Here is a 116591-nt window from a genome sequence, read left to right on the forward strand (position 1 = left end):
ACGTCAGTACCAGTGTTGCCAACAACGGCGATATATCGCCATTTAGGCTACTCAGAGCGAGAATCGGCGCCGAAAAAATCTAAAAGGCGACTGGTCGCCAATTAAGCTACTTCAAAAACATCAATTTTAAACATGTCCCGAAATTCTCTAGCCACCCCCCCCCCATGAAATTTATTTTTCTGGGGACAAATTTTATATTTTTTTGAAATTCTCTAGCCACCCCTCCCCACGAAATTTTTATTTTCACGTAAAAACATCAATTTTAAACATGTCCCACCTAACAGCAAATTCGGCTACTTTACGCTACCTTATGTATGAGAAACGGCGATATTAGGTCAAGATCCGTTGGCAACACTGAATTACTAAACAGAAATTTCCGAACGTTTGCGTCGGCACAAACAAACTGTATGCAATAGCTGCGTTCCGCATGACGTCATTAGGTTTTTTCCATTCGGTTTCTCCGAACGCGCCGGCTCGCATTCGGAACGTGCGTAAGGAATTTTGTCCGTTCGGAACTAAAACGAACGTGTGCGGTAGTTAAGGTATTTTCTATTGATTCCGTGCATTCGGATGTCCGAATACGGAAAACGAATTCGGAAATCGAATACGGAAAACGTATGTATGCGGACAGCCTAAACCCGACATATTTTTAGGCTAGACCACGCTATATTTTAGAGGTTTGGCCTATTTCGGCATATCGCTTGCAGTACATTCCCATTGGTAATGTATGGAGAGCCATATGCTGAAACAGGCTAAGCCACGATGCGTATGGTGTAATCCACGTATACATACGCGAGCCAAACTGCTGAACTGAACCTCAACTTATGGGAAAGGAATAAAGCAACCGTAAATAGCGCGAAACTCCGCTTGCAATTGCTTCGTTCCTTCCCCGTAATTCGTGGCTCGGTTGGCGTTTCGGTTTGCAAATGTATACGTACCATAATGTGTCGCTTAACTTATTATTCGTCGATATAGGTAGCGTCTTTATTATTGCATAACAACTTTTTTTGTATTAGGATAGGTTTGGTTAGGCTAATAAAAACAAAAAAAAAACACTTTAGAGTGAGTATTTCCGAGTATTACTCGACTACACATTACGATATAAAAATAAATAATAATTATAAACTATTTTTAAAAGTTTATTACTTAATTTTCTGTATGGCTAATTCGCTTTAGGTCTATTGAAAAAAGCATGAATTATTTTGATATAATTTGTATACCACAGTGGTAACCTGTGTGCGAGTCTACGCAGCACAATTTTGCCCAAAATTTATTTATTTATTATTCATTAACTCCCTACCGGGCTTTTACAGAGGAAATGACAATTTATGTATGCATGTGTAACATAATAGCAAAACTATATACAAAAATAAAATCAAATGCTTATATTGAAATCAACATTAAATCCAAATAATCACACCCTATATTGTAAATAAAGCAAAGTTTGAAATATAAAGAAAGTATGTACATTGTACAAATGTACATATACTGAGCATTCTCATCGCATCACTTGTAGTTTCATTGATATGTAAGTTAAACTGCAGACTCTCGTGGAGACACTGAGATCTCGAATCTGTGAAACTCGAAGAAGATTAGCACCATTAATTAAATAATAAAAATGAAGAGGATTTTTACCTCGCGGTCGCAGTCCGGAAGGTCAAAACCCTAACAACCCCCCCCCCTCCCGGCTTAACAATTGAAATAATAAAGTGTACTATTTAAATATGTGGAGATACAATTAGATACAATATGAATGAATAAAAGAAATGGGTTCCGAACATTATTTTATTAAATAATAACCAAATGTTATGAATAAAAAGAAGTTTAATGAGAAAAATTACACTTTTTGCTTTGGACTATCCGTCCGAAGTTTGAACAGGCTATTATCATTAAATCTTGGAGATGTTCATCAGTAAGTCTGCTCCGGAATTTATTTTTAATGAAGTTCATCTTGGAAAATGCTGCTTCACAAACATACGTTGACCCAAACAATTTGAGAAGTTTCAAGGCTATTTCTTTTAATTCTGGGTTTTTATTACCACCAACAAATTTTATCCAAAACTCTTGACAAGAAACTTCCTGTTTTTGGTGTTTTAAAACTGCATTTTCTTGGAAACCGATCATTTCCATCTGCAGAGCAGCTTTATTACTCCCGAAAATATTTGCAGCTTGATTGCTCCATTCGTCACCGGGATGCAGTGAGTAAATGTTACTGAGGATTTCGGCGACATTCTCTATTTTCTTAAAATCTGTTTTGAAATTCTGATGATCCTTAATGAACGTCTTGTATTGGCCGACGTCAAGCTCGGTGTCACTGCTGATTTTTTGAAAATTAGGAATGTACAGGCGTTCATTATCAAGATCGAGTTTTCTCAAAAAGATTTTTACTTCTCTCAGGAGCTCCCATACAAGCTTACCTTGGCCTTGAAATTTTAGGTTCAGATCATTGATTTGTTTTAAAAAAAAGCAATGGAAGTTACATTTTCTTTATCGCTAAGAAAACTCAAGTAGGCATTTGCTGACGTCTGATCAATGTTGAAAAGAAATGTCTTCAAGTCTTCTAAAATGGTGAAGAATCGTTGTAAAACGCAGCCTTTGCTTAACATTATTATGCAACAACAGATTGTAATAGTGAGCATCCACTTCGTCAAGAAATATTTTCAATTCACGATGTTTCAGTGCTGATTTTGCACGAAGGAAGTTAATTATTTTCATCACTTCTTGCATTATTCTCTCGAGATTAGGATTGAGTTTGCAGCAAAGCACAGTTTGATAAATGATACAGTGGTAGGGAATCAAATTTTCATTACATTTTGCAATAGTTCTCTATAGGTGAACTAGTCCTTTTTTGGCCCCAACCTTTGCTGGTGCACCATCGGTAGTTACTGATAAAAGCGTTTTTAAGTCTAACTCATTTTTAACAAAATAATCCATCACCGCCTCGATCATGTCTTCTCCTCGGGTTCTTCTATTTTACAGTATCCTTTGTTGTTTTACAAGATATATATATTTTCAAGCTTTATTACTTACGCGATTTGTATTTCTTAAATTATGGTTTATGTCTAATGATTTAAGTTATATTATGTGAAAGCCAAAAGGCGTTAATATTATTATTTGTCGAATCAGGGCCGGCCCTGAGCCAAATGGCGCCTGGTTCGAGTAAAATTTTAGCACACCTTGTCGAAACCAGTAGATGCCTAGGCCTTAGGTAGTAGATAGGCGATCATCGTAATCAATAATATTTGGATGATTTGTTTTTTTGTGTAGTGCGGTTTTAATGAACGACAATCTTAAGGGTGGTGTGTTAGTTTAGGTATCATCAGCACCTTGTTGCCTTGGAAATTCGGCGCCCGGAGCGGACTGCTCTAATAAGAAATTTGAGTAATTTATATTAATTTTATTAGATGAAAATATATCACATAGATCAAAAAACACCGATCCTGAATATACTTATACATTATATCTATGTTTTTACTCTCAGAATTAATAAATCATTCTTGAAAAATGATTTAACAGCTTTACTGTATATACGCTCCGTGATTGTTCGAACGAAAGATGTCAAATGTACTCTGTGTTAAGTTTGTACAATGTAATAATTAAACATCTCTTTCTGTTACATGCGTACTTTGATAATAATAGGGAGAGGTCGCTATACAGTTTTGAATTATGTAGTTAGGTATGTTGATCTGAGTTTTTGAGATGATTTGTGTTTTCGTTTTATCGATTGTTTCAATTTACATTGTAGTATTTCCCAAGTTTTGTAAAATTCAAAACAGTAAAATAACTAGCGTGACTGCGACTAAACTCACCTACGCCAGTTTAATATTTTTTTTGTAAAAATGAGTAAGCAGAAACCCATTCCAAATTTAAGTAAAAGCAATGACAATAACCCCACTGTAGTTATATCGACAATTCTGTGTAGACTTCAGTGTACGGGCTTTGTCTGGCTATATGTTTTGGGCGAGAATCACAAATGCTAATGTTAAAAATTAATAATAAATTAATTTGACAATGAAATTTTGATATAAAAAAATACCCTAAATTTGTACAAAATAAATTTATTTAAAATTTACTTAATTTTTAATGCAATAATGTACTGGATAAAATGTACTAGAATAAAAAAAAACTCCGTTTAGCGCACGGAAACATCACACGCCCTCCCGCTTCTCACTGCTCGGATTGCAATCATTTTGGCGGGCTAAAGAATATTCAAACTTGGAGAATTAATTTAATCGTGAAAATGAACTTAAAAAGAATACAAGTATTTCAGTTTGAAAGTGGATGTTGATAAAATATTTTTTGTTATTGGTGCCCTTTTTTACTCATTTAAAGTACGCTCTAACGTGTTTAAATAGCACTTTATGGAACGCGCGTTTTTTAAAGTTACCATGGCAACATCAACAAATCAACAAAATGTGAAGTCTAAATGTCAATTGTGTTTTTCATTTCCATGACAACAAGATATTGTGATGTCACATCACGAATTCATTAATAGTTCTTATTTCCAAATTTTTAATAATAATATCAATATTTATGTTTTCAAAGTGTACCAATAAAAAAAAATAGCGTAAAGTATTCGTGGATAACTGGTCTTTAAAACACTTGCTTTATTTAATATGCAGTTCGTGTCTTACGCTCGTAACGGCAGCCCGTCCCACGGCACTGTCTTCGCGCTCTCGTTACACCGCAACGTAACACTTTCATGACGGTAGAAGAGTTGTTGAGTACGCTAAAAAATGAAGTTCAAAAAATACAAACCGTTAAAGACTCAAAAACCAAAACAAACATCGAAAAAATTATTATCGATCTTGACAATGAAGTGAAATCTGAAATATTAAAAATGCAACAACAAATAATTCAACTACAAGACAAACTTATCGAAAAAAACGACCAGCTGGTGGGAAACTTTGAAAAAATAATGAAAAGCGCAACAACACCATCCTATGCCCAGATAGTATCAACAACCAAAGTTACTCCTCGAGAAGAAGAGAGATTCTCAATCATCATTTCGTCGACCAAAAATAATGCTAAAGCAGAAGAAATTGAAAAAATAATAAAAAAATAAATAAATTTAAGTAACATAAAGATAGGAATAAATGGTTTGAGAAAAACAAAAGAAGAAAAAATAATAATATCATGCCCAAAAAAGGAATATGCAAATACCTTAACCGCCGAAATAAAAAAACTGAATACCGATTTGGTGGTGAATGAAATTCAAAAGAAAAGACCAAAAATAATAATAAAAGGATTAAAATCCAATCTTACTGAAGACGAAATAGTTTGCGGAATAATAACCCAGAACGAAGGAATTGAAGATGTTTACAAGGAAAGTGAAGACAACAAAATCACACTTATAACGGAGATAAAAAACACAAACATAAACGAAAAGCAGCGCCATTTCACTAGCTACATCATGGAAACCAGTGGCAAAATGCGAAAAAGTCTCCTTGCACTCGGTAAACTAAATATACAGTTTCAACGAGTAAAAATTGAAGATTGCGATCCTTTAACTCAATGTTTTCATTGCTGTATGTTCATGCATACGGCTAAAAGATGCCTACACCGAACCAGCCCTCCAATTTGCCCACACTGCATGGGCGACCACATCCTTTCAAAATGTCCGGGAAGAGGAAAAACAGTACCAGCATGTGTAAACTGCACCAGACAAAATTCTAAATATGGAGAAAAAAACACCACGGACCACGCAGCCAACAGATATATATTTCTATAGGTGCAACTATAGAAACAAAATGCTGAAAATTGCGAGGGATCGCATCGATTACGACTAATGATGCATATTATTAATTACAAGTCTAACGAAAACCTAAATAAATTACACAATATTTCAAAAAAATATTGCGAAAAGCCCTCCCGCAAAGTGTTAACACGCAGTGATAATATACAAGTCAACACAAGTAATATTATAATTGCAAATGTGAAGTGTATTCCCAGCGCCAATATTATTGTTAATTTTTATTACTACCTCAAAATGAACGACTTTATAATAAATACAATAGATAATTCATATAAAATAGACGTAAGGATTTTTGACACGGTAAATAATACAAACGATTTTATAGATATAAAACCTACAGCCAGCCTAATAATATTACACATGAACGTTAGATCTTTGGAAAAAAATTTCGAAGAATTTCTAATAACTATTAAACAATTAAATAGACTTGACTGTATAATATTATCAGAAACGCATTCATCGAGTGAAATTAATTATAATATACCGGGTTACTCGCACTATACAACAAAATATAAAATTAACAGAAATAGAGGCGTCGCCATATTTGTATCAAATATTTACGCTGTCACAAGTGTAAATGAAATAATGGTGAATAATGTCAATATATTAAACTTGGAGATAAATTTTATAAATTATTCATTTAATATCATTGCTATTTATCGGACACACTCTTCTGCTATAACCACATACATATTTTTATTTATTTTCTTGCTGAAACTAATGTTTCACTCGGCGAACACTTTTTCTCCTCAAATACATTTTTTTCCTACAATTATATTTCAACAATACAATAATGTCAAAATCAAAAATTTATTTTTCTATACTCTTAAAACACTACCATGTCTGAGTCATTATTTGAAGAGATAGACTCATCCTTTAATATTACGGAAAATATTTGTCTAACTAGTGTCGAATGTAATAACACATTATTAGAAATAGATCCTCTAAAAGCATTAACAATCCTTCACCTAAATATTCGAAGTGTCTCGAAAAATTTTGATCATTTTACGCTTGCATTAAACGAACTCACTTATAAACCGGATTGTATTGTGTTGTCTGAAGCCAGAATTAGCGGCTACTCAGGTACCTATAATTTACCTGGTTACAAATACTTTGTCACAACTTACAAAATAAATCAAAACAGCGGAATCATTGTTTTTGTAAAATCTATTCATGAGAATATTTCCGTTAATGAAATTCATATCGATCTTGTAAATTGTCTTCATATTCGAATTATTATAAAACACACGTTTTATGATATAATAGCATTATATAGAACACATAACTCGAGCATTAGTAATTTCACCGAGAATCTGAAATCTATTATAAATACTAATTGTTCTCAAAATGCTTTTGTTGTAGGCGATTTAATATTGATATATCTAATGAATTTGAAAACAATAGAAATAAAGAAAAAACTGAATATATCAACACATTAACGGAACTAAATTTTAAACCATGTATAAAAAAATATACGAGAGAATTTCATGGACAAAGGCCATCATGCATAGATCATATCTGGTGTAATTCTAATGAAACTGAAAAAATAAAAACAATTATTTGGAAAAATAACATTACTGATCATCACACATTTATTGTAGCTTTTAAAACTGACAAAATAGATGTGAATAATTACTCCCGCAATAATTTTCCAAAAAATATTATTAATTACGAAAAATTACAACAAAACCTTAATATTGAAAATTGGGAAACTGTTCTATCCTCTAATAACAACGACTTATGTTCACTAAATTTTGAAGCAATCTTGAATAAGCACATCAAATCTTCCTCTTCCATTATAAAATACTCTCCAAAAACTAAATTAAAAAAATTAAAACCATGGATCACTCAAGGAATCATAATTTCAATTAGACATAAAGAAAAAATTTATAAAGAACATAAAAAGTTTCCAGAAAACTATAAACTATATGAATATTTTAAAAAATTCAGAAATAAACTATGCCACATTATTCGGAAAACCAAAGAAGATTTCTATAAAAAAAAAATCAATATTGCTGGCAACAATAATAAAAAGATATGGCAAACTATAAATGAAATTATCAATAAAAAACCAAAAAAATCTAACATAAACAAAATCACAGATATTGATAACAAACTTTACGATGTAAACACGGATCCAACGAAATGTGCAAATATTTTTAACAGTTATTTTGGGTCAGTTGGTGAAAAATTAGCACTCAAAATAAAAAACACTGATAATAATGAAAAATTAGCACTTAAAATAAATAACACTGATAATAAAGATCTACCGTCACCATCCAATATTTGTAACAACTTGAGTCAATTTCAACGAACTAATGTTGATGAAATTAAACAAATTGTTAATGAATTAAAAGGTAATTCTTCCCCTGGTTTTGACAATATTTCTGGAGAAATACTTTAAAAAAATTCTGACTCACTCTGTAAACCATTGGCTCACATCATAAATACAAGTTTTGAAAATGGCAACTTTCCCTTTACCTACAAAAAAACTATTATTTCCCCAATTTTTAAATCTGGGGACCCCAATCTAAGTAGTAACTACAGGCCAATTTCCCTCACCTCAAACATTACCAAAATATTTGAAAAAATTGTAAAAAAACAAATATTTAAATTTGTAAAAGAAAATAATATATTAAATGCACATCAATATGGTTTTAGAGAAAATATGAGCACTCAAGATGCTATCATTGACTTAACATCTGAAATATATAAATCTTTAGATAATAAAAAAAAATGCATTGGAACATTTGTCGACTTAAGAAAAGCATTTGATAGTATATCACACTCTAATCTTATCTCGAAACTAGCGAAAATTGGTATAACTAACAATGCTTTAACGTGGATCGAAAATTACCTATTTAATAGAGAGCAATTTGTAAAGTTAAATGGCTCTCTGAGTGATTCGCAGACCGCAAATTTTGGCATCCCGCAGGGAACTGTTCTAGGTCCAATTCTTTTCATCATTTATGTCAACGATATTTTTAAACTCTCAATTATGTCTAAACTTATTTCATACGCTGACGACACAGCAATTTTAACTGAGGGATTAACTTGGAATGAAACCCAAAGAACAGCAGAGTTAGATATAAACATACTAAAAAAATGGTTCAATAAAAATTTGTTAACACTTAATACTGAAAAAACTTTTATAATACCTTTCACCATTAATAAAAATTCATTCCCTGATAATTTAAAGATAAGTATACACTCATGTAATTGTAATAGAATTTCAAATTTATGTAAACCTGACTGCTCTGTACTTACTGTTAAAACTAATGTAAAATATCTAGGTGTAATTATAGATAGTAACATAAAGTGGAAATTACAAATCAATGCAATAGTAGAAAGGTTAAGAAAATTATTGTACATTTTTCTTAGAATACGAAACATACTAAATTTTAAATTATTAAGAACCATCTATTTTTCACTAATTCAATCAGTATTACAATACGGAATTGTTGGTTGGGGTGGAGCATTCAAAACTTCTCTCTTACCTTTAGAAATAATCCAAAGAATATTAGTAAAAATAATTTTGAAAAAACCGTATGATTACCCCACAATTAGATTATTTCAAGAATTTAAAGTCCCTTCACTTCATATTATTTATAAAAAAATAACTCTTTTTCAAATACATAAAGATTGTTTCAACATTGACAACTTAATAACTTTTTCGAACAGCAATAGACAAAGTATTCTTGGCTCTATAACTATCCCGCGCTGTAACACCACCACAGCCCAACAATTTTATAAATATTTTGGTGTCAAATGGTTTAACCAATTACCTCTTAACTTAAGATTGGAAACGAATTATAAAAAAATTCAAAAGCTCAATAAAAACACTATATCAATAGCATATTAAAATCGTTTATACTTAAAAATACAATTTAATCTCTCAATTATTATTATATTGAAATCCTTTTCTCTTATTTCTTATTCTTATCTCTTTCCTTCTTCTACATCCTTTTCTCTTTTCTATTTGATAAAATTTTGTTACATATAAAATTTTTATTTTCTTACATTAAAAAATAAAAATTCTTTTCATTATCTTTACACTCTCTGAAAAAATATGTTAAATTACTATTTACACGCAATTCTCCGCCTTTTTAACACGAGCATTTGCTCTAAAAAAAGGTGTATCACGATGTACTGTAATAAAAAGAAAATAAACTTAATGTAATGTAATAACATGTAATTGTAAATTTAATATTAAATAAAAAAAAAAAAAATAAAAAAAAAAATAAAAATAAAAAAATTCGAGCACTCGGCTACGAAAAATCGCGCATGTTTTAAAGACCTGTTTATCCACTTATACTTTAATATACTATTTTTAAATGGACTCAAATTGCCTATTGCTCCTGTATTGAACTGCGGGATGAGGTCAGCGAGGTAAAACTCTCCATCGATTTCAGTGGAAAAGTAGTTGAGGACATCAGCAAAAAGTTAACAGCAATGGAGAACAAGATGAAGCTGGTCGACCTACTGAAAAGTGAAGTTGATTCCTTGAAGGTCTGTATCGCCAATATTCAAGATGACATGGAACAGCGCGACCAGTGGGCGCGCCGCTCCAATATTGAACTGGTCGGCATTCCGGAAAAAAAGGGCGAGAATTTAATTTCGATTGTATCTAATCTAGCCAAAAAAACAGGTTTTGACATCGATCCGAATAAAGATATAGATTTCGTCACTCGAGTGGCACCAAAAGAAACTAAGAAAGGGCAATGTAAACCTACAATCATAAAGATGCAAGCACGATATAGAAAGGATGATTTCTTGGTATCAATACGAGGAAAACGGGATTTAATCAGCAGCGACATCGGTTGCGGCGGAGAATCCCGCATTTACGCCAACGACCACCTGACGAGCGCTTCTAAACGGCTGCTGCACCAGACGAAGGAAGCGGCCAAGCTAAACCACTATCGATTCGTCTGGGTCCGGAACTGCAGAATCCTTGTTAGGAAATCAGAGGGTTCACAAATCAAAGCAATCCTCAAAACAGAAGATTTAAACAAAATTATATAAAACTTCCACTTAAATGCGCCACCATAATATTACCATTTTTATTGTTTACTTTTTATCTTCTCATGTATGTAATTTTATTGTATAATTGCTTCTTAATTCCAAATGCAAGGTACAGGTATTATAAAAACTTCATATCATTATTTTTGTGGATAATTTTGTATCTTATGTTTTTAATGCTTTGCTTCACTATTCTAAGTACAAGTTACAGGTATTATAATAACTTCACAATTCTAGGTTCAAGTTACGGGTATTTTAACAACAGTATGGTATTAATTTTATTTGCCAATTTTTGTTTTAAGTATGTGCTCTTAATATTTTTATCTATGTTTGACTTATATGTTATATACAAATGCATATTATCGGTGATTTGAATATTTATTATCAAAATGTTAGAGGTCTCCGAACGAAATCCCATGTCTTCCTTTCCGGTGTTTTGAATGCCAATTATGACGTGATATGCCTGACTGAGACTTGGCTCTTGCCAAGTATATTTGACTCAGAATTATTTGATGAACGATATGTAGTGTACCGTTGTGATCGTGACTATGAGCTGTTGGACCAGGCATTCGGCGGCGGTTCACTTATCGCAGTGCGCCGCTAACTACCATTGTGCCCCTCACCCTCCCTCCCATCCATTAAGCGTGCAGAGACAGCCACAGCTACTTTTGCACTAGGTTCTGGAGGCCGTGCTTCTAAACTACGTATATTCTGCTCATATTTCGTTCAAGGCACGGAGCAGATTAAATCATTAAGTGACTTTTTTGAATTTATATCTACGTTGCATACCAATTTCCCCAATGATGAATTCCTTCTATTAGGAGATTTCAATATACGACATGCCCCGTGGCTTTTTCCCTTGAACGGGGACGGTTCCCTGGTACTTAATCGATCCTCAATCGACGCACTGACTTCAACTCTTTCTGATTTTTTAGACTATACCGGCTTCCATCAATTCAACAACCAGCTTAATGTAAACGAGCGTGTTCTGGACCTGGTTATATCGAGCTGCACGTGCACTGTAATTGGGTGTGACATACCACTAGTGCCGGAGGATGCACACCACCGCTCGCTGGAAGTGTCGGTGCGCATGTCCTACGAACCGTCCCTCCAAACGCCACGCTTGCGCACGGTCCGCTCCTATCATAGCGCTGACTACGGGCAGATTAATAGCGCCTTGGCAGCCGTCGACTGGAAAACGACTCTAAACAGCAGCAATGTAGACTCAATTACGGCGCGTTTCTATTCAGAGTTAAACAAGGTAATTGTCACGCATGTACCATCTAGGTCAATTAACATAGACTCCAGGTATCCTCCATGGTACAGCCCTGCATTAAAAAAAGTTATTAAAGAAAAACTTAAATATCACAAAAAATACAAAATTTATAACCGTAACTGTGACTATCAAACTTTCTCTCTTCTCCGAGAACGACAAAAGCGTATGGAGAAAGTGTGCTATGACAATTTCATTAATTTGGCTGAAATTAATATTAATACCGATCCCAAACACTTTTGGACCTTCGTTAAATCTAAGCAAAAAAACTCTGAAATTCCTAACAATATGTTTCTTAGTTCTAAGCATGTATCGGGTGGGGAAGATATAAGTAACTTATTTAACGTACATTTCCAATCTTCCTTCGAATCCCCCGCCCCGTGCACCTCGTCTACAACTCGAACATATAATCCAAACTCCTCCGTTCTCAACCTTAATAATGTTAATATAGACGCTGAATTAGTTTGTAAATATCTTAAGTCATTAGACCCTACTAAAGGCAGTGGGCCTGACGGTATACACCCTGTACTTTTAAAGAATTGCGCTAGTGTTCTATGTTATCCACTAAGTCAAATATTCAAAACTTCACTGTCTTCTGGCATTTTCCCACAGGAATGGAAAAGTTCATACATTGTGCCCATATTTAAAAAAGGAGACAAGCACAATATTGAAAATTACAGACCAATCTCTAAGTTAAATGTAATAGGTAAACTTTTTGAAAAAATAGTTTTTGATATCATTTTCCCTTGTATACGACCACACATAATTTCGAATCAACACGGTTTTGTTACCAAAAAATCAACAGAAACTAATCTATGTGAGTTTGTTGACACAGTTCTTGTTGCTATGGATAACGGATATCAAGTTGATGTAGTATACACAGACTACTCCAAAGCCTTTGATAAAATCCCACACAGCATCTTAATCGATAAAGTCGAAGCAATGGGTATTCACGGTGACCTGCTACGTTGGTTAGCCTCTTATCTCGACAATCGTACTCAAGCTGTAACGGTACAAGGGTTCTGCTCTAGTTTCGTCCCTGTAACCTCAGGAGTTCCCCAAGGTTCTCATCTTGGTCCCCTTTTATTTAATATTTTTATAAATGATGTCAACAAAACTATCCATAACTCTCAGCTGTATCTATATGCGGATGACAAAAAGATTGTCAAAATAATTAAGTCTGAGAGGGATTGTATGGAGCTCCAGAATGATCTGAACTCTCTGGTTAATGTATATTGTCTAGAAAATCGTCTTCTTCTGAATGCAGATAAATGTAGCGTCATCTCTTTTTCTCGAAAGAAAAACACAATATTATATCCATACTTAATTAAGAACAATATTTTAAACAGGGTAAATGTAATAAGAGATCTTGGAGTTCTATTAGACAGTAAGCTTATGTTTCAATCTCACGTCGAGCATATCACGTCAAAGGCTTTGAAAATGTTGGGATTTATACTTAGGGTAAGTTCAGTTTTCAAAAATCCACAAACTTTTAAGATTCTTTACATCTCTTACGTCAGAAGCCACCTGGAGTACGCTTCGACAGTGTGGAACCCTCATTGTTCTACTTATAAAGCACATCTAGAAAGAGTTCAGAAAAAGTTTATCAAATATGTCTCCTATCGCGTACGAAATGTTGAATACTATGTCCCTATAAACCTTAAATCTCTTGAACAACGCCGTGATATCAGAGACCTATTGATGCTCTATAAGATACTTCATAACCATATTGATAGCCCATACTTACTACAAAATATTCATTTCAAATGTCCAAAAAGAGTTACTCGATCTTTGGATACATTTTATATACCTAAAAGCAATACAAACTACCTTGAAAATGTATTTATAAGAAGAAGCTGTAGCACATTTAATAGATTATGCCCAAACATCGATGTGTTTAACACGAACCTAGCTAAATTCACAGCATCCATAAAAAAGTGATACTGCATCTTATTTAACCAAAAAACTTAATAGTTCATTGATTTTTTTTTAAATATTTCAATTGATTAATACATTTTTGATAATTGATGTACTTTATCAAAATTGTTTGTATTAGGTATGTTGTTATGTATTTTTCTGTTATGGTTTGTTTTGTCGTTATTTTATTGGTCAATGACATAACTACTCTGATCACTGTCAAATATGCATGTATAAAGACTGTTTATAACGCTAATAAATAAAATAAAATAAAATAAAAATAAAGTATTGAATTATTATCAGGGCTGGCCTGCGTCTATTTTTTTTCTTTCTTTAAAATGTATTTTGTGTTCCTATATGTTTTTGTATTGTGTTTTGTGCTTATGTATTTTTGCGCAGGGTCTAATTAAATCACACTACGTTGTTGTGATAAGAAAGAATTCCTGGGTGCGATTCCCAGGCAAGACCGTTACCTTTTTATTTTTCTGTGTCTTGTTCTGTTTCATGTTTCGTTTAGATTTATTAGTATTATCTTCTATATTAATGATAAATCAATGCTCAATACATCGGTGGTAGTAACCCAATGTTTGTGTTCTTATCCATTTTATCTTAAAAAATTCCACTTATATTATATTAACACTACGGGATAACATAACACTAATATCATTCATTTGTGAATGCGAACATCCAGGAACATTTATTATAAACTAAATTTATGTTTAAAAACCATCCAAAGAAGCTGAAAAGAATCTCTCGTCTTTCATCGATCATATTTGCAGTGTCGTCAGCAAAAGATATGAGTTTACCATGAAGTGATATTTTAAACATTTGCTTAATTTAATTTATAAATAAAATTGGTCTAAGGACAGTCCCCTGCGGAATTCAAAATTCCAAAATTTCATCTATACTTAGTGTGTCATTTAATTTTAAATTTTGACCTCGGGTCGGGTCCTGGGTTCGAGTCCTAGATGTGACCGTTTCTTTTTCTGATTTTTCTGTTTCAAATATTCGTTTAGGAATTGCTAGTATTGTCTTCAATAGTTAAAAAGCAAATTCTGAATTCCCTGGAATTTGGGGAATACTCCACGAAGTGGCAACCGTGATGTGTGTGTTTTAAAACATAGATATTTATCTATGCATTAAATTATTACTGATGTAGATTAATCAGCAGATTAGTCGTACCATCCAAATGGCTTGCTTTAATGATATGGTGTTTTATTCATTTTTAAATGACGATTTATAAATTCTACTTATATCAGTATATAATAAAACTTATATATTCAGAATCAGCGTTGGTTGATCTAAATCAGAGGTTCCCAAAGTGGTCTATATGGACCCCCAGGTGTCGATATCGGCTTGCTGGGGGTATATGTCAATGAGAAAAAAATTTGGGTGTCCACGATATTCAAATGGGGGTACATAAGAGCGGACACGTTTATAACACAGTTTACGTAATACTAATAATAGACTGAGAAATTACTTATTTCATATTTGTATGTTTATATATCGTAAAGTTGTTTATTGAGGTATATAAATAGAATCTACGTTCTTTTTCTCGTCAGAATTAATATATTGAACCAAAACATTGCACATTGGAAGCCGCGAATTTACCTAGTTCCCTTAGTTTTTAAAGTAGAGTAGCCTCCTGGTCACGGCCTCCATTGTAATGAATACCCCCATACATCAAAAAGGAGTATTTTCTCTCTCTGTACTTTCTGCGATCTACGCTTTATAGTTTTTCAAAGCCGATCTTCGCGTTTAGCTTTCTCGCGGTATGTCAACCCTTCAATATTATCGAATTAATATGTCAAGTTGTGTAATTTTTTTTTTTCAACAGTGATAAATTCATTGAAACATCTATTTTGTGGTTGTGGTAACTATGGTTCTTTTAGATGAAGGCATGTTACATTCTGTATGGTTTTAAAATAAGACAATGACCAATTGCCTTGAATTAAGCAACCTTTCACTACCTCGTTAGTTCGCCAACATGTCTCTGGTTACCGCAGTCTATGAAGTGCTAATACAATGGGACAATTACATACAAGTACATGAAATTCTCTGTAAATCAATTCAATTCAAGATGCACCGAATTTAGGTTAATGGTTTGACTATGGATTGTTAATTTTGTGGGTTATTTCTACGAGCAGGTATTTTTAGGAATGGCTAGAGACAAAACATGTGTAGCTTCCGGTTGGTCACCTTCCGAATCCCACCCGCCAACGTGATCAGCTCGAGAGTAGCCAACCAAGATAACGGTCCAACCCCAACTCCTCCAGAAATCAATTGAATATCGCTCAGCGACAGGTGAAATAATGACATGTTTTGCCTCCTGCCGGAGGGTGGTGAAGGTAGGATTCCTTTGAGTTCTGATATGTAGGTCCTTGGTGGTAAATGATTATGATGATGTTGAAGATTGATAAAGATTCATTGTACTGGACACCTACGCCAGTGACATTGACTGTAAATGCCGGTTTCCTCTGGGGGTACCTTGGGTAAGGATTTGAAAAGAAACACAACTTGCGAATGTCGTCGGACAACTGACTGGTTGAGCCAGTTGTTGGCGTATTTATTGGGTTCAAATTCAATAATTTCTACACGTGTTAATGTGGAGCAATTATTCTTAAATCTAAACATATACTAAGGTCCCACGGTTTGTCGTGCGACTAATTCATCCTTGAACTGGCGATATGACACGTGGTTCGAATACAATAATTTCTACACGTGTTATTGTGGAGCAATTATTCTTAAATCTAAACATATACTAAAGTCCCACGGTTTGTCGTGCGACTAATTCATCCTTGAACTAGCGATATGACACGTGGTTCGATTAAAAATCTTATCATCGTACGAGACAAGCCTCCAAGGAGTCGGCATCGTAAAATGCGTGACATCAGACAAATATTAATTTTCTTGATTATTTAATAATTATTTAGGTATATCCATCTGCTGTCCGGTACATTCATCTTGTACCGTCAGCTACAAGGAGCTTCTCCGGTTCGATGGGCATGATAGCCTGATGTCAGGAACTATTTGAGGTATGTGGGTAGCGCAAGGTTTAGGATGTGGCAACCTCCCCCAAATCAATGATGAGAAAGGTTCTGCCAGCATGCCGAAAGTTAGGAGTCCACTCCACTAACCTCAAACATAAACATGTACCGAAGTGGTTTGCAGTCGGCAATGTCAGGAGTTCGGAAGTCCCGTGAACACCCCTCTGGTTTTCGCTTGTAAGCATAAGTTAGATTAGGCTTCAGTTTTGTTCGCCTTCACCTCTGCAGTTACGATACTCCGCTAACTCCTGGCTTCTGCCTACACAGCTTCACATCCCAGTAGAGGTAATGACACATGTATATTATATGTGCAATACAGAACATACTTCAGTCTTTCGTCCGCAGTCACAATAGTCATAGCGATATTTAATTTCATAATTTATGACTCCTTATTGTTAAAAGGTCCGGACTTCAATCATTACATATTTTCAAAAATTCTTCTGTTCAAGATTTTAATATAATTACCTCTCGGGAGTATTGAATATATTTATTTAACCTCTTTTTTCTAACCCCGAGATAAGTGATTTTATTCAATTTAAATACGACTTCAAAATACTATTGAATTATTTTGTTTACCTTGTATTGGAACGCAGTTACCGCCTCTGAAAAATCCACAGAAAATAAGGGTTAGTAATTAGATTATAATATAACTTAGCAATTCATCATCACAGTGCATTCCAAATAATTATAACAAACCAAACACACTCACATGCAGCAAAATACCGAAACTTTCTCCTACTCATGCTATTGCAATTTCTACCCTAATTGACTTTAACCGCGAACGTTATTTTCTTTTAAATTCAAAGTAATTCTTTTAAATCCCGATTCTACTTTGACCTTCGTTCTACTTTTTCGAACGTATTCCAACGCTAACTGTCCTTCACTGTCTTCCAACGCTCACCGATCTTGACCGTCTCCTCACCACCATATCCCAACTTGGTCTCCTTTCCTCGTCGCCTTCCGAAATCGTCCACCAAATACACCCCGCCCCCGTCATTTATCAGTAATTTAATTTATGTTTCTGAATTCCGACAATTTAGTATATTCAAGGACAGAATCGCACTTTAAACACACATGTATTATATGCTCTCAGATATGTCACATTAAATCCGACCATCCCAAAACCAATAAATTGTTGAGCTGTCAGTCTCTTTGTCTCAAAGATTGAAACTTGACCCCTTAAGTTCAGTGGGGTGACTGCCTGAACATTTTAGCCCGGTTTTCAGAGTATCGACACGGTCCGGAATTGCACAATTTTTATGTTTTTAAATCTTTGGACTAGACATTGTTTCAATTAATCGCTAGTCATAATTAATTCATCCAAATCCTTAGCAAAATTATGTTACTATATTTCGCAGCGCATTCCCTACGTAATAAGTTACTCAGTAACATTGTTTAGCAGACGTTAATAGTTTATTGACTTTGTTAGGGGTTTTTCCTGTCCGCCCCAGCCGCGCAAAATAACATAACTTCACTGAAATAGATCAGAGAATTCTCAATAATGTCAAGGGGGTCTCTGAGGGTTCTAGGGCATGTTCCTAGTTTTTTTCTTCTTGCATTGTAATTTAAGCACTTGTTTTAAAATAACCTTAACTTCGACATCTGGAGATGCCACAATTTTGTGAGATAATTCCCAAAGACCATTTCCCATGATAATAACTCAACCTGGTGGGTGTTGCCTGTCTAATGTTAACTTTCACCGACCCCTCTGATTGGTGGCATTTCATCCTTTGGCGTAGATCAAAAAAAACTATCACGCCCCTGACCTCTCAATTTACCTAGTATTCTCACTAGATGTCTCCTCTGTTCACGTTTTGATTGGAGAGACCAGAATTCATTAATTCCTTCAATAAACGGAAAAAAATTATCCCAGAGTGTCTTCATCACATGCCTAAGTTCCAATGCCATGATTCATTTTATACTACATTTCATATACATACAATCGATACTGTCAATCACAGAAAATGTATTATTGCCATATAAAACAATAATTTGTGCATGTCAGGAACCCTCCTACAGTGTATCGAAAATAAGGTATCGAAATTTACAGGATCCTGATAAAAGAATTTTTTTTTATTTTTTTTTTATAGTGAATACCTCACAAGAGTCCCAACTGCTCCCGTCTGGAGCCAGTGAGACTATGGCATCCCCAATTGGGGGATGTTGTGAGGCTGAAGGTAAGTGAGGAAGGGAAAGAGGAAGGTGGGGAAGTACCTGGCTATTCAGATCTAGTCACTAAACACGGCTAAAGCCATTTGGAGCAACGTTTCAATTCTGAATGGTGGTCTTACACCAGGGCGATACTGGTAGTATCTTCCACTCTGGAACGTGCCGCAAATATACTATATATTATTTTAATTAATTAATTGTGAAATAACACAAATTAATCAAATAAAATTTATTTGCGCACGCCAGGTTCGAACTCGCGACCTTCGGAATGGCAGTCCAATGCGTTACCACTGGACTATGCCGGCCGTCTATATATATATATATAGAATATATGAATGTACTATTCATAAATTATGTGAATAAAATAAAATTTTAAAAAATCCAAAAAACAACCAAAATAAATTAAACATATTCATAATAGTTTTATAGGTTGGATTCGGTTCGGTTAGGTTAGGTTGTAGGTTAACTTAGGTTATAGGTTAGGTTAGATTGTATTAGGTTACAGGTTAGATTAGGTTACGTATAAAATTTTATTTTTTATTTAAAAAAAATAAACATTAGCTGAATTAGCAAATAATAGAATCAAGTACTGGTAGTGATTCGAATTAGGTATGTTTGTTTTTATTTTTTCAAGAATTTATTTTATAAGGTTGGTACTTTTAGAAAACGTCATATTTCATTGTCCATGAAATGTAGTAACTCAAACCACCTACTTCCCCACCTTCCTCTTTCCCTTCCCCACTTACCTTCAGCCTCACAACATCCCTCAATTGGGGATGCCATAGTCTCACTGGCTATTGTGAATAATAATATCGGAAGACACACGTTGTCTTTGCTCCGTGTTAAATTTGTACTAAACCCGGTAAAAAGTCCGCTTAAAGCATATATTTAAATCGAAAGTAGTCCCTTGAGGGACAACTAATAAACAAGATTAATAGTTGGTTAAAACCGAACAATATTTAAATATTTTAAAGTGAAATTAAAATCTTCAGTGACAGTGACAGAACAAGTGATAATAACATTTCATTTTGGACGCATACAATCACAGTTCACAGTACCTACCTCGCATGTATCGGTGTAACGGTGCGCACAACATGGTGCAAATATACTACCGCATCAAATAAATTACATTGTGTACTCAAGCAGGGCTGTCACACACAACAACATGAATACTAACGACAACGCCCTCATATCTATTAATGAAGCAAAAGAACTCATTGACGGCATCCATAATGCCATTACGGATCCATCTCTCAAAATTACTAAAGACCAAATGGCTAAACTTTTGACAAAATTATCTACCCTTTCAAGCAAAATGATTGACGTTGGTACCAAGGTTGGAATAATTGAGGGTAAATTAATGACATATGAAAAAATTGTCTCTCAACCCCCGCAACAATCAACGGCGGACGACAAAAAAACGTACGCTAGCGTAATTGAAAAAGGAAAATCAAACTTGCCAAAAGAAGAGCTGCATACAATTAAGATAATTTCGAATAATAATGAAAACACTGACCAAATAAAAATAAACATACAAAAACAAATTAGAGTCGGGAAATTGGGAGTTGAAGTTTCTGGAATAAAAAAAACAATTAATAACAATGTTATCATCACTTGCCCCAAAAAAGAAGACGCTGATAAAATTATGAAAGAAATAAACAAAAAAGAAAATAACAGCATATCTGCATCAGAAATAAAAAAACGTAAACCGAACGTTATCATCAAAGGAATACATAAAGACTACAACATTCAAGATTTTAACGAAGATTTTATAGAACAAAATGAAGACATTTATCAACTTACCAAAGAAGACAGCAAACACATGCCCAAAATAATGGCAAAAATAAAAAACAAAAGAAGCGATCAACTATCCAACTACATCCTAGAAACAACCGGTCAAATGAGAAAACTATTAATCGAAAAAGGAAGAATAAACCTGGGATTTATGCGGGTTCACGTAGAGGACTCCAACCCATTGTCCCAATGCTACCACTGCCTGTGGTTCGAACATACTGCCAACAAGTGCCGAAAGAAAACAGAAAAACCCAAATGTCTCCACTGCGCAGAAGAACACATTCTAGCGAACTGCCCAAATAAAAATCAAACACCAAAGTGCTACAATTGTCTAGCCTTTAATAAAAAAAGAAATGGGAAAATAAATTCTAACCATCGAGCGAATGACAGCAAGTGCCACTACGTCAAGAAAATGACAGAATCTGCTTACCAGAAAATTGACTATAATTAAAATGCTATATTCATTAAAAAAAACAAGTAAGAAATTAATATCTCAACTATACTTTGTTTACAGCATATCAATGTCGACACCCTGTTTAATAGCGCCTGTTCAAATTTGCAGTATCTACTTAAGTACTAACAACTCACAGTCGAGTTACATTATTATTTATAAGTATATGATTATTATTGTTCCGCCCAATTATGACGTTATTAATAGAAACGAGTTCTTAATTACTAACAAAATATACTTCCGAACATATTTATTTGCACACTCATTCATCTGTAACACAATATTTCATGATGATTTCAGATGATTTCATAAATAATGAATTAGAAAAAAATATTAAAATTCAAGAATATGAATGATATCCACTGATTCATGTAACAAAATTATTTCTAAAAACAACAGTGATATAATTATTATGCACCTAAATATTCGTAGTGTTCAAAAAAATTTTGAAGAGCTAACTCTAAAAATAAATAATTTAATAAAAAAACCGGACTTCATAGTATTATCCGAAACATTTACAAATGCCGAGTCACCTTCTTATTGCTTACCCGAATACAATTATATTTCTACCAAAATAGATATCAATAAAAATAGTGGAATAGTAATATTTGCAAGTAATAAATTTAGTATTATTAAAATAATTGAACACCCAATACATTTAGTTAACTGCATCGAAATACATTTTAAACTCGGCAAATCAATGTACCATCTAATAGCTATCTATAGAACGCACGGCTCGAATATAATTACGTTTATTAATGACCTTAAATGCATATTATCGAAATTTAAAAATAAGCTTTGTTTCATTGTAGGTGATTTTAACTTAAACATTAATGACAAAATTGAAAATGGTTGCAAAAATGAATACATTAACTGTATGACTGAACAAAACTTCATATCTTGCATAAATAAAAACACAAGAGAAATAAAAGAACATACTCCATCCTGCTTAGATCATATCTGGACAAACGTAAATATTAAAAATCTTCACAAATTAAAATCAATTGTTTGGAAAACTAACATAACTGACCATCATTCATGCTTACTTCTATATAATAACAATATTAAACAAAAAAAAACATAATATAATAACTAAAAAATCCACCATTAATATGACCATTCTCACTGAAAAGCTAAAAAAAAGAGGATTGGAACAATGTTTTAAACAGTAATGACACTGAAACATGTTCGACTAACTTTGAAAATACCCTGTCGCAACACATTAAAAATTCAACAAATGAAACAACAACACACATAAAATCTAAATTAAGATGTTTAAAGCCTTGGATTACACAAGGACTTATAATATCTATTAGAAACAAAGAAAAACTTTACAAGACAACTTTAAAAAATCCCCAAAATGAAAATGCATATATTTTATATAAAAAATATAAAAATAAATTAACAGCCTATATTAAAAAAAGTAAAGAAGATTTTTTTAAAAATAAAATATTATCCTCAGAAAATAACAAAAAACAAATGTGGAAAACAGTTAATTTGGCTATTGACAATACAAAAAAAACACAAAACGTAAAATATATTGAGCATGATAACAAAATTATAGATGCCAATATGCAACCTAAACAATGTGCAAACATATTTAACTCTTTTTTTGCTAATGTCGGAAAAAATCTTGCGAAAAATATCCAAAAATCTTTTATCCCGGAAAATCATAATAATGAAAACTTACAGGAACGTAATATACTCTCAACGTTTGAAACGACAACAGAATGTGAAATCATAAAAATAATAGATAATATGAAAGTAGGTTCGTCTCCCGGTTTTGATTCTATTACGGCACATATGTTAAAATCTATGAAACCTTATTTAATAAAACCAATCACTCATTTAATAAACCTAAGTTTAACAAAAGGAATATTTCCAACGAACTACAAAAATACAATAATCTCACCTATTTACAAATCTGGAGATCCACATCAAGTAACAAATTATCGACCAATCTGTTTAATTTCAAATATAGGAAAAATCTTTGAAAAAATAGTAAAAAAACAATTAGTCAATTTCCTAAATAATAATAAAATACTACACAAAAACCAGTTTGGATTTATAAAATCTCTCAGCACACAAGATGCTATTGCTAACGTAACTTCATACATTTACGAATCTTTAGATAAAAGTAAAAAATGTGCAGGTATATTTATTGATCTAAGGAAAGCCTTTGATAGCATATCGCATAAGATTCTACTAAAAAAAATGAATAATATAGGCATAAAAGACAATGCGATTAAATGGATTTCAAACTACCTAAAAAATCGACCACAAGTCGTAAAAATAAATAATGTCAATAGCGATAAAGAACATTCTGACTTTGGAATCCCGCAAGGTACAGTGCTTGGACCAATTCTTTTCACCATATATGTTAACGACATTTTCTTTCAACCACTACATGGCCAAATTACTTCGTATGCCGACGACACAGTTCTAATAATAAGCGAAAAAACTTGGGAAAACGTAATACTTAAAGCCACTGAAGACATAAATACTCTTAAGAATTTCTTCGACATTAATTTGCTATCACTAAATAGCGATAAAACATATGTAATTCCATTTGCAATACACACAAAAGACATCCCTAAAAATTTTAACATTATCATTCATGACAATTCCAAAATACATAATAAAAATTACTGTCTCCAAAACTGCACAATACTAAAAAACACAAACACAATCAAATATCTAGGAGTAATTATCGATAAAAATTTGAATTGGAAGGAACAAATATGTCAAATTGTAAAAAAAATCAGAAAACTGATATATGTATTTTTAAGAATCAGAAATTTTTTGTGTTTAAAAAACCTATATTTAATATATTATGCCTTGGTCCAATCAACGCTACAATATGGTATCATTAGTTGGGGATCCACATACAAAACTAACCTTACTCCAATAGAAGTGGTACAAAGGTTAATAATTAAAATAATATTACGAAAACCTTCCGATTACCCAACGGATCGATTATTCGAAGAATTTCAAGTGCTTTTTGTTATTTGTTTTTGGGGTATTATGCCGTGTTGCGCTAACTCCTTCTTTAGCCAACGTTTCGGACAGCATTGCAGTGTCCATCATCAGGGCAGATGTCTTATTTGAAAATAAGACATCTGCCCTGATGATGGACACTGCAATGCTGTCCGAAACGTTGGCTAAAGAAGGAGTTAGCGCAACACGGCATAATACCCCAAAAACAAATAACAAAAATACTTTTGGCCGTGAAAATCTTAAATCATATTTAATTTCAAGTGCCTTCATTTAAAGATCTTTATATTAAAAATGCACTAATTCAAATCATAAAAGAAAAAGACAAGTATCAATTTCTAACTGAAAACCGTACTAGACTTAAATATATTTTTCCATGCCCAAAATTAAACACTTCCTTTGCACAAAATTATTACACTTACCGGGCAAGAATTTTTTTCAATCGACTACCTGAAGAAATTAGAAACATTAATGATAACATCAAAATAATAAACACTGTAAAAAAATATTTTAAAGACAAACTCACAAAAAATAAAAATGTTTCCAATTGAATTAATCTTTAGAATAACTCACTTCATGAAAAATAACTCACTTCATTTAAATAAGTTTAAAATCATTTAATTTTTAATTACTTACTTATTGCAATAAAACAATGTACACTCCTCTTCCAGCCACAAGCTAATGCTTCTATGGAAGAGGGGTCCTGAAATATTTTATCTTATATTGTAACAAACAAACAAAAATGTACTTATATAATAAATGTAATAAATAAAAATAAAAAATCTAAAAAAAAAAAAAAAACATGGCAGAGAACACGGGAAAATTAATATAAAATAAATTAATATTTTAAGTGTTTATTTTCTCTCTCTTTTTCGGCTGTAATGCAATATGAAGTTTTTGGCTAGTAATATCCTTCCCAGGCTTAAGAGCGTTGTTTTCGCGGACGAAATTTCGACTCCCGCAAAAATAATTATTGTCCTGTGTCCCTCTCTAACGGAGCGTGCAGCGGGGAACGGAGAGGGAGTACCTGGCTTTTAGTACGGCTGACGTTGCAAGCGATCAAAAAAAGTTAGATAATATGAGATTAAATAAAAAAGAAATTAAGTTCAATGCTTGAATATTTGCACGAAGTCGGTGAAATGTCCCTTTCGTTTAGTTCATTCCTTTAGCAGACACAGACATACAAGGGCTTCCGACCTATTCTTTAATAGTATTGGTATATGCGCATGTACACGTTAGGCACTGACAATATCACGCACTGAAGGCCAGTAAAAGAGAAATACTTTTTTTCTTTTGTGCGTGAATATATTTGCATCAAAACGGGGAATCACCTTTTGTTTAGTTCATTTAAATTAGCAGATACGTGTATTATTGTAGGAGATACGGAAATTGTACACGTGCATTGTACATGTGGCAGCTGGCCACAGACGAAATTATAATGTATAATTTATGATTTTATTGTATAGTTCATTATATGCCTGAGACGGGATATGTGAGATTTTTTCAAAAAATATCTTTTATTTGGTCACAAAAAATTGCCAAAGATGCCTCGTAAAATCGTCATCTTCTGGGGCCTATATTCTATAATTTAAGGCAAAAATCGAAAATCTGATCCATATCCGTACTTTATATATACCATGTCTTTTAACTAAAAAAAAGAAAAAACAGTTTACTCTAGTATTTTAGCCGTAAATCCAAATTTAAATTTTGTATGAAACAGGCACCGCAGCCGTTCCTCTTAAAGGTTTAATTTATAGCATGTTTTGAATATTATCCACCACCGTCAATAATAGGAAACTTGCAAGGATTTTGGATGGGACTCGAAAGAATACTAAATAAACGTATAACTATTATCAATATGTATAAAACATAAGTGCGATGTTATGTACTCAAAGTATAGGATGATAAATGCCATAAACCATAGACATCCAAATTGATAGATTTGCCCTAACATACTTTTGGCACCAGGAGGGTTCGAGAATGCTTTGAATAATCTACAACAACGTTGAACATCAAAGAGCGCACACTGAAACAACAGTTTTGCAATGCAGTCTGTTGTGAGACTTTTCTGCGCAGGAGCTGAATGTTCGTAAAAATAGTTAAAAAACTAAACCGCCTTCAAATCGGGTTGCCTAGCTTCGCTAAGAATGAGTAAATTGTAACATATTAGTAATAGTGTACTGTAACAAAATATTCAGTTTGGGAAACAAGCCTGAACCCAATTTGAGATTTATAGTTAAATTTTTTACGCAACCAGCAATTTGTGCACCATTGTACAAAGGACCAGTAATTTGTAAGCAGAGTTTACTTTCGCATACAAAATGGTGATATTACAATGCAACTTATCTGTATACTGTCAGATTCATTTATTGACAAACTACAGGAAGCAAGACAGTCACGCCCCCTCCGCGCACTTAGTTCTTCCCTTTTCCCTGATAAGCTAGTCTATCAATTTGGATGTCTATGCCACAAACCAATAATAACAATAGTGTAATAATTATTTTGTTAATAAAATTTACAATGAAAACAATGCAGGTAGGTAACTTAAATAATATTGCACTACCTGTGTAGTTATTTGTTTGATGACAAAAATAAGATCATAATAACCGCCAACAAAAGTTTAATAACAAAAATAATGCGTACATTATAATATAAATACATAAGTATAATGTTGTACAAAAACAGTGTCTTAAAAAAACATAAGTAGCAATACTTTTACTGTGATTTAAAATGGACTTTTTATCATCAGTAAAAAATTTGCACTAATACAATATTAAGAAAAAAAAAGCTCAAAAATAAATTCGAAAACATTTTTAACTGGTTTCGTAATACAGAGCCAGGATAGTCAAATACAATGATATTATTGTCATGTGTATTGTAATTTTATATGGCTTATATTTATGTAGTTAGAAAGTGAAATACATATTTATATTTCTTCGACTGTAATAATTTTTTTTTTTAAATTTGCCAGTGATTTCATTTTAGAACCACTGTGTACTTGATTAATCTATGATGAAGTTTTGCAGCAGACCACCAACGTATTTTGTTCAAAGGACACACTAATTGGGAAAATTATACCTGATCTAGCCAAAACTTACTGTAAAACAGAACTGTACTCCAAACGGTAATGAAAAAATAAAACAATGCTTAAATAATACAGTTCTTTGTAAACAATGTGTGATTATTTAAACATATTGATTGTAAAAAAAAATAATTTGTCTCCATTCGCTTATGAAAAAATGTAACAATGCTTAAATAATACAGTACTTTATAAACAATGTGTGATTATTTAAACATATTGGTTGTAAAAATATAAATTTATCTCTATTCACTTATGAAAAAATGTAACAATGCTTAAATAATACAGTTCTTTATAAACAATGTGTGATTATTTAAAAATATTGATTGTAAAAAAATAAATTAGTCTCTATTCGCTTATGAAAAAATGTAACAATGCTTAAATAATACAGTACTTTATAAACAATGTGTGATTATTTAAACATATTGATTGTAAAAAAATAAATTTATCTCTATTCACTTATGAAAAAATGTAACAATGCTTAAATAATACAGTACTTTATAAACAATATGTGATTATTTAAACATATTGATTGAAAAAATATAAATTTATCTCTATTCACTTATGAAAAAATGTAACAATGCTATAATACAGTTCTTTATAAACAATGTGTGATTATTTAAACATATTGATTGTAAAAAAATAAATTTGTCTCTATTCGCTTATGAAAAAATGTAACAATGCTTAAATAATACAGTACTTCATAAACAATGTGTGATTATTTAAACATATTGATTGTAAAAAAATAAATTTATCTCTATTCACTTATGAAAAAATGTAACAATGCTTAAATAATACAGTACTTTATAAACAATATGTGATTATTTAAACATATTGATTGTAAAAATATAAATTTATCTCTATGCACTTATGAAAAAATGTAACAATGCTATAATACAGTTCTTTATAAACAATGTGTGATTATTTAAACATATTGATTGTAAAAAAATAAATTTGTCTCTATTCGCTTATGAAAAAATGTAACAATGCTTAAATAATACAGTACTTCATAAACAATGTGTGATTATTTAAACATATTGATTGTAAAAAAATAAATTTTATCTCTATTCACTTATGAAAAAATGTAACAATGCTTAAATAATACAGTACTTTATAAACAATGTGTGATTATTTAAACATATTGATTGTAAAAAAATAAATTTATCTCTATTCACTTATGAAAAAATGTAACAATGCTTAAATAATACAGTACTTTATAAACAATGTGTGATTATTTAAACATATTGATTGTAAAAAAATAAATTTATCTCTATTCACTTATGAAAAAATGTAACAATGCTTAAATAATACAGTACTTTATAAACAATATGTGATTATTTAAACATATTGATTGAAAAAAAAAATGTCTATTCGCTTATGAAAAAAAGTAACAATGCTTAAATAATACAGTACTTTGTAAACAATGTGTGATTATTTAAACATATTGATTGTAAAAAAATAAATTTGTCTCTATTCGCTTATGAAAAAATGTAACAATGCTTAAATAATACAGTACTTCATAAACAATGTGTGATTATTTAAACATATTGATTGTAAAAAAATAAATTTATCTCTATTCACTTATGAAAAAATGTAACAATGCTTAAATAATACAGTACTTTATAAACAATATGTGATTATTTAAACATATTGATTTTTTTTATATTTACTCCACACAGGAGGCCCTGAAGAAAATAATTTCCCTCAGGGCCTATGTCATCTTTGGGGATGCTGTGTGGAGGGTCTTTTTGTGGAGAGGAAGGAGTGAACATGGGTCTTGAAGAGTCCCATGTTGTAGGAGGGAGGAAACACAGAGGCCGGCAGTTCGTTCCACAGCCGAGCTGTTGAACTTAAGAACGAATCGTAGAAGCGACCCGTTCTCATGTGACAAGTGTCAACTGTGTACAAATGTTGGGCGCGCGTTTGGCGTGTATCCCGACTACGCACCGGTGCCGAAGGGATCAATGACGCTAGTTCTTCAGAGCATCTTCCATTGTAATACCGAAATTGTAATACCTGATTGTAAAAATATAAATTTATCTCTATTCACTTATGAAAAAATGTAACAATGCTATATACAGTTCTTTATAAACAATGTGTGATTATTTAAAAATATTGATTGTAAAAAAATAAATTTGTCTCTATTCGCTTATTTCTTATAAGATGTGGATATGATATTAGTGTTAACTTAAGTATATACCTAGAAATAAATCGCTATGCAATACAACATGCATTCTACCTATAATAATGTAATATATTCTAATAATTATGATTACAAAGGATAATATCAGATTACAAAGTGATTATCTACATAGCTTCCATCTTACTTTCGGTTTTAAAAATAAAATTAATTCGTGAAAGTTTCATTGCAAATATGTATGACTGAAAAAATGTACATTAAAAAAACAATTTTTAAAATATAAATGGGCTCTCAAGATTTTCAAGAAGAATGGTTTTAACGAAATCTTATTTTGTAATATTATGTACAATCTCTAAGTAAACTTAATGTAAGTGATTTACTATTCTTTGGAAAATCTAGTATAGATACTATGCACTGGTTATAAATATAATGTAGTGGCAACTACCAATGATACAGGAAAAATTATCAAAAATTATTTTCTAAATAAATAATATAAACATTAAATAATTTAAATAAACATAATTTATCTATAAGTACTTGCTATAAAGCTTTACCTATAAATTGCTTGCTACTTTTATAACCCATAATAAATTTTCATAGGTTATATATGCAAAATTAAGGGGTAATGATCCTTCACAACGGGTGGAGGATCTTTGAAAATGAATTGTTAATCATCCTTTTCCATTCGGCGACCCTTGGACTTCCTTTTGTCTCTCGGAATTCAGGGTAAATTAAATGTTCTGTAAATAAAGTCATCATAAATAATTGAAACTGCAAAATTCAGATTTAGGAGAGCTGTATGTAATGAACTAAAGCGATTTTTTGATAAAAATAATAGCTTTAAAAAAACGAAATTCATGCACACAGGTGCAAACATTTTGGAAATCACATTATGATTTATGTTCCAATATACAGTAGAACCCCGTTAATTCGAACCCCGATAATTCGAAAAAACGCGTAATTCGAAATTTTCGCAAAAAAAATTTCCGCTGAAAAATTTTTTCATACAAAATTTTTTTTAATTCGAAATTCGTTAATTCGTAATTCGAAATTCGAAATTTATTTTTGTCCGCGTACGAAAATTAGTTCGAATTAGTAATTCGAAAAAATTTGATTTTTGCGAAAATAAATCATAATATTTCGTAAATCTGAATCTAAAAGTCAGCCGTGGCGGTAAAACGCCGAAAAATGTATTTTTACGTGGTTATACATCGTCCTAATTAGTATTATTATTTTGTAAATCTGAATCGATTTACACTGGAATGTCGTATTTTTTCAAATTTATTTCGAATATCCGAGTTTAAAGGGCCGAGAAAATACATTTTACGCGGATATATGTCGTAGTTTTACGAGTTTACGCCAAATATCTGCATTTAAAGGGTCGGCCGCGACGAAACTCGGCCGCGTTATTTCGATTTACGCGTAAATATATCGTATTTTTACTAACTTTACTTCGAATATCCGCGTTGAAAAAATACGGCGCGACGGAAATCGGCCGAAAATTTTCGATCCATGCCGAAATATGACATATTTTTACGAATTTACTTCAAATATCTGAACTTAAAAGGCCGGCCGCGACGAAAAACTGCCGACAAAATTCGATTTACGCGGAAATATATCATATTTTTACGAATTTATTTCGAATATCTGAATTTGAAGAGCCGGTTGCGACGGAATACAGCCGCGAATTCTCGTTTTACGCGAAAATATATCGTATTTTTACGAATTCAAATTCAGATATTTGAAATAAAGGGCCGGCCGCGACAGAAAATTACCGCGAAATCTCGATTTACGCGGAAATATATCGTATTTTTACGAATTCAAATTCAGATATTTGAAATAAAGGGCCGACCGCGACAGAAAATTACCGCGAAATCTCGATTTACGCGGAAATATATCGTATTTTTACGAATATCTCAATTTAAAGGGTAGGCCGCGACCGAAATCGGCAGCGAAATCTCGATTTACGCGTAAATATATAGCATTTTTATGAATTTATTTCGAATATCTGAATTTGAAGAGCCGGCCGCGACGGAATACGGCCGCGAATCCTCGTTTTACGCGGAAATATATCGTATTTTTACGAATTCAAATTCAGATATTTGAAATAAAGGGCCGGCCGCGACGGAAAATTACCGCGAAATCTCGATTTACGCGGAAATATATCGTATTTTTACGAATATCTCAATTTAAAAGGGTAGGGCGCGACCGAAATCGGCAGCAAAATCTCGATTTACGCGTAAATATATAGCATTTTTACGAATTTATTTCGAATAGGTATTTGAATTTACAGGGCCGGCCGCTACGGTAATCAACCGCGAAAATAAAGAAATAATTGGTATTAATACGAATTTACAACTAAAATACCACCCGGATTTGAAGAGGCGGCCGAGAAAATCGATTTTCGGGGTATTTTTTTTTCATAAAATTTCGAATTACGTGGGAATTCGTTAATTCGAAATTTGATTTTTGATGTCCGCTGGATTTCGAATTAACGAGGTTCTACTGTATTTGAATATGTACACTTCAAAAACAGTTTACACACAGCACAAGCGTTAACATGAATGCTAAAAAAAGCGAATTTCATCAAAATCTTAAAAAGATGAACCACATAATCCGATTACATTTAGAAAATAAATTGTCAGGTTATTCATATTTTGGGAATGTTTGTTTTTGTTTTTTAATTTAAAAAAATTATATTCTTTGTTTAAAAATGACTCCCATGATAAGTTTCATTTCCCTAGCACAGATGTCACAGCATGCCTGATGGTATGGGTCTGCAGAGCTAGAACCATAGAATAAAGAAGAAAACTAGAAGTATCTTCCTTACAAATTTGAATAGAAACAAATGTTCCATTTAGCCCAATGGCCCAGCGCACCGTCACACTTGCCTGACTTCATGGATCTACATTATTGTACACATGTATCCACTTTATTTCGTTTTGACATTGTTTTTGTTTAAGAGGTTGTGTTTTATTATGTCTTCTATTTTCTTTTTGATTTTGTTTTTTGATTTTACTTTGATTTTGTTTTTTTTTTTATATTGTTGTGTTTATTTAGATGTTATATGTAAAAAAATAAGAAAATAGCATGTAAAAGCCGAGCCGGGCGAGAATTTATAAATAAATAAATCTCCGTCCCATTCAAATTTCGTTAACACAGTTTTGTATTGGAAATTTAAGCCTGGATTAGACAAATATTTGGATTACGGAACATCACTCGAGGCACTTCTTGTGTTATTCTTTATTCTATGGCTAGAGTTATTTATTAATGTAAATGTGTTAGTACTTAAATTTCACACTCCTAAATCGGTTGCATCAAACACCTGTTATTTTATATTTTTAGAGTAGTTGAAAACTTTAAGAATCGATACCAATAGAAGAAATAAACATGAAAAGATATGTGAGTATAATATATGGATCATAATACTAGTGCAAAAGCAAATCGAAATACAGACCCACAAACTTATCTATGGAGGCAGCCAAAAGATAAATGAATGTACAAAGTAAGAACTTCCCTGCACATAAGATTTTAGAACTGTACATATTTTTTTACCGCATATATAGCAAAAATGCAAATGAAATAAAACGCCTAGTTTACGCACCGTGGTTTGAAAGATGGAACGAGTTCGCCAAATGAAGTCACAGGTAAGGTAGTTATAATTTCAATGGCTGTGACTGACTGTGGAATGACTCTCTTGAGTTTGCCTGTCTTGTCTTTGCTTATCTTGCTGGTCTTTGAGTTTTTCTAGGCGCCGTCGTTCTTTTAAGTACAATCTGAAAAGAAAAAATTAATGGACACAACTGTTAGTTTAAATCGCATTGTATATCCACTGGATGGACTAGAAGAATCAGAGCATTAAGTCCCAGGGAGAAATCGTATGCACGTCATCAACGATCATGATCTAAAGCTGTTCAAAATTTTTTTCCACAATATGGTACTACCATTATAAACATTACTACGTACTAAGTTTTCGTCCGAGAACTTCTAAACTGGAAACACTGATTATGAACTGTCAGCACGGGGTAAAAAAATATTTTTAATTAATAAATCATTGAAAAGCAAACAAAACAGTTTTTTTATTGATATTTTGTGGTTATTTCAAATAGAATATGAAAATGGTGGACCGTTTTTACCACTGAAGTTGTTAAAATAAAATATTTTCTACTGAACAATTAAATATGAACAGGCAAAAAAAAATAATTTCTTGTATTAGCTAACATAGTTTTTTAATATTTATCAAGACAAATATTTTCTACTGAACAATTAAATAAGAACATGTAAAAAAAAATCTTGTATTAACTCTTTTTTTTTTGTTATTTGTTTTTGGGGTGTTATGCCGTGTTGCACTAACTCCTTCTTTAGCCAACGTTTCGGACAGCATTGCAGTGTCCATCATCAGGGCAGATGTGTTATTGTGTGTAATATAATATGTGTAATAACACATCTGCCCTGATGATGGACACTGCAATGCTGTCCGAAACATTGGCTAAAGAAGGATTTAGCGCAACACGGCATAACACCCTAAAAACAAATAACAAAAATACTTTTGGCCGTGAAAATCTTAAATCATATTTGTATTAACTCGCTGATTTAGTATCGATTCCACATACATATAATACAACAAACAAGTTACAACATACATTCAGATGATGATGATGATGATGATGACATGGATACGAGCTATGCCTGGGAATACTATTAGTAGTGAAGACTATTTTATCAACTCTTTAACCTCAGTGTGCCACATTCCTGTATCTAAACAACAAACGCCTATTGGATGATTTTATGAATAGCACAAGAAGCATGGCAACGGTGCAAAGAGAGAGGGAAAGATTTATAATCAATTTAACAATTGCTCAAATACATGAGTTACGAGATCAAGTATTTGTGATTTGTGATACAAAGTTACTTTTTATATTCCCAGAATCGGCGTGACAACTGATTTTTTAAGAATCTATCTTTGTTGTCTTTAGAGCTACCCCGATTCCCTAACATTTAAATAAAAAGGTTAAATTACACCATATTGTGTAATCAAAAATATTATTATTGTATGTATTTGGGAAATTGTATTTTTTATTGAATTTTTAAATTATATGCCAATTGATCCCAGGAATGTAAAACTGAAACATGTACAATATGAGAAAAAAAGTTTATGTGAGTGTTAATTTGTTTTAGTGATAAAATGAATATAAGTAATAGGGCGGTTCCGATTGTTCTTAGTATGATATACACCTTTTTGGTAAGAGCACCCAAAAACTCCAAATAAAACAATTCGATTACGCAATATGTGGCATGTCTTTAAACCAAAATTTGAACTTCCTAGTGAAGGAGTGAGAAACCAATGTGCCCAATCAGGCCAACTGTGCAGGAAGCTAAAATAAGTTCTTGCAGAATATTTCTTGTTCCCCAAGAGAAACCAAAAAATTATCAGCCTTAATACTTATTTTCTGGAGCCCCATTACTTAACAAAAAACATTTAAAACGTTTAAAATCACCTCTAAGTGTAAAGATCTCGGCGTTTACTTAGATAGCAAATTAATTTTTGACAAGCACATTGAACACATTAAATCAAAATCCTACAGGATGCGTTTCTTATTAAGAATATGCAAAGTTTTCAAAAGTGCTAAGACTCTAGAATTGGTCTATTGGTCATAAGTCCACTGGAGTATGCTTCCACAATATGGAATCCTCAATATAAGGTATACATTGATTTAGTAGAAAGTATACAGAATTAATTTTCGAAACATTTACTCAAGAAATACAACAAAACTACAAATAATGTTAAGTTTACAAAAAGACGCATATTGTCAGATCTGTTGTTTCTACATAATCTGCTAAATAATAAAATAGATAGTCCCGAATTGCGATTCGTCATTGGTTTAAATGTTCCAACGAGGCGTACCAGGCATACTACACTTTTTCATATTGAAGCCAACAATACCAATGCAGCAAACAACTCAGTAATTACTGGCGCAATCACAACTTACACCCACTACAAAAAATTACTATATTTAGATATCTTTCTAACATACAAAACTAACTTATTAAATTTCTTAGCATAACATATTTCATAAATACTTTCTCTTCATTTTTCAAAACTTCTATGTATTAACAGTCAATTACAATTCGTGAGCATATTATAATTATTGATTTCAATTTATTTTTTTCTCTCCACACACTTTCTTCCTTTTGTAACTATTACCTATTTAAACATTAATTTAAATTCATTGATTTTAACTTAAAATCATTAGTCAACTTTTCAGAACAATCTCAGGCGAAATTACGTAATGATATTTTATGAACATGTGTAAATAATATATGTAAATAAAAAATAAATCACACATTTATTAAGATTATTTTTTAATGAAATTATTATAAATCTTACTATACCGCAGTATTTAACTACAAATAGTGTAATGAGTTTAAAGTTCACGCTATAATAAATGAAGTACTACAATTAGGGTCACCCTTGACTTACCTATATTCCTGCTTCTCTTGGTATTCCATTTTACGATGTCTTTTAAGGAAAACAGAATCATCAAGATTTTCTTCAATTTCAGCACTATTCAAGATCTTAGGCTGAATATGTAGTATACGCCATTTTGGTACCTGGAAATGAATCATCAGAATAATGTAAACAATGAGAAAATAAAACAATAAATCCCTGGCCGAAATTAGTCTGAATGTATAAGATCAATACAGGGGTTTTGATATAAATCGCAAATAAAGATTGAAATACTGCCCAACTATATATCTTAAACGGCTGTGGTTTTCTATTCCATTCATGAGATATTTAATCATTCAACTATTTGGTTAGTAGATGAGGAAGGTTTTTGATCAACGTGCATAATTAAATATTTTACATAAATGGAAAAATAATAAATTGTTACAAGAAACACGAAGAATAAAGGTATCTTTAAGCACATTGAGGAAAACTACAAACAACTACATAATAATTAATGAACATTTAGTTTAATATAGAAATCATTGGGATAGCTTATTCCACAATTTTATATTTTGATAACATTCAAATAAATATGTAAGGTAATATGTAGGGTAGTGATGATAGCCTGAAACAAATATACAGTAGAACCCCGTTAATTCAAACCAATAAAATTCAAAATTTTCGCCAAAAAAATATCCACAGAAATTTTTTTTCGTACAAAATGGTTTTTTAATTCGAAATTCGAAATACATTTTATTCCGCGCACGAAAATTAATTTGTGTTAGTCGAAAAAAATCAATTTTTGCGAAAATAAATAAAGGGAATTATTTTTGAACGCGCACGGTATTTTTTTCGTTTGCGAAAAATAAAATAATAAAATAAAATTTCGTAAATCTGAATCTAAAAGACAGCCGAGGCGGTAAAAAGTCGAAAAATGTATTTTTACGTGGTTATCACTGTCCTAATTAGTGATATAATTTTGTAAATCTGAATCGATTTACACTGGAATGTCGTTTTTTTTCCAATTTATTTCGAATATTCCGAGTTTGAAATGTGTAATATGTCGTAGTTTTACGAATTTACACCAAATATCTGAATTTAAAGGGTCGGCCGCGACGAAACTCGGCCGCAAAATTTCGATTTACGTGTAAATATATCCCATTTTTACGAATTTATTTCGAAAATTTGAATTTCAAATGGCCTGCTGTGACGGAAATCTGCCGCGAAATCACGATTTACGCAAAAATATATAGTATTTTTACTAAATATTACGAATTTATGTATCACATTTTACGAATTTATTTCCAATATCTGAATTTAAGAGGCCGGCCGCGAAAATAAAGGAATAATTAGTATTAATACGAAATTAAAATTAAATTTCTATTATCCATGTATTATGTTACACTTACATGCATAAATTGTCAATTTCCTCTGTAAAAGCCGTTAATGAATAGTAAATAAATAAGTGCGAATTTACTCCTAAGATACTACCTGAATTTGAAGGGGCGACTGAGAAACTCGATTTTCGCCGTCTTTTGTTTTTTATTCCTAAAATTTCGAATTACCTGAGAATTCGTTAATTCGAAATTTGATTTTTGATGTCCCATGGATTTCGAATTGACGAGTTTCTACTATAATAGTTCAAAATTTGTAGTATTACTGAATTTTAATTAAAGTCTATACTGTTTTATTTACCGACAATTCATTTAAGCACAGTAATTGTATCGAAAAACAAAATACAATGAAGTGTTGTTTGGCGAAATAAAAGAATAAGGTATAGAATTTAAAAATACATGACAACAATGAAAATTAATGAAAAAATTTACCCTGGGTGAATGCAAACCTGCTTTGGATTTATGGAAAATGTGTTCTCCTTCACTAATTTTGATAAGTATACTTAACTTATGTGCACATCACTATTAAACACTTGGATGGATTTACAAATAATTCAATTTCATTTAAGCATTGATGTTTATTTAAAGATCTATTATTTTAAAGACTTAATTAAATTAAATGTACGAACAGATACTATTTCCCTAGTTATGACCTAACATGTTAGTATTCTTCCTACTACCCTCACAGTAGACTGGAGGATTATTTGAACTATGGAGAAGGCAAATGACAAGCGATAATAAATGACGAGGATAGTTTGTGAAGTTTGGTAAATTTCCAACAGATGGCGTTACATTACACCACCTCTGGTAAGCATCATTTTTAATTCAGCATCAGATAAAATTTCAGCCAGATTCAAAGTGTAATTAATGTTTGTATTTAAATAATCACTTTGTTGCCACATTAATTAATTTAATTAACATTAATTGGTTCCTTAGAACAGGCAATCTGCCTAGCTAGGAACTAAATTCGACCTAACAAAACGTAATAACACTTGAACCTACACATTTTAAACATATGCTCTCATAATGCTATGTTATTACTGTTATGTCTGCTTTAAATGTATCTAATGTAAAAATAAAATAAAAAAATAATGGAAAAGCCTAGTTCGATAAAATTCGCAGTGACTTTACACATGCATTAAACAATGTTTGTTTGTAGATACATGATTTAAAATATTGCAGGTACTATGGAATATTATGGAGAAAATTATGTGATGGATACAGCAATATTGTCAACTGTTGACTAAAACACACACTCGAAAGGAGGTTTTCGTGCAGTGAGAGTTGGCAATGACAGATAATTCTTAGGAAAGAGAAACAGATGACGCCCACAGATGAGTTGGGCTGAAGATTTTAATAGAACTGCAGGCTTTGGTGGGTGAGAGCCGCCAAGAAGCAAATATGAAAAGATTTAAGGGAGATCTATATCCAAAACTGGATGCCAGTAGGCTCATGAAGAAGAAGTTTAAATGCAAACCAAATGACATTTAGTGTGGACAAGCATAAACTACCACTACGTAATCCAAACTGTAATTGTATGGAAAGCTGGTGAAAGTGCAATGAAGTTGGTGATAATTTCATCAGGTTTTAAAAAAGAGAGAAGGTTAAAGAATCATTATGATGGAGTACTTGGAATAGGACAAGATAATAACACAAGCGTATTACAGATTTCTGACTAAACCAATTTTTCAGATATGATGAAAAAAGATGAAAAGCTGGACCAAGTATGTAACCAGGGATGGGGAACCATTTCATCATCGAGGACCATTTGAATGTTTGAAGTATCACCTGCGGGTCGCACTTAGTTTATTATTTTTTTGAAGTGGGTGGGGGGTGTCGGAATCCTCGATATATTATTATAACCTCATTTTACCATGTACCGAGTTAATTTTATGTTTATATCGTACCTGCCAAGAATTCTTCAAATAAAAAAATTGTACAAGTGTGACCAAATGTTCCGCAAACTGAATTTTCAGTTGCATTCAAAACACAGGACTGTTTTAAACTTAAGAGTAACTCTGGATAAGAGTCCACAAGATTATGTAATCATTACACGCAGAACAAACAATTGGTTTTCTTCAGAATTTTGCAGCATTATATTGTGAAACTAGAATTTAACCTCCACCTGGAATATGCGTACGGTTTCCTTCGAAATGCATCAGCAGACAAATCTGCAACTGGAATTTGAACACACATTCGGAAGGCAAAACTGCTTTTAACTTAAGATTGAATCTTTGTGCAAGTCCTCAGCCATGATTAAAACTACACCCAGCACATTTAGTTATGTCACTATTGTAACTAAATGTAATATTAAAATAAAAAAAATAAATAAAAAAAATAAAAATAAACATGAAAATGGTTTCGACATATTTTTGCAGAATACAGTCTACATCTTGGATTTTATAACTGCAGTTCGAACATGATATGCTGCACCAAAAAAACAGGCCTCAAGTTCACCATCCCTGATGTAGACTATGCTTACAAAACATTTCAAACTATCCGTGTATGATGCTCATGAGACCTTTATTACAATTTATAAATTCTGCAAGAAAGTTGATTTTTTGATCGATTAAAAATGCATGAATTCAATAAGAATGCATAAAGTTACCTCCACAGAATTGACTGGTTCTGCCTCTTCAGGTTGTTGGGTAAAGGTGCGGAGTGATGTAGTTTTGTTCTTGAGGCTGGGGGAAGACTCTGATCTCAGCGCACGCTTACTTCCCTTGGATGTGCTAGCCACTGGTTCGTCCTCCTGAAATTGTTAATGTGTGAAGGTCTAAAAAAAATATTGAAATAAGTCTGAAATGATTTCCTGTCAGTATTGGCTAACCGGTAAAATGCTGTATTATTTAAAAAGAAAGGCCAAAAACAGGAGCGCGATTCAATTCAATTTAATTCATAACTGGCATTCTATATAGACTTCAAGGATTACTTCCCATTCCTTTGCTAACTTCAGTATATTATGCTATGATACATTCACACATTTCCTATCTTTGCTGTATCTGGGGCTTTGCCTCAAAGAAATTGATTGCTGACCTACAGGTGGTTCTTTGGTGGTTACAGAAATGTTCTTGGACTTCCACGGGACACTCATGTCAGGGACATCTATTTAGTTTCTGGTATCCTTCCAATCACAATCCTTCCTAAGTATCAAATCACCAGCACCATCCTACAAATTACCCAACAATCAACTCACACTAACGTCAAGCCACTTTACAATCAATACATCCACAACCACAATACTCGAAATAACAATAAAATCCACATTCCTCAAACATACAATAATATGGAATAAAATCTTTAAACTACATTGACTACACACTTTATAATTCGCTTCCAGAAATGTACAAAACCATTGTTCTACTTAACCTGTCCTTTAAAAATTATTATGCAGTGTTGTATTTTTGATATTTTGATGCCGACGTAAAATTGTATGTACTGACTTCTGTATGTATTCTTCTTTTGTATTATTTTCCGACTAATGTATTGTAATTTCCTTCCGTTCTAAAATCAGTATTATAACTCATCGGGATTGCCCTAGCAAGAAATAAAAAAATTGTATTAGGTTAAATGGAAAGAAAAGCAATAACAATGTTTATGATAAAATCAAAGAGGCAGTTACTCGATAATATTGTGAGGTTCGAAAAGGGAAGTGTTATTTTAGCTGTGTATCAGCAGGAATTAATTTATAATTAAAAAAATATATCTTAAGTTATTAATTTGAATTATTATTAAAACCGAAGACAAATGTTATATATAAACAAGCTGAATACCCCGGCATTGCCTGGGCTTTACACAAATTTAACAAACTTTTTTAAATGTATAGAATTTTTGGAAAATTTACAAGTTTTTTATGATAGTTTAGGAAAAAATCTTACATTGGGAAATCCAGGAGGGCCTGCTGCTGGAAGGCTGCCCTGTGTCGGAGCTGGTCTTGTAGCAGAAGCAGGTATTGTTGTTTCTATCTACAAGCAACATTGAACATTGAATTCGAGTACTTGTTGAATATAATGAATATCACTGATCACTACCATCTGAGTATCTACCTATTTCGCAAACAGTTAAACTTCATAATTTCTTTAGAAGAAAAATTGCTATTTTGTCCCGGATATCCTGAGTCCCAGTTCCTGCCTCATGTCAGAGCTGGTGTTGGAGCGGTAGCCGGTTTGCTGTTTCTACCTACAAGCAACGAGTTTGGAAGTCATTTTAACAAATTAGATATTTACATCAGATAGAATTCAGAGTCATCCATTTCACAAAGTAATTTAAAAAATGTGTTCAGGCATGTTGCAGTTGAACTCAGCTTCGATGCAGTGCTGACCTGACCTTAGTCTTTTGCATGTTGGTTCCCAAATTCATTGAATTCGAGTTCTAGTTGAATATAATGAATATTTCTGAGCACAAAAAACTGAGTATCTACCTACTTCGCTAACAGTTAAACTTAGTAATTTCTTTCGAAGAACAGTTGCTGGCCTTGTCCCCGATATCCAGTGTCCCAGTTGTTGAGGATATGTTTTACATGTTTAACAATAAAACCTAGAAGTAGTAGCTAGATAGGATTGTTTTTGTGAAGTTAGAAGAGGTAAGAATTTTTGTAGCTGTGTGTCAGCAGGAACAGATGAAAAGTTATTGATTATAATTATTATCAAAACTGAATACAGACATTGTATATATTCAAACTTAAGTACCCGGCATTGTCCGGGCTGTACACACGTCAAAGTCGCCACAGATAATCTTTTTTAAATAATTAGATTTTTTGGATAATCTTTGTAATTTCTCAAAGTAGTGTTTTCACTAGACTCAGAAGAACTAAAAAGAAAACTAGTTTCTTATTGGAGAAATCTAACTTTCTTACAAGGTTCTTATGGTAGTAGAGGAAGATAACTTACAATTGTTACTCCAGAAGGGCCTGCAGCAGCAAGGTTCTCAACCAGCAGTTTTTGTTGAAACTTCCTCTTTCTACCCCGTGTCACGGGGGGTGTTAGAGTGGTACCCGGTGTTGCTGTTTCTACCTACAAGCAACGAGTTTGGAAGTCATTTTAACAAATTAGATATTTACATCAGATAGAATTCAGAGTCATCCATTTCACAAAGCAATTTAAAAAATGTGTTCAGGCATGTTGCAGTTGAACTCAGCTTCGATGCAGTCCTGACCTGACCTTAGTCTTTTGCATGTTGGTGCCTGAATTCATTGAATTCGAGTTCTTGTTGAATATAATGAATATTTCTGAGCACAAAAACTGAGTATCTACCTACTTCGCAAACAGTTAAATGTAGTAATTTATTTTGAAGAACAGTTGCTGGCCTTGTCCCCGATATCCCAAGTCCCAGTTGTTGAGGATATTTTTTACATGTTCAACAATACAACCTAGAATTAGTAGCTGGATAGTATTGTTTTTGTGAAGTTAGAAGAGGTAAGAATTTTTGTAGCTGTGTGTCAGCAGGAACAGATGAAAAATTATTAATTTTAATTATTATTAAAACTGAATACAGACATTGTATATATACAAACTTAAGTACCCGGCATTGTCCGGGCTGTACACAAGTCAAAGTTGCCACAGATAATCTTTTTTAAATAAATAGATTTTTTGGATAATCTTTGTAATTTATCAAAGTAGTGTTTTCACTAAACTCAGAAGAACTAAAAAGAAAACTAGTTTCTTATTGGAGAAATCGAACTTTCTTACAAGGTTCTTATGGTAGTAGAGGAAGATCTGATAAAAATGGTTTAGTTGCTTCTGGAGAGCTCCAACGTCGGTTAGTTATTGGCCCGATCACCCTTCATAATCAAACGGTAAGGAGAAACTTTGCATTTACTGTTTCGAACTACAACAATAATTATCCACTTCGGTAATTCTCTATCTACAACTAGGGTGAAACTCCCGGTGACTGCCACGGACAGTGGAGCTCCCATAAACAAATAAACTATTTTTTAATTTTTGTATAATTATTATATCAACATGCCTTTCTCAATGGAATTTTTTGATGAGGAATTACACAACCAAAACCTGTCTTACTCAACTTCAGATACTAATATATGTAAACGCCTGATTGGAAACTCTGCCAATACAAAAATTATGCACCAAAACATAAGATCTATAAATAAAAACTTTGACGAACTCTTAATACAACTAATAATAGATGTTGTTTTCGACATAATCATTCTAACCGAGTGCTGGTTGTCAAACACATATACACCTAAAATCATCAAAAATTACACATCACACAATTCAACTATGCTTGATAATCAGAACGATGGGATTGTTGTCTACACAAAAAATAATCAAAACTTCACAGTAACCGAACTAAAAATTCAGGATGCAAGTTGCACACAAATAGAATACAACCAGGATACAGTTATCCTCGCTATATACCGCTCGCCATAGACTCGTAACATCACGCCATTTCTAAAAAGTCTTAGTTGCACACTTTCAAATCTTTCCAATATTAAAAATATTATAATAATAGGCGATTTAAATATTAACATACTACCGAGCAACCAACACCACCAAAGCCAAGACTATATCAATATGCTAGAATTTCATGGATTAGTGAGTACCGTCAACTCACCAACAAGAGCAACAAATGGATCTATATCATGCATTGACCACATTATGGTAAAGTCAAAAAAACCATCTAAAAGTATCGTCTACAAATCAACTATCAGGGAACATTATTCAACTATCTTTGCACTATAAACTGCTATTAAAATAGATAAATGTAGCATGCTAAAATCAACTTTCAAAATATAATAACCAATTTTAAGAACAAATCATGGCAAGAACTCTTCCAAATTAAAAAATCAGAGGACGCATGGATTTTATTAACTATTTGAAAAACGAATTACACCACCACACCCTGACGATGACCAAAAATATAAGTAACAAATTGAAACCCTTGAAACCATGGATTAACCACTCCATTATAAATTGCATTCACAAAAGAAACACACTACACAAAAAAACCAAAGATAATCCGTATGACCAACTATCATTTAACTATTGTAAAAAATATAGAAACATGTGTTGTAACGTCATCAGTAGAGACCGGATTATATGCATTTGCATATTTGCATATGCAAATGCATATTTAGACCCTTTTCAGCGGTATTTGCATATTGTAACGTCAAAGAATTGTGCAAGTTTGGATTGCCACAGTAGTGCCTGATTATTGTTTTGTTGGGAGTTTTTTCGGGTGGCTGCCCTGCGAGCGGTTGGACGGGCGAGCAAAAATAACGCGGGTAGATTTACATCGGGACAATACGGGAACAAGACGAGGGACGACGATTCCGCGGTGCGCGTGGCGTTAGGCGAGAAAAAATGGAGATTGAAATTTTTAGAAAAAGATCGCGCGGATACCTTGAACTTATTCTTCGGAGACTTTCCGTTTAAATTTACAAAACATAAAACCAACGTTTCGACTCCTGTGTCAATTATCGAAAGCACATAGTTGAACACCAATTATATTTTGTTTGTCCAAGAAATTTCGACTCTTTGCTTACGTGGTAAAAGTGAAATTTTTGTTAGAATGCCATCTACGTTACTTCCTTAGTCATATTTCTTGAGCAAGCAATGTTCATTCGAAGAGAATATGCTAGGTATTTTTTATATGTAAACCTTGATTCAACCACGATAGAGAGGTTTATCTTCTGATTGTAAAACCTCATCTAAAATTCTTGGCATTAAGTTATGTAAATCCGGCACTGAACATTTTTAAATCAATGTTGTAATTGATTTTGTGAAGATCCCTTAGAGATTTAGTGGATTTTTATTTTTTTATTTTGTTAAGTTCTATTGTTTCAAGTTTTTATCTTAGAATGGTAAATTTGTTTTATATAAACATAGGGAGAGAAAGAGAGTTTAGGTAGTTACTTTATTTATTTTCTGTTAAAAATATATATGTGTTTTTGTTTTCTTCTTCAAAGAATAAAGTGGGAGCTTGAGTTCTCCATACTCACTGGTGTCTCAGAGAGATTGTCTCTCGATAAGTGAGTAAGTGTTTGCGAATCTCATATTAGAGATATAAAAGTGAAGGTACAATCATCATGTGAATATTGATAATAATAACGGTTGTGCAACACCAATCTGCGAATTGGTTTTCTCTTTTCGTTTTCTTGGTTTATAACTTTTTTAGTTTTATGGTTTTCTGTAAAAACTTATTTATTTCTACTAGCTTTGTCTTTTATGTACATGTCCGGGAAAGAAGGGTATTTGCGTGATTTTTTTTTTTGTTTTGGTAATTTTACTTCACTTCGCGGCGTAAAATTTCCGGGGGTTGCGGGGAATTGTAACGTCAAAGAATTGTGCAAGTTTGGATTGCCACGGTAGTGCCTGATTATTGTTTTGTTGGGAGTTTTTTCGGGTGGCTGCCCTGCGAGCGGTTGGACGGGCGAGCAAAAATAACGCGGGTAGATTTACATCGGGACAATACGGGAACAAGACGAGGGACGACGATTCCGCGGTGTGCGTGGCGTTAGGCGAGAAAAAATGGAGATTGAAATTTTTATAAAAAGATCGCGCGGATACCTTGAACTTATTCTTCGGAGACTTTCCGTTTAAATTTACAAAACATAAAACCAACGTTTCGACTCCTGTGTGAGATCGGCCTGTGCTTGTTCGAGTGTTGTGGCTTGAAGAGATGAAAATATACAATCGTTTGTTTGAAAGTAAAAATGGTTTTATTTGTGAGTGGTTTTGAGGGGTAATTCCTTGGAGACTGCACTGGATTGCCAAGCATGCTGTCGAGGTGACGCAAAGATGAAGCATCATTGTCCCTTTAAACGTTCAATGGATGCTGAATGGTTGAGCATGGCCTCGCGCACTCGTTCGCACTCCATCCGACGAATCTCTACCAGGCGCAACCTGCTCATCAGACGTGACAACATGAACAAGGTTCTTCAATGTTTTTTACACATTATGCCTGCTTGCTTTAGCCCCATAATAGCCCTGGTGATTGACAAGGGTCCATGCTCATCAGACGGGACATCAGACGGGACTTCAGACGTGACAATATTTTAGCAAATAATTTGAGATCTTGCATATTTACGCTTGATATCGTTCAGATGCCTCACATAGCCACACTATAGACGTCAGATAGCAAGGCGCGCGGCCAGCGAAGAACTGATAACTGATCTTACTGATCGCTACGGCCGGCGGCCGGAGCGGGGGGGAACCTCTCTCATCTTCGCCTGCGCTCGCGCCTACTCGGCTTAATTCGGCTAATTGCCGAAAACAATTCATTCATTCGTATGAGGGGTGATTTGGTATATTTTTATGGTAATTCAGTGAATTGCGAATTTTGTTTTTGACTGGTCGCACGCGCTGTTCTTTAGAGTTTCGTCTAGTGTTTTGTTTGTTTGCACGAAGTTGTACATTGTGAAAGTGAACCATGCCCCCTGATAAAAAAAGTGCCCATACGTGGATAGCTGAATATCCCGGAATATTTACATACAACGGAAAAGTTTTATACTGCCGAGTTTGCGAGAAAAACATTTCTAGCAAAAAAAAGTTCCAAATAGACTAGCATGTCAAAACCAGTGTTCATATCGCAGGAGTGCAGAAGAAGGGCCCACGACAACAAGTTTTTACAGTGGCAAGTAGCAGTAACAGTGAAGTAACCTCCAAAGGTAAACAACAAAATCACTTTAGCATGGATCTATGTGAAGCATTTCTTGCAAGCAATATCCCTCTATACAAACTGACAAATCCTGCCTTGAAGGATTTTCTCAGAAAATATTGCATAAATCAAAATATACTGGATGAATCTACTTTACGTAAAAATTACATACCATCAATTTATCTACATGTGCTGGAAGAAATACGCAATGAACTCAAGGATAACATCATATGGATTTCAGCTGACGAAACCACCGACACTTGCGGCCGTTACATTGCAAATTTGATTGTTGGTGCATTAAAACTTGAACCTTCACCTTCCTATTTGGTGGCCTGCAGAGAACTTGAAAAGGCAAATCATTCTACGATCGCCAGATTTGTGAATGAGGGTATAAAAAAACTATTTCCTGAATCTTCTGGGGATGAAAATGTACATGTGTTGCTCTCAGATGCTGCCCCCTGTATGATCAAAGCAGGCAAAGCCCTCCAAGTATTTTATCCCAATTTGATTCATGTGACGTGTTTTGCTCACGGAATTCACAGACTCGCCGAAGAAGTGAGATCCACGTTTGCAAATGTAAATAACCTGATTTCATCAGCAAAGAAAGTGTTTCTTAAGGCGCCTGCTCGTAAAAAATGTTTACAAAGAAAAACTGCCAAATATCCCTTTACCTCCTGAGCCAGTAATAACACGTTGGGGTACATGGATCGAAGCTGCGATGTTTTACCATGAACATTTTGAAGCCATCAATGGTGTTATCAATGACTTCGATAGTGCAGAGGCTTTGGCAGTTTTCCAGTGCAAAGAATCGTTTGACGACGCCAGTATTAAAAAAACCTAGCTATGATTACCACCCATTTCGCCTACATACCTGCAAGTATAAAAACGCTTGAAACTCATGGATTGGCGTTGAATGTATCTATTCAGGTTATGAAGGAAATTTGCCTTATGAATTCCTCGTTGCCAAAGATATTCCCGAGTAAACTCAAAGAAAAATTTGAAAACATACTGAATAATAACCCAGGGTTTGAACTTTGTGCCAAATTGATAATTTCATCAACGGGGCAGGTGAAATTTTGCCCGGAACAATAAGTTCAAAAATCGCACCCAAATTTAAATTCTGTCCAGCCACATCAGTAGACGTAGAACGTTCCTTTTCCACTTACAAAAATGTATTAAGCGATCGTAGACACAATTTGTCTACAGAACCTTTAGAACAGTACTTAGTCATATACATTTTTAAAGGTAAATTCTAAATTTTATTGTTAAATACATTTTATAATTGATATTTTCTAAAATATAATTGTTATCCTTGAGAACTAATAGCTTACTAAAATAAAAAAAATATGTAAAAATACGATTTCCTGTATTATTTCATGTTGCATATTTTGACCCTTTTTATAGATTTTCGTGCATATTTTAGCTATTTTTATTGCATATTTGCATGCATATTTTGGGGTATTTTTGTTGCATATAATCCGGTCTCTAGTCATCAAAAAAGCAAAAGAAATTTACTACTCAGAAAGAATTAAAGAAAGTAACAATAATCACAAAAAATTATGGGAAAACTTTTTTTGTTTTTTGTTTTAGGCATTTCACCCTGAAAAGAGTGCTTTGTGAATGGGAAATACTTAGAGAAGCCACAAACTTGCAAACTACAAAAGAGAAACAGAGCATAAATAAATTTTCTATTGATGGACATATTGTTGAAACCACAAAAAATCCTAAGCTCGTTGCTGATCATGTAAACAATTTTTTTATTAATATAGCTACCGGCATCTGTTTTTCCTCCCTCCTATAATCCGAGCCTCTTCAAGGCCCGCATTAACAAATCCCTTCCTACAGCCCCTACCTTATTCCGCCTCACAACGCCGCCCAACCGGGTGGTGACATAGTTCCCCTGTCTGTACACTGCACAGGCAGGGACACTCTTGTGAGGTGTCAAATTGCCCAGAGTGGAATCACCCAATCTATTGATACAGTGGTTCAAGCAAATAACATAAATACAAAATTTCTATTCTAAACTGTGTCACAGGAAGAAATTCTGAAAACAATTAATTCTCTAAAAAACACTTCTTCTGCTGGACCAGATGAAATTCCAACCAAAATCTCTAGAATACCTTATAAACCTAAGCATTACACAGAGCTACTTCCCCTCTAACCTAAAACAAAGTATCGTAATTCCCATCTACAAATCTGGAAACAAGTCAGATATCAATAACTATAGACCAATTACTTTACTGAATAGCATGTCTAAATTTTTTGAAAACCTCATTAATGCACAACTTTTAAAATTCATCGAGAGCCATAAAATACTTTCAAAAACGCAATATGGTTTTCAAAAAAACAAAAGTACCTCAGATGCCATTGCCAGGGTGACAGACTTCATTTTAAAAAGCCTTGATAAAGGAAATAAATGTATTTCAATCTTTTTAGACCTCTCTAAGGCTTTTGATACAATATCACACTTTAAACTAATTAAAAACCTTGAAAAAATCGGCATTACGGACAAAGAGCTAAACTTCTTTAAAAGCTACCTAAATGGACACAAACAACAGGTTAAAATACATCATACCCTCAGTAACCAGCGCTCAAGTGACTATGTAATTCCACAAGGAAGCATATTGGGACCAACTCTGTTCTTACTGTATATAAACAACTTTTGCAACCTTGAAATTGAGGGAAGCATTGTTAGCTTTGCTGACGATACTGTCTTACTGTTTGAAGGCAACAATTGGTCAGCTGTATTTAAAAAAACTGAAAAAAATATTAACTTAGTAAAAAAATTGTTAGATATAAACACGCTTACCCTTAACACGAAAAAAACAAAATATATCACTTCAAGCATCAATACTACAGGCCAACCTAATGATGATTACTCCATAAAAATACATAACTCTACGAATTCCAATGTATGCAATGAGTGCCCCTGTATAGAGCGCACTCCACATATGAAGTACCTCGGCCTCACTATTGACCCATACCTCAAAAAGAATATACATACTCACATCATTGCAAATAAAATTAGGAAAACAATACATTTCTTCAGATCCGTAAGGAACTTCCTTAATTTACAAATTCTAAAGACGATTTATTTTGCAATCACACAATCCATCATTGAGTATGGTATCATTGCATGGGGAGTGGGTACTTCATCAGCTCTAGATCCTGTTGAAAAGGCGCAGAAAACAATTATAAAAATTATTCTCAAACTTCCTCAAACTGCAAACAGTAACTTAATTTACAACATAATGAGAGTTTTTGATGTTCGATAGATCTATGTAAAAACTATCCTCATGCATGTCTTTAAAAACAAACACCACTACCATCACCAATTACGAAAAAAAAAACTAACTTAAGATTTACGCGTAATTCGAACAAAGACATGTTGCAAGTTCCAGCATTTTCTTCCACCTTTGGTCAACGTAGCTTTAGATACTTTGCCACAAAAATATTTAACATGCTCCTGGAAAATATTAAAGTGAGTCAAACACAGAAAGAGTTTTAAAAAAATGTTAAAATTTGGATTTATTCAAATGATCGAGCCTATACTGGTGCCCTCACCCAAACGCCTTGTAATTGACAGTTATTGCAGTATGTACGGTACTAAAACTTACTGCATATGTATTGTGTAAATGCAAACAATAATGAAAAGTAACCAAATGCCTTGTCACTGTAAGTTATTATAGTATGTATTATGCTTAAACTTGTTGTATTTGTATTTTCAATAAGTAAACAATAATGTAACCTAAAATAATGGATTGCTGTATGGGAACCCATATTAAACATTTACATATAAGCAAACCATAGACAAAATGGAGAAATAATTAACTAAAAATTCTGCCTCAATACAGGTTCGCCTAGTGAGGCAGGTTATGCACAACCTAAAATATAGTATATTATGCCATTTTTATATAACACTCTTACATTCATATCTACTTTTTTCTTATATTAGAAACTGCTGTATTATTGTAACATTCTTGTTTATTGTAACATTGTTTCTTCCCCGTGTCAGGGGAGGTGTTGGAGAGGTAGGCAGTGTTGCTGTTTCTACCTACAAGCAACGAGTTTGGAAGTCATTTTAACAAATTAGATATTTACATCAGATAGAATTCAGAGTCATCCATTTCACAAAGCAATTTAAAAAATGTGTTCAGGCATGTTGCAGTTGAACTCAGCTTCGATGCAGTGCTGACCTGACCTTAGTCTTTTGCATGTTGGTTCCCAAATTCATTGAATTCGAGTTCTAGTTGAATATAATGAATATTTCTGAGCACAAAAAACTGAGTATCTACCTACTTCGCAAACAGTTAAACTTAGTAATTTCTTTCGAAGAACAGTTGCTGGCCTTGTCCCCGATATCCAGTGTCCCAGTTGTTGAGGATATGTTTTACATGTTTAACAATAAAACCTAGAAGTAGTAGCTAGATAGGATTGTTTTTGTGAAGTTAGAAGAGGTAAGAATTTTTGTAGCTGTGTATCAGCAGGAACAGATGAAAATTTATTGATTATAATTATTATTAAAACTGAATACAGACATTGTATATAATCAAACTTAAGTACCCGGCATTGTCCGGGCTGTACACATGTCAAAGTCGCCACAGATAATCTTTTTTAAATAATTAGATTTTTTGGATAATCTTTGTAATTTCTCAAAGTAGTGTTTTCACTAGACTCAGAAGAACTAAAAAGAAAACTAGTTTCTTATTGGAGAAATCTAACTTTCTTACAAGGTTCTTATGGTAGTAGAGGAAGACAACTTACAATTGTTACTCCAGAAGGGCCTGCAGCAGCAAGGTTCTCAACCAGCAGTTTTTGTTGCAACTTCCTCTTTCTACCCCGTGTCAGGGGAGGTGTTGGAGAGGTAGGCAGTGTTGCTGTTTCTACCTACAAGCAACGAGTTTGGAAGTCATTTTAACAAATTAGATATTTACATCAGATAGAATTCAGAGTCATCCATTTCACAAAGCAATTTAAAAAATGTTTTCAGGCATGTTGCAGTTGAACTCAGCTTCGATGCAGTGCTGACCTGACCTTAGTCTTTTACATGTTGGTTCCCAAATTCATTGAATTCGAGTTCTAGTTGAATATAATGAATATTTCTGAGCACAAAAAACTGAGTATCTACCTACTTCGCAAACAGTTAAACTTAGTAATTTCTTTCGAAGAACAGTTGCTGGCCTTGTCCCCGATATCCAGTGTCCCAGTTGTTGAGGATATGTTTTACATGTTTAACAATAAAACCTAGAAGTAGTAGCTAGATAGGATTGATTTTTGTGAAGTTAGAAGAGGTAAGAATTTTTGTAGCTGTGTATCAGCAGGAACAGATGAAAATTTATTGATTATAATTATTATTAAAACTGAATACAGACATTGTATATAATCAAACTTAAGTACCCGGCATTGTCCGGGCTGTACACATGTCAAAGTCGCCACAGATAATCTTTTTTAAATAATTAGATTTATTGGATAATCTTTGTAATTTCTCAAAGTAGTGTTTTCACTAGACTCAGAAGAACTAAAAAGAAAACTAGTTTCTTATTGGAGAAATCTAACTTTCTTACAAGGTTCTTATGGTAGTAGAGGAAGATAACTTACAATTGTTACTCCAGAAGGGCCTGCAGCAGCAAGGTTCTCAACCAGCAGTTTTTGTTCAAACTTCCTCTTTCTACCCCGTGTTAGGGGAGGTGTTGGAGAGGTAGGCAGTGTTGCTGTTTCTACCTACAAGCAACGAGTTTGGAAGTCATTTTAACAAATTAGATATTTACATCAGATAGAATTCAGAGTCATCCATTTCACAAAGCAATTTAAAAAATGTGTTCAGGCATGTTGCAGTTGAACTCAGCTTCGATGCAGTGCTGACCTGACCTTAGTCTTTTGCATGTTGGTTCCCAAGTTCATTGAATTCGAGTTCTAGTTGAATATAATGAATATTTCTGAGCACAAAAAACTGAGTATCTACCTACTTCGCAAACAGTTAAACTTAGTAATTTCTTTCGAAGAACAGTTGCTGGCCTTGTCCCCGATATCCAGTGTCCCAGTTGTTGAGGATATGTTTTACATGTTTAACAATAAAACCTAGAAGTAGTAGCTAGATAGGATTGTTTTTGTGAAGTTAGAAGAGGTAAGAATTTTTGTAGCTGTGTATCAGCAGGAACAGATGAAAATTTATTGATTATAATTATTATTAAAACTGAATACAGACATTGTATATATACAAACTTAAGTACCCGACATTGTCCGGGCTGTACACACGTCAAAGTCGCCACAGATAATCTTTTTTAAATAAATAGATTTTTTGGATAATCTTTGTAATTTCTCAAAGTAGTGTTTTCACTAGACTCAGAAGAACTAAAAAGAAAACTAGTTTCTTATTGGAGAAATCTAACTTTCTTACAAGGTTCTTATGGTAGTAGAGGAAGATAACTTACAATTGTTACTCCAGAAGGGCCTGCAGCAGCAAGGTTCTCAACCAGCAGTTTTTGTTGCAACTTCCTCTTTCTACCCCGTGTCAGGGGAGGTGTTGGAGAGGTAGGCAGTGTTGCTGTTTCTACCTACAAGCAACGAGTTTGGAAGTCATTTTAACAAATTAGATATTTACATCAGATAGAATTCAGAGTCATCCATTTCACAAAGCAATTTAAAAAATGTGTTCAGGCATGTTGCAGTTGAACTCAGCTTCGATGCAGTGCTGACCTGACCTTAGTCTTTTACATGTTGGTTCCCAAATTCATTGAATTCGAGTTCTAGTTGAATATAATGAATATTTCTGAGCACAAAAAACTGAGTATCTACCTACTTCGCAAACAGTTAAACTTAGTAATTTCTTTTGAAGAACAGTTGCTGGCCTTGTCCCCGATATCCAGTGTCCCAGTTGTTGAGGATATGTTTTACATGTTTAACAATAAAACCTAGAAGTAGTAGCTAGATAGGATTATTTTTGTGAAGTTAGAAGAGGTAAGAATTTTTGTAGCTGTGTGTCAGCAGGAACAGATGAAAATTTATTGATTATAATTATTATTAAAACTGAATACAGACATTGTATATATACAAACTTAAGTACCCGGCATTGTCCGGGCTGTACACAAGTCAAAGTCGCCACAGATAATCTTTTTTAAATAAATAGATTTTTTGGATAATCTTTGTAATTTCTCAAAGTAGTGTTTTCACTAAACTCAGAAGAACTAAAAAGAAAACTAGTTTCTTATTGGAGAAATCTAACTTTCTTACAAGGTTCTTATGGTAGTAGAGGAAGATAACTTACAATTGTTACTCCAGAAGGGCCTGCAGCAGCAAGGCTCTCAACCAGCAGTTTTTGTTGTAACTTCCTCTTTCTACCCCGTGTCAGGGGGGGTGTTAGAGTGGTACCCGGTGTTGCTGTTTCTACCTACAAGCAACGAGTTTGGAAGTCATTTTAACAAATTAGATATACAGGGTGTATTGGCACGTACCCGACAAACTTTAACCAGCTATTCCTTGGCACATTTGGAGTAAAAAATGTTATGGGCACTTTGCTGTCTGGTAACATTTTTTTTTTATAAAAAAATTATTATTCATATTTTCACCACATGTCACCAATGTTTTATCCTTTGTCAAAGTTTGAAAACCCATCTGGCAATATTTTTTTCGAGTTTCGTTGAATAATGTACGTACGTACCTACGTTGGCGCGCTTTTACAATCACAACTAAATGATACGGCACCATTCGTCTCATTTTTAACTATTATTATTTAGTGTGTACGAAAGAGCGAGGACACTTTTTGACACACTTGCTAATAACACCTGTTGAACACGAGAAACAATGCAAATGACAGTGACGGAGTGTGGATTTTTTATTTATTTTTTGTTTTTAATGGAAAAAAAATGTTGCCGGACAGCAAAGCGCCCATAACATTTTTTACTCCAAATGTGCTAAGGAATAGCTGGTTAAAGTTTGTCGGGTACTTGCCGATACACCCTGTATACATCAGATGCCTGCCAGAGTAAAATTAAGAATATAAGTAAATGCTGGTGTTAATTTTTTTTACTTAATGCGTTTTTCAATCAATTCAACTGCCTGTGTTATGTCACTTTTAACTTGAGCTTTTACTTTCCAAAAACCAAGAGTTACTATTGACAGTTCTGTTTGAATTCCTTATCCAATATACATTACAGCGAAAAGTAACAACATTTTGACTACCTACATGTAAATAATACGCTATTTTGGATGATTCGAGATTTGTACTACGATATTGTATGTCGAAAGATCTCTCGTCACTTGGTGATGGTGGGAGAGGTAGAAAAAGGCTTGAATTAATAAATTGTTTTTTCTAAATTATGAGCTATATCTTTACTATAACCATTGTGATTTTATAACAAATAAAATAAATATCATTAAATGAATGATACAACAATATGAAGTTAACGATGCTCCCACAAGTAGATCGTGATGATGATACACTTACGAAGGAGTAGACTGATGCGGATGTGGAAGCAGCACCTTTTGGAGGTTCATCAATCTTGGGAGGAAGAACCTCCGTAATAATAGCCGGCAATATCTCCTTATTGTCATTTGGATGAGCATTATCTGTGTACATGATGAGTGGGGGTAAATCTGCCGATGTAGCCTGAAAAGTTATACAATGACTTCTTATTTTTGATGTTCTTGGTTAAATTAAAGGTAAATTGTCGTTTTTTAAAAATTCAACGTAAATTTATACATAATGTTATTATTAAGCGTAAATATATAGAAAATAGAGACACCTTAATACGCACATTTTGTTTTTAATATACTTAGTAGTAGTTAGATAATATTAAAAGAAGTAAGTATTTCAGTTTCCGAAAATGGAAAATAATAAATTTTAATAGTCATTTCGTTAAAATTAAAATCGATTGTCGTTTTTTTTTTTAGTCAATTCACCCCAAAAAGAATGCTTTGTGCCGTTAGAGTTAAGATATATGGTTAAACTGTCGTGGGTTATCTATAAGGGGACAGGACATATATTATATTAAAGTCATTCAAATCTATAAACTTATATAGAATTGAATATACGCGAGAGTTGTTGAGGGACAGCAAATACGGAATACTAAGGGGAGACTGGTGGGTGATTTTAATAAGAAAACCATGAATGCCTTTGAAAGAAGAATGGTTTTTACAAAAAGAAGACATGGTCAAGAGTCTCATCCTCCACACCACACTGGCAGAATGAACTCTTGAGTAGCCGAATATTAAACAAATAAGCTGCAATAGAGCAGTGGCCAATTCTCATTCTCGAGATACAAGAAATAAATCTTTTGGATTTTGCTGCGGAACCAGGGTTTACTTGGAATATGATTATGTTGTATTCCAGCATAGAAAGATCCAGTTCGAGTTTTCGTATTTGTCCAATTTTTTTTTCCCCAGGAATGAGACATGTTGGATTTAAGAATATAGAAGACGTCAGAGACAGAAATTTTAAAATTTAAAAGAATAGAACCAGAGACTGTTTCAACTTTAGAGAGAATTAGTTTTCTTGTTACCATCAATTCCTAGATGGCCCGGCACCCAAACCAATATGTCTTAAACACATATTCGTTTAAAGAATTGAGGATGTTTTTAATATTACAAATAACATAGTCTCCTGGACAACGAACGATATTAGAGGAAATTTTTAATACTGCACTTAGAGAGTCAGTACAGAGTAAGGCTCAACGAATATTGAGCAGCTGGATTTGAATTAAAGCGTGTTCTATGGCGAAGCACTCTGCAGTAAATATGGAAATTTCTTTAGGCAATTTATAAGACAGATCTATATTGAATTCAGGAATACAGTAGAACCCCGTTAATTCGAACCCCATAATTCGAACGCCGATAATACGAAAAAACGCGTAATTCGAAATTTTCACCAAAAAATTATCCACAGAAATTTTTTTTCATAAAAAATGGTTTTTTAATTCGAAACTTGTTAATTCGTAATTCGCACAGACATATGAATATTAATAGACGAGAAGTTAAAGGCGAGGGGTTAAACCAAGAGTTGCGGAGGGGAAAACTGACTGTGATTCGTCAATAAATCAATCTGACAGTAAATAGGCATCTCGCATTATAATATCACCATTTAGTTCTTAAAAGTAAAATCTGCTTTTGAATGAATAGACATTTTTACATGGGAGCGCAAATTACTCGCCACGTTATGAACAAATTTGCGAAGTCCAAACTCGGCAAAATAAATTTCTTCTATTTTCACAGTCGAATATTTTGTTTACGTATTTAGTTAAGACACTTTTATAAATGTTCATAATTTACTTCCCAGTAACCAACCGTGAGCACACTTGAGAATCGCTACATTCGACCAATGTTGGAGGGTTGTCACAACCGCTCTGTTCCTATTAATAATAAAATAATGAAATATATAACATTTCACTTTTAAGAAGATAATAGAAAAGGAAAACAACTAAAAAACAAATGAAATTATATACACACAGCTTTTACCAGCGATTCCTAAGAGTATTTGAAGTAAAAATTTGGACATGTATAATTTTGAACGGTATAACCTAGCGCATTACGTGATATGCACTCCTTCTCGTTCCAGCAGTACCGTACATGCAAAATAACGCGCGTACCTAACACGTGGTCCGTTGCGACGTGTGATAGAATGATCCAAAGATAATATATGATCGGTGGCGATGTGCGATAGAAAAATATAATATTTTTAATTTGAATAGATAAAAAATATCATCGGACAGCATTAATGACACATACATTTTTCATTCCAAACATGCTCACTGTATCCAAATTTTACATCCAAACATACCAATTTTTCACAATTGATAACCAACCATTTATCCTATATTAAGTGTTGTTTATGAGTTGTGTAAAATTCAAAACTCGTTTAGTAATAACGCCATTAAAGTGGAATAAATTTAAAAATGATTGGTTTATTATCCTTTATTAATACGACGGAGTTCCAGCAAGATATATCAGATGAAAAAATACAATGATACGATTATGTATTTTATCAAAGCGCAAAAGGCGAAGGCACATCCCTGATTCTTATGCAAACGGCTTTGTGTTTTGCGTCCAGATGTATCAAGATCTGATAGTATATGTTTCTACAACTGATCCATATTATAAGATGTGAATAAGCTTAAAATAAAGTAAAATAATGCTTATATATGGAATTTAATACGACAATTGGGTTTATTCTCTTTTTCAAATCTATTTTTACAAGTTTTCATAGCACAAGCCACCATTTTGCCGAGTCATTTCGTAAAATGAACCGATGATGCCTCGACCATAGATCGACGCTAGTTCGCACAAGAATGATGACGTCACGTTTTCTAAATTCACGGGAGGCCATACGCGAGCACAGCCGGCTCCAATGGAACCGGTATTGTGAGTGGGGAATAATACGCTTTTAATCACTTAGGGCAGGTCTACTAATATTCATATGTCTATGGTAATTCGAGAATTATTTCTAAACGCGCACGAAGTGTTTTTCGTATCTTTGCGAAAAATAAAATTTCGTAAATCTAAAAGTCAGCCGTGGCGGTAAAACGCCGAAAAATGTATTTTTACGTGGTTATACATCGTCCTAATTAGTATTATTATTTTGGAAATCTGAATCGATTTACACTGGAATGACGTATTTTTTCCAATTTATCGAATATCCGAGTTTGAAGGGCCGAGAAACGAGTTTTAAGCGGAAATATGTCGTAGTTTTACGAATTTACACCAAATATCTGAATTTAAAGGGTTGGTCGCGACGAAAATCGGCCACGAAATTTCGATTTACGCGTAAATATATCGCATTTTTAAGAATTTATTTTGAATATCTGAATTTAATGAGCTGGCCGCGACGGAAATCGGCCGCGAATTGTCGATTTACGCGGAAACATATCGTATTTTAACGAATTTAAATTCAGATATTTGAAATAAAGGGCTGGCCGCGACAGAAATCGACCGCGAAATCTCGAGTTATGTGGAAATTTATCGTAGTTTTACGTATACTTATCTCAATTTAAAAGTAGGCCGCGGTCGCAATCAGCCGCAAAATCTCGATTTACGCGTAAACATATCGCATTTTTACGAATTTATTTCGAAAATCTGAATTTTTTGGGCCGGCTGCGACGGTAATCGGCCGCAAAAATTAAGGAATAATTCGTATTTACTCCTAAGATACTACCCGGATTTGAAGGGGCGACCGAGAAACTCGATATTCGGCGTCTTTTTTTCGTAAAATTTCGAATTATGTGGGAATTCGTTATTTAGAAATTTGATTTTTGATGTCCCGTGGATTTGAAATTAACGAGGTTCTACTATATATACCGATGCGCCACATTCTTTGTGATCAATTTGGAACCATATGTGTATATGAGGGAAAATCCAGGAAACTTTGAAGAGATAATGTTTTTAAAATGTTCCTCAACATTTTGAAAGTTATAATGTTAAAGGAAAGTTAAAATGTTCGTCCGGAAGTCAGAAGTTACTTAGTATTAGTAGTAGTAGTTATTTAGTATTTGTATAGCTTCGGTTTTGTGCAAAATTACCTCAACAAACAATTTAAAATTATTATGTTATTAAGACATCAAATTATCCGTTTTTTAACGAAATAGTTACTAAAATGCATTATTTTCCATTTCCGGAAAATGAAATGCTTACTTCTCACTGTTATTTAACTGATTCACGGTGGTTTTTCTATTAAAACTACGTACTAAGGCGAAGCTTAATGCTAAATCACTATTTTGATTAATATTTATAACGAATTGGTGTACATTATGAATACCAAAAAATATGCTTTAGATAAATTGAAGGTTTTCCTATCGTTTTGCTTGAGTAGAATACAAATAAAATAATAAATTACTCAATAAAAATATAAATGTAAAATACTAAAATAAATATTTTTTCAATAGAAATGTATGAACGCGTAAAAGAAACAACTTTAAAAAATACAGTATTATAGCTAAGATTATCTGTGACAGTTTCACTTGATTAACTTTTTTGCTTTCTTATAAAATTATTTACAAAATAAATAAAAACTAGTTTTGTGCTTGAAATAGAACGATTCTAGACTCCGTTTGTCAAGCGATTTGAATGCCTATTATTTGTAGCTTCCTCTTAAGCTTGTCCCTATTTTCTTTATATTTACCTTATTAAGTTCTGCAAGGAATTTAATTTTTTTTTTTCATTATTGTGACAGCAATTCAAATTATCAAATTTGAATAGCTTTAAAAAATAAATAAATAAAGTTCTACGAATTAAACACAATAACAATAAATGAACAGGTTAATTAATTGCCTTCTTATTTCTGTGAATAATAAATAATATTATTTAGAAATTTATTGGTGTTTTCGGTCAATAAGTAAATTTAATTGTCAGTTTTTGGGATGTTATGGCGAATTTCTATTTAAATTTGCGTAAATACTTTTAAACAAAGTAATGTGATGTCAAAGGATATAGTTATTATATATATTACACGTTATTAACAGGTTGGTGAGTTGGAATCCAGATTTTATAAGAGGGAACTTCGAAAAGTCAACTTGACAGTAAACTTCTAAAATACAATTAATTTTTTTTGGTTGGTATCTATAGTTATGAATATGAAGTTATTAGCAGATGATTTTTGAAAAACAGACACAATAGGCTAAAAAAAACACCTGACCGAAATCACCCAAGTGATTTCTAGAACTTGATATTGCACAAAATCTTGTTAATGAAAAATATATTTTATCTAAGAAAAATTATCATATCCACAAGACTGTGAGCGGACAATAGGATAGTAATAAAAATAATATTTGTATAGCGCCGGTTTTGTGCAAAATCACCTCAAGGGCGCTGTACAAATATATAAAACATTTCTACAATGATCTATATCAGGGGTCTCCAAACTTTTCAGCCGGAGGGCCACATTGACTACTCCAGTGAGTTCGGAGGGCCAAAACCGTTTTAATTTCTAGACACCCATATTTTCTGTCCTAGGGGGGGGGGGGGGGCAGACAATAGAATTTTCAGGGATGAAAATATAGCTTTAGATAACGTAGCTTTGAAGATAATTTTTGATACTCGTTTCTTAGACCTTGATATCATTGCGAATCAAATAAAGATTTTTCAAAAAAATCCTCTTGATATATTCGCGCGATACTTGTGGACGCAATGTATTGGTGCCAAGTACCTCGCCAACGAGCATATTTATTTATTCGCACGAAAAAATTCGCGGAGTTTTCGCCCCTTCTGAGCAAGGTCTTAGCCATTAGCTGTCGTGGGTCCTTGATGACACTGGTCATAAGATGTCGCGGGCCGGATGGAAGACACTGGCGGGCCGGATACGGCCCGCGGGCCGTAGTTTGGAGACCCCTGATCTATATTATTACTAAACGACTAGTCAAACTATTATCAATTTATGGATTGCAACCACCGGTTTGTCAATCACTAGCTATATGTACAATGCATTTGATTGATGAATGTGATGCTAGAATGTACATAATCTAGATATACTTCTCCCAATCGAAATAATGTTGACATTTCGATATAGGCAGATTAAAAGCATGGACCCAAAAAGCCCTGGACAGAGCATTAGTGTGATTTTGAATAAATGACATTGAAGCCAAATCTAGGGTGAGGGGAAATTGCCAGGCAGCCATCTTGTATGACTACTTTTGAACTAATTTTTATGTAAAGTGGTGCGTAATGAACTATTATTATTTTATTTTTGTGTTCTTAATGCAGTTAATGATTTTAACGGCTAATGATTTTTTGGGGTATTTGATAAGACAAAGAATGGGATACGTCATTCAAAAATTTAAATAAGTTTTGTCATTTCCCATACATCTTCCCCCTTAGCCCGCAGCTTAAAATTTTCTTGAATTGTCCGTCCAGGGCTTTCAGGTCCATGATTATAACAAATTGGAACTAACATTCAAGCTTTTTGTTAACTATTAGTCAACAGTTTGGCGGATATACACTTGTGAGCTCTGTTCCTTTCCCATGATTTGTGGTTCAGCTAGTAAATGTTCGCGCCATTGCACAGAAAAGTACCACAACGGAATGAACTTTGAACGGGAGTGGCTTCTGAGTTTTTTGAACTTCATTCGAGTACGCACATCACCGTAGGTTTGCCAATTCGTTAGGAATAACAATTTAAGCCGATTGAATATTTTGGGGGGAGAATTATGATACGGGGATTATGATTTAGTTTCCATTAGCTCAAAATTTTCAAACTAATTTATATTTTTTAAGCCTGAATGAAAGAGAACATCTGAAAATGACCAAATTACTAAAAATAAATGCCAATTTCATTTAATTTTGGAGGTAAGGAAACTTGAAATTTGAGCAAATTTTGAGGGGATTTTAGAACATATGCATTGGCAACCCTTCATCATTAAAATAAATATTATATTTATTTTACATTGAGTAAAATTATATGTAAAAGTTAAAATTTTTATTATAGCGACTATTTAAACATTGTACATACATAGAAAGTGAATACATGTACAGTAAATTGTATTTCTTAGTCCTCCTCACTAGGATGACCTGTGCTGAGGTGGGCTAAAGTTATTCATTTCTATTCGCTTTGTATCTGGGGGAAAGATGTGGGGTTTAGTCTCCAAAAAAATTTAGTTTCTTTGTACGAATTTGAGTTAGGTTAACTAATTAATTTAGATTTCTTTTTTAAACTTTGATAAAAAAAAAACAGGCATGAGAAAAATGCCTCTTCAAAACTGTGGTCAAAATGACGTGCAAGTAAAAACAGTTTTAAGAGCATTATAAGCAGGGGCTGTTCTTCCCTTAATATATAGTAACGAACAAAAAAAAAGCGGAATTTAAGTTAAAAAAATGATAAACAGAAATGTGAGTAAGCAGCCGTTTATGGAGGATATTTGACAGGCTCCTGTTTCGTTTGAAGGCCATCAGGGGGGACTCCATCCAAGCAACCATGGCAGTGATGATTGTGTTATTTGATTGGCGTAGTCTGCGCCATAAGCTTCCCATGTGGTGGGGGAGAAGCACTCTGAAAAAAGGCACTCATCCCTCGGAACTTTTCTGTAACGCTGCAGTATCTCAGTAGGTGGAACAGTTGGCGATAAGCATTATTGTAAGTGACTTTTAGCTTATGCCATTGGGATGCAGTGTAATCCATCCATCAGTTCTGACATGTACAGCGAAGTGCAGAATGCGTTGAATAGTATCTTCTTCACGTTTGTACTGCAAAAGTGAAAACGCCTTGACAGCATACCTGCACTAACGTATACCGCTCTTCTTTGCCTTTCCATATCCTCAATGTCTTTCAGGCTGTCTGTGATAATATGTCTCAGGTATTTGACGTTACGACTAACATCCATTTTCCTTCTGTCTAACCATACTAAATCATGTTTTCTTTTTTGCATTTGAAAACCATAACGAATGATTTGGACGTATTATATATAAGGTTACGATTTTTTGCAAAATCTCCACATATTTGGAGTAGTTTCATTAGTGCGCTAAGTGACGATGCTAGAAAAACCATATCATCCGCGTAATTAATATTATTTACACATACTCCTTGAACATGGCAACCTATTTTAGTGTTGTTAAGTCTTTGAATTAGTTCATCATTGTATATATTGAAGATTGCTGGAGACATGCTACCTCCTTGCCTTACGCCACTTTTCAAATAAAATGGGTTGGAAAACTCGCCAGACCATTTCACCACATTTTCTTGCTGCGTGTGCCAAATTGAAAGAATCGCTATTATATCTTCCGAAACTGCTCTTTTCCTAAGTTTTTCCCAGAGTTTATTGTGACAAACATGCTCAAACGCTTTGCTTAGATCTAGAAAGCAGGTATAGATTGGAATTTTCCTTAGTTTATAATAGCTGATGGTTTCTTTTAAGGAATATATTGCCATAAATGTTGACAGTGCACATTTAAATCCGAACTGGTTATCCTCTGTCTTTAGATGGTCTGTTACGACAGTCTAGAGTGAAATTGGTCAGTAGTTGTTGACCACGGATGGATCAAGTTTTGTCGATTTAACTATGGGAATAATTACCATTTCATTTGGGATGTACCTATAACCCATAATATTTGAAAATAGTTTTGCTAGGATAATATGATTCGCTGGCCCAGCATACTTAATGTGCTCAAGAGCTATTGAGTACATTAAGTATTTTGAGTTCTCTTACAGCTTTCCACCATATGTGGGTAATGCTGTTAGTGGTAATATTACCTTCGGTTTTCAAACTAAAATTTACACTTTTTCCGCTACTTCTGTACACGCCATGGAAGGGAGGTTACGAAATTGATTGGCGATATTTTCCCTTCCTCTTACTCCATTCACACAGAGAGGAGATTTCACATTAGTTTTCAATTCTGTAGAGGTGTTTTTGCCAAAATTTAGTTATTTCAACATTTTATTTTGGATTTCATCTACAAGGATCAATCATATTATCACTACACGATTCCACAAAGGCTGTTAGAAATTGAAGGTTGAGATTTATTACACATCTACACTAGCTATAGCGTTTTCCAGAGCTTTTACGATGACACATTGATCCAGCCAGCTTGTGGTACTATGGGCTTCACCCACACATGTAAAAGTCTTACCACTGTTTACAGTTATTTGTATTGCCGCCAGTCTTGGCTCAGAGCATTCCACTATGTCGACAGAAAGAGAATCCCGCCATAGGATTGCGACACCACCATAAGGTTGTCCAATTAGAGGGCTATCAGCTGGATTTACGGCTGAATTTTTGAAAATATGTTTGTTTCTGCTGGTAGAACCCATGTTTCCTGGATATCATTAGTTTTGCATAAATCTTGTATAAAATGCTTTGTCCGTCGAATTAACCTACAGTTCTGAGACACGATCCGTAGAAATCCATTTTCAGAAATTCTATCTTTTCTGTTCGGCGTGGAGATCGGTTTTTTAAAAATAAAGTTTCGGACTATGATACCTGGTGGCCAAATTTCCTCCTTGATAGTTTTACGCTGTTTCTTACAATTTTAAAAGTTGTAAACTTGCCTGATTTTTCCAGAAATGTATCTATTTTACAGTGTACATATATTGTGGGATATAAATAACCCATTTATTTCATCGGTAGTTTTTTCCGTATCGTATCGAGAGGCAACTAATGTACCTCTGTTTTGGAAGGACGTTTAACCCGGAGCTCCCGTTTTTTCCTTTTATTAAAATACTCATACTAAGTTTTTTCTTTTTTTTGTAAGTAAATTCTCTCCAATCATTCTTGGTTTCTGATGTTTGTCTAACAGGGCTCTTCAAATTCATTTTTTCTGTTGGAAGCGCCTTATTTTCTGTCATCGGATCGGTTTTATCCAGTATACTTGTCCTTCTCTCAGATTTATTCCACACACTGGTTTTTTGTGAGGGCTCGTTTGATTCAACATTATTTGAGATATTATCGGTAGATGGCATCGTTTGCTTGATGTTCGCCTGATGATTTAGTTTGCTACAGGTGGACTTTAACTTTGTCGCATTGTCAACAGATGTCATTGTATCATCTCTGTTTATATTCATTGAATATGTTGTTTTAAAATCTTGCACTTTTTTTTTAATTTTTGTAATGTCTTAAAATCTTTAAAATGAACCTTGAAATAGCAGAGCTACGAGCGGCGGCGGCGAGTGACATCTATTATCTCTAATAGAAGCTTTCATTCACAAGTCCACATGATCGCTGGGTCAATTTAAAGAATGTCCCCATTTTTGGCATCTTCTGTCTCTACCTGTCTTAGAATAAACGAGATGGCACTGCGTCTTTCGTCTAAGTAAAAATTAGGTACCGAAGAAAGCTTAGGGACGCTTAGGTCATGGCCGTGAGGGAGACAGTACAATGAATATTATATGTTTAAAGAGATGGTGACATACTGAGGCGTACTGAGGCGGCCTGTAGTTTATAAACTTTTGTATTTGGTTTCAAGTTGTCTTTACATCGTCTTCATGTTTGTAACTTGAATACGTATCACTTTTTTCTCTCAGCCATGTTTTTAATTTTGTATTAAATATATTAATTTTTGTTATTTTTTTGTATATTTGATTTGGTAGAGCATTGTATGATTTCTCTGCATAGAATTTAATATTTCTCGGTCGAACGGATGTATTCAAACTGGGAGTAACCAGTATATTTTGATTTATTTTCTGGTTGAGTATTTATGTTGGGAAGTGGAGTATTCAGATATGTTTTTTTAAATAAAATATTTTTTTAATAAACTTTTTGTATATTGTAGATTTGAAAGTTTTTAAATATTTCTTTTGTCGGAGTTCTAACCAGAACTTTTAGAATTGTCTTTCCTTTTTGGGCTATGTTGAATCAAGGCAGACCCCCAACCAGTTATCCCATACTCTAATTAGTGATTGACGTAGTCAGCGTAGTACACCTTTTTAATGTCGTTTATGTTGAGGATATTACGGATGTTTCTAAAGAAGTATGTGTACTTGGTGAGTTTTTTTTTTGTAATTATGTCAATGTGAGAGTTCCATCGGAGATTTGAATCGATTTCAATTCAAAGATATTTGATGCTTTTGTAGTGTGCTATAGTGGGACAGAGGCATGATAAACCTTGATTATGTTGATAGATTTTGAGAATAAAATCATCCGACCGCTTCTCTCTGGCTGTTATACAAAATGTCAGATGTTTTATTGACATTAAGTGTGAGGGAATTTCTCTTAAGCCAGTTTTTCAGGAAACCAAGTCCATGTTTCGCTTCTTTATAGGTACTTATCCAATCTCTTTCTTTAAATAAAATTATTGCATTCTCAGCAAAACTAATGATTTTTCCCCTCGTTCCTAGGTTACAGATATCGTTGATCTATATTAGAAATAATACCGGTCCTAGTGCGCTTCCTTTTGGTACTCCATGGTTTATTAGGAGAGGTTTGCTTTTTCTCTTGTTAATTTGAACTCTCTGTGTACGCTCCATCATATAACTTTTTTCTAAGTTTAGAGTTGTATTTGAAACCAATATTTGATAGTTTTGAAAAAAGGATTTTGTGATCTATTGTATTGAAAGCCTTTTGTAAGTCTATGAAGATTGCCAATGTTTTTTTTTTACTATATAAATTTTTTGTGAGCAATCTGTAATAGTTTCTATGGCGTCATCAGTACTTAAGTTCTCCCTAAAACCATACAGTGTTTCCGATAGTATTTTCTTATCTTCTAAGTAGGATAGGAGTTGTTTTTTTTAATATTCTCTCTAATATTATTGAAAAAGTATTGAGTAGGCTTATTGGTCGATAGTTGTTTATGTCATTTTTACACCCTTGTATAAATGTTGGTATAACAATAGCTTTTTTGAGAGCTGTGGGGAAAACGCTTTGTGTTTTTGATTTCATCAGTTGTGATTTGTTTAAACTCGTGCTTCTTTCCCTGCTCAGGAGGTTCGTTTAATTGTGCATTGCATAGCTTGATTTGCTAAATTCGATCCTACATTTATGAAAATATCATTGACATATTCAAGAATTTGGTCAGGTTTATCAGCGTATGTCCCGGAGACATAGTTTATAGTCAGCTCGTGATTTGATGTAACGTTGGTAGATTTAGAACTGGTTATTTCATTTATTACTTGCCACATTTCTGGGGATTTTTATTATAATCTTCAATGTTTTTCTTATAGTAGGATTCTTTTGAATCTGTAATTACTTTTTTGAAAATATTTGTGTATCTTTTGTATGTAGTAACTTAACATGTGGTATATGGTATGGATTTTTTTTTTAGTTTCTTGTGTAACTCATCCCTTTTTACTTACGCAGTTTATAACATTATGTGTGATCCTTGGCTTAATATGTACATTTTTATGTGAGTTTTCTATACAATTTTTATGGTATTATAGAGAATTTTATGCTGAATGAGTTCTATGAAATAATTCCATGCTTCATTTTTATTATCCATACCTTGTAGTTTTTTCTAATCGGTACATTGTAGATTGTGTTTAGTGACATTCCAGTTGGTTTCTGTTTTTTCCGTAGTTAGTGGTCTTTTCATAATTTTAATTGGTTTGTTTATTTTTATTGAAAGCATAGTTGTATAATGATCAGTTATAGGTGAGTTAAATACAAAAGTTTGAGTAATTAATTTTGTTTTATTCATAATATGATCTATGCAATTTTCATTGTCGACCACTTTTTGAGTAGTTACATTTATTAGGATTTCCAGTCCATGGGAAGCTAACATCTGCAGATATTGTATTTTTTTGAGATGTCCATTATCTAGAATACTTATATTTACAACTCCGTTAAGAAATACATTTTTAGTGGCTTTTAGTAGGCAGAGTTCCTCTTTACGGTGTGCCTTATTTTTTTTTTTTAAAGTTGGAGGCGGTTTACTTACGTTCCCCGCGAGTACTTCGGCCATAGGCCCATTGTACTATCTCCCATTTTACCTCATTCCCTTGCCAGTAACCCGGTCCCTTTTATTAAGTTCAACAGGGCTGTCATTGGATATGTGGCGATGTCTTCTGGTTCCACACCGTGTCTTCCCAGGTGAGCCTTTTTACTTTTATAATATTTTTTAAATCATCTCGATCAAGGGTGGTAAACACGCAGCGTGGCCATATGACTGCACGCGGCCCGCGGCCTGCTGGGTGACTACTTGTGGCCTGCGGAGCATATGCACACATTTTTTTCTTTTAGTGTACATTAAACCACCAAAAGAACATTCCAACGTGCGTAGTTGGTATTGTATCTCATATATGGGAGTATCTCAGTACATTGATTCAACTATTGTGACAATTTCTTCTATGGTATATTCGTGTTAAAAACTATTACTAGGCGTGTCGACGACATTGGAAAACATATTGAAGATAATTTGAAAAATCGAGCATCCAAGTTCATATTTTATGCTCTAGCATTGGATGAAACCACAGACCTAACAGATTTTTATCAGGGGTATTGATGTCCATTTTAACAAAATAGAAGAATTAGCGGCACTGTATCCACTTAAGGACACTACTTGCTCACGAGATTTGTTAGGAACTGTTACATCGACATTGAATCGCTTTTCGTTACAACTCAACAACCTATCGGGTTTAACAACAGATGGTGCTCCAGGAATGGTTGGGAAACATGAAGGTTTAGTAAAATTGATTGAATATGAGGCCTGCAAAGTTGGTAATACTTCGATGCTAAATTTTCATTGCATTATTCATCAGGAGAATTTATGTCCCTTAAAATGGATCATGTCATGAAGGCGGTCATCGAAACAGTGAACTTTATTAAGCCGAAGGGTCAACCCCTTTACCGTCAGTTCCAAGAGTTTCTCAAGTCTTTGGATTCACAGTACATGTAATGACATGTTTCATTTTATGCAGAAGTAAGATGGCTTACCCGTACCAAAATGTTGAAAAGAGTGTTTGATATGAACAAGAAATACAATCATTCTCCGCAAGCAAGTCAAAAAGCATCCCAGAATTTAAAGACAAGGAGTGGGTTAGCGACTTCGCATTTCTGGTCGATATAATTAGACACCTAAATGTTGTTAATACTCATCTACAGTGAAATATCAACTAATTAATAACATGTATGATCTTATTTCCTCATTCCAAATGAAACTTGGGCTTTGGGAACAACAGTTAAGAACAAAAATCTTCACTCACTTTCCTACATTGTTATTGGAGCCAGAAGTCGCACAAATGGCAGCAGATAAATACGCTTCGTTGATTTCCAACTTAAACCTGGAATTTGAAAACCGATTTCAAGATTTTAAAAAGCATTGTGTGCTTTTTGCTGCATTTGCAACGCCATTCTCCGTAGACGTGAATTTATTGCCAGGAATTTTACAAATGGAACATAGTGACATGTGTTGTGATACACAGTTAAAGGAGAAGTTCAAGCAGGTTGGTTTGAAAGAGTTTTACAAAACATATTTGGTCAAGGAGAAATATCCTGCATTTTACGAACATACTCTTATGAAACACTTATGAAGCATATTAAATCTCAAACGATATAAATTGTTTCCATGGTAATATCTTTGATTGCAGCATAATTAATGTTTTTTTTTTAGATAAAATTGTCTTTAATAAGTCTTATCGGTAAATAGCATAAACAATTTCGGTGGTGCCTAGTGTCTTCTATCCGTAACCAATTTACTTCAATAATTTTGTTGTATTGTTTGCTGCTTGTCATTTTTTTAATAAAATAAAGATTATAAAAAGCCATTTTTATAAAATTAGAGCAAGATTTGCAATCATATTCTGACATTTTTATCTCAAGTTTCTTAATAATTAAATTCTTTTCCTCCTGTTCTTTTTTATGTTTTAAAATTCACTTTCTATTTTGTAAAATTGTTATTTATAGATTTTTATTAATTCATCGTATTGATTACTCATAAAGTCAATACTTTTTTGGGTGTCTTGGGTTTCGATTTTTTTCGATAATCTGTTTAATTTTATGAATAGGTATATATGATATGTAGTCTATAGATCGTATATAGCTCAAAATACAGCAATTACACAATGCAGGCGTTTTCATTCAATTTATATTTAAGCCTGTGACAGACCACGCTACAAGCGGGCTATATTTTCGTGGCTTGGCAATGATGCATATAGCGTAATGTGTCGCCTACCTTAAGGAAATACGGAAAAAATTATAACTTATATAAACTTATAAAGACTTGATGTTATTAAACAACAAAGAAAATCCATAAATAATATGGGACCAAACAATATTATTTTTATGACTTTGCCAGAAACCAAATATTTCATAAAAATGGGAGATAATATTAAATGTTTAACCTTTCCCTTACTGTGCTAAAAAAATACATGCATTCCGGTGCTGTGTAGTCAATACACATCTCAAAATAAGCGATTTAATATCGGAAAAATATGAATATTCATAGCTAATCGATTATGTTTATTATAATTTATATCAAAAGTGATAATAATTGTAATTTAATTGCTGAAAACATGAAAAAACCATCGGCAGATGCTAAAAAAACGTGCGAGGGGTCCACATCTAACGACGGTTTGCGGCCAACTGGCTAGCGGCTGGCAGCTGGCACAAACACAGCTGTGCGGTCTTAGGTATCGATGGTCTAAATCAAAAACTACAACTGCAGAAGTGTGGATGTCTCATGTTCCCGCATAGCGAATTAAAGCGGGACATCAATAGCGTGTCATTTCCTCGCACACTCTTTGCGTATTAATATCACACGGTTGATTGTATTGGTGTATTTGTTCCCGATTTTTAACAAAAAACTCTGATTTTTAATTGAATTTCAAAACTATGTGATATATTATTTTTTAATTCAGTGCATAAATGTATAACGGAGGAATACCTAAAATGTGAACCAAGAATTTATTATATTTATAGAGTTTGTATCATACGTATCCAGACATCCAGAATTTTTCAAGAGAATTCATATTTAGGTAAAAATTACAAGAACACTCAAACCCCGAAACCGCTTGATACCGTGTCGCCGACACAATTGGAAATCTTTACAACATAATTACTCAATCAAATTATGTGCTATATGTGATTAATCAAGATAATTACATAGCGATATAACAGCAGAACCTGAAACACATCTGAAAATAACCATCCACCACCTCACTCGGAGCCACCAACCCACGAAATGACACCCGCTAAGGAAGCGACTCAGTATTTACGTTGACCCCCCTCCGCTACTACCCGGATGGAATTCCATGATGGCCGCCGTCTTCAACCAATCACAGCACAGCATATCCCATTGAGATTCTAATCAAACAATGATTACAAAATTCAATGCGACTATTTGTGATAACATCAGACTCAATTTACGGGAAAATGATAGAAAATACAACCACGGAATAAATATCAACATCAAGAAATGATTATATGCTAACATAATAACATGAAAAATTATACCTAAATATATTTGTTACTCTTTGGGAAATGTTCAAACCAGTTCAAACCAATAATGATCTATACTGATGCCCCTGAAATGGAATTCATATTCTTAGAAAATTGAAAAACAATTATTTTGTAATACCTGACTACCTACCTCTATTTATGAAACTATTGATGTACTTGTTGATAATATTAATTTTTTCATACATTTATTTTTACTTGCTTATTATATAAGGCTTTTATGCTGCTATTTAAACTTTTCTGCAATGTAACCAATTTATGTAATTATGTACCGTTCAAATTGTATCTTATGAGTGTATAAATGTTGTCTCTATGTCCCTGCTGACAAACTACATAAGTAGTTTAGCGGGTTTAAATGTGAATAAATAAAAAATAAAAAAAAGATATTTAACTTCAAACCCAATATGAAAATTTGTATAATTTATTATAAAATAAATAAACGAGACTGGGGGAGATGGTTTTGGTAGATTGAACTGACTCGGTTAAAGGTATCATATTAAAATATAACTTTCCTCGCAACAAGCTAATTGCGAAGAGGAAAAATACCTAACAACTCACCCCTCACTAAAGAGGTAAAACCTCCTCCGAGAGGGCCCGATTTGAAAACGTTCTATAAATAGAGAATCGAATTCCATACAAAGTCAGTTCAACAACTACCTCTGAAAGGGAATCCTCTCTCCTGAAAAACCATCTCCCAGTCTCCAAGTCTCAAGAAAATTTTCAAGTGTTTTTATTCAGTATTAAATTCAGTTTTTGCCAGTAATAAATTCTTTTCGTCAGCTCAGATCTGGAAATAAATTCCTCTCTGATCTTGGCCTTAAACTCCACCACAAACCTCTGCAACATCTACCAAGACTGAAACGCTGACAAGTGTACCCAGCTACCTTCGTATCTACAGTTATTGTACGGACGGTAAATTGTTTCGTACAGAGTTATTAAAGTTATTTGAAGCAATTTGTAATAAATTCACACCACAGATAAGGAAAGGTTAATAAAACATAAAAAATATATTTAAAAATAAAATAATAATTTGTTTCTCTTTACTTTTTACGAGGGTGCAAATCAGAGAAAGCCAAAATACTAGTTTGCGAATAGTTTTGTAGAAATGTTAAAGCATTTATCGTCGTCCCAGCAATGCAAAAATGACTTTTAAGTACAAACAATGTATTTAACTGTTTGCGGAGTGAAAAAATTATGAATGGTTTTTTAGTTTTTTTTTGTATTTTTATAAATTAACAAATGATTAAGCAAACTGCATTCATAACACCAAAGCGTCTAAATCGTACAAATGCCGTTTTGCATTTGGGGTGACGTTGTTTAACTAAAAAATTAATTACAATCAAAAACTTATAACTTGGTCCAGTTCTAAAAGACACCCACATGTTTGTCTATATTAAAGACCCATCACCTGAATCGCTCAACATTATTCTTATCATTCGACTTGCAAATAGGTCAAGCAAGGTTATTCTGTCCACCCCGCCAGTATTTGTACAGTAACCTAGAATGGGGCCAGTTATATATTTGGCCGATTCCTACAAGAAGAGATAAAATAAAATAATAACACAAGAGTGCAAGCGTAACAATTCCAAAGCAAAACCAAGTAAAACATGCAAGCTCCTAATCAAACAAGTACATTAAATAGAGTGGCATACTCACAAACTTGAGTGGATGATCACTGTTATTGGGGGGAAGGGACTTGATGCAGCTGGTGTCTTCGAGGTTCTTGTACATAGCTTCCTCGTCTGACGTCTGCCAGAGACTGAAGGGAGAACTACTGCCGGCGTGCGTTGCCCTCTCAATACTGGACAAAATGTTGTTGCCGAGGTTACTGATGGTCTCTCCATATGAGAAGTCTCGGCAACTAGTCTCAATCTTTCGGAAAGTGTTAGGGGGTTCTAAGATGGTGGTATTATTATCCATTCCATAGTTCTTTTTAATGTAAGCTGATTCAGCAATCATCTTGCGGCTGGACGGAGCAGGCGGGAGGTTGCACTATCTCACATAGGCGTTTGCCGGCTTAAATATCAATGGCGCATTCTTCTTTACAGGCACCTTCTTGGAGGACTTGACCTTTCCTCCTTTGGATTGCTTGGGCTGTCCGTTGAACCCATATTGCACCCCTCCCAAGGTTACGTCAAAGTTAACGGGAATATTTGCAGTCACTAGAGAAAATAAAATAGCTTTATAATACAACTGGAAACTTTGGTTATAACATTAAATGTACTTTGTAATAAAATAAATTGTAAATACCTGCTGGCGCTTGGTTCAGCAGATGGTCAACTGACTTACAGCCAATGGGTCACGTAAACATATCCTGAAGTAGATGGCATATCGGATATAAGGGCATCCTGAAAGGGGAGGGCAAATGTCTGAAAACCAATACATCACTATTATTAATATATATATATATATATATATATATATATATATATATATATATATATATATATATATATATATCCCGCTACATTTGTTGCGTCCGACCCCTAAAAACTCCATAGCATTGCAGCGTACACCGACTTACAGCGTCCGATATACGGACGCTGCAATGTTTTGACCTCAAAATTGGCCAGAACGATGCTTACCCCATGTAGAATCGTATGGCAAAAATTTTTGTGGAAGTAAAAATTGTTTCAGAATGTCTGGAAACGAATATTGAACGTTTGACATTTTGCCGACAGGTTCGCTACACGGTGTATATATCGAGCAGTGTATGTTTTTATTCATTTCTACGATCTTGCCGCGTCCACGAAGTAATATAATTTTCGATACATAACGACGATCATGCTGCGTCTACGCATTACATCGTTAGTATTGCGTCCTCAAGACCGATTACGAGTAGATATTATTTTATATACATAACGACGGTCGTGCTGCGTCCACGCATTACGTCGATAGTACTGCGTCCCCGTAGCCGCTCATGAGAAAATACTATTTTTAACTCATAATGACAATCATGATGCTTCCATGCATCACGTCGATAGTATTGCGTCCCAGTGAACGATCACGAGTAGATATTATTTTGAATATACAACGACGGTCATGCTGCATCCACGCATTACTTTGATAGTATTGCGTCCCCCTGGCCGATCACGTTGAAATATTACTATGAATACATAACGACGGTCTTGCTGCGTCTACGCATTACGTCGATAGTACTGCGTCCTCGTGGCCATTCGGAGTACATTGTTAAATATTATTTGAGCGTTTGGTTGAGTAAATCATCAGATTTGGCAACATTTGGTTAATTTACAACGATGCCGCTTGATACTCAGAACTAAGAATCGTCTTGCGTGGTTTTTGATGCATAACGACGATTTTGCTGCGTCCACGCATTACTTCGATAGTACTGCGTCCCCATGGCCATTCACGAGTACATTTTTATAAATTATTTGAGCGTTTGGTTGAGTAAATCATCAGATTTGGCAACGTTGGGTTAATTTACAACGATGCCGCTTGACACTAAGAACTAAGAAGCATCCTGCGTAGTTTTTAATGCATAACGACGATCGTGATGCGTTTACGCATTACGTTGGTAGTATTGCGTCCGTTGTTGTTTTTTTTAAAATAAAAAGCGTTTTTTTTGGGAGCGAAACCCGGTCGGCACAAAGTATAAAAATTAAAGTGGTGTTTACAAAGTTATTGTTTTATTTTAAATTAAATATTGTTGTCAATTAAACAAACAATTTATAAGTTCCCGAATATTATCTGAATATAAAATAAATCTTATAGAATAAAATAAAAACCTCAAGATATGAATTGAAATCTAGCAAGAATATCGTAACACAAATTGTGAGGATTATTATTAATATATTCATAGAATTATAACTATATATTTTATCACACCTTCATAAATGCAATGAAAACTTTAACTTAAATGAAATCAACAAAAAATCAAAATATAGAAGAATACGTATGTGAAACATACAGCGAATGCACTAAAATCTAGAACAATATAATAAATCTACTAACAATCTTGCACTTAAACATAAGGAGTATAATTTGAAACATGGACGAACTTCTGGTATACCTATGTATTTAACATTATGTCCACAACCAGATTTTTTAATACTATCCGAGGCACACTCGCATGCAATACATAAAAATATACCAAGTATTCCAAACTACAAACAATAAGTCACAAATTATCACAAAAATAAAAGTAGTGGAATTGTAGTCTATGCTAAAGAAAAATTTACTGATATCAATGTTAACGAAATACCAATATGTAACGCAAACTGTTTGTCAATTAATGAATCTAAATAATTAGCCAATTAATATAATCGCATGTATCGAATACATAGCTCGTTATACCCTTATAGTCCAGTAGGTACCCAAGCGATTCCTTCAGAAACTTGATCAGGGTGCTTAGGCTGTGAACATCTTGGAATAATTATCGATAATAACATCAAATGGAAAAGTCCAATAAACTCCACAGTAGACAGAATGAGAAAACTAATCTTTATGTTTTTTAGACTTAGAAATACTGTATCATTAAAAATCCTTAAAGGTATTTATTTTGCACTTGCACATTCTACACTACTAAAATATGAAATCGTGGTTTGCGGGGGAGGGGGGGTGCGTATAAATCATACCTACGTCCACTTGTGACAATTCAAAAAATATTAATAAAAATCATATTTAAAAAAGCCATATAACTATCCAACAATAAATGTTTTCCAAGGTTTCCCGGTTCCCCTTCTCACAAAAATTTATGACAAAAATACTCGTACATTAAGAATTTAAATAACATAAAGATTTATTTGATAAAAATAATATTCCATAATTAATTTTAAGCTAAATAATTATTTATATTGGAGGACTAACCGTACCACTAGTTCGAACTACAACAGCAAAACATCATTATTTATTTAACGGTATAAAATTATTCAATAAATTACTCCTGGATATATCTGAGGAAAATTATGACAGTTACAAAAAAAAAACAATTTAAAATTCTCTAATACCACCTAATAAATTTTCTTATTGTTTTAAATTATTTATTTATTTATTTTATTTCAGGGAAATCAACAGTTTACAATGTGGTTCATTTATACACATGTAATTTACCTAACTGAGAAACCAATTGCAGATTTCCGCAATATTCTATTCTATTATGTATGTAAAAATTTAAAAACTATACTTACAAGAACTAAAAAATATTAAATTTATCGAAGAAAGCAAACACTTAGTGGCTTGACATTATACAAAATGAAACAAATACTTTGTTTTAAACCACTTTATTTTTATTTATATTTCGTCGACCGGTTTGGATTGAACCCAAACATTGTATAAAATAAATATAAAGTGGTTTAAAACATAGTATTGTTTCATTTTGTAAAAAATATAACGTTATTCAAGAGGGAGATTATTATAACATGAGATTATTTTAACTGGAGATTATTATAACAGGAGATTATTAAAACAGAAGATTATTATAACGTACCACTACATAATATATGTCATTACATAATATAATAACATTTTATGCAGTTTGGTACACGTTTAATACATTTTTAATATAGTTTTTATATTTATTTTGGTTACATTGAAAATAGAATCAGAGAGAATGTTATTATACATATGTTGAACATATTCTTCTAAGACAAGCATTTTTATTTTACTAGATTACATGAGCGTGTGTGCCGTGTAGGTACTTTCAAATCAATTCTGCTTAATAAACTCCACATATTATGTTTCTGCTTATCATTCCTTGGTATTATTTATAACTAACCTGTTTTTATTACTTTTATTGTATTTTCTTGTAAGGCTATTAATAGTTTTTGTAATAATATTTGCAATATAAATATGTCAAAATATATTGTTGTCCTCTCCTAAGCACAAGCATCTTACTTATCAGAAAAGTGATTTAAATATTATTTAATATTATGTTGTAAATATTGTAACACTAAAGATGTTAAGAAATAAAAATAATATTTTTATTTTGAACTTAATGGTATTAATAAGTTTAACTCATTAATTAAAATATTGCAATTTGAGGTTGAACTAATTAAGTTAAATATAAAAACAGATATTATTATATTGAATACGTAACGACAGAAGTTCTGCGTCGATGGTATTGTATCCTCGTTACCAATCACGAGTAGATATTATTTTGTATACATAACGACGGCCGTGCTGCGTCCACGCATTTCGTCGATAGTATTGCGTCCCCATGGCCGTTGGCGAATTTGTACATTTTTATGTATTGTTTGAGTCCTTGGTGAAGCAAAACCCCAGATTTGGCAACATTCAGTTCATTTACAACGTTGCCACTTAGCACTCAGAACTAAAAAGCGCCTTGCGCGGGTGGACATTTTTGTAAGATGGTTTACAGTGGACGGTAAATTGATATCCCGACCTAAAAATGTCCGACCGCCCTCTGCAATGGAGCGAACTGGCGCGTTATGAAATGATACATTTTTACTAAGGATATTGTTGTAAAAAAAATTGTCGCACGCCTGCGCCCAGTAGGTACGTTTGTATACAAGGTGCAACAAGATATTCATTCAAACTTCTCACTATCAATAGACAGTTTGTTGTCAGGTCTGGTGTGTTTCTGGATGTCAAAAAAATAAAACATAAATATATATACATATATTTTTTATATACCGCACAAGAGTCTCAACCGCTCCCGTCTGGAACAGCGAGACTGTGGCATCCCCAATCTGAGTACTAGGGTGAAGGTATTGGGGAGGGGAAGAAGATGAGAAAGAGAAATGTAGAAAAGTACCTGGCTATTTATATCTGGTCACCAAACACGGCAAAAGCTTGGAAATAACGTTTCCATTCGGAATGGTGGTCACACACCAGGGCGATACTGAGAGTATATTTCACTCTGGAACGTGCTGCAAACACACTTTATATTATGTTTAATGTATTAATTGTGAAATAACACAAACAAATAAAAATTTATTTGCGCACGCCGGGTTTGACCGTCAGATTACGGGCTTCGGATTGCGAGTCGAGAGTCTTATCTCTCAACCACAGATGCTGTAATTAATTAATTAATTCACTATGAACGTGAAAACTTCACTAGAAAAGTAAGAAATAGTTGTGTTGTTTATTTATTTGTTAATTTATTTATTACACCTAATAGACGTTTACATTCTAGTTTAATAGTTGAGTATCGCAGTTATTATAAATTCTTCAAAATTAAAACAATAGTGAAAACAAAATAGAATGAAAAAAAGTAAAATGTTACAACAAAAGCGTATAATAAAATAAGATACATTGGTAAAAATGATAAGAAGTCTCGCATAAGTAGATATTCAAAATAAAGAAAAGATTGCAAAAATTTTAGATGTCTATTTGTCTCGATATATAAAAGAATTAAAATAAACAATATTTATATTGATTATTTTTAAGGTGAAATATATCTCCCATATCAGAATAAGTCATGTAATCCTAAGGGGTTTAATAATATAAGGGGCATAACAACGGCCTAAATTTACCTTTTGAAATTCTCAAAACAAATCCAAGAGTCTTAAGGGCCGTATATACGGAAGATGTAAAAATTAAATCGACCTTCAAAACGCCATGTAACAAACAAATAATATACACTCGGACGCAAGAATATATTATTCAGTATGGACGTGAAACCTTTATTAGAATAGTCAGAAATATACGGCAGACGTAACAATTAAATTAGAGTGAACGGACGTGAAACCTATATTAAAAGGAACCTTCAATATACAAAAAATATACACCCGGACGTGAGTATGTACGTGACGCTAGAAATGTATGAGAGTGTAATAAACATCAAAACCTGCATTATTATGAATATTAAAAAAATATGATATTAGCGATTATCGTGAGTAAAACATAGTGCAATATTCACAAAAACAATCTTAAAAAAAGAACTAGAAGTGCTGGACGCCCAAAGACGGATTTACGCACGGACGCAATAAATGTTGTGGGACCTATATATATATATATATATATATATATATTTATATCGGACAACACTTATTGGAACATCTTTGAGTAAACCACCTTTCTTGATCATCCTTTCACATGTGATATATAACGCTATAAATTACGTGGCAACATGTTTTTTTGTGAAATAAATTTAAAATGTGGTCAGCTATTATATATACAGCTATTTTATGCATATGCTCACAAAATTTTCATCATTAAATCATGAACGCATGTTGATCTTTTTTATGAAAGCACTTACTTGATATGCAATGTTGCCAAATCTTTTGTCCTTCTGTCGAGCTTCTGTTTGGACGGACTTGAACAGATTTATTTGTTGGTTGAATATTCGAAAATACGTAATGCATTGGAACGTTTGGCGCGAATATTTAAAATTGCGGGTTTATTTAAAAGTAAAGTTATACAATCAAAACTTATTTATATTACGTTTACAGTTGAATTAATTATTTTAAAATTAGTTTTTTAGAACAGGCTTTTATAAGATATTCTATCTTTTTAATAGCATTAATTTATTATTTGAAAATGTAGATTGATTTACAATTAAAATACCAAAGTTCAATAATATTAGTATTGTGTTTACAGTATTATTGGAAGTATATTTTATAAAATCTGATTTATTTGAGTTGTTTTCTTTCCTTTTATTATAAAATACCTATTATATGATTTTCAGAAAACGATTTTTGTACACAATATTTGTGCTGGTGTATAATAATAACTATTAATACATATTTTGTATTAATAGTTCTTCATTTTTGTTAATTTTATAACCTTAAATATAAAAGTTACAAATCAATGTACACCATAATATGTATGTATAGTTGTAATGTGTAAACTTTCCTAAATAAAGATATTATTATTATTTTTTAGTGGAATAAATCTTTGATTTTTTTTTTACATTTACTCCACACAAGAGGCCCTGAGGATAATAATTTCCCTCAGGGCCTATGTCATCTTTGAAGATGCTGTGTGGAGGGTCTTTTTGAGGAGAGGAAGGAGTGAACATGTGTCTTGAAGAGACCCATGTCATATGAGGGAGGAAACACAGAGGCCGGAAATTTGATCCAGAGCCGAGCCGTTGAACACCGAAACGAGTCGTAGAAACGACCCGTTCTCATGCGACTAATGTTAACCGTGTACATATGTTGGGCATGCATTTGGCGTGTTTCCCGACTATGCTCCGGTGCTGAAGGGATTAATGATGCTAGTTCCTCGGAGCATCTTCCATAGAAATACCGGTAGAACAAGCATATGCTCTAAAAATTGCAATCCGTTTGTTAAGATGGGAGAATCTATCAAACAGACCGCCCGTTTCTGCACAGAGTCGAGGGTTTTTTCAGGTATTTTCGGGCTTCACACCAGAGGTGGCTGCCAAATCCAACCGTGGGGCGCCCTTGTGATTTGTACAGGGTTAGCAGTTGTGTACTATTCAAGTATTTGCGGGCCCTGTACAGTACGCCCTCATTAACCTCAATTAATTGAAATATTCAGAACTGTTTTATAGTGAATTGTTTTATAGTGAATACCTCACAAGAGTCCCAACTGCTCCCGTCTAGAGCCAGTGAGAATATGGCATCCCCAATTGGGGGATGTTGTGTGGCTGAGGGTAAGTGGGGAAGGGAAAGAGGAAGGTGGGGAAGTACCTGGCTATTCAGATCTAGTCACTAAACACGGCTAAACCCATTTGGAGCAACGTTTCAATTCTGAATGGTGGTCTTACACCAGGGCGATACTGGTAGTATCTTCCACTCTGGAACGTGCCGCAAATATACTATATATTATTTTAATTAATTAATTGTGAAATAACACAAATTAATCAAATAAAATTTATTTGCGCACGCCGGGTTCGAACCCGCGACCTTCGAACTAGTTATGTTACTGAGCCATTTTTTTGTTTGTTTAACAATAGCTCCACACAGGAAGCCCTGAGGAAAATATTTTCCCTCAGGCCTATGTCATCTTTGAAGATGCTGTGTGGAGGGTATTTTAAAGGAAGGGAAGGAGAGGAAGGATAAGGGGTGGGTGGGTGTGGTCTGTGGGTCCAGGAGTGACGGACGTATGAATCCATCCCTCCCACTGCGGTGCAAGACGATGTTCCCAAAGAGTTCTGCCTGAAAGGTTTCCCTCAACCTGTCTCTCCGGCCTTCCACGTAGCTGGAGGACACATCCACCGCCAAGACCCGAGCAAACCTCACCCCATGAACCCGGGCACAGTCACCAAACCACTTGGGGTGACCTATGGCAGAGGTGTAGTTATCCAATAAATGGTTCCCGGGGTGGCAGTACCAAATTGTAAATAGATTAGAAGATACTTTCCTGAATGGTCGCCATTCCCCATGGGGTTACCAGTCACGTCTTCCACTCTGGAATGTACCCGGCAGTAGCTGTTGTATAATCTACCATAGCCACATATTGCACAAGTCTTGTGTTTTAATAAAATTTTGCACAAATTCATTGTTTGGTAAAATAAAAACAAATTTGAAAAAATTCACATTTTAATTTATTTATTTTCAGACATTTTTAAAAACTTTCATTAGGAAATTCAACAGAACTAAAACAAACTTTAAAACTAATTAAGTAATGATTTTTACATAATTGCAGTTTAAAAAATATACAATACGTTATACAAAACTGCCATTATCAGAGTTTAACAAAATATATAATAGCAAAATCGAGAGAAACAAAACATACTTAAAAAATAATGAAGTAATGATTTTTACATAATTTCAGTTTAAAATAATATGGAAAACGTCATACCAAACTGACATTATCAGATATTAACAAAATATATAATAGCAAAATCGATTGAAATAAAACATACTTAAAAAATAATTAATTAATGATTTTTACATAATTTCAGTTTAAAATAATATGGAAAACGTCATACCAAACTGACATTATCAGAGTTTAACAAAATAGAGAAATAAATCACACTTAAAAAAAAAATTGCATTCATTTTCAACTAATTAATTTTCCTTATTTAGTAAAATCCTTATTTAACAACATCCCCATTAAAGAATGCCTTAAAATAATTGAAAATATCCTAGAACAATCTAATGTCAACCCAATAATAAGAAAAGAGTTATTCCAGCTCATAAAATTTGCATACAAACAAATTATTTTCTTTTTAATGATACATATTTTGAGCAATTGGACGGACTTCCCATGGGATCCCCTTTAAGCCCACTTCTAGCGGAGATATTTATGGATCATATTGAAAATATTATTCTAAAGTCTCCCTTAGCTAAATATATAATATACTATGTCAGATATGTAGACGATATCTTAATATGTTGGAAAGGCACCAACCGTCAATTAGATATCTTTATTAATTGGGCCAACACTGTTAATAATAAAATCTGCTTCACAGTCGAACATGAGATCAAAGGTAAAATATTTTTTTTAGATCTAACAATTGGAAAGAATAATAATAAACATACTTTTGAAATATTTAGAAAACCAACTTTTACAGACACTACAATAAATGCAAATTCAACTCATCCTTCAGAACAGCCAGAAAATGCAAATTCAACTCATCCTTTAGAAACAGAGGTAATTATCTTTAAAATGTACAAAAAGTACGTTACCTGAGAAAAATCCACATGATCGTGTTAGAGTACTAAAATCATCTTCTATATTATTATGCCCAGACAATTCTGAAATTTCAGAATCTCTAAGAAACTCAAATATTTCATGTATTTAAAAATGAAAATATTGCAAAAATAGCAATGTCTGACCCATTAATATGTTCATATGGGTCTTTATTATTAAGTAATCACACGGAACACCATTTGAATACACATATAACATCGAAGATGAGGGATTTAGCCAAGGTGTATATAGTTATTAAAGAACAGAAACCTTCAATTTCAACCTTTGATTTAGCGTTTGACCCTGTGCATTTTGATGTTTTTATTAAAGCCGTACAAATAAATAGTGGTTACGATGAAATTACAGGTTCTGTAAAAATTCCTAGCATGTCTCAACGACTTTGTACGGCTATAAAAGATTGTACAAAGTCGTTGAGACATGCTAGGATTTTTTACAGAACCTGTAATTTCATCGTAACCACTATTTATTTGTACGGCTTTAATAAAAACATCAAAATGCACAGGGTCAAACGCTAAATCAAAGGTTGAAATTGAAGGTATGTTCGTTACCAGTTTAGTACAATATGGACATGAGTTTTTACGGTCATGCACTCGTGCTCATTTACTAGTAGAAATAGTGCTTCGAGTTGTAGTCGATGACACTTCGATTGCCTCCTGCTTCTCTAAATGATGTTGCTCATCATCGGCGTTGGAAATTTTCATATCTAAAAAGTAACAATACATTATTTAGCTTTCTTTAAACTTAATTAGTAAAACCTCAAATTATAAGAAAGCAGTCATTGTTGAATGAAACACTAGTATATATTGAATTATTTCGCGGATAAGCGATAAGCCGCCATAGCTCAGTGGTCAGAGCTGTCGACCGGAAATCGAGGGGACACGGGTTCGAGTCCCGTTGGCGTTATGTAAATCTCAATTATTTGTACCTATATTTTGTTAACTCGGATATTTTCTTATATTATTTTGTATAACATATATTTATCATATAAGATATAAGATCTGTATAATTAAAAAAATATATAAATAAATAAAGATGTACATTATTATCTGTAAAAGCCCTATGGGCGTTTAAATAAATAAATAAATAAATAAAATATCTTTTATCAGGAGATTTTTCAATGTGGATGAGTGTTTCAGGCGAATAATTATTGCTTTTAAAATAATTATAATTAAATTAAATTATTTAATTAAATGAAGACAATATTAGCATCACTCAATCTAAAATCTGAAACAGAAAAGATACGGTCACATCTGGGACTCGCACCGGACCTTCGGCTTTCTGGGCCGCACCTCTGACCATATAATAATCAAATTATATGTTACGTATTGATTGTTTCAAGAGTATTAAACATGTTTTCTGTAGATACCTGATTCTATCGAAGAAGTAACGTTGTTCGGTTTGTATAGTGAATCATCATCTTCGGACGTCGGCGGACTCCTTTCTAACATTACTTCAGTTTTGGTTTCTAAAATAAAGCATAATATATTATATATTTATCCAATAATAATATCTCAATGTAGTAAGTAAGTCATGTGCACAAATATGAAACCTAACCTAATATAATGACAAAACAACAGACTAATTAAGCATTTGCAACGGAATATTTAATTAGCAGCATTTCTGATATTACCTATAACAATTTACTATAAGCTAAGGTAGCTCTGTAATATTTCAGATTATTATCAGTGAATATTACCTGAATCTGAGGAAGTTTCATGGTTAATTTCTTCGCCCAGTATGCTCTGCATATTGCTGATGATTAAACTTTGTCCTTTGGAAATTAGCGAAAAGGGTGAAGACGAGATCATGTCGTCAGTACTGTTTATTGATGTACGTAAATCACTGGTTCTTGGAACATCTATAAAATATCAAGAACAAACACATTGAAACATACATATATGTACCTGCAGTTTTCTGTTTTTGCAAATTTTATTTCCACAAAGGAATTTGTTTAATTTGAATATGAACAAATTAATAGGTGATTATCCGACGTGTAAAACTTCGTTTTAACTTAATTATTTTAAGAAACAACTGTTTGAAAACAAAACATGCTTTTAAATGCATATTTTAGTATAGGAATATGGCTTTAGTTTGATTTGACATTTTTACCACAAGTTGTTAGGTTAGCTTTTTTGAATTTTGTTAATACATAATATATATCTATTATTCAAAATAATTTTACTGCTTGGGTTCTCAAAAAAGAAAGAAAAAAATCATGACCTATATAATAAAATACGGTAATTATTCTGTACTCATTTGATAAGCATAGATTAAAATTGTTAATATTATATTTATTATATTAATTCTATATTTTACAATTTAGGTTATTACCTATTTAGAAATATGTAATAGCTTACCGTATTTAAAATCCATTTCGCAAAGCTGAAAGATTTTATTAAATCTCCTTCGTAATAAAGCTAATAAAACGCAAAAACAAATCAACCTGTCAACTGATTCGTGATATACGAACATTGAATAACGGTAATATTTAATATTATCTGTTAGCCAGTTACAAGTCATTAAGTGTTTCAGAAAACTAACCTGAAGCTAGCTTCAAATGGACCAATACAAACAAACCAGCCTTGTGCTAGCAAACAACATCATTCGATAATGGGCTCTAAATAATATAACTTTAGAGGTTAATTTTGCATACAATTCTTGAGCCTTATAGTTCCTTTCGAATATTGTTTAGACCAATACGCAATGTCGTACGATAATAAGCTCTAAATAATATTACTTTAGAGGCTATTTTTGCATACAATTGTTAAAACATTTAATTACTTTAGAAAATTATTTGTACACCTGCGTTTGACACAAATAACGATGGCAACGTCGCTTTTTGAGATCAATGAAGTTAGTTTAACATACGATAGAAATAATTAACAAAGTCAGGTTGAATATCTGAGATAAAATCGCATATAGGAGCATATCTAATGCTCACGAAAATCGCACTTGTCACATCAAATTGAGTTGAAAATGCCACTGATCTCGTCTCGCCGAGACGATTAAAATGGCATTTAAATCTCAATTTGTCGATGATCAAGTAAGTGCTCAATGATCAAGTAAGTCGAAATGATCCAATAGTTCCGGTTATTTGCAGACGCTAAGATGTACAAAGTGCCGTATCATAAACCTATATATATATATATATATATATATATATATATTTTCTTTTCTTCCTGTTAATATTTTATACTGTATTATATTATTTTTTTTAAACTTCCGATCTTCCACACACTTTTCCACAAATGATCATCTAGTCAATCAACATTATGTAAGTGCATTATATAAGCAAAATAAATACAAAACAATACAAGAACAACATGTCAACTCACGAGAGATCAAATGGGAAAATAATTCACCGACTCCAGATATTTTCATATCAGAGGGTTCGGCTCGGTAAAACTTCTAACAGGGCCTATAAATCCTACTGATCCGTCAACATAAATATTTAAAAAATCTTTCGTTATCCTACATGTATTCAAAATGACCGACTTTTGCATCTTTATATATAAATTTTTTGATAGATCTAATACGCCTAAATTTTTAATGAGAGAGCTAGGTATAATGCCAGTAGCCGAAATAAGGAATGGTAATATTTTTATAGTCTGAGAATGCCTAATTCTTTTTATTTCATTTCCTAAATCTGTGTATTTTCTTATTTTTTCATTAACAGATTTTTTAATATTACAGGAATTTGGAATAGCGACATCAATGATATAAGTTATTTTTTTAATTTTGTCATGTAAAACTATATCGGTTCTATTATGACTAATCGTCCGGTCTGTTAGTATAGTTTTATCATAATATATTTTATAAAATTCGTTTTCTAAAAATGAATTTGGTTCGTATTCATAATATGGTACTATATTACGGCAGTCAATCAAGTTATGTTTAATTACCAAATTTTGGTGAATTATTTTTAAAACTTGATTGTGCCTAAATGTATACTCGGACGGTGCTAATATAGAACATCCCGATATAATATGTTCTATAGTTTCCGGAAAAGCCAAACATTTTCTACACAAATCATCAATTTGATTTGTATCTTTGATTATATGCTTTCTATAATTTTTAGTATTAATTACTCTATCCTGAATGGCAAGCATAAATCCTTCTATTTCTGTGCTCAACTCTCCAATACTCAACCATTTGTTTGACGAAATGTTGTCAACATACGTTTGGTTGAGATAATTGAAGTGTTTTGCGTGTAAAATTTTATTTGACCAGGAATCTAATTTCTACCTGATTATGTTTCAAAGAAGTTATTTTGACTATACCTCTACCTTCTAAATTTCTAGGTAAATTAACTCATTCTATAGCTGAATTTGGATGATGGCAATTAAACTTTGTTAGCGTAGTTCTAATTAATCTTTCTAAGTTATCTAAATCTGTATTAGACCATTTAATTATGCCAAATGAGTACGTTAATAGAGGTATTGCCCAAGTATTTATTACTTTTACTACATTTTTAACAGAAAGATTATTATTATTTACTGTATTATTACTTTATTTTATACCTTAAATACCTCTGTTTTTTTTTATTTTTTATTTACATACATTTGTTAACATGTAGTTGTTGGGTTATGTAATATAATGTGTATTTGTTGGGTTACCTGGAAGAAATAGGATGTAACCTATAAGCTACACCCTTTGTACTCAGTATTTTTGTGCAATAAATATTTTTTTGAATTTGAATTTGTATATATGTCTACGTTAACACCCAAAATTGTTTTAAAATCTCAATCATAGATGCCAGTGCGGGACCTAGAGTTACGGCCAGGATGTGCAAAAAATTTCCTTAAATATGGCTGAATATTGTAAGTAAAAATTTGTTGTCATTTATTGACATGGTCTTAGTAATATAATGCTTATATTATCACATTTTAATGAACAAGGCTGGTAATTTTTCATCGAAAGAAATTACAAAGTTGAACAAGCTGGTTGCAAGGTAGGTACTAGGACGACGGTGCTTTTCATTCTATTCTACAAGTAGTTAGAATCAATGTATTCGGGCACCAACAAACAAAAGTTTGAGGTCTGGGACTGGGAAATGAAATAAAATAAAGTTACAAAGGTAATAAGAAAAATATGGCTCACAGGTTAGCAAAAAATCTATTAATTTCTGCGTTTTCCACTTCTCCCACCAATATTGGCATTAAAATCCGCCCAGAAGTGGTTCATCCAATAATTTTGGAAGAAATTCCAGATCCATCAATTGACCAAGAATTGTTCGACATTGTTCCTGCAAACATGATCCATGGTCCGTATGATGCTTTTATTACGACATTACCATGCATGGTCAATATATAAAGAAATAACTCAAAAAAAGTTTCTTTCCCGAAACTATCCTCATTGAATAGGACAATATGTTTAATTCGAAGGCCGAAATGCCAGGAATATGAGTAACAAGGGATAAGGTTATTGGAAGAACACATACACATCCATCGACGTCCTCTCTTCTCACCTCGGTATCGACCAGCAGGACAATATGAAGCGTTCACTCTACTCCAAAGTGATGCTGAGTATGTAGAGCATAAGTAATAAAATGTTGAATACTCATGTTTATCCAACTTAAAATCACAAAACTCTCACTAAAAAATGTTAACTGATTTACAGCACCGGAATACGCATAATTAAATACCGTAAGTGATCATGTTAATGTGTTCAAAAACTTTAGTGTTTTCAGTTAAAAAAGATGAAAGTGAAATAAAAATTATATCATTTCAAATTCAACAAATACATTATGGGAACTTATCTGTAATGTAGTATTGGCATACAAACCTCGTAAGCGCTTATTTTCTGCAGTTTGAAGAATACTGGTAGGTATAAAGAGGCTGCAATGGGGGTGGCAATCTCGTAAGAAATGTTGATCGCAACGAACGGAGTCCCGTAGCTGTAGTTCTCCGTAGACACTCCCAAGAGCGTGATAGCCGAAATGAATGAGGCCATCAGAGAGGAACTCACCGGCAGAAAAGACATGTTCATATCGGCCATTAAACACCCCTGTTAAAAACATACAATTTTTAAATAATGTGTTGAATTTCAAAACTGCTTTCCTATGTTGAACAGATAAGGACAATTTTTTATTAAATTTGATGATAAACAGGGCTGTTCCATCATTGCATATCCCGTGTATGGACATTTAAGTACACACATATGTAAACTATATAGTTTTTTTAAATTATGTATGTAAAAGAGAAGTGCGTTGGTAATAATTTCAGTGTTTCACAGCATTCTTGATGTTTGATATCCATATAATAAATATTTGTGTTTCTTATGTGAAGTATGAATTAACATGAATTTTAAATACTATTTGTTGGCTCTTTAATTTTTTATTTTTTTATTTTTTATATTTACTCCACACAGGAGGCCCTGAAGAAAATAATTTCCCTCAGGGCCTATGTCATCTTTGGGGATGCTGTGTGGAGGGTCTTTTTGTGGAGAGGAAGGAGTGAACATGGGTCTTGAAGAGTCCCATGTTGTAGGAGGGAGGAAACACAGAGGCTGGCAGTTCGTTCCACAGCCGAGCTGTTGAACTTAAGAACGAATCGTAGAAGCGACCCGTTCTCATGTGACAAGTGTCAACTGTGTACAAGTGTTGGGCGCGCGTTTGGCGTGTATCCCGACTACGCACCGGTGCCGGAGGGATCAATGACGCTAGTTCCTCAGAGCATCTTCCATTGTAATACCGATAGAACAAGGACAGCATACCTACCTGACGCCTGTGCTCTAAAGATTGCAGTCCGTTTGTTAAGATTGGGGAATCTATCAAACGGACCGCCCGTTTCTGCACAGAGTCAAGGGTTTTTTTCAGGTATTTTGGGGCTCCAGACCAGAGATGGCTGCCAAATTCGACAGTAGGGCGCACTTGCGATTTGTACAGGGTGAGCAGTTGTGTACTATTAAAGTATCTGCGGGCCCTGTACAGTACGCCCAGCTTCTGAGAGGCCAACTCAAGCACAGGGAATCAGATTGAAATTCAGCAGTAAAAGGGTTAATAACCAACAGACTGTTATACTATATCTGTTATATTATCGCCCTGGTGAAAAACTACCATTCAGAATCGAAACAATGCTTATGATGGCTTTGGTCGTGTTTGGTGACCAGATCTAAATAGCAAGGTACTTGCCAACCTTCATCTTCCCCATAAACTTCCCTCCCCACTACTTTCAGCCTCAAATCATACCCAAATTGGGGATGGCATAGTCTCAGTGGCTCCAGAAGGATGAGCTCTGTTGCTCTACTCACAAAAAAAATCAAAGATAAGTTACCTGAGTAGTTTTCTGTTTGCCTCCAATAAATCGATAGTTGACTCCAGTTGAAATGGAAATAATGATCATTAATATCCTTATTACATAATCCCAAGCATCAAAATTTACTTCAGCCATTTTTGATGTTTTTTCTGGATATATGTCGAGATCTGTACAAATTTTATTTTAATGTTAGTGGGTTATAAAGGCACAATGAAATTTTAAATATGTTAATGAAGTAGGTACAATGTTAAAGCTCTAATTTTCTATTTAAACATATAGACATGAGACAACCACTGTGTCATAGCAGGAAGGGTTTTGACTTTTGCAGGTGGATTCGGGTTCGATTAGTTGTGCTCCATTGACAAGGAATATAAACTTAATTTAAATGCTGTCTGAAAATGACAATGGAAAATTAAATGAGCTCATTAAATAATTAATACAAACAGCAACCGAGAGACAACTTATCATTTGTAGTAATATGCGGCCAATTATTCTACAACCATACATAATATGGCTAATCTTGTCAATCTTTCCAAGGGTTCCAAGGTAAACACTCATCTCATAAAATAAGACTTTATTCTAGAACGTCGAAATCTACACGAAGCTGCAATAAGCAATGTCATGATTAGTGACATCGATTGAACTTACGAGCGCGAGTGAATACCAAATATCCCATAAAAATCCCAAATTGTTAGCGGTGTCAAAATCATAAATAATTATGATTGAGGTTAAGAAAGTGTCAAATTTAATATGAGCGGCTAGAACATATACATATTATGATATAAATAAACCACTCTGGTCTGGATAGAAGTGCTACGCTATGAGTGTGCTACAGCTTCATAATATTTATTAGTAAGTAAGTACTATTATTATTTGGCAACCTCACAATGTTATTATTCGTCGATATAGCGTTTGTAAGATTGCATTAAAACAACTTTTGTTGGGTTAGGTTGTGTTAGGTTATGTATAAAATTTTTCACTTTCCCTGTCATATATTGTCCTTGCCATGATACTTACTTTGCTATGAAATTTTCTATTTGAAAATTTGAATGTTTAAAGGTACTTATTTCACTTCATCAAACCATATCTTTCTCTGGAGTTCCCGACTTTTTCTACTATTCTAAAAAAAAACTACAATATATCGCTAATTCGACTCCGTATATCATTTCAGTGCAGAGATAATGTATTAAGTTTTCCTCGGGCGTCCCAAATTTTTTACACCATTCATTTTACTGTTAAAAAACAAAATGTTTTCAACTTTAATTTGACTCCTATGTAGAAACAAAAATGCGAGGAAATTAACTTAAATTTACTAAGAAATAATATCACATATTTAGTTAAATGTGAAGGTCATTCCTTTCGGATTCCACCTGGACTTCGAGCTACGTCTCGAGCATAAATAAACCAATCACGTCTCGAGCTTGCGAGGAGCCCAATTCGTTTTTTTTTCGAAAAGTGCCTGTATGAGCAAACCTTGTTAAATATATTTTCTATGAACCTATGGTCACTCCTACAAATCGTACCTACTTATAGTCAACTGTTCGGAATGATTTGCTTCCTCCCTCCTTCCTCCTCTGTGTTTCCTCCTTCCTACAATATGGGTTTCTTAAAGACACTCTTTCCTGTTTCGAAAAAGACCCTCCACACAGTATTGCGTGGAGTTAACGTAATAATAATATTTTAGTGTTTATATTTTGATGAAAACATAAATACTTATTTTAATAATCATTTTGAAGCCTGCCGGGCCTATTATACTAATCCCGGAGAAAGCTTGCACATACATTATCAACGATCACTATCCTCTTCCTTCTCACACTCCTTGAATGAAAACGAAAAACACAGAAGATACTAGAGTGACCTCTTGCTGGGACTGGTGTAGTCGAAATACCTTGTGTCCGTGTCCGACAGAGCTTCGACTTGCAGCCATGAATAATAAATTAGCTTTAACGAAACATTATCAATTGTCCCCGTTTCAGATAATTTTTAAAGAAAAACTCTTTTATTGTTGCTTTTCAACTCACCAAAATAGTATCAGACGATGCATTATCATTTGTACAAATATTAAAAAATATGTGCTAGTAATTATTAGGGCACCAACTCGTTATTTTTAGATCTTTCAATTGTTAAAAATAGAAAAATGATAAAATTTTGCAAATTCATTCTGAGAAAAAAGAGCAAACAAATTGCAATGGGTTTATTAAATTTGTACAGTAAAGAATCTAGCTTTATTAAAAATTTAAGTAATTGAACTTTTGAATGCTGTTGAATGTGGTGTAAAAAGTTTAGTTGTAATCTAAAATTAGATACTTACTCAAAAATTTAATTTTTTTTTGTAGGCTAGTGAAAACTTATTTTAGAAAATGAATGCGCCTATACATTCTTACTTTATACAAAAGATTATACCACCAGTACACAAATATTGCTAGAGAACACAAAATGAACAAATATTTTAAGATTTCCAAAAAGCATGAATTCTTTTGAAATAGGTAATTTGTATACCACAGTGGTAACCTGTGTGCGAGTCAACACAGTGCAACTTTGCACAACATTGTCGGGATTATTAGTATATGCGGCCGACCGACCCGTGAGGTAGCAGTATAAGATCCAAGTCACAAACCCGCCGACATATCATAAGTAGGGGTACGTAAATTTCGTTTTTACGAAATAGATGCGATAAAAGCGAAATCTGCATTTTATTTGCGATAAAAGCGAATTTGAAAATTAAATACTTTCGCACTTTTTTACGTTACGTGCTTTCAAATTTTGATCAGACGCGCTAACAATTATTACAACTCTGTTCAAAACAGACAGAGACGGCTATTTTATCAACCGAAAATTCTATCGATCACAGCATGATGTTGAAGACAGCAGCTCAAAAGAGCTTGGATAAATTGTTGGTACACATGGGGGGGCCGAATTCAACAAATGAGTGCTACAAGCACATTGGCAGATTAATTATTTTGTCCATCGGAAGCAGCAAATGTGCCCTCTTCTTCTGTCAATTCCAATTCCATAGTGGAAAGCTTCGCAAAAATTCCGTTTTTCAAAAGTGTACCACAAGAAGAACTAATTGACGGGTACTCACATTTTCACAGACAATTACTTCGATTGGTCGGCCAAGAAGCTCCTGTGGATGTAATGCAAGTTTTAGTTACATCAAAATCTTGCTACCCTGGATTTGCAAAAGCAGCTATTCAAAGTCTCAAATGCCCTGTCAATAGTGTTGATGCCGAGAGGTACTTCTACAAACATTGTCGTAACTGATCGCAGGCAAACAATGAAGATGAAAATGTAGAAATTACAACAATGCTAGCCTTTAATTGAGTTTTTAACACTGTATTTTTTTTTGCGAAATAAATGCGAAATTTTCTATTTTGAGTTTTTTTAAATGCGAAATCACGATTTTTTATTTGCGAAATTTACGTACCCCTAATCATAAGGTGTTTGTCTCTTACGGATTTAATAGTTTTTAAATGACGATTTATTAATTCTGCCTATAACTATAATATTAAAAATATATAATTTTTGGATCAGTGTTTGTTGATATTATGAAAATATGTATTTTAACCCTAGATTGGTAACCTTCTGGTGTACTCTATAAGGCGATGCACTATGTCGTGTAATATTTTAAATTGAGCCGCTATCAATAATACGAAGATACCCTTACGAAGATGGCGATAAGGTTTAAATTCCCGCTTAACACCATCCGCCTGTTTTGATTTATGCAAGAAAAAAACATGGCCAAAAAGTGCATTTTATTTTATTTTGTGGATGTTCAGGCATAAATATTCATTTTTTTCGATCATTTTATAAATAACTTAATTCGCCACATTATACAATAAAATCATAACCGAAAATGGGTTCGTAAGTAGGAGATTTTATACATTATTTTTTTCTGGGCTTATAAAAAGACTCATCTAAAAATACTCGATTATTTCAAAGGCCAAGATGTATTCTACTCGCAGTATTTAATTAAAGCATCTGAAACATTTCAAGGCGACCAAATTTTCAAACCAAAAACAAATGATTTTGCATTACTACGTATGGCATCGCCTTGCTAACCATCCGTTGAAACGACGGGTATTTGGGGTATTTGATTATAATATTTTTTTTGATTATATTATTATAAAAATCGACTCGTTTTTTATAGTTTTATTCATTTCGGAATTTAACCTGATTTATTTATTAATTAAATTATTTATTATCTTTCTTAGACCTCGAATGAAATAGGAACATTTTTTCCTAACCAATTTGGCATGCAAAATCAATTAGTAAATTAAAATAGAACCATCAGTTTTTTGGCTTCATATGGCACGTAAAAACATAAAAAGTAATTAAAACGTCATATTTGGCGCAAGTGACACAAAAATCAACTTTATGTTCACCGCAGGTTTATTTATGTCACCGCATATCGCAACGTAACAGTTGGCGCACATACTTTTGATCATACGCCTTTTCTTATAGTGGCACCAAGTGGCACTTTCCACACGTTTTCCTTTTGCGGTTTTCTCTACCTGAAGATTTTTATGGCTCCTAGTGCTCCTACTCGTTTTCATTCCTTTGAAGAGGAGGTGACTGGCGATCTTGATTGGTAGATGGTAACATTGAAAGAACGCCTCTGACCTTCTCTTTCATTTCGGTAGGCATCGTTGTTTTTGCCAATTTTACCTTTAGCCAGGGCTCTACAAGTTGAAGATGTAGTTTTTTCATAAAATCTCTGCGTGAGGTTAGTTTTTGTCCTGCTGTCAGTAAATTATGACATTGTATCACGTATCTATTGATTGACGCAATATTGATCATCCCGTAAAAGACACACATTGGCCATATCTACTGGTTTCGATCTGGGATCGAAACTATCGACACCACCTTTAGTTGAATTATAAAACTCAATCATATGTGTTTTTTTTTGAGTTCGTATTGACGGTGCCCTCTTCATCACAGGACGAGAACAAATAAATTATCTTCGATGTCTTTGGTTTGAAGGAAAGCAAAGTAATTGGACTGTCATAGCAAAGGATTGAGCTACCAACCGGCCTCGTTTTGCTATTTTTCAGTTCCTCTGGAATCTCTCTTTTATTCCCTCGAAGTGTACCAACTATTGTCAACTTGTAGGGTTCGCGTTGCAGGCTTTTGGCTAAAGGAACTGACGTAAACCAATTATCGGAAACTCATGTTGAAAAAGAAAGGGGCCTTATTAGCCCGGAGCTCTGTATGCCATTTATTCAAAAAGTAACATTCCTATTGGTACCGTAAATTGTGCGTGTCAATTATTTTACAAAATATTCACCTGACGGTAGGCCTCCAGTATTAGTCCCTTTTCCCAAGTAAGGTATAGCATCGATTATATAATAGTTCCCACTATCGCACATCATCTCAATTTTAATTCCATATTTAGCAGGTTTATTTGGAATGAACGTACGAAATTTGCGTCTGCCTCGAAAACCCAGTAATTGTTCGTCTATTGTAACATTTGTCCCTGGAGTATAGTTATTGCTACATTACGATATAAGCATATCCCAAATTACTCTAATGGGTGTAAATACATGGTAAATACATCGCGTTGGGTTCTTTGCAGTCGTAAATCTCTGTCATCAAACCGTAAACATCTTACGAACAAATCAAATCTTTCGCGGCTCATTGCAGTGACATATCCAGAACCGCAATAATTTGAATTAAATATCTCGTCTAACGTCAAATGGTTATCTTTCAGAGCAGCACTTAGAATTAGAACCCCAACAAGCTCCTTTATTTCCAAAATATTTGTGTCGGCCAGTGTTGAGGTCAGTCTTGTACACAAATGTACAAGGTGGGGCAAAAGTAAAAAGCAAAACCCGATGTTCTTTTGCTGTAATATTTTTTTATGGTAAACTTTGGTACTGCTTGTGAAATTTGTTTATTTAATCCATTAGAATTTATACCATCAAGTCGAGAAAATGACATCGGCCAAGTGGCCGCCGCACAGTGGGCTGAAAATCGCCTTTCATAGACATAGAGACTTGAATTTTCAAGGGTATTTTTTTTGGCTAGAAATGGATTCTGCTGATCATTACTATGCTACAAAATGTCGTACGAAGCAATTGCGTGTACAAATGAAGGAGTTATAATTTTTTTAAGAAAAATTTGTATGGCGCTGACATTAAAAATGAGACTATCTCTGGAATCATAAGGTTGGCCGTTCTATCCTTACACACAGATAATACTACTATTTATTTGTATTTTTTTGACATACTTCATATTGTGGCGCAAGGTGCGATTTTTTTTTTAAATCCTCAAAGTTGAAAAAAACCCTTTTTAATGTTGATGATTCATTTTAATGCTTAAATGCTTTTAGGCTTGCAGTGTAAATAAAATATTGTAAACTAGACAAAGCATACTCATATGTAAAGCATTTAAGCATTAAAATGAATCATCAACAAAAAAAGATTTTTTTCAACTTTAGGATTTTTAAAAAAAAAATCGCACCTTGCGCCACAATATGAAGTATGTCAAAAAAATACAAATAAATAGTAGTATTATCTGTGTGTAAGGATAGAACGGCCAACCTTATAATTCCAGAGATAGCCTCATTTTTAATGTCAGCGCCATACAAATTTTTCTTAAAAAAATATAACTCCTTCATTTGTACACGCAATTGCTTCGTACGACATTTTATAGCATAGTAATGATCAGCAGAATCCATTTCTAGCCAAAAAAAATACCCTTGAAAATTCAAGTCTCTATGTCTATGAAAGGCGATTTTCAGCCCACTGTGCGCCGCCAGAGTTGATGACCATACGGGCTAGTTTTATGGCATTTCCATCACTCTTGCCAGAACTTTGGGCGACAGGTTCTCGCATTCCTAGCGAATATTCTTCTTAAGGGCTTCAAGAGTCTGAGGTTTGTTGACGTAAACCCGCGACTTCAAAAAACCCCATAAAAAGAAGTCTGGAACGGTTAAATCGGGTGATCTGGTCGGCCAGTGCAAATCACCAAAACGACCCGGAAATGCTTCCTTCAGAATATCGGTTGTGGCTCGAGCAGTGTGCGACGTTGCACCGTCCTGCTGGAACCACATATTCTCAAGTCCCAATTCATCCAATTGAGGAAGAAAAAATTGGGCAATCATGGCTCTGTAGCGCGCCGTCCACAGTCGTCGTTTGGCCCGCGGAGTTCTAAAAAAAAATGGCCCAATGACTCCTCCAGCGTAAACAACACACCACACTGTAACTTTGAGCGGGTGTAATGGCTCTTCGTGGGTGATACACGGATTTTCGGTGCCCCAGAAACGATTATTTTATTATATTCATGATAATTTTCGATGAAAAACGTCCACCTCTTCGTTGAGATTCAGGATGTCTTGAGCGTAGGATATACGCGTTTGGCGAGAGTGGTTTATTTATGCGTTTGGCGGTCAACAGCTAACAGCTGATGCTAGGGACCGCCGGCTAATGCCCAATTGCGTGGCACGTCGTCTGGACGATGTTCCGGGCTCATCTTGGGCAACAGCAGCGATATTCTTATCAGAACGGCTGCTCCGGGGGCGGCCAGCCTTGGGAACATCTCGTGTTGTCCCAGTCTCTTCAAGGCGAGTGGCCAAACGCCGCAGTGTTGTCCAGTTGGTGTCGGACGGCCAGGAAATCTGCGACGAAATTCACGCTGCGTCAACACAACCGACGAATTGTTGCGTAAAAAAATGGAAACTTGCGGAGTAAACCGATTCATGTCTTGTCGTTTTCTTCGTCGTTCTTGTCGTCATCTCATATTTGTATTCTGCGTTTGTTTACTTCACAAATTTCAAAACCGAATTGACATTTGGAGCCATTTGCAAAAGTTATAGCGTTTTCCAATAGGGTGATTACTTTTGCTCCACCTTGTACATGGGTCTTCTTAGGGCCCGTTCCCACTTCCGTTTTCAAATCGGAGGCGGGTCCCGTTTTAAAAACGGATGGCCAATGGCCCTGTTCACACTTCCGTTTTAAAAACGGACCATACTCTACGAATAAAAATAATTGTCGATTCAACAAAAACATGTTATTTGCTCATTCTTCAGTAATGGTGAGCAATGGACGACGATGAAGCTCTTGTTGTTATGTGGTACTTATTAAAAAGAAGGAAAAAAGTGAAAAGAAAATTTTGGGTACACCCAATCATAGCCGAATGATTTTCTGTAGGAATTTTCCAAGTGTTAATTGGTGAGTTGAGAAGTGATGAACTAAAGTTCTTTAATTATTTTAGAATAATAACACAGGTCTGCAACGTTTTTTTTTTCTTTCTTTGAAATAAGAGGTTATTCCCATGTATTTTTGTTTGCTGAATTCGGTAAAATTATCAAAAAAATTCCATCATGTAAGGTTTTTCCGCAAAATGCAAAATACTGTGGGATTGCCTATCTTAAGGCGCAAAACGGGGTTTATTGCCGAAATATATATTTTTTATTATTTACAACTTATTATAAGATAATATTAAGTTTTATAGACTGAAACAAAACATTTAGTAACTCATGACAATAAAATTAGTCAGCTTTTAATCATATATATTGGGATTTTCCATAGTAAGTATTATGAGAGAATGCCAGAAAGTGTGGCCGAAAAGAACATTGATGGTCGGAGAGAAAAACGTGCACTTTGAATCTTTGGTTGATCCTAAAAAGGTTTTTCTACCACCGCTCCATATCAAACTTGGGATGATGAAGCAGTTTGTGAAGGCATTTTCAAAAGATGGTGAGACATTTAAATACCTTTCAAGCAAGTTTCCTGGTCTGTCTGAAGAAGGGAGTTTTTGTTGGTCCTGACATTCGTAAGCTGATGAAAGATAACAACTTCGAAAATGTGATGAACGATGTTGAGAGGTCAGCATGGAATTCTTTTAAAGATGTAGTTACGAAGTTTCTAGGGAATCAGAAGGACCCGGACTTATAAAATATCGTAGAAAATATGTTGTTCAATTTAAAAAATCTGGGATGCTCAATGAGTTTAAAACTCCATTTTTTGAACTCCCATTTGGATTACTTCCCGGAAAATCTTGGTGCAGTTAGTGAAGAGCAAGGTGAGAGGTTTCACCAAGATATCAAGGAAATGGAGAGTAGGTATCAAGGTCGATGGGATACAAATATGATGGGCAGAGGCGGATTTGCCCTTAGGCCTATGTAGGCCCGGGCCTAGGGCGGCCAGATATTAGGGGCGGCCAATCGTGACAAAAAAGTCACAGATGATAACAAGAAATTACTTCCTAAGTACCTAAATATTCTACTTACGAAATAGTGATATGTAAGAGCGTGTTCACACACAGCACACAGCGCGCCCCCACGCCCCGCAGCCGCCCTCGCCACACCTATGATAGGTACTGAGAAAGGGGCGGCTACATGGTCTGGGGCCTAGGGCGGCCAAGACTGCAAATCCGCCTCTGATGATGGGCGACTACTGCTGGATGCTGCATAGGGAAAATATAACGTCCCACAAACGAAAAAGCACAAAACGAAGCTTCCAAACTAAAAAAGCAGATTTAATAAAGATTTATAATTTTATATAATGTAAATAAAAAATATTATGACTTAAAATAAATTAAATTTGTATAATTTTATGATTTTTTCTTTTGAACATTCCCTACAGAAGTAGTGTGAGGCGGGTTTTGCCTATATTTTAATTTCCACTTTGCGGAAAATCCTGACGTGATGGGCCGAAATGGACGGAATTCTCGAATTCAGCATACCGAAATACATATAATTCAACCATTACCATTTAAAAATGTCAATTTGCAGACCTGTGTAATGATTGGATTATTTATATAGCGCCGTTTTCACCATGAGAAAATCACCCCAAGGGCGCTTAATGGCTTAAGAGAATGAAAACTTTAATTACTCTAATAAAAATTAAACTTTATGAAAAATTTAAGGTCCTACCGATTTCAAAACTATTTCAAAGAAATGCTATTTTAAAAGTTTTTAAAGATTCTGAAAGGTCCTCAACGCGAAGCATAAGACCTAGAACATCTGGGAACATGTATGTACCTAGATGCAATACGACAGCTGCACAACACCATCATGAATATATAGGCCCAAAGTTATTTAACGATTTACCGCAGTGATTCCCAAAGTGGTCTATATCGACCCCCAGGGGTCTATGACAACCTGCAAGGGGTCTACGTCAGCGAAAAAAAAAATTGGGGGTCCATGAAATGAAAATGGGGGTCCACGATAGTGGATCTCAATATACACTGATAGTACCTATTTACTTACACTTGACCGACACTAAAGGTGAATCAATATTTCATGTTTTGAAGGATTACTTCATTGAAAAAGCAATCCCTTTATCAAATATAATGTCAGTAGCTACAGATGGAGCACCTGCCATGGTTGGACGTTATCGTGGATTTATAAGCTATTTAAAACAAAATGTGCCAGGGGTTTTAGCAATACATTGTGTCATCCATCGACAACATTTAGTTGCTAAAAATTTGAGTGTTAGATTTCATGAATCTCTTCAATTAGTCATTGATGCAGTAAACCGAATACGAAGCAACGCGTTGAATACGCGGTTATTTGCGCAGTTGTGTGAAGAAAATGACGAACACTTTCATCAATTACTCCTTCACACTGAAGTACGCTGGCTGTCGAAAGGCTTATGTTTGACAAGATTTTTTGCACTTTTTGAGACTATTTTGGAATTTCTGGATACTAAAGATAAAATTTTAAAAGATAATTTAATGAAGTGGAAAACAAACATCGCCTATTTAACAGATTTGTTTACAAAATTTAATATGGTTAATTTGCAGTTACAAGGCGACATTCTAAATTTGATTAAAACAAAGTCCATCTTATCAGCGTTTCTTGTCAGAGTTAAACTAATGAATCAAAATATTGGACGGGGCGAATTTTCCCAGTTCCCCAATTTGTCACATACAAACTACCAGGAAGACGACGTTTCATCCTACGTTCAACATTTAAATGCCCTCTATTCAGATTTTGAAACTAGGTTTGAGGATGTTTTGACTATGGTAATACCACCGTGGATAATTAACCCATATGGTGACATAGAAGAAACGAATGTCATAAAACAAGAGGAACTGACTGAAATAAGTACAAACGAAGAACTTAAGGTTCAGTTTAAGCACGGATATCAGCACTTCTGGCTGCAAAAAAACATACCCGTTACTTATCCCGTATTATGGAATATAGCGAGGAAATTTTTAATTTCCTCTCCATCGTCATATCTAGTGGAACGGGGGTTCAGCGCCGTTACCAATCTCCTAACGAAAAAAAGAAACAGACTGGACATCATTAGCCGAGGAGACTTAAGATTAAACCTTATAAAATTGACGCCAAATGTTGATAATTTATTATTAAAGCATCAGGTTCATCCTTCCCACTAAAAACATTTACTTATTGCTTAATTTATTTTATGTTACGTTTATTTTATATAACACATACAAAATTTTATTTTGAGTAGTTTTAATTTAAATTCAATTAATAAATGTATAAAACTGAACATGTGTTTTTACTTTAAGTTTTTAACACTAAACTTCACTACAGTTAGAAATTTACAAAAATTCAATATCAGGTAAGTAGGGGGTCTACCAAAAACAGAAAAACACGGCAAGGGGTCTACGACACAAAAAAGTTTGGGAACCTCTGATTTACCGGATACAATAAAAAGTGAGAAAAATTATTTTAAATTTAAAAAAAAACTTCTTTGTATTTTTATAGAGAAGATTGACTTACTTTTATCGATTATTTTCAGATACATTCTGTTGCTTATATTTTTGTTGATTTTTCGTTGATTTTTGTTGATATTCTGTTTCTATAATTATTTGTAATTTTCTTATTGTACAATATTTTGTAGTATTTTACAGTATTTTTAAAATTATTTTATCTCTTGTGAATATTTACTTTTTTTTTCTAAATAAAAAAAAAAATAAAAAAAAGAGTTTCAGAGAGCTTAACATATCAAAATACAAAATTGAGAGAGTGCATTTGTCCTGAAGAAAGGCTATCGATATTTTAAAGTAAGAAAACAATAACAACTCAAATATTTTTTATTATGTGTTTATTAAACTAATACGCTCTTCCGTGCATCTCATTAAAGCTTTAAAATTAAAAAAAAGTAAACTTTAAAAAATAAAAATAAAAATTTTGAAATACAAATGTTGTGTACACCAAGTGTTTTGTTTTTATTTAGTTAAAGATAAAATATTACTTTACTCTTTCTTCGACCAATGGTATTAAATTTTCGGGATTTATTTCCTTATCCATTATTGTAGTTTTGATTTATTTACTTAACAAAATAACCAAATACAAGCACGCGGCGTGCCTGCTTCCTTGCAACTGGGAGCGGGCGGGGAGGGGTCGGGGTGTGGCGGGGACTCTGCCGGAACCACTAGACGACAAGTGTGAACAGCTCCATACAACACTATGAGCGAGCGTGTTCCGACACGATTTGAAAACGGACGCGCTGCGCTGGCGATCCATCCGACAAAAAATGTCGGATCCGTTTTCAAATTGTGTCGGACAAGTGTGAACAGCTCCATACATCCACTACAGCCACTAGGGCATCCGTTTTTAAAACGGGACCCGCCTCCGTTTTTAAAACGGAAGTGTTTTGGCAAGGTTTTGGCCCTTACAGATAATTCGACATTTGTCCATTTCACAATTTCTTCAAATATTTCGTTGGTAAAAAAATTTTTGAAACAAGACAATTCACCCGTTAATCCCCTACAGGAACGAGTAAGTCCCCTTGAAGTTCGCACAATGTTCCTCACCGAAGTTCCAGTCGAAGTGATCCCTTTAGTTGTTGCCTAAACGTAATGATTTTCACCTCGCACATTCCTTTGAGAATGTTGTATGATGCTGCTCTGCCTGGTTTTTGCAGGACCAGTATTTGAGCTGACTGGCGAATCACGGTCCACGTCTGAAGACATGTTTGGTAGTGGGCTTACATACCTTTCCTCGGAATCTGATGGTTTATAATTTTCATCACTCTGCACATCATCCTCCGACACCAAGTCTTCAGTCTCACTAGCAGTACTATCATTCAGGGCATCGCTATTTAGTTCTTGATGTAGTAGATTAATTATTTAATCTTCTCTTAACGCAGACATGGTGTAAATCTAAAAATAATTACAAATTTATAGTAAAATATTTACGCGCACTCGAATTAAAATACTGACGTTAAAACTAACCATCTGTCGAAACGACGGGCAAAGGTCAAGTACCTCTAAATCTGTGATGCTTACCTGTTCACTGCGTGCGCCACTGCAACGGGCTCACCGGCGACTGAGTTGGCTAGCCGAGACAACACATTTGGACACGGCGTTAAAAAGAGACAGCGATATTTCTTAGCGCTGCCAGTCGAATTGAGGAGGTTAGCTATCTGGAGTTAAGCCATAATATTTTTCAATAAAGTTTCTTATTGCGGCTTCATTTTTGTCACAAAGTAATTGATTGAAGTGGAGGTACAAAATAAAAATATTTGGTCTTACCTTTTTGTGGGTATTGAAATATGATTGATATTATACGACTGTCAAACACTTACCAAATAGATGATTTATAAGTGAATCAATGACTATTCACAATTCAGCCATCTGTGGAAGGAAATCTGTGTATCTAAAAATACTTTTTGACTGAAAATCCATAAAAAAAATTTGTGAAAGGAGGAAATGCAAAGGGAGGAAGGTAAATGTTTTGACGGTTTAATCAATGAAAGCCAGATTTACTACTTCACAACATTTATTTACAAATAAAACATTTTTTATTATATTTTGGATAATTCTTCGTAAGAATAGAAAGTAGTTTAGAGCGTGTGACAGACCACGCCATATTCTCGTGGCTTGGCCCATTTCAATATATCGCTCGCCTTACATTTCCATTGGTGTATGAAATAGGCCACGCCATGATGAATAAAGGATAATGTGTCTCCACCCTAAATCATAATATCAAGCTAGAATTACATATTATGATTCACCGGCCATTGCTCAGTTTTTGTACCCTTTTGCACTAGCCAATGAGATTATTTATTCTGTTTTAGGTACAAATGTTAGTTCGTAGTGAGTTGGATCAGGTGTGACATCTTTCTGAATTGGGCCGGTAGATAACATTCAACGATAGACATACTACGGAGACATAATATAAAATGATATTGAAATGTAACTCATATGTAGCTAAGTGTTCCAAAGTGTCAGGCTTACACCCAGGTGTTGCGAGTTCATTACTCTCCAAACTAAGTTTCTATCATCGCATAAGCAACAGTTTCAGCTTTTTAAAAAATAGGAGTTGGTAGAATTTAAATATTGTCATAACTTGAAAACATAAATAAATTTTTAAAACATTTCAATGCAGACTGATTTATTAGACAGAAAATGTCAGAGCTGACCTCGGGGGTTATCTTTTTAACAAGCCCCTTTCCACTTTTGACGTCTGAATAGCTCAGGAAGTTATAAGACAAAAAGTTGACTACCACCTTGAGAAGGTTCGTGCTTGGGGTAAGGCAAAACATCTGAAAACCCAAGTTGTCTGATTTCTAAAAAGAGGGAGATCATCATTGACTGGTGCAATTTTATGGGAGTAACCTTCCCAATAGAGTCCATTAAAATGCTTAGAGTAAGTATCTCAGACCTGAACAAGTATTGGGCTTCAAAGAAGAAAACACTGGGCATCTTGTGTAGGGTTAGCAGAGTCTTCAATAGTGACCAGCTACTAAACTCTGTACAAATCTTAAGTACATACCACAATTGAATTTGTGAGCTACCCCTAGGCTGGCATCCCAAAATACTTTATAAACCTACTCGATTATGTCCAAAGGGGAGTGGACCGTCTGATTGACAATCCATTGTTAACAAACCAACTGCCATTTCTAATGTACAGACGCCATGTAGGCATGCTGAGTCTGTTCTATAGGTATTACAAAGTAGCCTGTTCAGAGGAGCTCGCAGCATTGATTCCCTATGCCCATATGTGAAACTCGATGAACATGTTGTTGAAAAAACTCCTTCTCATGTCGGCTTCATGAGAAGGCGTCTTTTCTCTGGCTTGTTTTAGTGTGAGTTGGCTCACGACTGGAATGAGGGACCGGCATCTATTTTTCCTACTTCATATAATCCGGGCCTCTTCGATATCTGCATTACTAAATCTCTTCCTACAGCCTCTACCTTAATAATGCTACCTAACATGGTAGCGATATAGTTCCCCTGTCTTTACACTTTACAGACAGGAGCGCTCTGCTTTTGTGAAGTGTATGTCTATGTCCGTAAATTAATATTGTGCAAACATGTAAGAATTTCAATAATAACAGAACTTACATAATAATATTATCATCTGATATTTTTCAACCTAATAGGTAGTAAAGGGCCAGTGGAAAATTTTAATCAAAAGCACAATGCATTCATAAGTTTGTTCTCAAGCTAATACAATTTTCAGACGTGAGAGTCACTTTGGCTTGAAAATATGTTATTACATTATTATAATACATAATAAATTTACATCTTCAAGAAATAACTTAGCTAGTGAAAATTCACTTCCCCAATTGCTAACATTAGTTGAATTCCCACGAAACACTCTTAAGTCAACTTGCTTACACTTAACGCAGCCACTTCAATATTTGAAATACCCAAAATACTGGGACTTAATACAGCCTCAATCTTTCAACACATCTTTACAATAGCACCATTTACCTTCTACAATATTCAAATATGGTGCGTGAACTCACACAACTCACAAAAGTTAAAAAATATGTACCAATTACAATTTTGCCTTTATCCCTCATTTATTTATAATGATAAATATGTAATATAAATTGAATCTATATACATATTAAATTTAAGAGTAACAGAATTACAGTAAACAACACTGATATTTTTTAAATTTTAGCAGTTTTGATATTCAATACTAGTGGACTGGAATGAAAGAAGATAGTGTGAAACTATGTAATAAGTTATCACTTATAAGATAGTGTGAAACTATGTAATAAGTTATCACTTATCAGTAATCGCATGGAGATCAATGACCAAATAAAATGTATGAATTCGATCACAAAATGTATTTTAACATATCAGGAGTAAAGATATTTCTCATAATATATTTTTTGTGTACTCATGTATTGTGTCATAACGTTTCTGGTTCTGTCTAAATATGTAAGTCATTTTCATAATTTATTGTTTTCAGTTGAGTCGACTCTTTGAATTGTCAGCCCATCTCTTGATCTCTATTTATCTTCCCCAAAAACAAAGAACACCCTTTCAAGATACAGTTCATTGTAAAAAAAATAAAATGTTCATGAAAAATGAACTCAATTGTTTTACATTTTTATTTTACTTATAAATAAGATTTTTGATTTCGATTTTGATTTAACATATATTATAACAACCAATGGACCTTATTTGGCCAATTTGCAAAAGCCCGAGAGTTCACGCAAAAATGTGGGCAATTTGAAGAGATATTTTAAAACATTTATTGAAATCATTTCGTAAGCTCCAGTTTGTTGGAATCGTCTTAAAGCTAACTTAGTCATTTCACACTCTAATAAAATTTCTTTCCTATAAATATCTCTTCCGACTTATTTGTTATTGACATTCAATGAACAGAAATTATTGAAATACTTTTTCTTACAAATCATTAATCATGTGTTAACATATTAAAAAAATGCTTATCAACTAGGCCACATACAACACACAGAAGTCATACTATTTAATATTGCTCCAAGTAGGTACCGCAAATGGCCATTTTAAAGTAAAATGTAAACAGAATTCAGGCTTTTTAAATTTAATTTTTTTTTTAAGCATTTAAGCATTTCATGAATCCTAAAAATATGCAATAAACTATCAAATGCAGGTGCTTTTAATGGCTGTCTAGCACTGTATGTCTCCATATTAAAATTCGGATACAATTTTTTTGAAAAAGTGAAGGAAATTTCCAAATCATACACCTAAACATTTGGAGCGCTCAAGGCTGAAATTGATTGTATAGCAGAACGCTCCATCGGTTAAATAGCTATTTTGATACATAAATTCCAGAAATACAAAAAAATCGCTATTACATGTAATTATCTTCCTTGCAAAGCGTTAAATAATAAAAAAAAAGTTTTAACATATAGAATATAATGAATAATCATATCCTTTCAGAATGCATTTGGTTTCTAATTTTGCGCTAATTTCTGAACACCGTTTGGTTAAAGTAAAAATGTGTATTTGAACCAGTTCTTTTATGAAATTACATTTTTTTTTCTGAACATCTCAATTTTTGCTTACATTATTTTGTCGACCTATGCTTACTTAGATTCCACCCAATTCTTTAGTCAAGCAATATGATTTCTGATATTTATAGTCCTACATGATTGTGGAGATTGTGACAGTGATAACTTATATGTACTTCTCATTATTTCCATACTCTTTTAGCTAATCTACTAACAAACATGTTTGAATGTTGATTGCTACTAACAAAAAAGTAACTTACATGTTAATATTACATTTAAAAATGGCATTTTCTGATGAAGACGTAGACCACGACTACAAAAGCGACATTGAATAATGACTACGATCTACAGAATAATATTATTAGTTCACAGAGATATAAAATGCACACTATAATAAATAATCATGTAAGAAAATAAAATAGGTATGTTATATATATATGTGTGTACGTACTTCACTAGATATTTGTGTTAAATGCTTGAATTAAAAGCTATTTTCACAATCAACAGTAATGTAGATACAATTTTGGAAAATACTGTAGTATGTAGTGCATTATTTACAAAATACTTTATCAACTACATATCTATCAGTCCAAATTAGAGCTTTCAATCCAGGGATTCCGCACTCCTTTCGGCACCGTGATCCCGGTGCTGCACTTGTTTTAGTGCAGGAATTACAGAATTTTTGTTGGTTCCATGACCTTGTTTCAACCGTGGGAATATTTTATTTTTTATTGACGGTATGTCGTTTAATGCGCAATATTCTTTAAAACTTGGGGTAAAGTATACAGGTCATAAAGATAAAAGGGTAGGTTATATTTATTACACTGTTTTGAGGAGTAAGGAAAGTTTTATTGAATCCCGAATAACATTCATATATTTAATCTTGTGATATCACGGCAATGGACAGTATTGTTGATCTATTGCAGGATTGTTCAGGCAGACAAGCTTTCACTTGTTTGCTTATATAAATAAGGTACATATGATTTATTTATGAATTCATATTATCAATTCTCTGACTGCGCGATTACGTGGGACAGAATTATTACTAAATCCATGAGGGTTACCGTCAACAATCTGGACTTGGGAAAAACATTACGGCGTATATTCAATCTGTATTGCTAAAGAGAACTCTTTTGAGAGTACTTTTCTCACTTGATTTCAGAAGAACCAACACCCTAGAAGATAATAGCAGAAATAATATCTTCTCAGCTGCAGTCGAAGGACTTTGGCTTGATGTTGATGGACAGCAGACTTGAAGTATTGAAAGCTATAAAGTGATAATTTCAACGGAAATAAGTAAAGATTAAACTAATCATTTTTTGTCTGAATGTTTGTTGGTAATTTGTTAGTTATTTCACTATCGTGACAATCATGTTTTACAGAAAACAATTCAAGATGTATGAAATGCGGAATTACCACAAATGCAGTGAAAATTTAATTGTAAAAAACCATTATGGATTTTTTTTATGTGAATCATCGGAAGTGTTCCGACATAGTATGACATATTTTATGACGATGTCGGAACGTGTTCATGAATTCGGTATTTTCGACCGGTGAAAATTTTGGACTCCTGTATCGACTTTGTTCCAGGTTTTGTACAAAGGCAATCAAGATTTTGCACAAATTAATTTAGACCCAATGTAAAATTTTGGGCGTTTGATCAAAATGACAATAATCTCAATGGCTCAATCTGATATGTCGAAATCAGTTGAAGAAAGGGTGTCTTTATCTGTGTCGGAATTAGACATTGAAATTGTAGAGGAAGTCGATTTAAATCTGTCTTTGCAAGAAAACCTTGATAGAATATTTAATCATGAACTTAATTCCAAAATCTCTTCAAAAATAAGAACAGGCACATATGTACAATATTTAACAAATATTATTAATAGGGAGTGTGCAATTTGGAATTTGAAATGAAGCGTGGAGTAAATCTAGAAAAATGCAACGAGAATTTTGCATCGAGGACAACGAAATTAATACCACCTGCCAGCGTTAAATTTGAACGGGGTTTTTCAGGATGTAGGAAAATAGCGACCAATATAAGATCATCACTAAATGATATTTTAATCTTATTGAGTTCACATTTTAAATTTCAAAATATTTGTTTTTTATTGTATTATTTAATTTTTTACTGATTTTTGTTTCAGTTTTTTTTTTTTTGTGCAGCTACTTTTATATTATTGGAATTCAGTAAGGATGGGTTGTTTTGGAGAATTTGAACAATTCATCAAATTTCAACGTTCATTTTCGGGTTCTGTGAAAGTCCTATTCAAGTTCTGTTATTATATCATTGTAGGCTAGTTGCTTGACAAAACTGAAATAAAAACAGAACTTGAAAAAATCTTTCACAGAACTTGAAAATGAACGTTGAAATTTGATGAATTGTTCAAATTCTCCGAAACAACCCGTCCTTAGTGTACGTTACGTAATATATTTATCAATAATACCTGAAAAATAAAAATAAACATTTATTACAAAAATTTAAACATTTATAATCCCGATGAACCGGGATCCCGGGATTGAAAAATGCTAGCACCGTAATCTCGGTTCTGAAATTAATTCCCGGGATTGAAAGCCCTAGTCCAAATACACCAATGGCCATATAAGTATAGCCAAAGCAATCATTCTGATTTGAAATCTTGGTAGTTAATTTCTAAAGATTATTATTATGCTCATTGCTACAGGCCCATAAATAACTAATAACTTTGTTATTAGTTAAATTTCATAGAATTTTTTCAGTTTTGAACTGATTTTCGATCAATGTTAACAAGTCTTCAAATCTCACAATTTACAGTATTTCATTTTGTTTTTAATTCACACATTCTTGGTTAAATTTGCTAATTGTATATTAGGTTCTAAAGGCATTAAATCATCCACAATATAGTGAATAAACGATGTTTAATTTAATCGAGTGATGCCCTGCGTCACAACATTATATAATTTAATTTATTAAAGACGGCATGCAAAAATAAATAATGTACAAGCATTATGTGGGTGGGTCAATATAGTAATGCATCAGCTTCAAATCTCATTATATTTTAATGTTTTAAGTTGCGTATTAATATCACGATAGTATCTGTTAAAACCTGTGACCTATTATGCAACACATTATGCTATACGCGTCATGACTTTGCCTATTTCAGCGTATTGCTCGCCATACATTTGCATTGGTAGTGTATGGCGAGAGATATGCTAAAATAGACCAAGCCATGATGCGTATAGCATAATCTTAAAGTCCTTCATAGATGGCAATATGTACCAGTATTGATTTAAGTTCACATTATGAAATCCTTCAGAATAAAAGTCCAGTAGTTTATTTGTAAAATATTCATTTAAAAAAAGATATGCTAGATTTGCTTCCTGTCATTCCACCTATTTACCATTATTTCTATAAAAAAAACCTCACAAGTCATACTCGACAGTCCGAACCTTATATATTTCTTCCAAGGTCTGAACAATGTGACCATAGTAAGGAAGATGTGGAAAATGATGAAGCAGCGTATGATTAATTTATTCTAAGAATTTTGTCATGATTTATAACATGTATCATTTTATTATGAAAAAATAATTTTTCACGATAATAGTGAATCATATTAAATTTTTTTTAAAGTAAATTTTACGGTATTAATAAAGCCTGAAATAACTTAATGTTTCGACTTTTTTGAAATTTAAATCAAAGATAATATATTACATCCAAATACTATTTGTATGTTAAGTATAAAGTGAAAAAATCCATAAATTTCACAAAAGGTTTTTAATTTTAGGTCTAAATATCTCAGAATCTAATTTGATGGACTTAATCCATAATTATTCTGAATTACTTCAGTAAGTGAAAATTCAAGTTTTCAATGAGTTGAAAGAAAATATTTTTTTGATGATAAACCATGTGCATCACTTCTAAGCAAATTAATGTTTCTTCACATACCAGCTGTGTACTTTGCTATTGGCAGGAGTTTTGCCATGGAGAAAATTGCCTCCAAGTAATCATTCTTAGTAATTATTACTTTCATTGTTAATAATGGGTGAGCACCTTGTGCCCTGAAAGAAAAATTAGGATAAAAAATGCCACATATATTACATATATTAACACTACGGGGATTACATGGGCTGGTTGCTTCACAGTACTTGTGCGCGCTCTACACTCGCGCGCGAAGTCGCGCCGTGAATTCACGCCGTGAATATACGCCGCGATCCGCGCGTGAACTGTGTCCATCCACACTCGCAAAGCTTCAGTCTTGTTCGCGACTTTAACGAAGATGGACGACGACATGATTTCTGCTGCTGCCGTGTCACTGCTTGCCATTGCGTTTTACAATTACCTTTGTGTTAAAGAAAAGAAACAAATAAAAAAGAGATGGAGAAGAAGTTTACGAGAATGTCTCAGTCGGATTTTGATAACTTATTAGGCAAAGTTTTACCAATGATAGCCAAAGAAGACACTCAATTAAGACCATCGATCCCAGCTAAAATACGCCTTGCCATTACATTCCGATATTTGGCTACTGGAGATAGTTTCGAAAGTCTCCACTATTTATTTAAAATCTCACCTCAACTAATATCGAAGATTATTCCAGAAGTATGTCATGCTTTGAATGAAGCCCTAAAGGATGAAATTAAAGTAAGTAAAAAACAATTGATTATTAAAATTGTTTATTAAGTATGTATTAATTAAACACTTACAGCACTTAAACATTCGTAAACATTAATTATCTTTTAAACAATACTTGAAATAATAATTAAGGTTTTTTAGTTTTTTTTTTTATTTATGAATTTTGAATTTTTTTTTTAAATTTGTACTTATTTATTGATCAGTCTTTTAAAAAACAATGAATCTTTAAAAAATTAAGCATTATAGTACGCGGCGTCAATCACATTTCGAACAATATTTGTGTATTCTTGATTAGCCGGTCGAATACATTCATTTGAAGTGATGATAATCTGTGAAGCAGCAGAAGTTGGGTTTTGTCCGGGAATATGGATTTCTGGAGGTGACAAGTGGTGGTGCATTGATGGATCGGAGTAACTGCTGTGTGAAGTATCTGCTCTCTGATAGTGTGATGTAGATAGTTCTGAATGAGTTGAAACTGGTGAAAATGATGCTGAAGCACGTTGTTCATGACGCAAAAACATATTGTATATGTCACAAACAAATTGCGTTCTTTCGTCCTCAGGTAATTTTCTCAACTTTTTGGCTATAACTTTGCCATGTAAGTCACACTCATCGTCTTCTTCAATTCGTCGCCTCTTTAAAGTTTCTTTTAGAGTAACCAGAGCATCCCTAACTGTTTCTCCAGCAGCCACAAGTTCTATAGGGTTATTACGACGACGAACTGTTGGTGTTCTTATAGGTAGACTATCCTCTTCTTCAGTTGCTCTCGTAGATTGACTATCGTCTACAGTTGCATCAAAACTCTCCTCCTCTTCGTCGATCACCGACGACGATGATCCATCCTGAAATAGATAAAATATTTAATTAATGTATTCTTTTATTTTTACAGATGCCAACGAGAGCAGAAGAGTGGCTGGATATCGAAAAAGGATTTGCACATAAATTTCCTCATGCTATCGGTTCAATTGATGGAAAACATGTAGTGATAGAATGTCCAATTAACTCAGGATCGGAATACATTAACTATAAGAAAACATTTAGTATTGTATTGTTGGCTTTAGTAGATAGTAATTATAATTTTATCTTCGCAGACATAGGCTGTCAAGGCAGAATTAGCGATGGTGGGGTGTTAAGAAATAGTTCATTGTGGAAAAAAATATGTCGTAATGAGTTAAATTTACCAACACCGCGTCCTTTACCAATTTCAAACCAAAATATACCCTATGTTTTTTTAGGAGACGGTGCCTTTGCACTTACAGAACATGTTATGAAACCTTATCCTGGTAACCATGATTGGGGATCGCCAAAACGTAAATTTAATCAAAGGTTATCTAGTGCTAGGGTTGTAGTTGAAAATACGTTTGGAATACTAGTGTCAAAATTCAGAATATTTAAAAAACCAATTAAATTAAATCCTGAAAAAGTTACACTTCTGACATTAACATGTATATTATTGCATAATTTCTTAAGAAAAAGTTCCACTTCCTCAAAGATTTATACTCCGCCCGGAACAGTGGATGTAATTGATGAGAACAACACATTAATTATACCCGGTTTATGGAGAAATGAAATTGGGACGGATTGTGCGATACGTCAAATACCTCATTTACCACGCCGACCCGCTCTAAGCGCTCGTGATATAAGAGACGAGTTCACGAAATACTTTGAAAATAATTAGTTAAGTAAATGTTGTAATATTAAAATAATAAAGATATATCAATACTTACAGTATTTGTTGTTTTTTTGCATTTCGCATTATCTCCAAGAAATGAGTTCATGGTTTCATAAGCAAACCATATGGGTTTGTAGATTTCACTTGAGCTCGCACCGCTGTGGATAGAATCCTTTACTTTCTTTCTATACGATCTATAGCTCGACATAAGTGATTCCTTCTTTTTCTTTAACTCAGCTATCGGTATATCTAAGATAGCACTTATGCGTGTCCAGGCATCATGAACCATATTTTTATTTTTATGATCCTTGTGTTTAGACTGCCAGAGTATCGGCTCAGCTTGAACATACTCCATTAGGGTCAGTTCTAGTTCATTACACCACGTAGTGTTCATCTTGAAAGCCAATCGCCAACGCACGCACAACCACTCTCTACGATGTCTTGGAAGCTACTGCGGAAAACTGCGAGTGTGGATGCGTTCACGTTCGCGGCGTTCGCGCGCCCTTTGTCGCGGGCCAAAAAACCGACAAAAATCGGGGAATGGCGCAAGGGCGAACGCGAAGATTGCGAAGGCGTGAACAAGATACACACTCGCGTTTCGCGGCCTTCGCGGCCGTTCGCGCCGCGAGTGTAGAGCGCGCATTGGATAATATTAGAACTTAAATAAAAATTTCATAGTACTCGAATTTTAACTTTGATGAATTGTTCAAATTCTGTTAACAACTTGTCCTTAATATTCAATAGTAGAAAAATAATGTAAAAACTCTACATCAATACCATCCAAATGAGAGTGATGTTGTTTGGGTTTGGTGGATTTTGGAAAAATAATGTATTGGTATGATTCCAGCATACCAAATTTAGGTATTTCATCAATGTTAGGTGGACACTCTGGAGAGATGCAAGTGGAGCCATCCAAATATGTACCTGCATACTACTGCAGTAAACATACTCTCAACATAAATCTACGCAAATCGCTTGTGTTTGCTAGTGTTTTCTAGTTCACCAGTGTGTGATGATGTTTGTTATAGCTAACTTTTTATTTACCAGAGATAAAATAGTGGTGGAATGTTTTTGTGAAGTACACATCGTAAAGATATTTAGCAGTTTTTAACATTGACAATACTTATGTAGTCAGTATTAAGGGATATACCTGATTTACTTTAACCAGTGATTCCTGACATTGTTTGGAGTAAAAAAAATACAGTAAATTTTGGTCTCTGGTGTCATTTTTGATGTTTTTATATAAAAATAAAACTTAAATAATCAGTAGATAAATGTAAGTAAGGGTTGGGTTGAAGAGTTGGGCAGCTATACAACTATTAACCCATGAAAAAAATGTTTAAAAAAAAAAAAAAAATCATTTATAATGTCACCGAGCCCTATACATATTTCATTTTATACTTCATATATGTAAGGAATTACTGGATAAAGTAAGTCAGGTACTTCCCATGTCACTCTGTGTATACAAATAAATTAAAATATGTATACACTATATACAAATAAATTACAGTGTATAAAATATATACACACAGTACTATCTTAGTAATCTGCAGCTTGGTTATCCGACAACTACTATAATCCATCGGTATTTTGTTGAGTTGAAAGCAAAAATCAAGCTCTATAATTTGTAGACAAATTCAGTAGACGCCGCGTGCCTAGACTAGAGCACCAAGGTTTGTACACAGACAGGTTGGGTTATCTTACACTTTTAGTTAATATACCGCTGCATAGTTTGCCAAAGGTGACCATTTTACCAGTCACCAGGGTTCATTATTGTTGTTTTAGGATATTTCAGTTAGTCCTATATGTACTCAGCAACTGCCGCATATGTTTCTTTTCGCTTCGTTCTATAATTTTTTCTTTTTAATAAATTTACAAAATTGTACCTCTCACAAGCGCAAACCTAACTCCTTAAGGCCATATAACCATCGGGCGAGAATTCAGATTTTGTCAAAAGATGTTATCGCGATTTTTTACATGTTGTAAAAAAATATTCACAGAATACCATTTTATCATTCGACAACCCTATACATTATAAGGTACATGGATTATTAAATACAACAATTTTTGTTTTTGCTCATAATTTCTTCCAAAAAAATTTTTGGCGATGTGATTTGTGTTTCCTGGTGGAACTTTTCTCATTTGGACTTTCTCTGAACATTTTTAGCCAAATAATGACTAAAAAATGTTATTAGTAAGAGCGCCGCAAAGACGTCCGTTAACTGCTACATTTGGGCGTGTAATGGGGTTTGTTTAGCAGTAACTATAGTGTTTGTATTATTGATAAAAGTGCTGAAATGCGAGACGGTAAATTTAATAAAATTATTTTTTTATCATAATTATTTACATACTTTCAATAAAAAAATAAGACTGCAAAAAAATCTGAAATATATTTCGTAAAGAAATAGACAAACACAAGGATTTTCATCACAATTCCAGCTCAGTTTTTGTTTTTAATGATTTTA

The 116591-nt window shown here is 33.5% G+C and overlaps 3 protein-coding genes and 2 long non-coding RNA genes across 6 annotated transcripts; all 5 read right to left on the reverse strand.

Annotated features, from left to right (window-relative positions):
• Positions 1–17275: 17275 nt before the first annotated feature.
• On the reverse strand, positions 17276–41011 carry LOC149409323 (uncharacterized). The gene is made up of 5 exons (XR_016305183.1): positions 40850–41011; positions 40089–40232; positions 36120–36250; positions 33243–33414; positions 17276–17613 (listed from the first exon to the last, which is right to left on the reverse strand). It is a non-coding gene; the product is annotated as an uncharacterized LOC149409323 (long non-coding RNA).
• A 346-nt stretch (positions 41012–41357) lies between these two features.
• LOC149409324 (uncharacterized) lies at positions 41358–42443 on the reverse strand. Its single transcript, XR_016305184.1, has 3 exons — positions 42370–42443; positions 41527–41659; positions 41358–41445 (listed from the first exon to the last, which is right to left on the reverse strand). It is a non-coding gene; the product is annotated as an uncharacterized LOC149409324 (long non-coding RNA).
• A 7781-nt stretch (positions 42444–50224) lies between these two features.
• Positions 50225–73845, reverse strand: LOC149409325 (uncharacterized). Its single transcript, XM_089649772.1, has 7 exons — positions 73543–73845; positions 55539–55700; positions 54360–54482; positions 53527–53649; positions 52694–52816; positions 51860–51982; positions 50225–50263 (listed from the first exon to the last, which is right to left on the reverse strand). The coding sequence occupies exons 1-7, from the start codon at positions 73843–73845 to the stop codon at positions 50225–50227; spliced, it is 996 nt and encodes a 331-aa protein (XP_089505898.1).
• A 10068-nt stretch (positions 73846–83913) lies between these two features.
• On the reverse strand, positions 83914–86344 carry LOC149409326 (uncharacterized). Of its 2 annotated transcripts, XR_016305180.1 has the most exons (4): positions 85791–86344; positions 85130–85291; positions 84800–84898; positions 83914–84136 (listed from the first exon to the last, which is right to left on the reverse strand). XR_016305180.1 is itself a non-coding variant. In XM_089649853.1 (3 exons), exons 1-3 carry the CDS (start codon positions 85239–85241, stop codon positions 84030–84032), a joined length of 318 nt encoding a protein of 105 aa, XP_089505979.1. In that variant the 5' UTR covers positions 85242–85408; the 3' UTR covers positions 83914–84029. The 2 variants fall into 2 exon arrangements, 1 of the variants encoding a protein (XP_089505979.1); XM_089649853.1 differs by lacking the exon at positions 85791–86344 and having other exon boundaries at positions 85130–85408.
• An 18043-nt stretch (positions 86345–104387) lies between these two features.
• Positions 104388–114841, reverse strand: LOC149409327 (uncharacterized). Its single transcript, XM_089649773.1, has 2 exons — positions 114158–114841; positions 104388–113296 (listed from the first exon to the last, which is right to left on the reverse strand). Exons 1-2 carry the CDS (start codon positions 114518–114520, stop codon positions 112688–112690), a joined length of 972 nt encoding a protein of 323 aa, XP_089505899.1. The 5' UTR covers positions 114521–114841; the 3' UTR covers positions 104388–112687.
• Positions 114842–116591: the final 1750 nt, after the last annotated feature.

Source organism: Hesperophylax consimilis, chromosome 31 (genome assembly GCF_061612785.1).
Source record: "Hesperophylax consimilis isolate HC1 chromosome 31, BYU_Hcon_1.0, whole genome shotgun sequence".
In the NCBI taxonomy this organism is placed as follows: Eukaryota; Metazoa; Arthropoda; class Insecta; order Trichoptera; family Limnephilidae; genus Hesperophylax; species Hesperophylax consimilis.

What these genes read in the sequence shown, in the direction of transcription:
- LOC149409325 (XM_089649772.1), bottom strand. Translation starts at nt 73,845, where the DNA reads ATGATTGCTGAATCAGCTTACATTAAAAAGAACTATGGAATGGATAAT. An exon ending in CCGCATCAGTCTACTCCTTC is followed by an intron (nt 54,483 to 55,538) that starts GTAAGTGTATCA and finishes CGTTGCTTGTAG; the next exon opens with GTAGAAACAGCAACACCGGG. An exon ending in GCCCTTCTGGAGTAACAATT is followed by an intron (nt 51,983 to 52,693) that starts GTAAGTTATCTT and finishes CGTTGCTTGTAG; the next exon opens with GTAGAAACAGCAACACTGCC.
- LOC149409326 (XM_089649853.1), bottom strand. Translation starts at nt 85,241, where the DNA reads ATGATCTCGTCTTCACCCTTTTCGCTAATTTCCAAAGGACAAAGTTTA. An exon ending in TGAAACTTCCTCAGATTCAG is followed by an intron (nt 84,899 to 85,129) that starts GTAATATTCACT and finishes GCTTTATTTTAG; the next exon opens with AAACCAAAACTGAAGTAATG. An exon ending in TACTTCTTCGATAGAATCAG is followed by an intron (nt 84,137 to 84,799) that starts GTATCTACAGAA and finishes GTTACTTTTTAG; the next exon opens with ATATGAAAATTTCCAACGCC.
- LOC149409327 (XM_089649773.1), bottom strand. Translation starts at nt 114,520, where the DNA reads ATGAACACTACGTGGTGTAATGAACTAGAACTGACCCTAATGGAGTAT. An exon ending in GTATTGATATATCTTTATTA is followed by an intron (nt 113,297 to 114,157) that starts TTTTAATATTAC and finishes TATCTATTTCAG; the next exon opens with GATGGATCATCGTCGTCGGT.